At 45.9% G+C, this 125,483-nt stretch overlaps 5 protein-coding genes across 9 annotated transcripts; all 5 read left to right on the top strand.

Annotated features, from left to right (window-relative positions):
- Positions 1-9,117: 9,117 nt before the first annotated feature.
- ATP13A3 (ATPase 13A3) lies at positions 9,118-69,710 on the top strand. The gene is made up of 33 exons (XM_069865399.1): positions 9,118-9,230; positions 31,637-31,732; positions 33,670-33,843; positions 34,635-34,805; positions 35,113-35,183; positions 38,761-38,841; positions 40,555-40,624; positions 41,584-41,718; positions 42,504-42,576; positions 43,336-43,467; positions 44,470-44,649; positions 46,219-46,376; positions 47,004-47,192; positions 48,113-48,174; positions 48,754-48,904; positions 49,360-49,476; positions 50,522-50,539; positions 50,634-50,787; positions 50,875-50,995; positions 52,124-52,248; positions 53,658-53,836; positions 54,288-54,410; positions 54,492-54,571; positions 55,242-55,284; positions 55,380-55,489; positions 56,322-56,418; positions 57,277-57,349; positions 58,157-58,334; positions 58,998-59,185; positions 59,630-59,718; positions 59,915-59,995; positions 63,769-63,858; positions 65,392-69,710. Exons 2-33 carry the CDS (start codon positions 31,682-31,684, stop codon positions 65,587-65,589), a joined length of 3,762 nt encoding a protein of 1,253 aa, XP_069721500.1. The 5' UTR covers positions 9,118-9,230; positions 31,637-31,681; the 3' UTR covers positions 65,590-69,710.
- A 153-nt stretch (positions 69,711-69,863) lies between these two features.
- Positions 69,864-75,904, top strand: GP5 (glycoprotein V platelet). 3 transcript variants are annotated; one of them, XM_069865388.1, is made up of 3 exons: positions 69,864-70,189; positions 70,277-70,343; positions 73,117-75,889. In XM_069865388.1, the coding sequence occupies exon 3, from the start codon at positions 73,143-73,145 to the stop codon at positions 75,066-75,068; it is 1,926 nt and encodes a 641-aa protein (XP_069721489.1). In that variant the 5' UTR covers positions 69,864-70,189; positions 70,277-70,343; positions 73,117-73,142; the 3' UTR covers positions 75,069-75,889. The 3 variants fall into 3 exon arrangements, 2 of the variants coding, with proteins under 2 accessions (XP_069721489.1, XP_069721490.1); XM_069865389.1 differs by lacking the exons at positions 69,864-70,189; positions 70,277-70,343 and adding an exon at positions 71,623-72,164; XR_011338140.1 differs by lacking the exons at positions 69,864-70,189; positions 70,277-70,343 and having other exon boundaries at positions 72,801-75,741; positions 75,780-75,904.
- Positions 75,905-83,781: 7,877 nt separating this feature from the next.
- LRRC15 (leucine rich repeat containing 15) lies at positions 83,782-90,113 on the top strand. Of its 2 annotated transcripts, none has more exons than XM_069864709.1 (2): positions 83,782-83,966; positions 86,681-90,113. In XM_069864709.1, the coding sequence occupies exons 1-2, from the start codon at positions 83,804-83,806 to the stop codon at positions 88,411-88,413; spliced, it is 1,896 nt and encodes a 631-aa protein (XP_069720810.1). In that variant the 5' UTR covers positions 83,782-83,803; the 3' UTR covers positions 88,414-90,113. The 2 variants fall into 2 exon arrangements, with proteins under 2 accessions (XP_069720810.1, XP_069720811.1); XM_069864710.1 differs by lacking the exon at positions 83,782-83,966 and adding an exon at positions 84,786-84,970.
- An 871-nt stretch (positions 90,114-90,984) lies between these two features.
- LOC138724669 (carboxypeptidase N subunit 2-like) lies at positions 90,985-94,022 on the top strand. Its single transcript, XM_069864849.1, has 2 exons — positions 90,985-91,247; positions 92,201-94,022. The coding sequence occupies exons 1-2, from the start codon at positions 91,236-91,238 to the stop codon at positions 93,821-93,823; spliced, it is 1,635 nt and encodes a 544-aa protein (XP_069720950.1). The 5' UTR covers positions 90,985-91,235; the 3' UTR covers positions 93,824-94,022.
- A 1,445-nt stretch (positions 94,023-95,467) lies between these two features.
- Positions 95,468-101,366, top strand: LOC138724670 (leucine-rich repeat-containing protein 15-like). Of its 2 annotated transcripts, none has more exons than XM_069864851.1 (2): positions 95,468-96,057; positions 98,119-101,366. In XM_069864851.1, the coding sequence occupies exons 1-2, from the start codon at positions 96,006-96,008 to the stop codon at positions 100,632-100,634; spliced, it is 2,568 nt and encodes an 855-aa protein (XP_069720952.1). In that variant the 5' UTR covers positions 95,468-96,005; the 3' UTR covers positions 100,635-101,366. The 2 variants fall into 2 exon arrangements, with proteins under 2 accessions (XP_069720952.1, XP_069720951.1); XM_069864850.1 differs by having other exon boundaries at positions 98,057-101,366.
- The last annotated feature ends 24,117 nt before the right edge of the window (positions 101,367-125,483 follow it).

Genomic DNA, 125,483 nt, shown 5'->3' with positions numbered 1-125,483 from the left:
AGGGCAGTAAAAGGGAGATTTGTGTTTGTGTCCCTGATGGGAGGGTATGCAAGCTATCTCCTCACCCTGGGTCTCAGTGAGCTTCATCTCCTTACTGCGTGTGTGTCTGCTCTGGTCCAGCTCCCGCTGGAGATGGGCAGGTCGGTGGTCTGTGTGGACCTTCAGTCTGGCCTGGGGTGGCTGCAAGGTCTGCTGCTTCTCTGCAGTTGATGTCAAAGGACAGAAGGTGAAAGCGACTGTTGAAAATGCCATAAAAATCAAATCCCGTTTCTTTTTGTTGTTCAGTAGGAGAACTTTGCTATGATAAGTATATCTTGGAAACTGGGAACCCAAATACTTCAAAGACATTTTTCTGCTGCTGCAAATCTAAAGCTGCTCATCACAGCACAGCCCTTGTTGGGCCAAGTGTAACAAGAGATCGCATCCTCGCTTCCCGCCAAGGGTATAAAAGCAAGGCGCTAATTCGCAGATCTTGAAGAATGTGCCAGCGGTATTTCAGTGGCTGTAATGCTCTGCAGCCTGTGAAGGCAGCACAGTAACTGAAAGGAAATATCTTTGTTTTCATTCACTTGGCTTTATTCCTAATTCACCCTTTGATGCCATCAGCCTGGGATAATACATTTTCAGAGATATGCTTGAAATTAAGGAAATGAGTCTGATTAAGTTCTTTAAACATACTTTGAGGGAGAAATGTACAACAATAGAGGTATTAAAGGCCTTATTTTCAAGCAATTCTACTACAAAGTCAAAACATCACGCTGCTAGATGGCAAGGTCCATTAGCAGTGTGTGTGCATTCTTCAGCTGGAGAGGATATCTCCTTTTCCAACTAGGACAGTTGCCAGAGAGCTTGAATCTGTCCTCTGTGCTGGGTGGGCAGCAAAAAGCAGATTCATTTCACAGTCCCCTTACTTGCAGCCAAATAAGTGCATAAGCACTTGCCCTTTGCCAATTATGCTTTGCCAGGTAAATGTGATAGTTTCTCAAGAGTCTTGTGTTTGAGGTTTGCCTTGTTGGGATAGGGTTTATCACTTTATTTTTCTTAGCTGACCTGGGGTAGTTTATCTGTAAATAGATTACCCAGTATTGCGTTTATGCCATCCATTGATGTGGGTGGTGTTCCCCCTATTTACTGGAACGCTTCCCAGTTAAGTCAGTTGCTTTGCAGGTACCTGCTGAGTCCCCTTGACAGTTTTTCCATCTGGCTGAGCTAACTGCTACCAAACTCAACCCTCAGCTGTTTCAGCCCAGCCTTAGGGTTGGATGTAACAAGCTGCTGTGGTTTGAGCTAAAGTGAAGTCAGTTTTCTGTCTTTAACTCAGTCACTCTAAGTAACTTCATTTTCTGAAAGCTAACTGCATGTTTTTGAGACAATGTTCCTCGCTAGAAGTGATAACACAGAGCACTGGTATGCAAAAAGGCCAATGTTTATACTTTCTCCCTAGAGCAACCAAAGCCATCCTAAAGCTGGTGGAAAAAGGCTGCACCTGCAGGGAGGGGCAGACAGGGCAGGTGACCCTAAACTGACCAACAGAGTATTCCATCCCATATGTCACACTCAGTATAAAACTGAGAGACCATGAAGGTCTGCCTCCTGCAATGGCTGCTGTCCAGTATGGACCTCGTTTGTCTGATTGCTCCTGATCCCAGATCTGTGCATTCCTGAACCCAGTTCCTGAGCTCAGCTCCTTCCTAGCCATGGGCTCATTCCCTTGTGTCTGCTCTACTGTATTTCTGGTGATGTATAGTCATTGAGGGCTGGGGTCGGGGTGCAATCTAATACATTTGTATATACATTCTTATTATTTCATTAGAGCTGTAGGTTTAGTTTCCGACCCACAAGTCTTTTTCATCTTATTTTCCTTTCTCTGAGGGTCGAGGGAGGAGGGATTTGGGAGTCCAACTACATGGTTTTAGCTGCAGAAATTAGTTGTGTCAAGGCTAAGCCATGACACAAGCTCTGTGGAAAGGAGACTGGTGTCCTTGGTGGAGATGATCCATCAGCGAGCTTTAATGTGTGTGTTGCACAGCAGCGTTAGGAAAAAATACGGTGGAGGTGTAAAACAGGTAAAACAGATCCCACTTTTCATTAGGTATGATACAGGGTAGGCAAAGCCTGACAGTCCTATTAACTGAAAGGCTTCTGCATTATTTAAAATAAAGAGGGGAGGAGGAAAGGGACAAGTACCAACAGAAAGGACATGCCAAGTAGCTGCATGGTGATTCAGTTATGCCTTTGTGGCAGCAGGGAACCAGAAGGAGAGAGGGGATGGTAACTTCTGGGAAGGGAATAGTCTTTAAAGGGCCTGAGAAGTGACCTGGAGACAGGCATGTCCTCCATTACTGCTTCCCATGGCAGTTGTGAGGCTAGCGAGAGGAATGGGAAAGCACGACATTATTTATTCCATCTACTATAAACAGTGAATATTTAAGATCTTTTTCTAGTAAAGGGAGCAAGGAATTCCCTTTTCACTCTGACTGCTGCTGAAGGCATGTACCTTATTATATATGCTGCTGTTGTAATGGAAATAACTATCTGGGTTATTTTAAACCAAGAAGAACTGGATGTCTAGGGAAAGGGGGCAAAAAAAAGGATTGGGTGGCACAAGAGAAAAGAGAGGCTTCATCTATGACAATCTTGGTCACCTTGTACAGTTTGCTCTTTCAGCTGTTTCACAAACTCTTCTGGCAGAGAAGTGACAATAGATTGTTTAACAACTTGGGCTTGTCAAAGTAGTTTAAGAAGCCTTCAAAGGAGACTTAAAGACTTGTAGCCTTCAACTGAGTGTGACTCATCTTCTTGAAGAGTGAAACTGTAATTGCAGATTGCTAATCACCATTTCAAGGGTCACAATATACCAGTCTGTGCGTTTTGAGCTCTGGCACTCAGTTGAAGAGTTAGCTATTCCTGTGCAGATCCCATGCCCTTGTCTGAAAACCCTGGCACGGCAGTGATGCCAGGGCTGTTGCCAACCTACTCCACTTGAAAACCTCATCTGGCAGAGCCTGCAAGCGACTGAGGTCAGGTCAGGGAGAACAAATAAAGGTAGGAGGAGGAATGTCATATCTCCCCACAGCCAACTCCTCCCCTTCTGGGACTCGGGGGAAGGCAGGGAGCCTGAGCCACTCTCAGCCACTTTTTTTTATGAGGCCCTTTTTATTTGTGTAAGGATGTATGGGGATTAGAAAGAGTGGGCTTTCATCCCCTAAGTATATAACACCCTTGCCAGAAAGGTCAAACAGGGCCAGAGGTGTCCCACTGCAGGCCCCACGGCTGTCCGGTGGCACGGGGCTAGCAGAGGTGTGCTCACAGCACCTGGGACCAGGTGTGGCCAGCTGAATGCCTGTGCCTTGTGGAGGTAGGTCCCACAACCTCTTCTGAGTGAAGGCACATATTTATACAGCACTACCAGAAAAGGCAGGATGGAACAGGCTAATATATACACACATTCAAGAGACTGAATAAATAAACAGTAGGTTTTGATTTATTTTCTCTGCTACTTGGATATCTTAGTTTTGGCTCGAGAGATACTTCATACACAAATGTGATCTCCAGCTCGGTTCCTGTCCTGGCTGACTAGAAATGATGTGCAAAGGAGAAAAAGTTTCTAAATGTTCTTTAGGCAAAATTATATTTATGCTATGTGTTGCCAAAGCATGCAAAATCCTTGGCCCTGTCAGCTAGGTAAAATACAACAGGTAACAAAGCTGATCTCTGCCCTGAAGGATTTACAGTTTGAGATGAGAGATAACAGTGGATACAGTGAGACTGGGAAAACACATAAAATGTGATTAGTCAGCCTGAGACTCACCTAATACAGTTAATGAACATTGTTCAGCACATCTGTGCCTTGCCTGCTAGAGAGTGTAGGGTTTGGTGGGGCAAAACCAGACGTAGGAAACAGTGTATGACCTTGACACTGGGGAAAAGGTGGTGGGAAGGAGCAATTGAGGGAAGTCCCCTGTGAATAATGTTCTAGTCACAGAAAGTTGTAAAGGAGCTGATAAGTTTTATTGTGGGACATGTACCCAATTCAGGTTCAGATGAAATATATTAACTATAAAATCAAGAGTCATGTTAAGAAAGGCTGCAGGACTTCCTGCTCCTTCTGTCCTCAAGCCCTAAGCTGCTTGCCTGATCCCATGCCCCTGAGTGGGAAAGTCTCAAGGAATTACACCGGCTGTGAATGGCTGTAACATTTCCAGAAACGGTGACAGTGCTGGACTGTGCGCTCTGGCTCGATTCCTCCGGTCAACCAGTCTCACTTAGATGAACTGAACAGAGAAAAACTGCTGTTGTTTTCATAAATTCTTTTCTTGTTTCTACCAGGTTGAACCTGATGCTTTAAAAGCACTGAACATGGAGACTTCTCGGTGTATACCAAGAAGTAACTTGTGATGCTTGTGACTCGTCTCTACCCTAAAGAAGCTGCAGCCCGCGATGCTGAGGGAGAATGGAGTTTGCCAGGCGTTTCCAGCAGTACAAACCAGTATGACGCCAAGAGAGCTGGAAAGCAGCTGAGAAACAACTTAAAGGAGGTGGGTGGAGGGAACGTGCCAACCACACAATTAATCTCTGATTTAATAAAAGCCTGCAAGGTTTGAGGTTTGTGAAGCAATAAACGAGTTCAAATGTGCCAGTGACTGAAAAAGAAAAGCAATTAGGTGTTAAAGGAAACCTTGTAATGGGGATAAAGATGATACATTAGAATACGCAATAGGTTGAAAAATGTGCTGAGAAATTAATCTTTAATTGAAAATGATTATAAAAGAATTTTGATGAAGAACATAAAAATGTATGTATCAAAGCAAATCTTTTTACTCTTATTATTAATAGGGAATGACAGAATCAGAGCTTCTGTTTAATAGCACTAACAACTTAATAATATTATTAACTTTGAGTCATGTGGTTGGCTCTTTTCAACAGTCATTACTTAGTCCAAAAAACGAACCTCCTCCTTGGCTACTCCTCATCACAGTCTTGTTTCTAGGTCTGCATAGTGTTTCCTATTTATGTGTTTTGCCTCAGTTTTCTCTTTCCATCAATATCCAGGCAGAACGACACTCATTTCAATGTCTCTGCCTTCATATGACCCTACTGGGGACACTGCTCTCAAGTTTGCAAGGCTAAAAGCAGTTATGAACAAAAATGAGTCTGAGGAAATACTTCAGCATGATCTGAATGAAAACTGGGGGAGTTTGTGTTATTAGATGACTCAAATGTTCACAATATCAATGTCACCAAAGGAGGCTTTTCTGGTTTTAAAATGAAACAAAACATCCTGCTCAAAAGGGTGGGATGTATAGGTAACAATAGGCACATATCTAGGTGGAAATTTGGCAAAGTGATAGCAATGGGTAGATTAACATTTTGCAAACAGGGGTAATGAATAAGTGAAAGTCGGTGGAAGTATACACAGCCAATACCATTGATCACCACTCAGTGGCATTTCCTTGAGGCACAAAGAAAAACCTAGAAGCAATTTAGGTTGAAATTATTCAGTAATTTTTTCTGTTCTTCATTTGGAAAATGGAGAGAACAATGTCCCCATATTTAACTGGTGGTATTTTTGTCTTTCACATGTAACTGGAGTGAATGAAACCTGCTGGTTAATACTCATCTTTAAAACTTGCATGCAAAAGTATTTTTAAAATTGCCTGAGAACATCACCAAACACTTAGTACTGTTTTCTTAGCAAATACTGCATTGCTATGGATTTCCAGAGTATCAGGGGAAGTAATAGTTGAGTCATTATATAAAACACAGTAACTGATGTGTCCAGGGAAAGCGGGAACCGAAGCTTGGCGAGGCTGACGCCAACCTCTTACAAAAGTAGTAAGGAGGTTGCTGAAGCATGCAGCCAACACCGAAATAAACTGTGACAGCCCTAGAGTTAACACAGTAACTGAATATAGATGGTTTTAATATTTTTTTGAGTAGAAGAAGGTGACCATTCCGATTTGAGTCTCGGTATTATGCCAGATGTGCTCACAGTTGCCAAAAGGGGCAGTTTTGTTTCTCTGTTCATTTTCCTCTCATTTCGTTAAATAGTGGTCACATGCATGCCTGGTGAATCACTTCAGCACACTGGCCCCACAAACTAAAAAAAAAGTCTTTTCTTTTATTTTTACTGTTGGCAGAATTTCCTACTAGATTCCTGTGCCAGGCTGACTCACCCCAGTGCTATGGGGGTCACTGGTGCTGGCTGGGGTGCTGAGAGCACTGCTGGGGCAATAGGATGCTCTGCCAGACGGATGTAGCCCAGGCTCAGTCACTGCTGGGGTTGCATGTGATGAGATATAACCATCAATGGCTCCCTTAATCTGCAATGGAGGAGAACTATATACAGACCTTACTGTGGTTTACAGGCTCTCTAAATGATTTAAAGGGCTCTTCAAGATCTGTAACTGAAGCATCTGAAATCCTAACCTGCCATCCACCCGAGGGAATGCTTAGTGAAGTCCCACAGGTGTCCCTTTTTGCCCCTACAGCTTTGGTTATCTTTATATGTTACCTGGAAGTTGTAAAAATAGCTTCTGACATGGTGTCTGTAATGGAGAGGGCAGTCAGGCACGCCACCCCAGCTGCTTTCTTACCTGGGTGTTCCTGAGCAATGGAAATTTTATGAAATTAAACACTGGCTTCTAGACACTGAGAGCAGAGTGCACCAAGCCCCTGCCGAGTGTGCCAGTGGCACTGGGGAGAAGAATGACAGGCAGCTGTGTGCTAGGCGTGTTCCAAGACACTGTGGCATTTCCAGATAAGCGTATCGCTGTCTGAGCAGAGACAGTTGACAGAGGCAGAGGCGAGTTACTAATGGCAGGTGTGCATCTGACAGCGGGAGGGAACAGCCCTTGGCACTCCTGTCAGGCTTGGGGCAGGAGGAGCTGACTGATCTGCTGACTCTTTTGAACAGGGACACTGGCTGTGTCTTACACCTGGCCTGGGATCTGGGAGGGAGCCCCTCAGCCGGGGGTGAGCACATCTCTTACAGGGAGGTTCCCATCAGCGCTCTCCTCCCCTCTCACTGCTCTATAACATACAGAGTGGTCATACATGGTCATGCCCAACACATTGTGAATTCCTGTGCCAGATGGATCAATGCTTCCAACAGAGGCTTTAGACGTCTCAGCCCAATGCCCCCTGCAGTGCTGCTCCCTGTCCCATGGCAGTTGAGGGCTGGGGGTAACTCAGGAGGGAAACGTGAGGATCCCAGGAGATGTCTGCCCTGCAGCTTTTAAGGGCATCATCCAGCTTCTGCCAGACACCCAACAGACAGCGCCTGTGGCGCCGAAGACCTCTACTCCCACCCCTGTGGGTCCCAAGGGATTCCCCGGCCCGTCCAAAGCACCTTCCTGTGCCTCACTACTCCAGAGACTCTCTGTCATGCCCCACAGAGCCCCCACAGCTACACCTGCAGAGCCACCTGCCCTCCAGAGCTGTGCTTGCCCATAGCCATTGCCCTCAAGACCTACCACCCTCCACAGCCGCAACCCCTCAGGGGCATTGCTGCCCATGCCATGGCCCCATTGCCAGTGCTCCTCCTAGCCATGCCCCCTCCATAGCTGTGCTCTGCACAGCCATTGCTTCCACAGCCATGTCCCCCACAGCCATTGCCCCCACAGCCGTGTCCCCCATGGCCATTGCCCCCACAGCCGTGTCCCCCACAGCCCTCACACCCCATAGCTATCACCCTCCACGGCCATTGCCCCAACAGCCGTGTCCCCCATGGCCATCACCCTCCATGGCCATCACCCGCCACGGCCATTGCCCCCCAGCCGTCTCCCCCTCCACGACCCTCACCCCCCGCCCCTCGCCCCCTCCCCAGCCCCGCCCCCTCCCCGTGAGGCCCCGCCCCCCGCCCTTCCGGCGCGTGCCGCGGGGCGGGGCGGGGCCGCGGCGTCACTTCCGCCCCCCCGCCCAGCGCGGCCGGCGCGTGCAGCGGGTTGGCGGCGGATCCGGTCGCGCCTCAGGCGGCAGCCGCGGGCGCGCGCCGGGCGGGCGGGGAAGGGGCGGGGGACGAGCCGGTCCCGCTCCGGTCCCGGTCCCGCGCCCGCCCCGCCGGCATGGGGCTCAGCTGAGGCCGCCGGCGAGTGCGGAGCCGCGGCAGGTGAGGGAGGGTCCGCGGGCCGCGCCCGGGGCCTCCCGCTCTGCGCCCGCCTCTCCGCGCCGGCCCCCGCGGGGCTCGGGCTGCAGAGCTTCGGCGGGGCCGCCGCGTTCCCTCGGGGGGGGCCGGGGGGAGGGGCGGGCGGGCCGTGCGGGTCCCGCACACGTGCGGCGCCTCCCGAGGCTCCGCTGTCCGGCTCGGCCCGGCCGCCCGGGGCCGGCGGGGGCTGCGGCGGGGCCGGCTGGGCCGGCTGGGCTTGTCCCGCCGGCGATCGCCGGGCTCCCGGGGAGCGGGGTCGGTGGGGAATGGCGGCGCTGCCGTGCCGGAGCGGCACCTGCCCGGCTGGGCACGGGGAGCCGGAGCGCATCCTCCGTGTGCCAGCGGGAGGGTCGGTGCCTTCCCCTGCGGTGGCGGAGGTTCCCGAGCGCTGCCCGGTGCGGTGAGCTCGGCTCTGCAAGCACCTCTGACAGGCGCTGCTCTCCCCTCCCCTCATCGTGCGCGTTCAGGGATAAACGATTACCAGGTGAATCTGAACGCTGGCAGTTGAAAAGGAATCGATGAAGCAGCTTTAAAAACTGCGTTGGTGCTTAAAAAGGGAGAACTTAATCATCTGCAGTACTGGCTCTGAATGCTTGTTTCTACCAGGAGTGCTCTGGCTGCCCGCAGGGAGCTGTGTAACCCAGCAGGTGCTGTGGTTGGAGGATGCTTTTGGAACCATTCAGGAATCTGTGCCTCCCTCAGTTGAGATAGCATCACCTCCAGCAGTGGGAGATGGTTAACTCTGAAACGCTCTAACTTGAGTGCTTCTGATTGTCTGATCACGCCAATTGCTCCCTCTGCATCTGAACTTGCTGAGAATTCTGTTCCAGTTTTATAATTCATTAACGTGTTTAGTTTGTTGCGTGCTCTTGTTGGACTGTGCAGTATTTTCTTATCTAGGGCAATTAAGATTAAGTTTCCTTTAGCCTATTGATTTCTCTGACAGTTTTTTTTTTATTGCAGGTGACAGCCACTGTATGTACAAGGTTTGTCCACACACTGGCTCTTCAGACAGGTTAGCTACATCTTTCTGCCATCAGCTCCATCGCATCTGAAAGAGTTTCTACTTTTACCTTTTATTAAGGTAAAACTGACTTCCGCACATCACTGTTACCTTGTGTAGCATACTGGTTTCCTTGAACCTGTGGAGAAACAGCTTTTTTTTGATGCTATTTAAACATCCCCTGTTGTGTCAGTCAGGCCCTCATGAACTTTCTGTCCATGTAGCAGTATCATGGGGGACAGCAATAGTTCTTGACTGCATATGACCTGTGTAAATGTTTGTCTTGGTATGTAGCGTGACAATAAGCGCTACATAGTGCTGGTCTTTTAAGCTGCTTTTACTTTGTTGGCTGATTACAAATACAACTTGACAAAGTTTAAAAAGATGTGCTATGTAAATTTTTGACTGTATAATTGACTTAGAAATTTGTTGATACTGACTTAACTCTCCTGATTTCTAACAAGTGTATCTTTAAGATGGCTTGGTAAAATAATACCGTTGTGATTTGCTGATGTAGTCATCTGTGAGGACGAACACTGGCTTCTGGCAGCATGGAGTGTTCCCATGTGAGTGCCTATGTCAGCAAGGAAAGACTGTGCTCCAAAGTACTTTGCTTTTAAAGTGCCTCAGAAAATGGATGAGAGAGATCTTGTTAACTTTGGTTTTGGCCAAAGCTGACTGTGTGTGCCCCAAGGAGGAGAAAGCAGTGAAAGGGATCCAAATCCAAGAAGTTCTGCAGATGCTGGACAGCAGCTGCCACCTTCCTGAGCACCGTGCAGGAGCAGTAGAACTGTTAAAGCTTCTCCACCTGGTCTCTTTCAGTAGCACTGTAGACTTTTGAGCTTATTACATGCTCACTCTTTAATTTCTTTGTTAGTTGTCTTCTAGAATCCTGTATTTGTTCCTCTATTTCTTTTTCATTCTTTCTCCTCTAGAGAGGGCTTGATGACTTAGGCAGGCACTAATTCATCCCTACCCTAAAGAGCGAGGGGTGAAAGGTCCTAGCTGCCTGGTCAGGCCACGTGCAATGCCTGGCAAGGAAGTGTGGGGGCTGCCTAGCAGGGAGGGAAGTTGCGTCATGGTGGCTGAGTATGATTGAGAAACTTTGTGATTCAGTCCTGTGCTAAAGTGCCATGTGGCAGGCATGGTGCATCAGACAAGCTCTTTTACTGTGGTCCTAATAAATTGTTTTTAAAAAGAAATGAAGAACACCTGTGTTGACATAGACCTCTCAGATTGATATTCTCATATGCCTCGATGAGGAAATATCCTTATTATCCTCTGTGTGGAGTATAAAACTGTCAGCAGGACAGATTTTCAGTGGTATGGAGACAAATACTGTTTATTCTGTGGTAGTAAAATACCTTTTTGTTGTTAACACCAGGTCCAAGTGGGTTGCCTAAGTCATGGAGGAAATCTCTACTAGGACTGGGAGCTGACATGGAAAGGCCATGTTTCCATCAAGCATTTTAATCATTACACTCTTGTTCCTTTTTTTTTCTGGGAACCTTCTGAACTGTTTACTTTATTTCTGTAAAATACCAATGGTGGATTACTTTGACTTGGCTTGTCCAAGGTCTGTTGTAGGAACTATTACTCCTGATGGGAGAGATATCCCAGTTGAGTGGTATGCTTGAGAATCTTTAAGACTGGGTCAGTGAGAACTGTTTTAACACTGTCCTCACTAAGTGTCTGTCCAGTATCAACCTGATGGTAGCTGTCATGGAAGGAAGAGGTTTCATTCTTCATTCCTTCGGAAATAAAATTCTTCAACTATTCTAAAACTTGGAGTTTTGGAAATTAGAAAAAGGACTTCCTTAAATTCCATTTTCTCAATGCCCAAATGGTATCACCGTAATGTAAACGTGTACTTCTACAGTTAGATTTAGGCTTGTCCTTTGAATGACTTAAAGGCTTCCAGTGGAGAACTGAATGTGTATGTAAGTGTATGCTTTTTTTTTTTTTACCGGTCTCCACAGCAGGGCATGTAGTACGGCCTACTTTGGGTTTGTAGGCACGGTGTATGTAAATACGTACGTTTTGCATTCTTTCAGTGATGAAGACCACCCAACATTCTGACTAGTGCTTGGATCTGTTTATGTTTAGCACGGAAGAGTTGGTACAAACCAAATCCTAGTTCAGAAATCCTAATTTCCCAATTAGGCATTTAAAAAGATATTTAAAATAACAGTACTGCTCAAGTGTTTCCCTTTCACTATTGCACAATGAGCCAAATATAGTTTTCATTCATTAGAAAAGCTACTTCCTTTGTTAAATAATCTGCTTAGCAATGAACAAAAGTTCAGTTTATAGTAAATTCTAGTTGTATTATAGCCTCGAGTCTGACAGCTTTACTCCTGATTGAAATAAAACTGTAAACCTTAATCTTTGGTAGCTGAAAGGCAAACTTAAATGAATAGGGATGGGTGATTCACAGTAGGTGTTCAAGTATTATGGGTGTGACCTACGCTGAAGTCTCAAGTGCTGTGTCTTGCTGCTTCTATTCTAAAATATAAAGCTTCAGCACCATCTGCATTGAGCACTGTGCATGAGTCGGGATTGGGAAGGTGTCTCCACGGCTGTGGAGTCTAGCTGCTTGCTCTGAATTGGTGCAGTGTCAGTTGTAGTGTTTGTAATTCTATCAGTCCAACCAGAATTAGCTGTATTTTGCATTCGTTCTGTATTTTAATTTTTATATTGTATTTTCCCTTTGAAATAATTTAGCTTTTTTTTTTTGTGGTTCTGGTTTGTTAGTATTGTGGCACTGCAGTGCTCGTTTTAGAGTGGCTCTTTGCAAAAGGTCAAGGTACTAGAAATAATGGCAAGTCCATTACTGTTTCCATTGGATTGAGATTTTATGTGGTATTTAAGACTAAAGGACCATCTTTCAAAATCAAAATACCTAATTCTCTTTCTTTTTTGACCTTTATCAAAGTTATATGATGGTGACACTTTCAGTTTAGAAAGTACATGCGGCAATGAAAATGGTAGCTTCTTCAGATTTTATTCTAGCTAGAGGATGTCAAAATGAAAGGTGATAAATGACGGTGTCTGTGAAATCAAAGCTCATGATCCTTATAAAGAGTAGGAGACAGAACAGCGAAAAGGGAAGGCTTTTGAGAAATAGAGAAAGTAGTAAGAACAACTTAAATTATGAGCTTTTACTGACTTTGGATGCTGGGAAAAAATGTATGTAGAGCGTGAAGGTAAGTCACATTACAAAAAATGTATAAAAGAATAGTAGAGGCAGATACCATAAAGGCCAAAGTGCATATAGGATTACAGTTAGCAGGAGGCGTAAAAGCTAACAAGATTCCTGTGGAAGTATGCTAATCACAGGAGGAAGATTGGGAAATGCCTTTTGATTCAGTGGAGAACATGTGTATCTACTGAGGGTGCAGAACATTTTAAGTGCTCAGTGCCTGTTTTGCTGGTCCTCTCTAACAGTTAAAGTGTCATGTAAGTGCCTAATCTTATTAATCCTTGTGATGAGGCTGTATTTTGCACTAGACTGTAGTTCTGTTAGGTACTCCTGTGTCAGCTGGCCCTAATAAGCTTCACTGTATGATTCTCAAAACAGCTCAAAAAATGCCAAAATATTATCTAGAAATATTCAGAAGCACTAGAAGTCTGGCAAAGGATGAATCTGCAGAGAGTAATGGTGAAAGAGCTGAGGAAGAGGAGTTAAGTCTCACAGTTCACTTTATCTTATTTTTTCCATCTTTTGAGATTAGTAAGCAAGCATTCTATTTTCAAGTGCTTAGAAGATAACTATGGGAAGAGTAACAGCATCAACTGATTTGTTGGAAGACCAGTTGCATCCAAACGTAACACGTTTTTACTGCAGAGTAGAAGGTTTTGTGGCTCTGGCAGAAGCACTGGAGGTCTTGTCTCCTGATAGAGTGATTTATTTAATAAGATTCTCCACATTTTAATGACCTTATAAATAAGGAGACATGATCGGGGAAAGTGGTCTATGAAATGTGAAAACTGGGTAGGGAACAGTAATTATTGATTCACTGTTGAAATGAGAGGTTATGTTGAAGGGTTCTGTCCTGGGTATGGTTGGCTTTAGTGGAAGCATCAGTCAACTGCCTGATTAAATGTGCTTATTAAATTCTCAGGGACATGATGAGAGTTCAGAATGACCTGAAAAATAGGATGAAATTCAATAGGGACAAATGCAGAGTATTGCACTGAGACAGGAATTATCAGCTCTGCAGATGCAGAGTGAGGAATAACTGGTTAGGTTCTAGAAAAAGGACCTGGGGGTGTACTGGATCACAAGTTGAATATGAGTCAGTGTCATGCTGTTTGCAGAAAAGGCAAATATCTCACTGGGGTGTTTAAACAGCAGTGTTGTTTGAGAGATGTAGCGTCTAGGACCGTCAGCTTTATTTGCTGCTGGTATGCTCTCAGTCTACAAACAGCATCTGTTTTGAGTGCCAAAATTCAAGGAGAATTTGGACCACTTGGAAAGAGTTCAGAGGAGGGAAATGCAAATGATCAGAGTTTGGGGAAACACCATAAAGATGGAAGAAAATCCAAGTTATTTTGGCAAAAAATGAGAAGGTTAGTGGGAATGTAAGAGATTGAAAGTATTAGAAAGTTTTGTTGTAAGGAAACGCTGTTTCAATGATCATGGTGGACATGTTGGAACAGGATTAAGTTTCATCAAGGAAAACACTGATTAAGCTTTTACTTTCTCACAATGAAGATGGTACTTTAAGATTTGTTTTATTGGTGTCCATTAAGAACAAATTTGTGGGTCGAGAAAGACGAATATAGTTGGTTTAGATGGTAAGTAGACTAAACTCTCTATTGATATCCCTTTCATCTCATTTTCATAGAATAGTTAGGGTTGGAAGGAACCTTAAAGATCATCTAGTTCCACCCCTCCTGCCATGGGCAGGGACATCCCACTAGATCAGGTTACCCAAGGCTCCATCCAGCCTGGCCTTGAACACCTCCAGGGATGGGGCAGCCACAGCTTCCCTTGGCAACCTTGGTTCCAGTGTCTCACCACTCTCATGGTGAAGAAATTCTTCCTAATTTCTAGTCTAAATGTGCCCCTCTCCAGTTTATATCTGTTTCCCCTCATCCTATCACCACAAGCGTTTATGAATAGTCCCTCTCCAGCTTTCCTGTAGGCCCCTTTCAGGTACTGGAAGGTTGCTATAAGATCTCCTCAGAGCCTTCTCTTCTCCAGGCTGAACAAGCCCAACTCTCTCAGCCTGTCCTCTTACGGAAGGTGCTCCAGCCCTCAGATCATCTTTGTAGCCGTCCTCTTGACCCGTTCCAACAGCTCCGTATCCTTCTTATGTTGAGGATTCCAGAACTGGACACAATACTCCAGATGGGGTCTCACAAGGGAGGAATAGAGGGGCAGAATCACCTCCCTTGACCTGCTAGCCACGCTTCTTTTAATCAGCCCAGGATATGGTTGGCCTTCTGGGCTGTGAGTGCACACTGCCCTGACCCAGGTGTAGGACCTTGCATGTGGCTTTGTTGAACCTCATGAGTTTCTCACAGGCCCACTTCTCCAGTCTGTCCAGGTCCCTCTGATAGGGACTATATAGGATTCTAGATTTAGTTTGTGTTAAGTTTGGGCCAAGGAGGGGGGAATACACAGGAGTCTACAGTAGACTGCATGACAAAACAAAAGATTCACCTATTTTTTCAGTTTCAGTGATTGATAAGTAAGATAACTAGAATGTGTGGAAATGTTTAGATTAAGCCTGTTTGTTTTGCTATAATACTCTGTCTCTGAATAAGGGAAGAAAAATACAGTTATGCTTGTGAACTCTGGCCTTTAGATCTGCCACAACATTCAATGTCAACGATAGCAAGTGTTTGTCTTCTGGAGGATATGTTTAATGCAGTAGTAGATAGCAGGAGCTGAAAGTTCAGTGATGTAGATAAAGGTTGGCCTCTGACGTGGTGATTATATGGCGTGTTGGCAGTTATATTGTGTTACCTGCTTGACTTTACCTTCACCCTGTAATAGTATTTATGGACCTGTATGGCTTTTAGGTACAAATTTTTAGGTACAGAATTTCCTGCAAAGTCCAATTATTGTTGCATTTCTGGGGATTTTTTTCTCTGAGCAGAGGAATATTTTTTCTTACCTCTGTTTCTCAAACAGGGGAACTGGATTTATGTTAGAGGAGTAAAGGAAACTTAACAGATCTGCCCTTGTTACAAAGTTGTGAAGGCTTGATCCAAAGCCCAGTGAATTTAAAGGGTTGTTCCATTGGCTCAAGTAGGCTTTGGCTGATGTCAAATTGATGTCAAATGTGCAGTCTTGCCGAGTTCATTCTTTGCATTAACCGTATCTTCAGCTGGTCAATTTGATGAGGACCACAAAAAAGTTTAGAGTTTCAAGAGATGGTGTGGCAGGTGAACCCTTCTCAGGCTAGGAAACAAAAATGCTGCCAACGTGGGCCACGTGCATCTCAGAGCGAGGCAGTAAACCCTGGCTCTGGTCCTCTGCTCATGTGCACACCTGAAAGGGAGTAGCAGTTGCTGACTTTAAGAGCCATGTGACACCCCCAAAGAGTAGGAAATTTCAGCCGCTAAGGAACGAGTGCAACCACAGATCAGATTTGAATTAAGGTATGAATGGAGTCTGCCAGAGGAGCCAGTCTCTTGAGCCGGTCTTATTTGGAGCAGCAGGTCTGCAGATGGGGACTCTCCATGTGGGTCTGGATGCTGTCCAAGGAAACTCTCTGGGGTTGAGCATCCTGGCATTATAGATGAGTGGTGGTGCTTTCTATTTTATTATTTTAAGCTTAGAGTTACCTTTAGTTGTGCAGTAATAGCTCCTGACTAACATTGCTAATTCTGTTACGGTGTGATGTTCATTGAAGTCTTTGTAGAATAACTTTTATTGAAACATTTTCTGCTTGATTAACAGCTACATTTGTGACATTAAATTGGTGTTTTGAATATATCCTTTGGCTGATTTTTTTGACCATTACACTTCTTGACATTTACTTTCCTGCATCATAGCTGTATTTTGTTGCTACAGGCAATGTACTGAGCCTTAAATCTGAGAGTGTTGAAGGCCTGTGGTGTGAGAAGGAGTAATGGTTTTGACTCCACTTTGGACAGCCAGGCTTTAAATAGTGTGCCAACAGCGGATGAAACATGGTTTCTGCCTATTTGTCGTTTTGTACAGTTGTACTGCTCTGACAGTTACCTGGTGCTTGGGTGAGATCAGCTCGTGGTGAAGGATGTGTGTCTGGAGCAGAGGTAGATGTAGCGTGTCTGAGTGAACAGAAGTACTTGGAAAACTTATGCAGTTGCTGTTGGTTGAAAGTGTACTCGGGCTCCTCACTTCCTATGTTTTGTTAGTTCACTTACAAGTTTTATGTTTTCTTTGAAATACAATTTTCATTATCTTATGGCCATGTCTTTTCCAGCAGAAGTAGCTTTATTATAGAAATAAACAGACAAATGTAGGAACACACAACTCCTAATCACACAAATTGCCTGCCTTCTGCAGGCAGGCAGCACAATGAGAAATAACTTATGGTCTTGTCAGCTTAATGTAGTCCTTACTCCATAGGGTGCAAATGTAGATTTTATCATACCACTTTTCCTTGTGCCACCCTTTCCTTTATCTAGTAACATCCCTTACCCAGAGACACAAGCTTTTGTGAGAAGCAAGATTGTTAGCATAATTGCATTCTGAGCATGCGTTATGAAGGATTTTTGTGCCTCAAGCTGGTACTGGTATTCGAGTACCATTTGTAACACCAATTCTTAGCCTGTGGTCTTTTCAGTAGTGATTATCTGGTGCCTAAATTGCTGCTGACTCTGCTGGAGATTGCTAGTCCATGTAACTCCATTGGTAGAATGGATCATAGGAGTGTTTTGCTCAGTTTTCAGTGTGAAGTATTTTGAATTTGTGTAGTCTGCATTTTGCATGTAGAACAAATGATGAATGCTTCATTTTCTCCTGCTTGCTGTTACCCTTTGATGGCATAAGTGTCTAGGAAGCAATAGTATATTAAATGCTATAATTGTCTGTCCAGCTGAAGTCAGGTAACATTTGTTTTATGCAACATCAAAAGGTGTGGCAGGAGAACTTATGTGGACTGGAGTCAGACAGTGAATCTGCTGGTTGATGAGCTACTGTGAACAGGAGCTGCATCAAGTTGAGAATGTTTTGCTGTGCACCCTGACGGAATGCTTTCTGTTGACCTTATTGCTAAATTGAAGTAGCTCATCTTTTGTAAAGCTCATTTTCCTTGGAGACTTTATTTTTTTATATTGTGCATGTTGACCAGTACCCAGGCGGTTGAATTTGTGAAGTTCACGGGGCAGTGTTTTGTGGTGAATCATCTGCTTGGTGTTTCACTGTATCCTCCCATCTCATCTTTCCTAGATTCCTGAAGTGTGTGTTTTACATCTGTATTTTCCTCCATCAGGGAACATCCTCATTCTTTGGATGCTATTTTTGATTTTAGCCAAGTTTAATATTTCTTAATCTTGAAAGTGTGGTAGTGTATTTATTAAATACAGCTATGAAAATGGGCTTGAAGCCTATAACATCAGCTTGAAAGATAGTAAAAAGACAGGAACTTGTGACTGATTCCCTTCTTAATGTTCCACAGAAATAAGTTAATGTTCAGAGCTTCACTATGTTAAGAAACTTTTTGATGCTTTTGCTTTCATTCAGGTAAAGTAGTTGCTTGTAAATTTCCTGAGTGCTGTGGCCAAACAGAAACCGAAGTGCATATTTATGAAGTGAGTTATGATGGTGTTTGAGTTGATTCTTTTGTTCTATCTTGATAAATGAAGGCATTTGTAAGAATTCTGTTAGGTGGTTGGTTGGTTTGTAGGTAAGGTGAAAGTTAAGTTAATGCTGCGCGTGTGAATTTCTAAGTATATTAATCACACTGGTTCATCAGGTTATCTCGGATGAAGCCTACTGCTCTGGAATCTGGCTACTCTGCTGCATTTTATGTAAGGAGCATACAAATTTGAGGACTCTGCAGAGCGTCTGCAAGGGGTTCAGTTTGTGCTTAGGTCTTGTGATTCAGTTGAAACATCATGGTGAGGGATCAGCTTAAACAGAGATGCCCTGGGGTCACTTTTACGTAAAATCAATGTCTATTCCCTCTTCCATTGTGTAGAGAGCCAGGCTAAAAAAAAACATTGCTTTCTTTGTGCTTAAAATGTCTTCAGATGTATTTTGGGCTCTGCCCTTTATCCTTTTTCTGTGAGATGTGAAGTGCAAGACAAGGATGGGGATTTGGATGCTGTGGCACTATCTGGAGTAAAAGTGTTAGCTTCATCCTGTAAACCAGAAATCCGGAAAGACCTATGCTCATCAGAAATGACATGTAGTGATTGTCGTGGTGCTAGCTTTTCATGCTCTAGAAAGATTATGTAATCTGGAAGTTGATGAGGAATTCGGTGTCTATGTAATGGCCAGTATAATTCCTTGATGTCTTAGGAGAAGTTATTAAAACATTTGTTTTAAAGCTCTTATCTTGTGAGCCACCATTGTTTGGATGTTCTTTTATGAAAATATATTGGATATGGTAAGTGGAATTGCAGGCTCGCATAATGGTTGAGGTTGGAAGGGCCCTCTGGAGGTCACCTTGTCCCCCCACCTCCGGTCCAGCAGGGCCACCTAGAGCCAATTACCCAATACATGTCTGCATGGAATGTATGTTTGTGTGTTAGAAGTAATGATATTTAATTCTTCTATTCCATAGTTTATCTTTTTAAGTATCAGCGCTTAATGTAACCAGCAGGTGCTTCTAGGAACCTGTGACTTCTCTTCCGCTTGCCTACAAAGGCTAAGTATGTATGAGAGATAATAGGCACTTCTGCTCTTGAAGAATGGTTTTAAACTAATTTTAATTACCTATTTGTGTTGTGTTCTAATTTATTGGTGCCATTAATGTGTTATTGTCCATGTGCAAATCCTTATAGGAGGTGAGACATTGTTGGAAAGGTACACAGCAGAACTGTGGAATGTGCTGATAAGGATGATCAGAAGTATGGAGTGACCTCTGTAAAGGGAAGCTGTTAGTCCTTCCTATGTGGATAGAAGAGGACTGAAGGAAGAGGACTTGGCATACAACGGTTTATAAAAGAATCACAGTTGGCAGGGAGGGAGTAAATAAGGAGTGGTTTAACGGTCCCTTTAAGTGCAAGAAGTGGGAGGCTTCAGCCGAGACTAGTAGATGGAGGGTCAAAATAAGGAAAAAGAAATCCTTCCCCGTGAGCTCAGAAATTTTTTGCATGGTATCAGCAGGCTTAGAATGTGCCTGAAAATAATTTGAACATTTCAGAAAAATCCACTTAGTATTAAATCAGATGATTTGATACTTGGTTCACATAGGTCTTGAAGTGAAGTCACTGAGATTGCGGAGTTTACTGGGAAATATCATTATTAAACTCTACACTGATGTCTTTTTGCAGTTTTTCACCTTGTCGGGCTAGGGGCACATTTGATTTGATCTTTTGCAGACTGTTATTTTGTAGCTCTGTTTGCCTTCAGCCAGGCTTTCTGTCCTGTGATTACTTTCCTTCAGTGGGTACCAAGTAAAAGCTACTTATGCGTTTGATGTATATGGAAGATGGTGGCAGTTCTTAACAGTTTGTTATTTAGAAAGCCAACCTCTGACTGACAGAGTTGGGGTTGTTCAGCTTTGAGAAGAGAAAGCTCTGGGATGACCTTAGAGCAGCTTACCAGTATTTAAAGGAAACCTATGGGAAAGCTGAGGAGGGGCTCTTTATCATGGAGTGCAGAGATGGGATGAGGGGAATGGTTTTAAGCTGAAATTGGGTAGATTTAGATTAGATAGGAAGATTAGAAGAATTTTTTTACTGTGAGGGTGGTGAAGCCCTGGCACCGGTTGTCCAGAGAAGTTGTGGAAGCTCCATCCCTGAAGGTATTCAACCTTCAGGGTTGCAACCGCATCTAGTGGAAGGTGTCCCTGCCCATGGCAGGAGGCTTGGAACTGAACAGTCTTTAAGGTCCCTTCCGACCCAAACCGTTCTATGATTTAACAAACCCCAAGGCTGATGGGATAATCTAAGCAGAGTATCTGCAGCAGAGGTATCCCAGAATGCTTCTGAATATTTGGCCAGATTGTTACATCTCAGTACCACTATAAAAAGTTTGTAGACTAGGAAATAAAAAAAAAAAAATCTAAAAATGGTAGCTCAAATGCAATTGTAAATATTGCTGTAGGTGTGATACGTTAAAGGAGGATTTCTCCTTTTAGGTAAGTGTGTAGGGTAAAAGTTAACTTTAAATGGAGTGACAGCCCAAAGCTAGTGCTTACTGGAAGAAGCAAATCACGACCTTTACTGAGTGTCATTAGTGCTGAGAAGATTGCGGCAGTCCAAGGGAAATCATATGTTAGATTTTTGCAGTCCGTTTCTGTTATACGGAAGATGTCTTCCACTGCTCATGCAGTGGAAATCATTTGCAAGAGGTATACTAGTGCTGCAAAGTGTCGTTTAGACTGAGCTATTTAAGGCAATGATGGAACATATTGTGGTAGGCTGCTGTGAGTTCATTTAATTTCATAGATCATAGAAGCCCTTCTCCGAGGGATAACTGTTCACTAAATTGCTAAAGCACTTCTGGGTTTGTAGGACTTTCCTGAATGACTGGGACATTGTAGCTAGATGGACGTGGGCCAAAGTTTACATTACAGACATGGAGAAATTTAGCGAAATGTGAGTGCTGTACGTCTGTTCTCTTCTTGTCTTTATCTGATTTGAGTTCATGGACATAGTGTGTAACTTCCCCCTTGGTTTTCCCATCTTACCTCATATGGTAGTTCTGCGAGTAAATGAATCATTTTCAGGAGCTAAGCTGTCAGGTTGTATAAATTCCTGTGCATAAGAAAAATGTCTCCTACAGCGTTCTAATCTCTGAATCAAATTTGTTTGCAGACTTTTCTGTGACTTATTTTAGTTACTAGAATTTGATCCAGGCAAATTAACTGTTTTGCTGAACATCTTTAAATTGTTTAAATTCTTGATACAATCTTTCAACTTTAATTTTTGGTGCTATGTGATACTTTGAGTTGTAGCAATTTGTCATCCCTTGTATTTCTGTTGATGGGTGGGTTGGTTGTATACAGGAAGAGCTCTTTCCTTGAACTGTTTCTGGTCCAACTAAACTGAAGGTACCACATGCTTAAGATTTTGTATCAATCTGTGACTTCAAAAAAAAAAAAAAAGTATTCAAGTGAACGTTAGAAACCTCAGGTTTAAGTCCTGAAGTTCAACCTATTTGCATGGATAGATTTCCTTACAGAATACATTTTTAGAAATGAGGATAATTCGGTGCTATTTCTGTTATTCTGGAAGATATTGTGTGTGTGTTTAGCAGTCACATGGTTGGATCATTAAGAAGATTTTAAGTTTTATGTGGTAACTACAGGAAAGTGTGAAGAAATACTGCTATGTTGTCTCAGAATGCTCAGCTGAAAGCAAGGCAAGGTACTAAGTCATACTTAAAATGGTAAAGAAAAAAAAAAGGTGCTGGAGCAGATTGCTGGCATATGATGAGTATGACTGGTTCTCTAACTATGCTGTAGTCGTAGCTGTTGAGCAAACAAAAATTAAATGTCTAACCTTCAGAAGAAAGTTCATCTCATGATTAGATTGGTTATGCTTGAATGATCTTGTAGGTGAGCAGAAATTTGATTCAAATGTTCTTGTGTTAACCTCAAAAATATTTTCCAAGAATTTAAGAGGAAGAGGAAAAAAAGTCATTGCCTCCTTTTACTGACCATCCATACTACAAAAGCAAGTATATCCCAGGAAGCAGATACTCTACATTGCACAATAAGGCGGCAGCCACACAGGAAAGGTTGGGCTCTTGGCACAGCCCCTGAGGGGAAATGCTTCCTTGAAAGGACCCATTGTTGCTGGTCTGGGTCTTCAGACTCCCAGTTCTGCACTAGAATACTTGCAGTTCTCTTGGTGCTGGCATGGGACATCTTTGCCATCTCCATTATCTGACCATAATAGTCTTGGTTATTTAATCAAAGGGAAGAACTGAGTAAAGTTCACGCTCCATGTGAGAAAGGAACGTCCTTTTGGAAACAGTTTCAGTGCTCAGCTATTGAAAACTCATGCTGGGTGTAATGGCGCCATGCCTTACCCAAGGTATTTGAAGCGGTTTAACTTTCTCTTCCAAGAATAAATAAAATGTTTCGTTGTCCCTGTTGTCAAAGTCTGTGAATTCTAATCCAAATGTCTGGTATACTCTTCCAAGAGAGGAAAGAAACAATAAGTATCTAAAATAAGCGTATGCTTTATTGGATTCATTGACTCTGGGACCCTGGCTCCCTCATGGCAGCCAGGTAGGAGATCCAGAAATCTAAAGAGAAAACAAGGAAAGACTGTATTTCAGTGTGCCTGAGATTTCAGTGGGCCTGAGAGTGTGAATGAGCTTTAGGCAATTTTGTCTTTTGGTGCTTGATTTATCAGTTGAAAATTTTCATTAGCTTGAATAGCTGCTGCTTGAAGTAAGATAAATGAGGTGCCTGGAAGATTAGGTGGTGAAGTGCTTGACCAGCTGTCCTTGATGTGACCGACTGCTTTCCTAAACTCTCTTGTAACGTGTCTTCACCTTGTGTGTGTGCTGTTCCACGAATAACAGATTTTTGAGTGGTCTAAAAATAGCGATCTGAAGATCAATTAGAAAGTAAGTTTTGAGTATGGTATTATAGTCTATAGTACTCTGTTATGATGAATTGCAATACTGAGTTTATTGTTAAATGTAGGATTATCTTTCCTTAATGTAGCATGTATTTTACTATAAACATTGCAATTGCTATTACAGCCTGCAAAAAGTATACTTTGCAAAGAATACACTCTACAAATGTAAATACAATTTTGGTTTGGTGATTGTTGGATACAATGGTCTTCCTTAAGCCTAAACACAGAAACAAAAGCTTGTATTATAACAGAAAGCCCAAGATGGGAAGTGATAAAATAGGTATTGAGTGGAGGGCTTTGTTAAAATTTTGCTCGTGTACTTGTAAAATTTCCATGTATTCATTAAACTATTATGTCATTCTTATTGTTAGGGCTTAGTTAGTTGACTAAAGTGTTAAGCTTTGTTTGTAGTACAAATTATAACCTGAACTCCTTTCAAAATGTAGCTGAAGGATTTTTGATCTTCCATAGTTCTTTTAGCTTCTATGTCTTACCCAAACATTTATTGTACGTTATGTGGATAATTTAGCATTTAAATGTTCGGCTGCAAGATACGGGAGAACTACATCGACTTCCATTCGTGTGAGGTGCATTTCTCAGACTGGAGGCACCTCTCAAGGAGAGCATCTTTTGTGTTTGTAATATGGACTACAAACTTGTAATGATATTGATAAGCTAAAATAATACTGAAAGCTTTACAAATAAATTTACATGTTCATCATAGCATATGTTGAAGTAAAATGTCGTAATCTTTGTTTTTTCATGGTCACAGAGGGGACATGCCCAGACTTTTGGCTACATTGCATATCGTGTATGAAGTGACCTGTTTCAGTTTTGGAATGGTCTTTGAGTGATGTGGCTTTTATGTTTTGGGGGCTGGCGAAGACAGGCTCACGCACGTGGTGTCAGGCTTGCCAGGTGGTGCACGAGGTCTCTAGCATCGTGCTGTTGCTTTGAGGTATGGATCCCTTCTAGGCTGGGGTGTAGCATAATCCTGTCTGCCACAAATGGCTGTCGTCCTAGGTACTGAGTGGAAGTTGTAACTGTGACAGTGGTGCACATCAGAGAAGCAAAAATGCCTAGTGCAGGCGCACCACCGTACAGAAGCGCCTTGAAAACTGCAAATTCAAAAAAAGGAACTTTAGAAACTCTTTCCTTGGAGGTGTTTCTTAGACTAATGAGTGAGGGACGATGAATCGTGATAACAGAGGCAAGATGTCATAATGTGGATTTTAGGAAGGTGTTCTTATAAACTTTAAAATAGCTTCCTAGCTTTTTTAATTGCAAATCTGTTTCAAAATGGCCCAGTTTTCATTTTGAGTGGCTGCAGGTTCTGCCTATCTGTTTCAAAATTAGCCAGTGGAGAAATTTTAGAAATTATACACTATTTTTATAGATGCTGAAATAGGATCTTATAAGCAAAGGAGAAGAGTGACGATGTAAATATAGGACTTGGGTCCAAGACACTTAGAGCAGAAACTCTGGGTCAGCTCCTGAAAACTTGAAATGTTCTGTTCAAGTCTGGGTTTTTTTGGTATTATTCTTTAACGTGTGCAGCATGTTATGTGATATGGTTGGAGAAGAATGTGCTCCTAAATGTTTTTTTTATCTTTCATCTTTTAGTGATCCTTACATCATCTTAGCCTTGTGTCCTTGTCCATTTATTTATTGGTACAGCACACTGTAAATGAAGTCAGTGTTTTAGACTCAGCTTTTCAGGTATTGTATGTAGAAATCATTGGCAGTTGGCATGGGTAGGAGCTGCAAGCTGAGGTAGTAATAGCTGATAAGACTTTTCCTTCTATTTTTATAACTCCATTTAAAAGTATGCTTTCTCTAGAGTGTGATCTCGTAACCTGTACCTAGAACTTCTTTCCTCAGCTGCTGGCAATGCTGACATCAGGTTAAATATTACATATACATTGAAAGCAATGTATTGAATGTAGCTTTGCATGGTCAGTGTTGCAAAGTGGTGTGTAGACCAGGAGGTCACATTAGCATGATGGCAAAGGAGATCTTGGGTCAAGAATGGGGTTTTTTGTTTGTTTGATTTTTTCTTCTTTTCTGCTGAGAAGTGTTTTGGTGATCCAAGGGGAGAAAAGTTCTTAATCTTTCTGGATGAATTTTGAAGAAGCGTTTTCACTGTTTTTTACTGCTAGTAGTTAGATACTTTGTTTTGTATGTATGTGGACATATTATAACCTGCAAATTTTGAAATACTCTTAATATTCAGAGCAACTTTTGCCTTTGGCCTGAGGTCCAAGTGCAGAACTGTCTTCCAAAGCACCATCTCCTTGAATGTGCGAAGTGTTCCCATGTATCACACGACACTTGTAGGACGATGTGGAAAACTGGCTTCTGTGGCATGGCAAAAGAATACACCTCTCCTCTGTTAATCTCTTTGTTGAATTAATTACCATCCTCTTCTGCTAATGGTCAACTGTATTCCAGGCTGTGTTTTCACATTTCCCAAGAAATCAGATGTATTTTGAAACTGAATGTGTTCTCAGAAGATGTGTTCACACCTCCTCCTGGCCTGTTATTGCTCTTCTAGTTTGAGTGCTTCTTCAATTTTTAATTTCGTAACTGCCAGTATGGCAGAGATTGAGCATCAGTCGGTGTTTTGTTTATGTAAAGCAGTTGCTTTTACTGCCTGTAGGTCATTGCATGAATGCCAGAAACGTTTACCATAACCTGTGGAAGAAATAGGCTTAGTTTGGCAACTGCTTGAAAGGTGTGGGGATGGTGAGTTACTGGAAGCATAATAAGCCCTGGTGGTAAACATTGCCTTTCTAAGGTCTGTTACCGTGCTAGGTTGGTTCCTTCTCATGGTAAAGGGTTGAGAGTGTGGCTCTAAAATGCAGAAATGCTTCATTTCTGAGTGACTGAAATAACGTTTGGCTTTTCATAGTTTCAAAATGAAACAGGGTATTTCTGTGTATTGACAGCTAGTTGGCATACAATTGGAGATGCTGTCTGTCTGGAGATGTGCAGCAGGCACCATCTGCAGTTAAGAGTGATTGCTCAAGATATTTTGTTAAATTCAGAACTCTAAAAGACTTGTAGTGACATCAGGCCGTTTAGAAGTTTAATATTCAACACCAGAGCTGTGAAGTGTCTCTTAATAGAGGATGTATTTGTTGTAAATAAGTTCTTCAAAAGTCTTTCAGTAACCCTTAAAGATACCATAATGCATCCTTTTGGACCCAGGACAGCCAGACTGGTCGCTTAGTAAGACAATGGTTCAGGTTTTAGGAATATGATTCTATGATATTGTGGCCCTTTGCTAGACAGGTCAAATTTATTTTTGGTTTAATTCTCTTCCTGTAGAAATGTATGGTGCTTGGTTTATTAAATGACAGTGATTACATGGGGGGCTGAAGAAGACTGACTTGTATAAATGTCTGCACATAGGTGGTTTTTAAATTTGGCCTTTTTCATGCACGTATCTCACTTTTCCTGTGTGCTTTGCTAGACTTTTTCATTTGCTCAATATGTTCTCACCAAAGCAGTGCTGGTCAAGCCTCAGCTTCTACAGAAAAAGAACTTATTTCTGCAGCCTTTGGTTAGTGACAAAGTTACTTGTTTTGGCTTTGTAGCACTTGATCTGTAAAGGTTGTCTCATTTGACGTAGTTGATTTCTTCATTATGCTCTATGATAAAGTGTAAAACTGGAGAAATGTGAGTGTTTCTGAGCTGTTGCCTTTACCATCGTTGAGCCCCTCAAAATGAATGGTGTTGTCTTCACTCATGCCAGCTGTAAATACAAGGAAGGGTTTGGTCAGAAGCACGTACGCTGTTTGCTGGGCAGATAGGATCAGGACTCGTGCACAGACCTGAAGCTGTCTGCAGGCTCCTGGTGAGGCATTTGTGGTTTGAATAGCAGGAGCTGGACCGGGGCTGCTGATGCCTGGAAGCGCAGCGTCTGCGCCAGCCCGGCCACAGGCTTGCAATTGTTCGGCCACACTGGAGGGAAAAGGGGAAAAAAAAGCATTCTGAGCAGTGCCAAATTTTCTTTGATATGTTAATCTTTTGATAACAGTTTGAAAAGCCCTTGGAGACTTTTTTTTAGATTTTAGACAAAATAGTTCATTTGTCAGGACTTCCCTTGTAGATAGGGACTCCGTTATTAAGAACTGCCTCGCTCCCTCATAACAAAAGCAAGTGCAGAGGACAGCTGCTGGACTGCCTGTTGGTAAGAGAAACTTTTAGTTATTTACAAATATCTGAAAAGAATAAAATAGAGAATGTTTCAGATACAAGTTGGTGTTTGTATGTTTGTAATGATGGTAGAGCGTAAGGATATGTAACAGCTTGATAATTTTTTAATGCATATGCACATGTGGATTTTACTAAAGTTTTGAGCTATCAGGATTGTATTTTTATCTGAGAAACTTGGCACTGAAATTACCTGGTGATGGCAGGAGATATCAGATGTGTCTTTTGTAGCTATAGCCTTTGCAGATGTTGGATTTTTTCTCTTGAAATTATGGAACTTCTAGGTAAACTGGAAAACTGGAATAACAAACTGATTGCAACAATATGGGTATGTTAGAGCAGAATTAGTTTTTAGGCATTATGGACTTGGGGCAAATGTTGAGGAGAACAGAGAGAAAATATTTTTACTTCCCTCCTCCCAAATGAGACCCAAAGGGTAGAATTTGCACTGAAGTAGTTTGATAATTATGCCAACTGTTAGAGAACTGACTCTGGAAAAGCCGATAGTCCTTAGGAAATGTGGCTTTGCAAAACCCATCAGGCATGCTGTTTGAGACTTACTGTAGTTCTTTTACAACACTGCCATGCTTTTTACACTGTTACTGCAAATGTTTATTGCCTATAAATATTTTGATACAACTGCTTGCTATCCTGATTGTTTAGATCAACAAATAAATACTGGTGTAGCAATTCAGAGAGGGTGCAACGCTTTGACTGTGGGGGTTGCCTGTACTTTTAAGCTTTGTACACGGATTTGCATTAGCTCTAAAGTAATTCTTAAATCTGAAACTGCAGATGCTGTCCCACCTTGGCTCTGTGTAGTGCGGGCAAATAGTAAATGCTGTTTAACTTAATTTTGTGACACTTTATTACAAAGTTGCAGATTTACTGTTTAGGGTTGTGATTCAAATGTGGGCTCTTGAAGTGCAGTTCAGACGCCTCAGATGAACCTGTACTAAATGGTACCTGTGTTCTAAAACATTGCAAGTGATTTCATTCTCTTGGTCTCAGTGGCAAACAGCATTTATTTTACAGACCTTTTTGATACTTCCTACTTTTCTGACTTTTGCACAGCTAAGCATATTCTATAGCAGCTCAGTGAGTAAAGATTATGTAAGTGGAGTAACAGTAACTTTCACTGTTTCCATTGGTTTTGACCCCTTTCTTTAAAAGGAATATGTAGTGATTTTTTTATTTACTATTTTCAGTTTGTTAAAGGGAGAAAGGACTTCTCTAGCTACTCACTCAGAAGAACTTGAGCTGGAGAGAGGCTGAGTGGCAGCCTTGCTTCAGGGCACTCTATTTGAATATTAGAGTCCGTGTTGCTTCTTGTGAGTGGATTTCAATGTCACTTCCATTTGAGTACCAGCAAAATATTGTACTCCCAAGTAGTTTGAACAGTCAAGGGCTTAAATGTAAATATTTGAAGTATTGAAATGTCTAATTTCCTGCCATGTTATAGAACGCAGTAAAGATCAAATGCAGATTGCTGAAGTCTGTTGTGGGTTGGTGAGGTACTGTTTCTTTTTACTCCAGTATGACTCAGCATCCTGAAGTCACCTTCAACGAGGGCAGCCCTGAAGAGCCCGTGGTGGTGTTCAACCCCAGCACTCAACAGGGCAGTGAGAAACAAACCCAGAGCATTTGCTTATGAACTCTTGATGATGAGCTTGGGCTGATGATATGCCAGAATAGATAGGTTGGAGGCAGTGCTACTCTTTGTTGCTTAAGAGTAATGATTTTTATGACCCATCAATAAAGAAAATATCTCTAAAATTTTCTAAGCTTGGAGATTTGAATTTGAATTTAATATAGAAAATTAAAGGCCATATGTGAAGTATTGGGAATGTGTATGTTAGCTGAAGGTTGTTCAGAGGGAGCTAATGTGGTCAAACATAAGCCTCCCGATATTCCTTGTGTATTCCCTGTGTGGCTCTCCCCAGCTGTTCAAAGAACTCATTGAATTACGGGAATTATTGCTGGTGCTCTCAGTGCTGGGATTCGTGCTTCTTCAGATGCACAACTTGATGCTCCTTTCTAGCTGTGAACGGTGCTGGATTTAATCAGTTGCATAAGGTGCCTATTCTGATGTTTGCCATATGGAATTCTCAGCTGAGATTTATTGATTTTGAAGCTGTTTGCATTTATCTTGCCACCTGGTGCTTTCCTGTATCAAGTGCAGTTGTTGCTAGATATGTTCATCAAGACCAGAGTTTTGCCTGCAGGAACTGCTTTTGATGTTGCAGTGCACTAGAGAGGGGAAATGCGTGTTTGTTTAAGAGCAGGCTGGTTCAAGTGTGTAGATCTAATAGTTCTTTCTTGGAGCTCTGAGCTCTATTAGAAGTATAATTCTGTATATATAAAACTTCTTCTGGCTGCATGACCTCTTGATTGAAAATGGGATTTGTACCTTGTACACAAAGTTTTTTGTCATTTTAAGTTAAAGATTATTCTCAGGAGCTTTCTTAGAAATCCTTTGTAGGTTTAGGACAGATTTTAGCTGGTTTCATGTACTCTTCCTGCAGCCTCCCCCCCACCCCGAACCCCCTTCCTTCCTAGGATAAAAAGCTGTTCGGTGAAGAGAAAAGTGGCAATTTAAACAAAAGTGTGTGTTTGAACTTGCATGACTTGTGTAACAGCTAAGGAGGTATCAGTGGTGCACATCTTTTGGCTTAATTTCCCAACTAATCTGCAATAAGAAAGGTTTTCATAGTTCAGTATTGGATGGTAATAGAAAGTTTTCAGCTTAAGAAAGCAAGGAGTGTGTGAGCTGGTCTTTCTGTCAAAGACAGTTGTTACCAAATCAGGTTCCTTCCATACAGAACAAAATACAAACTGTATCAAGCACTCAATTTGTGAAGTGCTGAATTGTTTTTCAGCCCTGGGTTGTGATGCAGTTTTTCCTTGAGTGTGTGTTTCTCCTACTAGGACTTTGTTCAGCAGTGGGCATAGATTTCTGAGGAGACCCACGTTTGGGCACCAAAAGAGACCTTTTCTGTTGGTTTTCTGCTTCGTTTGTTGTCCTAATTGAAAAGGAGGTGGTAGCTTACAGAAAACACGTGAGGATGTGATGATAAACTACAGGAGTTGGGAGGGAGGACCTTTTGAAGTTGGCATTACTGCAGAATGTAAGTGCATGGATCCAGGGCTGGGTTTGAGAGTCTGACTTGGAGTCTAGTGATTTGGTTTGTGAAAATGTTGGGGAGATAATGACAGCACAGAACTTGGTAATGGTTATGCTTTTATCATAATGCTACTTAGTACCAAGTATTTTAAACAGTGGCATCCTAGTCTTCTGTGGGCAGATGACATGAAGTTAAGTGGATGGCTTTCACCTGGATTTCTTTTTTTTTTTTTTGTAACAGCCTTCTGTATGAAAAATGACAATTTTAATAACTGCTTGTACTGTTACAGTGAGTCCTTAAACCGTGAGGACTGCTTGTAAGCTGTGGTAGTAAGTACTGTTTTCTGAGAGATTTGTAAATGTGCAGTAGATAAAATCAAAGGCTGCACAGTGTCAGTGCATAGAATCATTGTTCAGCTGTGTCTCAGCAGGTGAGCATTGGCTGTTCTGTGGTTTTAACTGTGGTCCTGTGGAAATATGATAAGGGTGCATTAATTATAAATTGTATACAAATAACATGTCCCGGTGTGCCCAAATGAAGATTAGATGAAGTTTTAATTTAAAAGATTTAGCTTTTTGACTTGCTATCTCTCATTTTCTATGTGGTGTTGAAACTTCTGATGAGTCTTATGTATGTTGTTGCCTTTTGTTTGTAGTTCTTCCCTATTGGAGCACTGACCTGTGTGCTATATGTTCACCCCATAGAGAGCTTTGTATTTTTTCATGCCTTTCCCTATCATGAATAAACTTGTGATTATAGTCTATCTCAAGGCACCCCTCAAGATTTGCAACTATTGAGAGATTTACAATAAGACATGAACCCCTTGATACAAATGGAATGGCAAAAGAATTGGAAAGAAAGGAAAAAACTGACCACTAAGCATATCTTGATTTAGAAATTTTAAGCTGGAGACTAAACTGATTTTAGCATGTACTTACTTTTCTGCTCAAGTGAGAAATGCGCATCTTGGGGCTACAGTACCTTTCCTCTTGAAGGGTAGCCTGGCTTCTGAAAACGTCTGATAGGAGCTATTTTCTATAAGTTGATAGGAATGTGTGATCTTGACCTACTTTTAAGCCTTTTTACAGGTTTAATTTATGTTTCCATTGTGAAGTTTATAGAATGTACCAAAACCTGCTTGCCACATGTGGAATGTAACCAAGTTAAAATGGTTCAAGTTCTTTTTTCTCCTTCAAAGCTTGCTATTTCTGCAATATGTCACTTGTATTTGTCCAGTGTTCAGTCTTAAAGCCTTCCTAGAGCTCCTTGGGCTGCTATTGCTGGAAGCTAGTAACACTGCACATTTTAAGTTCTGTATTAATATGTTGTCAGAGTGTTTTGTGTGTATGCACTTAGAGAAAATAACTGAAAATAACCTAATGCCTAGCTATAAAATCAGTACTGCTGATTAAATTTTAATTCCTTTGTTGTTAGAGGTCTTCCATATCTCAAGTTGAGAAGTTCCATATCGTACTAAACATGGAGAAAGAAGAAAAGAAATTTGTCAATAAAGCAGAGGAAGATGAGATGGTAATGAATTCTTTTTGTCTACTTTTACATACTGAAAGAAATAAGTTTTCATTATTTTCTGTCTAAATGAGGCATATGACATCAGGAAGTGGACTGTCTCAGTTTAAGTTTAGCAGTCTTACAAGGTTGTCCTTAATTTTTTTTGGCATTAAGAAATCTATTCTTGGTATAGGAAGTGCTTGTGTTGAAAGCCTTTGCAAGGGTGCTGTCTGTGTTGGCTATGTTGAGTTCAGTAGTCCAGTAGAGAAGAGTTTGTGGTATTTAACTACATTTTTTTTTTCAAAGGAAAATGGAAGTGAATTGTGTTGTTTCCCCCTCACCTTTCCCTGGAAAAAAGTTCTAGAGCTTTTTTACTGTCATTTAAAACAGGTTAATGCTCCATAATCTGACTGTATTCTGCATACTTTTACTTGTTCATATTTAAGACAAGACCCAGTCCCAGAAGCATGGCAAACAGTTTTATGTATTTGATTGCACATAAACTTTGCTTCCTACTGGAACAATATCTCTGTCATTTTTCCTGGAAGATGTAGCAATAAGCTTTGACAGGAAAGTAGTGGCAGCTGCTCTTGAAATTTTGAGCCTATCCTAGAGAGAGCAGAAACTATTTATGATATATATGGATTTTTGTTTTAAAATGTTAGATTCCTGTGAATTGAAGTCCTTATTCTGTCTTTGTGCATGCTGCTAGGAAAAGATGCTCTTCACTAGACCAGCTCTAATACGGGAAGTAGGCGAATACACCTTACAACAAGAATGCAATGGAAATGCTCATGGTCTGATAAAATAAATGCTTTTTGGAGGAAATAATTGGTTTTCCCCAAAAGAAGCATTAACCTCTCCACTATCTTTCACCCAACTGTTTTTAGTGGTAAGGAATGAACATTGGCTGCAATGTTGAGGGGGCAACCGAGACTGGGTTTTGTATCTGCTTTTTGTCAGCTGAGAAGGCTGCAAAGCAAATTTGTTGAAAAGCCTTTTCTTAGGAAAGGAATTTAAGCAATTTCTAATACTCTTCAGTGAGAAGTACAAAAAGATTTGCAAAAATGTGGTGTCAGTATGAACAATATGGGTGGGCCTCAATGTGAAGCTTTGTTGCCCTTTGCAGCAGGAAATATAATCTAATGATGTAATGTGAAACTTGGGAATGTTACACAGCATCTAGTAAGTCACTGAATTATTTTCTGTTACTGGCTGTCATCAAGTTAAGTTGTCGCTTGCCTTTGACTAATACTTTGTGGGTTTTTTTTAATGGGAGAAGAGGATTTTTCCAGCTGCTGCAAATTACAGAACCTTTGTCAGTGTGGCAGTTTCAAATGTTTCACAGTACCATTCCTTGTTAAATGACAGGCAAAATAAGCCAATTTTTCTTCTAAAAAGTAGTGCTTGATAAATATATTTACAGTTTTGCTTAGAAAGTATGAAATTCAGCTTGCAGCAGTAATTCAAAATTGTGTGGTAGCTAATCAAATGTTAGTGTGGTAAAATGAGCATTTGACAAAACCACATGTGCTTTTGCTCTTAAATGCTTGTCTGACTTGTGCTGTGTCATGGTAAAAAATGTGGTTGTTCACTGAGAATTAAGGCAGATTCTACTGCAGCCTCAGTCCTTAGAGAGCAGTGCAGAGAGAAGACAGGTCCTGCAGTTAAATGTTTTAAACAATGTGGATGTTCTGCCTTTGCCAGGTTTTTTGTATTGTATTGTATTGTTGTATTGTACTGTTGTTTGTATTTCTGACCAAGTAACATGGCATTCTTTTTTGTTGTTGTTCCATCATGTATTAAGTTTTTTAAATCTTCCCTTCCCTTAGAGGAGAAAAAGGCTTTGAAATTGGATTCATTTCGAAAGCCACACTCTATAAAAAATTAATATTGGCTTCCCAAGCCAGAGTAATTACGAGGGTCATTTTGTTATTTGTGTCTCTGTTTCTGTGCAGGAGATCTATGGCTATAGTCTATGTCGCTGGAAGTTGGTGCTAGTTACCATAGGAGTGATCTGTTCTGGTGGATTTCTCCTCCTCCTCCTCTACTGGATGCCTCAGTGGCGTGTGAAAGCAACGTGCAAAAGGACTACACTTAAAGACTGTGAAGTGGTTCTGCTAAGAACAACCGTAAGTCTGTTGGAGAATGTGCTTCTGCAGTTGCTTCACACCCCTCTTGCTGCTTGCTAAAATACACAAATCCTTGCATGCAGTGTAGACATAGTTTTATATTTAGAATGCTGCAGAACTCTCCTCCTTGGTACTGTGCGTGACTTTTCTGCCCGTAGGGGAAGACTGACAGCTGTTTGCAGATGACATAAGAAAAAATCTTGCTTTTGGATTTTAAGAATTAAAAACATGAATGCTGTTGTCATCAAAAGTTACGGAACAGGTACCTTGTTCCTGTAACCTGGTAAAATGGTTTGCAGGCTTCCCCTCCCTTGTTCAGTGAAGTGCATTTGTTGAATTAAGGTGTAACCATGGACCCACGTATGGTTTAATTTCAAGTGATTTTCTTCCTTTGCAATTGCTGCACGCAGTCCTTAATTATGATTTTGTGTTAAGTCCTCAGTTATTTGAAGTTCCAGGGTTGTGACCAGCTGAATGTGTAGGAATCCCATATTTCCTCCTACTCAAGAACAACTGTTCTAAATTGAAGAACTCAAGATGTCAAAATTCAAGTATCAAGTCTCATTGCTTAGAAGAAATTAAATCTTTCAGTGCAAAAAATATGCTTTTAGAATTGTGGAAAGAAAATGTATTCTTAAGGTAGCTGATATTAACCTGGGGATATCTTTTGTAGTTCTGTGTAGGTTCTGCTAATCTGTCATCTGTTCTTGACATGTTTTGCTACAGCTGTTGGAGTAAAATGCTGTTTAAGTACTGTTTCAACCAACTCATTTTTTTCCACTCTTTTTAAGGATGAATTCAAGATATGGTTTTGTGCAAAGGTTCGTGTTATTCCTTCTTTGGGAGCCAATCCATTACAGAATCCTAACCCTATCATCCACAAGGTTTCAAATGGCCATGCTGTTCATGTCTGTGAATCTGCTGCAGAAGAGAATAGAAATTATTTGAAAAAATATTTGCCTGTAAGTAAACCTGCAATACTATGCTTTTTAATTTTCAAAATATCTGAAGTAGTATATGGAGTAAACACACCATGCAGTTCGTGTGAGATGCTGGTTTTGTCTGAAAGGCTAACACATTGTTTGGGTGGAGCACAAATCTTTCCCTCAGTAGCATGTTGCTGGAAATTGTAGGATGCTTGAAAGATAATTTGGAAAGAAAGGTATTCATTTTTAGTGAAATTCTTCTAAATTCACTTCTCAGAATAAAGTCAGTCAGAAGAGAGATGTTAAATGGTGCTAGTTTAATATTTATCTGTTGCCCTTGCAGATTCGTTATTTCACACATCACAGCGTGAAGTATTTCTGGAATGATTCAGTTCAAAGTTTTGATGTTGTACGGTAAGAATACTTTATTTTGTGTTGTGCTTCAAACATCCTCTTTTTTATTTTTAAAAGAAAAGTATGCCTGAGAACATGGTGAATATTGGTATCATGTTCTGAACAGCTGTTTTAGCTCACTGAGTCTTTGTTTGAACCATAGTTAGAGCAGGGAGATTTTAACTCTGTGTGACTTTGGAAGGAAGGTATTTGTTTAATCTACCTTTATTGAGCATGGTTTGTATAGGGTGACAGGCTGCATGCCTCTGCAGGCTTTTTGCCTGTTTTTGGAGTGTTATTTGAGAATCGGAGCACCTGTTTACAGACAGTAGTCCTCCTTCTATAAACTCTTAAAAGTTTCCTTCTGCTGGGATAACTTAGTTTTTTTGCATGGCTGCTGAGCTAGACCGAAAAGGAGCATCTAGGAAGAGGGGAGTTCACTGAACAGGTTACTCGCCTCTGTGTAGCTCTGCCACTACATTTTAGTTCAGTTTAGCTGAATTTGACCCCTCTTTAGTTACTCTTTAATAACAAAAACAGGTCTCTTGCATTGATAGAAAAGATCTTTTAGTGGGCAGTATTAGCTGCACTCAGAGTGTGATGTCTTGTATTTTCTGTTATCCAGCAGCACTGTTTCGTGAGGTTGGGACTGAAGAAGAATGTTCATTTTTCTGATGCTTCTGATAACTTTTAGCACTATGAGAAGAACTTTAGTGAACAAAACCTAGTTTTGACAACTGCTTGTTAAAATAAGCAGCGCAGATCAGAAATGTAGCCTCTTTTTAGCTTAAATCAATGTTCACTGCATTGAACCATCCTGTGGAAAAGTCCAAGCACTACAAATAGAAAATGTTAATGACCCCCGGGAGAAGAAAAGAAAAGTAGTGAAAATTTCTATTAGAAGAAACATACTCTGTAAATGTTTCTTAAACTTCTAAAGAAGTGTGTGCAAATGGTATTGAAAGTTATTAGCAATGAAAACAATTTAAAGAAATTATCGTAATAGAAGCAGTTACAAAACTGAGCACTCCTCTGGAATGGTAGAAATGTCTCAGTTCATGTGTGAATAATTAAAAGCTTTGTATGCATGTTTTATGTTAATCCTCCCATGAATTACATTACAGGGTCCTCTTTTCATGCCTATAGTGTTGCTAATTTAAACTGTTCAAAGTGAGCAAGATGAGATTTAAAAAACTCAAAACTATACTTTTATGCTTAGAACAGGTAGGGGGGTGGGGTGGAAATTGTATGACTCCATGTGTTTAGTGAAAAGTCTTGTTCCTTAGCATTAAAGTGGTGACTTGAAACTTGGCATCTGTTGGCTGTTTGACAGTGCCTTTTGATGTTCTTGTGATAACTCAGCCAATTTATAAGCCCGAGAAACATCTCAGATATGCATGTGAAGTTATGTGAGCATTTATTCAATCACATTCTTGCTGATATGCCAAACTTCCATCTGTTTGATGTTTTAGCAGTGACTGAGCCTGACCGCTTGTTTAGTCAGGTATTGTAGCTGAGCTGGACACCATTATTTAGCAATTGGATAATCCAGAGGAGGAACAGCTGGACCTGAGACTTACCTGATACTGCCAGAGTACTAAGTTGCTTTTGCACAAGGTCGAATAAGAATGAAAGTTTGCTGTAACTCTAAAGCAAATTACATATGATCTTGTAGTGAAGTACTAGATGGATACCTCTTGCGAAATAGCTGAGCTTATTAATGGTAAAAATTCTGAAAAGAAGTCTTAAAAATTTATCCTTCAGCATACTTTTTGTTGATCTGCTCTTCAATTTCTTATGTGAAAACCAGAAATAGATATTGCCTCTTAGCATGGTAGAGAATCAAGATTTGTAAAGAGAAGGGGTATGCGGCTGAGGGTTTTGTAGTAAAATCCATAAGGCAAGCAACACAATTGTAGTTGTGATCTAAGTGCAACACTGTGTCATGGAGATAAATTTACTCTGTGTAGTCAGTTATTTAGGTATCCAGAGACAGGGTGATTTGATCACATAATTAAAGACTTGGCACAATACAGAAGGAGGCAAATAAGATTTCTTGGGCAACTAACTCAGTTATGAGAGCTTGAGTTTCATATCATTGTTTTCCTTCTAATATAACATTAAGATCACTGTTTTAAACACAGGAAATGCAAGTGTAATTGTTCTTAAACTAAATCAGTCTTGGCCGCATAGCCAAAGAGGATGCAACTTTGACCCTGTATATCTGTTTTGTTCTAGCTAGTGTCAACTGAATCTGAGTGAGTTGATGAGTGCTTTATGTAATAAATGGTGCACACAGGGATTTTAAGTGCCTTGGGAATTCATTACTGTGACAGTAAAAAGCAGATAACATCCCGCTAGAAGCTTTGTCTTTGCATGGATATTACACACTTCAGTAGGCATATTTGCAAATAAATCACTTAGTTTTAGGGACCCTTCTTAAACCTGCTATTACATTGTTTTTTGTGCAGGAAAAGAATTGAATCATTTGGGATAGAATGGGAGAAAAGGCACAGTTATTAACAAATAATTGTATACTTATTCAACTTAAAGTTGTAATTTAAAAATCCTCGAACATGAAAAAATTTATGGAAACCTTGTAATCCTGTGGCCAGGTTTACATATGAACATTTTTTTTCTATTTTTTTATGTGAAGTTGGGAGAAATGTGGTCCTACCCTTTGCAATAGTGAGGATGTTTAATGCTTTCCCTGTGTTCTAGAGGATGGAAATAATTCCTACATGTAATGCACAATAATGAGTTCTTTTCAGTAGGGCAAATCTGAATATTTTCAGTGGATAACTTACTAGTTATTAAATATAAACAAGACTTGTAGTAGTGCTGGGTTTGTCAAGTCATCTGTATGCCTTTTGGAATGTAATGATACTTTCCTGTGAATCCAAATTATGTCTGCTTGCATATTGGGCATATGTCTGATTTGCTGATTTTGATAGTTGAAATGATCCTATAGCTGTAAACACAGTGATGTTTCAGGTGTGCTTGCTTATCTGCAGGTATTCTAAATTATAGAATTTGCTTACGCAGCATGTAGAAAAGTCCTGTGAAGACGAGTTTTCCAGTGATAAGGAAGTACTTGGAATAGAGACTATACTATGCCATATACTGTCGTGCATAAAACTTTGATAGGAATATGCTATGGAATAGCTTCAGTATAGATTTATTTGATAAATTGATTAATAATTGTTTCTAAAATGCTTCTGTTAGTACTTGACAATGGAGGTAATTTGAAGAAGTACTACACCCTATTGATTTCATACAATGTTTCATGCTTACTTTTTCTTTTTAGAAGCCTTTCAATACTAGCAGTGCTGATATCTGACTTAATTTTTGAAATGTATCTCTGTTTTGATTGAAATGGATATGACTGTCCTACAGAGTGAGATGTGTCAACAAGATGAACACTTAACATCACATGGGGATCTGCAGTTGTGACAAAAATAGTCAGAGAACTGTTATTCCATAGTCTTTGTTCTTTTATAATACAGTGTAACTCTTGGCAAAGACCTAGCTCTTGAGTTACTGAATGCTTCACTTTAATATCAGGTTTCTTAACTCAATAACTTTTTCCTTCGCTTAGAGGTCTAGATGAATCTACATTCTGTTCTTCGATTCACAATGAACACAGCACAGGACTGACAAAGGAAATGCATGATTACAGGTAATATTATAGTATTTGTGAGAAGAATGGTTTTCATTCCATTACCTGCACTCAAAGTGTTAACAAAGCTTGATGACAATGGAGTGATTAGTATTTACAGGCTTCAACAAAGGCTGTTCGGTATCTGTCCTTTTTCTTGGCTATATATTGAGTAAGAACTAGACCCTGATACTGTGCGGAATTACTTTTCTCATACAGCACTGACCATAGAAATCAGAACTACTGCTGTAAATAACATTAGAGTATATCACTGAAATTGTGTTTACTATTTAACATTTTGAAGTAAAATGAGTGTATGAACAGAATAGCAAGCAATTACGTTTTCAGCCATGCTGGCAGATATATGGTGAAATTTGGCAGTTGGTGTAAAACAAAGTAGGTATTTTCCCACATAACTAATCTTTAAAGTGACTGAACTGCTTCTGTAACACGCTGTCATTGTTGAAGAGCATGTGTGGATTCAGAGGCAAATAGATTGATTCCTAGAGGAGAAGTCCATTAAGGGCTCCTTAGCTGAAAAAGACACACATTTTTTTCTCAAGCTGCAGATTGTTGAAGGCTAGAAGGGAATGCCGTGGGAGATCACTGCTTCTTGTTTTCTTTCCCATCCTTGGCTAGTGGTCATATTGAGAGAGGGAGTAGTGTACTAAGTGGCTAATAAAGAATATTTGATGCCAGGAAGCGGCAGACCTGGCCTAGACTGTAATTAATTTCTTATTTTTAGAAAGATTGGGCTGAAACTTCCCAGGACTGTTTTTCATTTTAAAAGCTTAGTAACCCAAGTGTGTCCTGTAGCTTGCATGGTTGTGTCTCTGGTTGATTGGGGCTAAATGCATTCCACACTTTTTCTTTTAATTTGGTTGCCAGCAAATAACTGAGGGGGAAATTTTTTTTTTTTCCTAAGCTGCTGTTTTAGACTCTGTGAGCATGCCTGTCAAGCATAATTAAGGGTACAGTTAGAAAAGAACTTAGTCTATGAAAAACCCTTAAAGTATACCTTTAATGGTATATAGTTGAGAGATTTCTTGGTTCTCAAGTGTGAATAGCAAGCTGGAATGTATGTTCTGAAAATACAGATCCTTGTTTATTGGTCTTCTAACTTGTTGATACCATTACATAAACTGTTCTAGTTTGGGTTCTGTTTCATTCCTGGGCTGTTTTTTTTGCAAATGAGACCATCTTAGTGTTTCAGATATTGCAGTACCTGCTTGCTCCCCAATTTATGTTCTGTCAATTTGTGACATTTTCTACAAGGAAAGTCTTTTCCTTAAGAACATTCTTTCAGGGCTGCTTCATGTCAAGGTCATTTAACTATCTCAGACCTCACCAGAGGTTAATTTCTTGCTCTCCCTTTCATGTTTTGCCTTTCTTTATGCTGAGAATAAAACTAAGATACAGAACCCTGAAAACAGTGTCTTTCTGCGGTGTAAAATGTAACACTTATTTGAGCTTACGTAAATGAGAACTCCATACTGGCTTTCGGAATGACATGTTTAATAACATTGGACCTATACACAGTTTGCAGAGATCATATTATGAAAGAATCTGAAAAATAAGGTACAGTTTAAATTGGTGCCTTTTGAAACAATATGATAAATAAAAGGGGCCACGGTAATGTTTTATACTTTATCATATTAATTGAATTGCATTTAAGTGAATAACTTTTCCAATACATTTTAACTGTGTTTTGATATTTTTATTTTTTTAATGCAGGAAAGCATTCTATGGAGTAAATGAAATTGTTGTGAAAGTGCCTTCCATTTTTAAGCTTCTGATTAAGGAGGTAAGGTCTTTTATTTAATAAATAAATAAAAATGATATAGTTAAAAATACATTTAAGAACAATGACTATTGGACTGGTCTGCAAATAATAATGTAGACCAGAAATCTTCCCCCAGAACCCAAGACTGTAAAGCAAAATATGGACCTTTATTTTTGAGCTCTCCAAATTTAAGCCTTAGCTGTGCAATCTTCAGAGTTTAACACCTAGTGCCTTAGCAGTGTTAGAAAATGTGTCAGAGTTCTTTGACAGAATATCCATTTTATTTATTTTTTATTGTTAATTTCAAACATAAACCAATTTGTGTTTACCGTTATTGCCCCTTGAGTTATACAACATATGCATCAAATCAAATGTGTTCTTGCATATACTTTTGTTGGATTTGTTCCACTTTACTTGTATCACGTGGGTTTGAACAATTACCTTGTTATCCATGTACTGTAATACATCACAAACTTTTGAACAAAAGAAAATCTCCAACCTGATCTGGGAAAGACTTGAGGTGTCGGTGCGTTTGTTGATACGGCATTTGCTAATGTATGATGGTATTGGTTTTATCAATGTCTTTTTCTGTATCTTTTAAAAAACTTTTTATAATGCCATTAATAAAATAGGTTATGATTCTCATTGTCACCACCTGGATCTTGGTTGTGAGGATCTTTATCAGAATTGTAACTTAAGTTGCATCGAATGTTACTGTCACTTTACTTTGAGCTGTAGGGAGAAATGCATGCAGTCTTAGAAGTTTGCATTTGTGTGTTATTTTAGTGATAACTGTCCTTTTGAGGCATTGAGGAAGTAGTGAGGAAGAGCGAGCAGTTTGGCAAAACAGGAAAAAGGCATATATAAAGAACTGAAAGTTGTGTCTGCTCCACGGGGGAGAGGAGGGTGATTCTGACATTCTTCTGATGGAGAATGCATGTGACCTTTTGGTGTAACTTCAATGTTCTTCTTTCTTCCAGGTTCTCAACCCTTTTTACATTTTTCAGTTGTTCAGTGTGATATTGTGGATCACTGATGAATATCACTACTATGCATTAGCAATTGTCATCATGTCTGTAATATCCATTGTTAGCTCGCTCTACACCATTAGAAAGGTAAGTTCAAAGAAAACATGTCTTTTCAACCGTTTACTGATTGGGTTTGGGTTTTTTTTGCTGTGAAATTGCCTACAAGTCTATAAGACTTTTTCAGAGACTTACAGGTGGAGTATTCTTGGGTTTTTCCTCTCTAAGCTGGAAGAATTTGAATTTATGGTTCTTTTTGAGACTCCTTCCTAGCTTTCCCTGCTGTTGGCGCAGTAGTTTGACCTCAGATAACAGAAACACTAACTCACTTGAGTAAAACCCAAACACAAGCGTATATACCAAGTTATATTGACAGTAGTAATTCCATCTTGCATTGTTTCCTTCCTTTTGAAAAAGTCTAACGGAATTGAGCACTAGCCAAACATGTGGAATGTTGAATTGCTGATACATTTTTCTCTGTACTTAGCTGTAGCTGATGGAAATTGAAGTAGTAATTATCCTTAAATCGCAGTCTCTGAATTCAGACCAGAGACAAATCTTTTACCTTAATCCAAATTCATACAACTACTGCAGTTTTTGTTTATGTGAAACCAAGTGCTTTGATAACATTTTGTGTGGCAGTGTGTATTTGCCTCCAGAATGCTCTTAAAAGTAGGAACCTTTACAGGTTGATACACTCAAACTTTATTTCCCCGTAAGTTTCCTAAGCAATGTTTAAGAGAAAGCTATGAGTAACACTTCATTGTAAAAGAATGTTAGTAAAGAATCTCATCATTTCTACTTGTAGAGATAGAATGTGGATTTAGAAGATGTCAAGCTGTGCTTTTAAATAAGCTCCTTTCTCTGTTTTGCAGCAATATGTTATGTTACACGACATGGTAGCAGCTCACAGCATTGTCAGGGTTTCTGTCTGCAGAGGAAACCAAGGTAAATTTCACAAGCAGTTTGGAAAGTTGAGTTTAAATTGTTCATTTTGTGTGAATGTAAAGTTAGTGTGTGTCTGTCCTTTCTCTGACAGCTTGAAATGCTTGCATTTCTTAGTGAAACTGCATAGGAAAAGGAGAAGGTTCAAAGGGGTATTTAGGTAGAATAATCATCTGTTCAGGGTTATCCTCCTAGATGGTAATTTTAGTGAGTATCAGTTTTCTTCTAGATTAGGTGCTTGTCCTATTCCTGTGCGGCATTATCTGACACTCCACAAATGTAACTCTCTCTGTAGTTTTCTGCTTGATTTAGAGATGTGTATGTGTTGAGTTTCCATCATGTTTTATTACCCAACAGGGGCTGTGAATTGATTTCTGGACTCTTGTGCATTTGGATACTACAGTAGTTGAAGATGGTTAGGTTGTGGTGTGTGATATTGTTTTATAAGACAAGCGTTTGTGTTGGACTTGTGTCTTTATACTGGAGTTATAGTGTAGTTTATTGTTACTGTCTTTTGTACTAGCTTAATTCCTTTCATTCGTTGTTTTGAACTATATCCATGTGCTCTGGAGTTTAACGTGTGATGGAATTTGTTTTATCAATGGCTTTTTCTGTATCTTTTAAAAAACCTTCCATAATGCTGTTAACAAAATAGATTATAATCTTAATTGTTGCCACCTGGGTCTTAGTTGTGAGGATCTTTATCAGGTTTTGTAGATGGTGGCTATTTTCAGGTAAACTTGTTTATGTTTTAACACTCAGAAATAGAAGAAATCCTTTCCACCGACCTTGTGCCTGGAGATATCATGTTGATTCCATCTAATGGGACAATTATGCCCTGTGATGCAGTACTTCTCAGCGGTACTTGCATTGTAAATGAAAGTATGTTAACAGGTAAAGTAAACTTGATACAGTTTTATGTGGCTGAATGTATTGGTTTATACCTGTGTGCGTGCTTCACTTGTGGCATGTTCCAGCAGAAGTGGATATGCTCGAAATGTGTATGTTCTTGCAATTACCTGTCCTTCCAAGTACTTAGGTGCCTGTGTTTGGCTTATCTGCAACAACTATCTGGTGTTGCTTGGAAACTCCAAAAATGGGTGATGTTTTCTTGTTGAAAAGTGTTCTTCTTGATGATTTGTCTTCCTGCCTCTTCATATGGTGTTCTCAGTGCAGATTCTGCTCTTCAGAAATTTTTTTGCTTAAACTTTTTAGCCGCTTCCAAGAATGCAGATAGAGTAGAATGTTCTGCTGTGTTTAAAAACAGAAATTATCTCAAGCTGTTACTCCGTACACTGAAACTAGGGAGCTGATATATTAGAAGGACAGCTTCAGTGAGTAGGGTGGACTTTTTCATGTTCCTATATTCCTATTTTTTGTTATCTGTCCAAACTAGCAGCATTTAAAAAGTTGTAGTTCAGAGACTGTTTCATCTTGTTCAGTTCTTTGAATACAGTTGAGTCTCCTGCCACTGCTAAACAACGAGGAAAACTGATTGCAGCCCTAGCTTGAGTGTACTCATTCACCAAAGGAGCTGAGCATAATTTTCTTCAGGTTCTAGTTTTTCTGAATAAAGATGGGGTGATGCCTTGCAGCAGGAGAAGGAAGCTTGTCTTGTTTTCTTTCACTGAACTGTATTTTACACTTATCTGATCTGAAGTAAGAGGCATGGTAGCTGTATGGTTAATAACAGAGTTAAATAGGATTTGGATAAGGAATCTGATGAGCCAGGGTTAGTAAGTAAGAGACTGCCTAATAACGTGCTGAAAGGAAGATGACTTCTTCGTAAGTCTGCTTCTGTGCTGATGAACTGAGATTAGGTTGTTCTTGAAGTTGTGAAGGAAAAAAATGTCTGTTCTTACTGGAACTTGCTTATAGACTCTTTTTCCATTTAAGGTGAAAGTGTTCCTGTCACGAAGATTAATCTGCCAAATCCTTCAGAATATCCAAAAGCAATGGGAGATGAAATATACAGTCCAGAAGTGCATAAACGGCATACTTTGTTCTGTGGAACCAATGTCATTCAAACACGTTTTTATACTGGAGAACTGGTCAAAGCTCTAGTAGTGAGAACAGGTATTAAGTTTATCACCTGTTAATGCGCTATTTGCTTTTGTAGGTGTATATTAACTGATACTTTGGAACATTGTGTTGAATGTTGGTAAGCTTGGATAAATGACTATACCCCACATAAATGTCTTATAACAGTAATAGAATTGATGACCTGGAGAGCATTGATTGGCAAGCAAGAAAGTGAATAAATCTTTAGTATCAATTTGAAAGTTACCTGAATGCATTTTCAAGTCCTTTAGATGTTTTTTACTGTGCATTGGTTGAATATGTGGATATACCTCTCTGAAAAGGTTTGCCGTAGCATCAGGTTGGGTGGGTAGCAGGCAACAGCTGGTTTAAGTGGAACCATTGGCAGTGTTGAATGTGTTTCTTTGCCTATAGTTTTGTAACTGCAAAGAATACAAACCTGGTAACTTTTGAGAACAGAAACATTCTCTGAAGCTAACTGTATGTTCTCTGTGTTCTCAACACACTAAATGAGGTTTTCATTTATTCTTTTACCCTGGTGTATTCTAGCTTATGTGGCTACAGAACCTTCTGCAAAGCCATTAAAAAAGATCAAGAATATTTCTGAATTTATTTTTTTTTACTGCTGTGTCAAATTACAAAGCATTCATGACTAAATGCTCAAGTATTTAGTGTGACGTGCTGAACTTCTCTGAACGGGCCCATAATTTGTATTCTGTAGCAGCAAATTCAGTCTGGAGGCTTCATGCCTTATTCCTCTTGTGGTGAACTCATCCTCTTTAAGACTGAGGCAATAGCTGCTTCATGTTGGTAGAATCTTGTATGCCAAGCACCACTGTGGAAGACTTATCCTTTGGTCTAATGGATGACAGACTGAGAAGCTGACAAGGAGCTGTCAGTAACGCCAGCAGACCTGACGTTGATATTGAGATTGTAGTAACAGACTTTGAAGCCTAAACAGATTTAAAATGTTTCGGGCATTCAAAATTGAGCACTGGTGTGGGCCTCTTCACGTGTTGAGGCAAAGGTTTAAGGATGATCTCAGGGTATCTATTGGTTGTCCAACTCTGAGGCCTTTAGAAGTCTATCTAGTCTGCTAGTTTAGGTGTCAAAATGGGATCAAGAGGTGGGTTTCTCCAAAATATAACTCTGTACACTGTGTTTCTTTTCTGAATCTTTCTTTCTGGCTGTCAAGGGAACTTTCAGAAACCTGCCATTTAAATACCTATGGTTGGACTCTATGAATAACTTAATTTTTAATTAGGCAACCAATAAATATACCCACTAGCTCTTGCAGTGTGAGCGACAAAAAGCAGCACAACAAACTCTTCTAGGCCAAACCATTTGAGGATTTACTGCTTCTATAGAAGAGGTGTTCATTTGCATCAGCCGAATGCCCTTGCCGAAGGAGAGGAGCACTTAGTATCATGTACACATACATTTTTTTAAGCACCTTAATTAAGTATTGCAAAACATCTGTTACTGTATATTGAGAAACAGTCTTAATGAAATGAGTAGCTTGAGGGTTTCATTGAGGTTTTTAATATATTTGAATAGCTTTGCGCTTGTTTATACTTTTAATAACTTACTCCTTTTTGTTTCTAGGTTTTAGTACTGCTAAAGGACAGCTTGTTCGTTCCATACTATATCCAAAGCCAACTGATTTTAAACTCTACAGAGATGCCTATTTGTTTCTCCTGTCTCTGGTAGTGGTGGCAGGCATTGGGTTTCTTTACACGGTTGTCAATAGCATCTTAAATGAGGTATGTTTTCATTTCTGGTCCAGAACCACCTTATTTTAGGAAGGGCTTGATCATGATTTCCAGCGCACTTCAGTTGATGGAAACAATTCGACTTTAAGCAAAAAATTATTTCATTTTTTTTCCGTAGAATGAGAAAGACAAGTTTGAGAACAAATTTTGGCAGAAAAGCAGAATTTGAGTATATTACAGTGAAGTTTGGGTTTACTTGAATTTCTACTGAGCCAGTTACTAGACTTTTATCTTTGTTACATGCAAGATTACCACCTGATTGATATTCAGTTGGAAGAAAAATGATATAGCACATTTAAAGCGTGCTGCAGGCAAAAAAACCCGATAACCTGATAACTGTAATATTTTTCTCTTCAAAAATTTTGCATTGTTCAGTTACTGTTTTAAAGTAATATATTTACAAGGGAAGGAGTGAAAACTTCAAGTTATGCACTGTGGGTAATTTAGGACTGGATTCTCAGGGTTGCTGATGGTGGGTGCAGGTTGTACGAGGTTTCTGGGCAGTCCAGAACATGCTGTACTGGATTTTGCTTTTGGTAACAGTGGTGTAACTCTTCAGTGGGGTAGTGAATCTTTAAGTAGTGAGGTCTTGTTTATTAACTCTGACCTTTATTGCAGGTTCCAGCTCATACCATCATCATCGAGTCTCTTGACATTATCACTATCACGGTTCCCCCAGCCCTCCCTGCTGCCATGACTGCTGGCATCGTTTATGCACAAAGAAGGTTGAAAAAAATTGGCATCTTCTGCATTAGCCCACAAAGGATAAATATTTGTGGCCAGCTGAATCTTGTGTGTTTTGATAAGGTAAGGTGGATTTTGAAACTTTGTATTTCCCTCTGGAGCGACATTGTATTATGAATGTGAATTTGTATAGACTAGCAGCTACAGGAAAATTCATTACTTTTCTATAAATTAGATTGGTTTTGTCCTGTTAGCTTCCAGGTATTCAGTGTTTACCACCTGCTAACTCAATTTAGTCTGCTCTATGAAGTTGTTATAATACAGAGCTGCTTTCTTATCTCAAGGCTCCCAAGTCCTAACTTATTACTGGCACCCCAGAATGAGAGAGTTGGGGACTATTAAGAGTTTTATTTTAGTACGCAGGCTTCTGGGAAATTGAACTATGCAGTCAGACTTGTTTATGATTTTCCTTAATTTCAATGAAAAGCCAAACCAGGGTATTCTGTTATTCCTTAACAGAAACGTGAGTGAAAGACAGTAATGTCACTAGCCAGAATCCCTTGTTTTTACCTAAATCTTAAATAAAATTTATTTTCCTGCTTAGATTTTTATCTAAAACTCTTAAGTATTTACACTAGATTAATTATTTCCCTTGTAAGTATATTCCTGTTAATGTTTCAGTATTACTTTCTTACATAGCTAAGGGTTTAGTACCTGTTTTCTGTTGCCCCCAGCCCTTGAATATGGAGCTGCTGAGCTATTGTCTTTGTATTTTAAGGCTCTGTATCACTTGTCCTGTCTCCAAGGAGGGGTATGATTGCTTTGAATGTTTTTTAGATTTATTTCAGAGTTGTAACGAGGTTACTAGCAAAAAACAAGGCGAGATACTGTATTTCCTGTCATGAAGTCTTGATTTTTAAATTAAAACAAAGTACAATATAGTGTTCAGATGTAATTTGGTTAATTATCTTTTAATTTTTTGCTTTACTGGATGATAACTTGTTTCTGAAGGCTTTTTCTTCTTGCCTTGGTTTATTTTGCAGACTGGCACGCTTACTGAGGATGGCTTGGATCTTTGGGGAATTCAACGGGTGGAAAATGCTCGGTAAGGATAAGCTCCGAGCTGACAGCAAATACGATAGTTGTGCTTCAACAGCTTCAGCAGAATAGAATAGAAAATGCAATGTGAGCTCATGTATGTCTGCATTTCTGTAACGAGCTGTAAGAATGCAACTGAAAATATGGTTTGGATATAATGAAAGTTGTAACTCTCTTATGAGGCTGAGGTGGAAGTTAATTTGTTTGACCTCATTAGGTTCATACTGCAGAAATGATGCAGTTAAACTATAACATGTTTCTTTAATCCTGTCTCTGTAAGTGGTGGCTTTTTGGGCTGCTAAAATGAATTAGCTTAGCTAATTGAGTTAAGTTCAAAGTGATAAGAGGCCTCTGTAAGAGGAATCAAACTAGGCATTGAATTAAGAGAAGATTTTTAAGGAGGCAGAAGTTGTGACTTTTTCTGAAGATTCCCGCCCAGGAACTTAATCTGTTTTCTGTCATGTGTGAAAATACAAGTGAAGAGACTCATGCAGTCAATTTTCTTCTGGTAATCTAAACAAACCTTTTGAATTGGCTCATAATAAATAATTATAGTGCTAAGTATGTTATTACTTCATTGTTTTAGTTTCCTTTTGCCGGAAGAGAGGGCTTGCAGTGAGAGCTTGCTGAAGTCTGAGTTTGTTGCTTGCATGGCAACTTGTCATTCCCTTACAAAAATTGAAGGGGTGCTTTCTGGGGATCCACTTGATTTGAAGATGTTTGAAGCAATAGGATGGGTAAGTGTTTATTTCAAGAGAAGCAATGCTTTTTAAGATCAGTAATCTGAAATTTCCTCTGTGTTACGTACAAGATAAGATGTACTATTGCAAGCTGTAACTACAAAACGATGGGCTTTTGACAATGCCTTTGTGTCAAAGGAAGTCGTAATATGAAAATGTTCCTAAAATATGTTCCGTGCAACAATTCATAGAAGTGAAAGAATCTGAAGAGCTAATTTACTGCTTTCTGTTGTGCATGGCAAGGTTTCAATGCATATAGTAAACATGTAAAATAGCTAAGTGGCTCTTAAGTTAGCTGCTAAATTAAGAACCTTGATTCTCACAGCAAATCTTGTTTAGAAAGTCCATTGCAACTTGGGCTGACTCTGAAGCCTTTATTTTTCTCTGAAAATTATATTATGAGAAAATAAAAGTTAGTGAATATATAAATTAGTTGATTATTTTTAACATAGATTTTAGAAGAAGCAACTGAAGAGGAAACAGCCCTTCATAATCGAATCATGCCGACAGTGGTTCGACCTTCAAAACATCTTTTCCCAGAATCCAAGCAAGCAACAGATCAAGAAATGGTATAAACATTCAGAGTAATTCTTTGAGTTAAAGCAATCCTTTGTGTTAAACAAATACACTTTACTGTGTGCTGTGATTCTGGCTGACATAATTCAGTTGGAATGTTAGACTGTGTGGGTTTTGATGGCAAAGGTGGAGAAGATACGTTTAATCTGTTGTGTTTCAGTATGTGCCATTTTTAAAGTGAGCAAACTGATTGCCAGCACTATTACCATTACCAGACTGGTTATAAAGTGCTGTACTGCTTTTCAAGCCCATGCATTTTAATATTAGTGTTATTACCAAGTTCTTATTGTGGTGATTAATTGTTTAGCTGTGCTCACCTTGCAGTTTCAGTTGAAACAATTGTTTGGTAATGTCGCTGCATGGTATGGAATTCTTGCCACTGTTGTCCCCGAGAGATATAAGTTTTAACTATGTGCAGAGTTAAAAATAAAATGTACTTGGCAGGTTTAAATTTTCTTCTCTCTGCATTTTGAAGTGATTTTCTTTAACAGGAGGGGAAATACAAGTGTGTGACTGCATACCCAGATTATCATACAGCAAAGTAGCGGAAGGGTACAGTGGGTTGGTTCCTCTATACTAGTATTATTATACAGTGAATAGTAGTACCTTTTTTGTTGTTCAGAACTCAGGGTACATGCACAGCAGTAAGTACTGTGCAGTACTTGACAGGGGAGCATTCTTAAAACTTATAACATGATTTTATTTGGATATAATTAATAATCGTGGCCTCATTGTGAAATTCCATAGTATTTTAGTGGTTTACATAGGCTAAACAGACGGAGATGGGTCCATGAAAGGTCTTGTAAATTCCACTCAAGAAATCAAGCTCTAATATTCTACTGTGCTCACATAGAGGGTAGGATGCTAAACTGATGCAGCATATTTATGTTTAGCTTTTATGAAATCCATTACAAATATAATGTGACTTTGTTGAGAATTCTGTCTTGCTTCATTTACTGGTTTATGCTGAAATTGTAGATAAAAAATACTTAAAAAATAATATTTCCAGTAAATGTGGGTTTTTTTCTCTTTTTTTAGGAGCTATTTGAGCTTTCGGTAAGTATGCTTTTTCAATTAACCATGTAGCTTTTTCCAGAATGTATGTAGATGTAACGCATTTCTTCCTTTCCTTTCTTGTGGTGTGACACAGACTGGTTATGAGATTGGAATTGTGCGCCAGTTCCCATTTTCTTCAGTTTTGCAACGTATGTGTGTAATAGCGAGGGTTCTAGGAGAGAAAAGAATGGATGCTTATATGAAAGGTGCCCCTGAAGTGATTGCCAGCTTATGTAAGCAGGAAACAGGTAAAGGAACAAGCTATTCTTTATTTCTTGTGTAGCTCAGCTGTAATATGAGTAATTTTAATAACTGTAAACTTGACCTTTTCAAAGTTCCTGTTGACTTTGAGTGTGTCCTGGAAGAATACACTAAGCAGGGATTCCGAGTTATTGCCCTTGCTCACAGAAAATTGGAGTCCAAGCTTACATGGCACAAAGTCCAGACTATTAATAGGTAAGAGTGACATCACTTTGTTAATAAGTAACAGGCTTTAAAAGCTTTATTATTTTTGTTTTAATCATTGAGTACTCTTCTTTAACTTTCTTCTGTCTTGAGATATGTAGTTCTGTGTTCTTTATTTATATCCTGGATAATATATAGAAATTTAAGATAAAGAGATTTCTCTGCAATAGTGTGAATTCTGAGGAACATCTTTAAGTTTGAAATGAACTGGGTTTTATAATGTTTAATTTATGATAACATGGCATTAAGCCCTCATCCAATTCTTTTGTTACTTGAAGATACAAGTGTCTTCTGTGTCTATTAAAGATAATGGCCCGTAGCGGCAACCAGTGCATGTTGGGTTTAGTTTCCTTGTTTGCTATAGACAGCAAATCCATTTTCTCATTGCAAAGCTTGTCAGACTGTTAATTACTTTTCAACTGGTCCTAGTTTTGTGGAAAATGCTATCTTTTCCATAGTATTTGAAAGCGTAGCATTGCCATGAAAATGCCAGCTTTAACCCTCTTCTGTTTTATCAGCTCTGTGTACAAGATGCTGTTTTTGCAAAACAGTACAAAACGGAGAAATTGTTTTGAAATTTCAGGTGTTAAAATTTACCAGAGCAGTAAAATACCCAAGCCCTGTAAATACACTGACTTTCATGTTAACCAAACCTAATTAGTTTTTGTACTTAATTAGCTACTATCTATTAACTTTATTAGCCTCGGTAACAAAATTTGGTAGCTTGAATGATAGGGTTCAGGTTATTTGGAAGTTAGAGATGTGAATTATAACCAAATCTTAAAATGTGACTTTGAAAGCAGTTTACTTCAGAGCATTTTTTCTAGAAATAACCTTTCCTTTGAGAATGTAATTTCTTCTAGAAAATTCTCGTGGAAGAAACTAAAACTTCTGCTTTAGAGGAAATGTTTTCTCATACTGGTTTTTGGCTAAAACAAGGGAAATTAGCGTAAATAGTTGTGAATAATGATATTAGGTTACTTTTTATAAAGTAAATTCTTCACTTTTTCTGGTTGAAAATAAACATTTCCCTTCTATAAACAGAAAATCGGGTTCTCTAAGCTATATCTAATGATTATAGTTCTTCAAATGTTCTCTTCCTTGCCTTTTTTTCTGCAGAGATGCTATTGAAAGCAACATGGATTTTATGGGGTTGATTATAATGCAAAACAAACTGAAGCAAGAAACCCCTGCTGTACTTGAAGATTTGCATAAAGCCAACATTCGCACTGTCATGGTTACAGGTTAGCATGTAAACTTTCCTACTCAAAAGATAAAATCCATCTCTCTTCGGTCTTACTTTGATTATAGTGTGTTAAATGTCTTCATCAATGATCTGGATGAAGGCATCGAGTGCACCCTTAGCAAGTTTGTGGACGACACTAAGCTGGGTGGAAGTGCCGATCTGCTGGAGGGTAGGGAGGCTCTGCAAAGGGATCTGGACAGGCTGGACCGCTGGGCAGAGTCCAATGGCATGAGCTTTAACAAGGCCAAATGCCGGGTCCTGCACTTGGGGCACAACAACCCTATGCAGTGCTACAGACTAGGAGGAAGTCTGTCTAGAAAGCTGCCTGGAGGAGAGGGACCTGGGGGTGTTGGTTGACAACCGACTGAATATGAGCCAGCAGTGTGCCCAGGTGGCCAAGAAGGCCAATGGCATCTTGGCTTGTATCAGAAACGGCGTGACCAGCAGGTCCAGGGAGGTTATCCTCCCTCTGTACTCGGCACTGGTGAGACCGCTCCTCGAATACTGTGTTCAGTTCTGGGCCCCTCACCGTAAGAAGGATGTTGAGGCTCTGGAACGAGTCCAGAGAAGGGCAACGAAGCTGGTGAGGGGGCTGGAGAACAGGCCTTATATCTGAAAGGACGTTGTAGAGAGGAGAGTGCTGGCCTCTTCTTCCAAGTGACAGGGGACAGGACAAGAGGGAATGGCCTCAAGCTCCGCCAGGGGAGGTTTAGGCTAGACGTCAGGAAAAAATTCTTTACAGAAAGGGTCATTGGGCACTGGCAGAGGCTGCCCAGGGAGGTGGTTGATTCACCTTCCCTGGAGGTGTTTAAGGCATGGGTGGATGAGGTGCTGAGGGATATGGTTTAGTGTTTGATGGGAACGGTTGGACTCGATGATCCGGTGGGTCTCTTCCAACCTGGTTATTCTGTGATTCTGTGATTCTGTGAAATAAAAATTTAGTGTCAGTAGTCTGGTATTGCACTATTTGCAGCAAAAGGGAAGTTTAGAAACTACTAGGAGAATATTCAGGCACCAATATTTTTTTCTGGGTGAAAGTTGCTTTGGTAAGTCAGAGATCAGAAACCAGTACAGGGATTAATTCTACTTTGTAGCTTCCTCTCATTAGTTCCATGCACAAGTTACTTTATATTGAATTGAAGCAGGAAAGACCTTGCAGGTCTTCCAAATCAGACTGAGTAGAAATCCTGGTCTAATCTTATGACTGACCCTGCTTTGAGCAGGAGGCTGGACTAGATGGCCTCCCCAGGGTCCCTAGCATTTTGAATTATATTAGGGTAAGTCACTTTGTTGGATGTGTTTTTAGTTTTAAAACTGCATTTGTTAGCTTTTCTCTTATTCGGAATATTGGTGTATGCTATTTATCCTTTTCTAACAGAAACCTTTTAAAATGTAATTGTTTAACAGGGGATAACATGTTAACTGCGATCTCTGTGGCCAGAGACTGTGGAATGATTCTACCTCAGGATAAGGTTATTATTGCTGAAGCACTACCTCCAAAGGATGGGCAGGCTGCCAGGATCAACTGGCATTATGCAGACACCCTCGCAAAATGCACTAGTTCATCACCAGCCATAAACTCAGAGGTAATATGAGCATTATTGTGCTCTTAGAGTGTAAGCAATTAGTTTTACTGCTGAGTTTCTTTCTTTTTGTCTTATTCTGTTAAGTAGCAAGTCTTCTACTAGATGTCAAATTAAAATTGATATACCAATTACCTTTCAGATCTTTAAATAACAGAGAGTAGTAAAACAGCCCAGGGAGCTAGTTTTAAAACTGTCATGCAACAATTGACATTTCAGTTGTGCAACGGGCAGTTTATCTGTGTTTCAATCTGTTACTAGTGCTCTAGCCTCTTGTAGTTGAAACATTAAGCCATATATCCTTATTACTCATCATACGAGGCTTTCTTCAAGTAACATTCTTAGAAACCTTCTAGTGTAGGATCTCCAGGAATACCCCTCAGATCATTAGCCTGAAATGACAAGTTATCTGTGTAAGTAAGCTAGAGCTAAACTGTTCAACTACTTTTGGTAGGATATTCCAGTTAAATTGGTCCATGAAAGCCTTGAGGATCTCCAGATGACCAAATACCATTTTGCAATGAATGGAAAGTCATTTGCAGTGATTTTGGAGCATTTTCAGGACCTGGTACCCAAGGTGAGCGTTTTACTTGAATGTGTGGACTTTTGATGATGAAGACTTTACTATGTGAGCATTAAGAAATCTTCTCTCTTCCAGCTTGTTTTACATGGCACTGTATTTGCTCGCATGGCACCTGATCAGAAAACTCAGTTGGTGGAAGCTTTACAAAATGTAGAGTAAGTATTTGCTTAAGTATAGAAAGCGGGAGGGTTGACGGTGTGTTTAGTATGATAGGAGAGAAAATTATGTATGCTACTAGCTGAGAAATGAAAAAGGCTGGGCTAATGTAACTTCTGTGAGTTGGTAGATCAGCCTGTTAACAGAGCAGGAATGAGAGCAGTACCATCTGCTGGCTAGTTGCGAAAGTTTCAGACTTTTCATCAAGTTACTAACGATGAATAGCTGAACTGGCTAACATATTTTATAAGTCTGGCTGCTTTCCTTAATAAACAAATCCATCAAATATGTTCTGTGTATCTAAGAAGCATTAAGGGGATGACTTCTGTTCACATATGGTCGATGTGCCACTCTTTGCTGGTGTTGGGATTTTGCAGTTTTACAAGATACTACAAAAGTTTTTCCCTACAGCAAAGATGCCTTAAACCAGCTTGGTATGATAGAGGGTTGATAGCCATTACTGGTTTCATTGACCTGCATAGGTCATGTTACTTTTCTGTCTACCTCCCTATACGTACAATGGCAACAGTAATTGCTTTCAGCTTAAACTACTCATTATTATGCAGACTCTGAATAAGTCAAATAATACAGACATATTTAATGAAATAAGCTGAATGGACTATGATTAGGGAATGATTCAGAATGCTGACATCTGTTTGGTTTTTATAGTTACTATGTGGGCATGTGTGGAGATGGAGCAAATGACTGTGGCGTAAGTATACTTTTATTTTCCATATAGAACTGTTTTGTTGAATTTTGCAGCTGACAGCAAGTTTTCAAATGTTCTGTTTCAACATTAACTGACAGGCGTTAAAGAGGGCCCATGGTGGTATATCTTTATCTGAACTTGAGGCTTCTGTGGCATCACCATTCACTTCCAGGACACCTAGTATTTCCTGCGTGCCAAAGCTGATCAGGTAATGCCACCTACTGCAAACTTAAATGTGTCTGTGTAACTCGTTTTGCATACCATATATTAGTATACGCTTGATGCTGTAAGAAGCCAGTTTGGTTTAAGAACAAGCCATACATATTTAGTAGTTCTCTTTTCTTTACTGAAGGTACTCTGCACAGTAGCTTGCCATAGCATGATTTAGTATTTTGTTATAAACTCCTTCGTCCATGTAAAGTTAATTTTGTAGAGTCTCGGTAAGCTTCTACATGTTAGTATTTAATTTGATGTCTTAGTGACTATGCTAGTTTTGATAAAGGCTGGATGTAATTGCAAGCAGCACCATACTGTAACTGCTCAGCACCATACAGATTTTCTAAATAGGGCTTGACCAATTTTTTTATTCCTGAATTGGAAGCTAGCTAATAATTTTGGATAAAAGTCAGCCAGAGAAGAATTTATTTAAGTCTTTGTGGACCTAGTGAAGTAATGCATAATCAGAGATCTCTCTGAAGATGGCAGCTCTGTGGCTGGCTGCATGTTCATTTAGTCCATGTAGTGAACTAGTGCTACATAGGTGCTTTTGCAAGCAGGCCATTTTAAAACCTCATATTGAAAAACTGCATAAAGTCCAAAGAACACCAGATTAAGGTGGTGGCTCAGTTCAGAAGGCATGCTCACAACTTTGATGTATTTGAAAGCATACGATTCTGACTCCTTTTTCTCTGTACGTCTCTAGCCTTATGTTCCTCAAAGGGTTTGCTGATGTGTTTAATTGCAGCTAACCTCTCGCTAAGCAGAATTTAACTACTTGCCCGGAAAGCTTTCTAGTTACATATTTGCACTTGTTTTGACAGGGAAGGCCGTGCTGCTTTAATAACTTCCTTCTGTGTATTTAAGTTCATGGCATTATACAGCATTATCCAGTACATCAGTGTTACTCTGCTATATTCTGTAAGTATTCTGTAAGTGCTTAAGTAGTGTAAATGTAAGTCAGAGATTTGAAAATATATAAATATATAATATAAATGTTGCAAGTCTTTGACTACAACACCTGCATTCTAAAAACTCTTTGGACTAGAAGTATTGTTAGTATATTTTGCCTTTTTTATATTAACTGCATGAAAAACACGGTAGTATCTGTTTAAAAAAGGCAATAACTAATGCCTGTGAATAGAAAGGCTCTGTAGAGGGAAGTCGAAATAAGCATATAAATGGAACAGAAATAGTCTTCAATTATTTAAATACTTTCAGCATTTTAAAATAACCTAACTTTAGATAAAGGACGATGCATTCCTTTTATGTAAGGATGGAAAGAGAGCAGCTTGCAAGAATTGAGATCAAAGTGGGGGGGGAAGTGGAGTATTACCTTTTAATATGATTAAATTCACAATATGGCATGTAGTAGAAATCCTGTATTTTAATTTGTATTCTGAGTAAGTAAATATTCTCAGTGCGAAGCATTAAAGGACCTTTGAGGGGGGAAATTTGGCAACTGTATAAGCGTGTAGTAAGATTACGGTATTTAGAGAACTGTGGGCCTAAGCTATTGTTTCCTTAATTTGTCAGATTCACTAAGTTTGTTTACAAAAAAATTTCAGTTACAAATAGCTTATGCATTTGAAACTGAAATTGTTTCATACCTTGATGGTTGAGAAATTAGTCTGTGAATTGTAGTGTACTCAAGACTCCTGCAAAGAGAACTGTCTTGTTTATAGAGTAAAACTTATATAATTAATGCTGTAGGAGTGTCACTAAGATGCTTCTTGATGTGAAGAAATTAGCAGTATTTCAACTGTGATTTCTGCCTAGATCCTGAGCAATTTGGGAGATTTCCAGTTTCTCTTCATTGATTTGGCAATCATTTTGGTGGTTGTCTTCACAAGTAAGTATTGTGCTGAATTACCACTGCTGGCTTCTAGGAAACACTTTGCTTGTTCAAATTTTCTTTAATATCTAATTAGAGATAGTTTGGAGTAAGCACAGGACATGCAGTTAAGGTGTTACAGCTACTATAGTATATTCATTCAAAAAAACCAAACCACTGAGTTAATTCATCTGAAGTTTGTACAAAAGGTGGGTTGCGGGCATGATCTTAAAATGGTTCTTCACAGTTCAGAAAGTCCTAAATATCTACTGATACGAAAAATCTGCTTTTGGAATCAAAACAGGAGTTGTTCCAATATAATCCCTCAAATGTTTTGATTTCTTGCATTTTAGTTGAACTTCTGTCCACAAAATGCGATACTCAAAAACTATTACCTAGTGAAGTATTTGGTTCCACATTTGAACCTAGCACTCAATTTACTGGCTAAGAGGAGAATTCCATTTTCATGTTTAATAGAAATTGCTTGTTTGAAGAAATGGCAGACCAAAACTGAGGAGACGAGCTGCAAGTCTTCTTGCCAGACAAAGGGAATTTGGCCAGACACTACTAATTCCTTAAGTCTCATGGCTTCTATTATTGTCCCCTGCTGTCCTGTACTCCTGGGGGTAACTGGCCTGTAGAAGGCACTGTGGCGTTATTGTAGTTTGTTATAATCTTTTCAGGGTAGACTCACATTTGCAGTTCTGGACTGATTTTTAAACTGATGTCATGAACAAGCAATTCTAATTCCACAGAATGTGAACAGGGTAGCTCTTGAAAACCATAATGATGTAATGCGTAATTTGTTTTTCTTTCTCCTTGCAGTGAGTCTGAACCCTGCTTGGAAGGAGCTTGTTGCGCGAAGGCCTCCATCAGGTCTTATCTCAGGTCCACTACTGTGTTCCGTTCTGTCTCAGATCATCATCTGCCTTGCTTTCCAAACCTTTGGGTTTTTTTGGGTAAAACAGCAGTCCTGGTATGAGCCTTGGACAATAGAATCTAAGTAAGTATTTCAAGTGGCTCCAGGAAAGATACAGTAATGCACTAACGATTGGAAAGATGTAGGCAATAATTGCTCCCCCTTTGGGGACTTTGTAAATAAAGCTTCTGTGTGGCAGCTTGTTACTCTGCTGATTTTTTTTTTGTGAAAAAGCATATAATGCATAGTGGTAACCCAATGGCTGAAATGCAGAAGTGGGTGAGAGCCAAACTATGGGTTGAAGAATCCTCAATTTTGGGACATCCCAGATCAAAATTTAAAAAGAATGGTTCAAACCTGTTTTAACTCTTCTATACTATAAAGTGTTGTTTTCCTGTTCCAGTAAATCAAATTAATATTTCTAATAATGAAGAGGTGTTTTAATCGTTTTTTTAGACTACCATGTTTTCTTACGTGTCACCAAAGTGTATCTAGAGTGACAGTACCTAAACGCTTCATATGGTGAACTTAGAAGCTTGAAGCATAAAAGAATTCAAAGCTCAAAATTAACAAAAATTGCTAGCTCTCAACTGCAGCTTTGAGTTATTTCTTCCTGCTTGTAATAGGTTTACAGTGATAGGCTCTTTTTACTACTGTAGCAATTTCTTCTGTCATTAGTTCTGTTAATAAGCAGGCCTTGTTTGCATCTTCTCCTTAACTCACTGATAAATGTTTTCTATGTTGTAGTGCATGTAATGTTTTGGATGCTACAAACGCCAGCTCTGCGCACCATGGGAACGAGACTCTTCACGATGAACATTACATTAAAAATTATGAAAACACAACTTTGTTTTTTATATCCAGCTTTCAGTACCTCATAGTGGCAATTGTCTTTTCTAAAGGAAAGCCCTTTAGACAACCATGCTACAAAAATTGTAAGTCCTTTCTTACTATAAACAGTTCCAACAAAACTCTGTGTGACTGTGCACTTGTTTATCCATGGCTTGCTTACAATTCCATTGTGCCATTTCAGCAGTTGCTGAAAGTGTTGCTAGAACATAGTACAATTGTCTTCTGATAATGACACAGAAATAGGGAAGTAATAAACTGTAACGGAGAAATTTGTGTTAATAGTTGCTTTGTTTGTAGAAGTATGTGTGCGTATGTTTCACCTAAACAAGTGAGCCAGTGAGAAGTTGAGTCTGGCCTTCTGTCTCTCTATGGCTGTCAGCACAAAGTGTATTGCCAAAATCTGTCTGGAAGGGGTTTAGAGGGAGAAGTAATTTCCAGGGAGTAACGAACCAATGATACGTGCAAAAACTGTCTAAAACTTTGACTGTGATATGATCTGATCAAAGTATTTTTTTCTTCTTTTACAGTTCTGTTTGTTATATCTGTGATAGTTCTTTACATCTTCATATTTTTCATCATGTTGCATCCTGTTGAATCTATTGACGAATTTCTTGAGGTAAGATTCAGCAAGATATGTAGGTGTCAGATCTTGCTAAGATAATTGACTGGCTGCCTGTTGGGCAAGCTTGACCCCTTTAGAGCTGTAACTTTACTTCTCTTTGTGGGGAAGGGAGAATTTATAAGTTTGAGCCTGTTTTGAATGTGTTTGCTTCATGTGTTTGTTGCTAACCTCTGGAAACGTTTTCTCACAGCTCGTGTGTGTGCCATATGAGTGGCGCCTAAGAATTCTCATCATTGTTATTCTCAATGCAATTGTGTCCGTGCTGACGGAGGTAAGAAATTCAAATGGAAAAAATGCTTGTCTGTTAAATGTGGTGTTTTTTTCCAGGGTGCATGTTTGTCTTCTGTCTGTAAGGTCTCTCTTCACAGCATGCCAGTGTAAGAGCCACTGTTTTCTTGTTAAGTTTGTGTTCCTAAAAATGTCTTTGTAGGTTAGATTTAAGATGTTGAGTTTTCCTGTGTTAAAAGCATAATTTTAAAATCTTTTTATTAACTAAAAAAAAGGGAAGGAAGTTGAGACTTAAATTATTTCAACTATTCCATAGGACAATAGTCTCCATATCTATTTGCTGTGTTAATTCAGTTCAGAATAACATAACGTAGTAAAGAACTATACAGAATCCTTATAGGAGCCCACCTTCATTCAGTTGAATTATACACATAGCTTACTGTTCCGAATTATGCAGGTCTATATAACTTTCATGGAATCTGACTCAAGTGGAGAAGTAGAGATGTTTGTGCAGATCTGCTTTTTCCAGCCCTGAGCTTATCCAAAACTAGTCACTCTGGATATTGACCTCTTCTGCTGTAATTCCAGAGTTAATGTGGGCAGAAACATGCCCTACCTTTCATCCAGAGATGCTTGTGTTGTTTCCAAAGATCAAAGTTTGACAGATGCATCTTCCAGAAAGAGTCTAGGTTCAAAGCCAGTCATTTATTCCTTTGGTTCATCCTTCTCCCTGTTAAATTGATGCCTTATTTCCAACCTGAATACATTTGACTTCTGGTTGTAGCCATTAGTCACTTTTTCTCCTGCAAGATTAAAAAGCCTTTCAACATTATCTAGCGCTTGCACGCTGCAATTATCTATTTTTACTATATAACATTTTCTGCAGCTTCTAGTCAGTATTTCCATTACTACGAGTGGTATTGCTATCAAGGTAACCAGCATAATGTTTGCTTGGATTGTACCCTTTTTGGCCTTTGAAGATTACCACAGCATTAGTATTCTTTCCAGCTGACTAGTTTTCTCGCTTTTATTTATGGCTTAGAAGAAGTAAAATCAACCAAAGTTGGTTTTGGATACTTTAATCAAAATTATCAAGGCTTTGTGTTCAAAATGTTGTTCCAAATAAAAGTTGCAATAAATGCTATTATGTTGCTGCCTATTGGAACATGTTTTTTAGTGGGTTTGCGTGACAGGTGATAACTTTCTTTTCCAAAACATGTCAGCAAGTACTAATATTTTTGACCTTTGCCTTGTTGTTAACAAGTTGATCCTTTCCTAAAGATCCTTTGCTTTTCTTACATTGTCCTATATTTACTCTAACTCTGCTTGTGATGTTTTCCTTTATGCCCTTTAATTTGTACCGCTAAACTCTTACTAGGTTCTTTTGCCTCCTTTTTAATTTGTTAAAAGTTAAATTTCATGTAAATAACTCTATTTGCTACTGAAACAAAATAGCTATTCTGAAGCTGCAGATTCGCAGCTTTTTTGTCTTCCAGTAAATTTAAAACAAACCTCGTAGACAGAAATATTTTTTTCCCTGTTTACTTTTTCTAGTCAGTTTTGACGTTTTTATTACCATCTCTAGGAAATCAGCTTTTTTGAAGCACTAACGTTATTCCTTGGAATTGAGCTTTGTGTTGATACATGGAGTGTAAATAGATGGTGATCACAGTTTGTAGTCCAGTGCTAAATATTACTGAGGGAAATAAACTTCTTCTGAAAAACTACTTTGTTCTGCAGGCAATCTTTATAACTTTTATCCAGTCTGGTGATGCTCCTGTTCTGGAAGTGTAAAGGCTCCAGCAGAAAGTCTGTATAATGTGTCAATTCTTCTACCAGCATGTGCCTCTTGAGGACAAAGGATTCTCTGCTGGCTTAAATGTTCAAAAGTTTCTACTCCTAGGCCTTGTTGGTTTATACTAAGTGTAACCAAACTGATATAATTACTGTAGAGCATTGGTTTTCACCCAGTATTTCAAACTCCACTCTTTCCTATGCAAGCATCTTTCAACATTTTGGTCACTTAATTGTCCTTATCAAAATTGGTAGGATGATATGTCGCATTCCTTTTAAACAGACTTTCCTATTCATCTTGTTGCCTATACTTTAACACTGGAATAAAACTATCTGTAGGATTTAGTTTTCTTGACATTGATTGTTTGGGACGTTCAGCTTTGACTTAAAACCTGTCTCTTCCACTGTCACTATTAGTTGGGTGCTCTGCTTAGAGAGAAGTTGGTCTTACTGTATAGCAGGTGTCCAACAGTGGCACTGTCTAGTGATCCTCAAATCCCAAACCTTGTTTTATGACATACACTTCACCTTTCATAACTTCACCTTGCTTTTCTCTCACCTTTAGAACTCTGCTGGTATTACTCTAGGCTCCTTGAAGCCTTTTCATGTGATGCCAACTCGTTGAGTCCAGTGTATTGTACAGAAATTGCTGCTTCATTCCTTCACTTCTAGTGTAGCTCATTGCCTTTCTTGTGTGCCTGGCTGGATTTTCTGCTCACTACATTTTTCATTACTCAGTTACTGGGTACCACATTTCATATTCTGAGTATCTGAGAAAAGCTGCTGGTAGCATCTCCTTTATTTCCGGGTACTCTGTGTGTATATCACCTATAACTTGTTCTACTGAGGCTAATCCCTCAGCAATTGCCTCTTTAAGTGTCTTATCATTATGAGACATATGAAGGATTGGATTTGTCTTTTGTCACAGTTGCCAGTTTGACACTTGTGTCACACCGTGCTCGTGTCATTACTTCATTGCTTCTACAACAGGAATGGTTTGTCTGTGGTTGTCCCAAGTGTTTTCTGAAACACCATGTAAAGCTTTTGCTGCTTCCATGTGGGTGCCAGACTAGGTTCACAAAGCACGCATAGTTCTACCAGATGATAGAAAATATTGCACAACTAAAGCAGATCCTAGCAGATGTTCCTCCTTACCCCTCATGCCTTGTATAGACTTACTTAAACCAGACTGGATTAGAAATGAACGTCTAACAAGCTGAAGATTTGTTGGCAAATGCCTTATAAACGCATTAGAAAATTCTGGAGTATTATAGGATCATAAGCATTATGAAATCTACTATAAAAGTGTGGCTCATCAGCTCTCCTTTTTGTGATGGCAGAGTTTAGTCAGATGTTAGAAACGGACTCTGCCCAAAGACCAGAGTTGTGGGCGTAAGGTCGTGGAAGATATAGGTTCACACGTATTTGTGTGATTTGTTTGAGGCTGTTGGGTCTGCGCCCACAGTGGTATGAGAGTAACCAGAAGTACTGAACATACTGTTTCAACTTCTGCCCTCTTTTCCAAAATATTAAACGGCTCCTACAGAATTCCTTCAGACTTCCTGCTGGGGGGGTCTGCTTTGCCACCTCTCTGAAGCTTTTCTGGAAATGTCACTGGTTTAAAACAAGCTAAAAACAAAGCAGAGCTCCAGCATGAAGTACAGTATAGAATAACAGATGATTTGAGAGGAAACTGCTTTAAGTGTTCTTGTCTACTTCACACATTTTTTAAAGGGTGTTGAAGAATGTGTATTTGTTTTTTAACTGTATTGATGAAGGCAGTTTTGGTCATTGTGGCTATTGATTTAAAGTACATATTCATATTCTTAAATCTCATGTGAGCACTTTAAGAATGAAAGTGTTTATCACTGAAGTACTGTCAAGTCACGTAAACTCTACATTTTGCCTGACACTGAATTAGTTATACCTAACACACTGTTTCAGGTTTTGTGTAATGTGCAAACTAACAACAAATGATCATTAGTTTCTTTAATTCTTCCTGCTCGCTGCAATGTCTCACAGAATGTCCTCCTTGATATGATCCTTTGGAAGGTTGTGTTCAATCGAGACAAACAAGGAGAATATCGCCTCACCATACCCCAGCCGCCTCAGGTTGGAGACTGGTTTTTTGCTGTCATCCTTTGAGTGCATGCGGATTAATTTGGTTTTGTCTTTATGATCTATAAGTGTCTGTTGCCTTATCTTAAGCTTAAGACTACTTAAATTAGATTTCTGTAACTAGAATATGACAAGGAAAGATTTCTGTTTCTTTATTTTTTTCCTTCTTGCCATATAAAGAGCTTAGGTCTGTATGCAAAAGCTGTGAAGCAAACCCACAGGATTGCTTTTAAGACTTTTCTCACTATTATCTTCGGTCTACACATTAGCAAATTCTATTTGTGTTGTCCCAAGTTAGCATGCCAGGACTGCAAATGTCTTAATTTGCTTGGAAGCAGAATTGCTGATGCTGGGTCTAATTCAATTCTTTAATTAATTTGGTTTAGAGTTTTAGATATTGTCTGAGAACAATAATTTATAGCACATACAGATTAAATTAAACAGAATGGCAAATGCAAGTATGTTATTGCTACTTCAGATACTTTAGAAGACTGAAGGATTTAACTTCTGCTTTTCAAATGACCATGAGTCTTGACCTGGTCTGCCCCTCTGTCATTAGTACATGAAGGAAATCTACGTGAATCCCATAAAAACTAGTGGTTTGGGGTTTTTTTAAGCCTGTTGGCTTATTATTTTTAGTTGGTTGTGTATTTGTTCTTGTTAGACTTACAATAGTTTATTTCTTGGCACTAAAGTTTAGTAAGTGTGTTCGCTGGAGATTTACATTTGTCCTTTTGAGGCTGTTGAAGAACAATTTTTTTTTTGTGTGTGTGTGTGTTCAGTGAAGAATGGAAGTTGTGCTTGAGGCTCCTGTTTTGTTCAGTTCACCAGCTGATAGAAATTTGGAGAATGAAGAGAACTGTATCTTCATTAAAATGTCAGCACTGCAGAGTGTAGGTGCTCCCTGAGGCATGATGGGTCCAGTCCTGAGAACAGGGATGGTGTTTCTCTCCTGCAGCTAGTTACACTACATGCATTTAGGTTTAGGAAAGGACAGATAAGAAGGAAGACTTAAGTTACAGAATTTGTCTGTTTGAATAACTACTAATACCTGCAGGACTTAGGTTTCATAGGATCAACAAGTTAAATGTTGCCAATTTTGGCTGGTTTGGCTGCCTTCAGTTAAACAATTAATTGCTTAAAATACTTCGAGACTCTAGGAATTTGACGACATTTTCTAAACTTGGCTTTTATTCTTCAACAGCACCATAATTTAATGGTACCTGTTATATGTATGTTTGTTGAAACTATTATAAAATATGCATGAAAGCTGTTGGTGACCTTAAGCGTTAGAATAATGCAGAATGCTTTGTTTTTCTTGATTTTTTTTTTTAAATATCTTTTCTACCATAGTATAGTAGAGATGACACAACAGAAGTTTCCTATTACACTTTTGAAGTCCAATATGGCAATGACATAGTAAATTAGAAACTAAAATAGTTTTTCCTTTAGCGATTTACTGTATTATTAGTTATATCAACTTTTTTTTTATGGTAATTCCATTTTCAAATCTGTTTACTTCTGCAGGAGGCTGTGGATCGCTGTGGAGTCTGCTTCCTTTCTTCCCTGTTTGGTTGTAGAGAGAAGACACCAAAAGCCAAGTATATGCACCTAGCTCAGGAACTGCTGGTTGATCCAGAATGGCCACCAAAACCCAGAACAACAACAGAAGCAAAAGTACCCTCTCAAGAAAATGGTTCATATCAAATCATCACTGTAACGTAACAGTGGATCTTGGTGGCATGTGTCTTTAGTAGTGTTCAGAAGAATGTAATTTAAACGCTTTATTTGGGATTGCAGTATACTAAATGTCAAATTCTAATGCAGATATCTCCAACTGTTTTGTCTCTCTGAATACAAATTTCAGAGCCAGACGTCTTATGGCTATACATTTTAAAAATGTAGGTTACCTTAGGCAGAACAAAAATGTTTGTGTTTCCTTCCACCTTCTTTCAAATTTCATTATTCCTGAATGAGATTTATTTGAAGGTTTAAACTGCAGAGCAGTTGAAACAGGTTCACTTTATTGGCCTGAAGTATCTTAATCATTGTCCTAACCTGCTTACCCGGGCACGTGTTCGTGTTAGCCCTATGATGTAATGGTTTCATGGTAGTACTAGAGGCACAAAATACCCTTGTTATGCCTTTTTTTTAATGTGTTTGCTATTGGAAAGCCTTGTGCCTCAGAACGGTTCTAAAGTTTTGGTGTGTGTACCTCTAAGTTTGTCCCTACTAGTAAGGAGTGTTTCCAGGTGTAGAGTTTGGATTTTAAGTTTTAATTGTTTAGTCTGCCACGGCAGGAATTTGGAATGTTATAGAAGCAGTATGCTCTGTCCTTAAGAAGAAAGCACATTGTTTTCAAGTGGATTCTTAGCCTCTTTTCTAGCTAACCCCGAGGAAGGGCTTAGGTGGCCTCCAGTAGAGAGGAGGCGTTTGGCTACACTATGAAGATTTTGGAGACAAAACTGTCTCATGTTTTGTTATATTTACCTATGCATTTCTCCAGAGACCTGGCTTTTTCCAGCAGAAGGGTTGGATTATCCCTTTGTGGACCATGATTTATTTGTAAATTTTAAGATAATTTTCCCATATGCCTTGAAGTAGTAAGGCCAGAGTTACTGCTGCAAGGGAAATGGGGGTAGGAGGGAAGATCACATGCCCACGCTTGGGATTTGTGCATGTTAAGAACATACGCATTTCGAAGAGTCTGCCAATGTCTTAAGTGCTATATGTAGCTGTGTGAAACAAAATTAAGAGAAAATAGATGAGCTAAAATCTGTCTTGCTGCAGAACTATAAGGCTTATGTGGATTTTATTTATTAAATAAAAAAAGAAAGGAAAGCTTGCATTGCCAATAATGCTGCTTAAAGACTTGGGGTAGTGATACATCATTTTGACGTTAGGCAGTGTCAAAACAACACCACTAGAAAAATAGATCTGCAAAGATGTAGAGGCACACGTCATCTTCATGTGCATTGCTTAAAAGTTTTCTTTTAAAAAAAACCCTTAGAAATTACTTCTCTCCATCTTCACCTTGATCAACTGTCAGAAAAGTCCTCTTTAGTGTCTTTGGAAGATGATAAAAATAGCAACTTTTGCTCAGTCTGTTTTAATCAGATGCAAGTGACTGGTTCGGATACCTCCAAGCTTTGGGAAGGCATCTGGGATCTGGAGAAGTCACAATTCTGTAGTGATCCTTGAAAGGAGCTGTGGAAGGAGGGCACCGAACTCCCCAGCCAGCTGGAATTAGTGTGAATTGTGTGTATTGTGATGGAATTCAAAGGGTTTTTTTTTAAATCCCTGTGGAGACTATTCCATTCAAGCATTGTTTAAGTAAGGGGTATTTTTCACCTCAGGCCTAGTTCCCTTGTGCTGTTCTGTAAGGCAATATGAGCAGTGTCTCCCACTGCTCACGTTAGGGTTTTTGCAGTGTTGAACGTGCTGTGCCAGTGGGGGAGTTTAAAAGTGAAGTTAAATGGTTTGGAAGACTTTTTCCTAGAACTTGGGGGTTTAAGTTATTGGCACTTGCTCCTCATAAATTGTATGCACGTGGTGTACTATCCTCCAGTCCAGCTGTCAACTCTTTTCCTGGTTTTTTTTTTTTTGTTTTTTTGAGAGGTGGAGCAGGAGGAAGGAGGAAGTGGTTTTCTTAGCATTCATTCAACAGAGCAATGTAAAAGTCTTGTTATCCTGGCTTCATAAGGTCATAAATGCTGAAAAACATCGGTAGCTTTTAAGGCGTCTGCAATTGTGGACTTGGATAAATTTATTAATCATGAACTTGAGTCAGTTGGCTAATTTATGTCAATGTTAATTTTACAAAATCTTTGTAGCATGGAACAATTGATGAAGAATAATTCTTAGCTGCGTAAGTAGTATTCAAATTTAAAGAAAAATAATATTTTAGTTAAAATGTTGTGAAGCTATGCATCTTGGACCTGGGAGCTGTGACTTATCATTAAATGCATAAGCTTTTGCTTTCCATTTCATTTTAGCTTGGTTGTTCCATGAGAAGTGAAAGAAAATATTTGTCTCTTTGCCTCTTATATGCCTTTGCTTAATACTTTCTCTAAACTGACAATTTCTCTTGGCTTTTTTTTTGGTTTCTGAAGCTGGTCTTTCAATCTTATTCTAGTTTTTTAGACTTATCTAGAAAGTAGGGAGGAAATGGGTTTTTGAAGTGAGAGTAATGCTCTCTTTTTGGAGAGCATTTTAGGGAACTCTTACTAAAACGATATTGCCAAGTGTCTCCACTCGATTGAGTGACTAATGGGTCATGAGCCTCTTAAACTCGAGTATTTTGCAGACAGGAGCTAGTTTCCTCAAGGTATGCGTTTAAAGTTAGTAAATGTTCTTGAGGTTGCATGCTTGAGCTCTGACCTATTTGCTTCTGACGCTTAGTCAAGAATAATAAATCAGCTTTACTGAGAATTCCTTCTTGTTGTTGCAAGATCAGCCACAAAATAAGCTTTTGCATCTTCTGCAGTTATTGGGATTTATGCCTTCCTGCCCAAGAGCTGAGTTTGGCCACCTATAAGTTTTCTCATTTTGAGCAGTTTGGTTTTTCTGGCTTTCAGAAATGCAGCGAACTAGATCTGCCCTAGCATATTCAGTTTCTGCTTTGAAGTAAGATGAAATTCAGTTTGTTATTAAAAGAATCTCTTCTAATGTTCATCTGGAAGTCTAAATTCAGGTGAACAGACTATTTTAGTGATCTCCACCAGATACTCGGTAGACATTTTCTTCCTGCTGTATATTTTGGCCTTATGTTGAGAAGTTTGATTTATTATTAAATTATTTGTGTATGCAGACTGTAATCTGTATGTATTTTACTTTGATGTGTTAGGGTTTGTAAATATTACTGATTTTCAAATATTATTTATGCACATACTTAAAGGACTGGTCTACCCAGAAAAGCAATTGCTAGATAATAAATGTTACTTTTTAGAAATAAATTGCAAGATCGTTAAATTGTATATCCCTCAGGGTTATTTTTTTAAAGATATTTTTTCCTCTTCCCTTCAGATTTAATTAGCAGTAACTCTAGTTTCATGTACTATAGAACTAAATCTACTGTAAAGAAAATGCTGCAAATAATGCTTGAGTAGAAGCAGCTAAAACACCCACAGAACTGACTGTCGATATTCATCATAACTTTAAATTGGAAACTCTTACTATTGCACTTTTAAAAAGTTGTTGGATTTTTAATTCTATTTATTTTTTTCTTTCTTCATGAAGGTTTTGCTGAACAGTCATCCCAAATTGGGTAAATAATGCTGTGCTGTATATGTTTATACAGTATAATGCTAAGCAGATGTGGAGTCCTTTTTATGCTGCAAATTTTTAATGCTTATGTTGGTCATCACAAAATGAGAGAGCTCAAGTTCTTTAGGATTTCTGCCATGAAATTCTGAAATGTAAACTTAGGGGTTTGTATGTCTAAGGGAAAGCTGTGGGGTTTTGACAATTTTTAGAGTCTTGAATATGTTGATTTTATACAGTAAAACTTCAGGTTTTTAAAGCTATTTTCAACAAACTGCAGCTTGTTTGATAATTATGTGAACCAAAAACTACTCAGTTTGTCATGAATTCCTGAAGCCTAACACAGATTAAAAGGTTCATCATTACAATGCTCTTCAGAATCTCAGCTTCCTTTTAATTTTGAAATCAGAAATGCTACTACATCTTTGTATTTAAGATATGTATTGCTGCTCTAGAATGGTACCCTGTTGTCAAGAGGCATACATAAATAACTGTACAATAGAATTGTAAATAGACTTGTAAATCATTTTTGTGACTGAAGCTCTTTGAAAATAAAATTAAAATGAACAGATATTTTAACTCTTTTGATTAGTTTCATGAAATTGTTTTCAATTGTTCTTCATACAATTAGATCCAAAGCTTGTTGAAGAATACAGACCTAAGCCCACTGATGTCATGAGTGTCTTGCTCAGTGCCTCTGTATTTTTGAAGATGGGTCTGGAGAAGAACACGTGCCATGTGTTACTGCTATGTGTGGTGGGATAATACTGACCATACTTCTACCTAGAGGCTTATGAGAGCTGTTCTAAAGCCAGACCTTGTACACGTGATAGCAACTTTTTTCCACCTTCTGTTATCCAGATGTTCCTTCTGTTCTTTGATGCATGGGAGGCATTATCTTGAAAAGATTCTTGGACAAATGTTCCTGGTTGTGAGCTGGCACTGTTGTCGCAGTTGTCTTCAGAAGAATCACACAGAAAGGAAGATATCTTTTCCATTCTGTGACTTGCCTTCTGTTTAAACATTCGTTGACAGAGCCCATTACTTTTAAGTTGAAGATAAGGTGTTTGAAATGCCCTGTTACTTCATTACAAAAAATCTTTTAATTTGAAGCTAGTATTTTGAAATCAGGAAGCTTTTCTCTCCTCAGACTCTTTCAGGCTTTAGGTTTTGTTGGCCTGTGGGTATAGAAGACTTGGAGGAAAAACAGAAGCCAAGTGAGTCAACTGTGGATTGGTTAGCCAGAGGGTTAAGTAGAAAACTCATTCCTTACTCAAATTGCTTTGACTTAATCCTAAAAAAAACACTGTAAAAGTCAGAGCAGCCTTGTGAAGTCACATGTCAGTCACCTGGCTGTGTAAAGTAGATGTGTCCACTCCTTCAAAGCCTAATGCACGTAGCAGACCCACGTAGCAGACTAGACACAGTGAAGCCAAGTGTCTAACAAATTTGAAATTTCTTTCTGATCATAATTCATGTTGAAATACAGATTTCTGACTCTCTCCAGATTTGCTTTTGACTGGTTGAAGTACCTACTCTAATCTCACTGTCAAAAAAGCTACAAGTGTTTTTTGTGCTGTTGCGTGTGATACTTGAAACTTTCTCCTGTTTTGTGAGTGATCTTAAGTTCTGCTTTTGGAGTTACATACAACGTGTGGAAGCTGGCTGCTTACACAACTAGATGTAGGCAAAATCTGCTCTGAAGCTTAAAATATTCTTTGGTCTTTCACAGCAGTTACACAAATATGGGTGAAAGTGTTATCTAGAGGATATGTTTTGCTGTTCTACTTCCCATTTAAAGTGCAGAATCATGGTGAAGCCTGATTGGCTGCTATGCTCCTCGTAAGTTCCCCTAACCAGCAGATAAGTTTCCAAGGTACAGTTCAAAATTCCTTTTCACGCTCATACGCAAGAAAGTAAAATAATTAAGAACCATAGTAAATATGTGTGCTCTGTGAAACTAAGTTCAAAACCAATTTATGACTTTTAACACATTAGAAGTATTAATGTGTTGCTTCTGGCATCCTTTAGTAGCCTAAGAAATACTAAGGGGATGGTAGAAAGGGGAAGAGTCTGTAGATCAGAACATGGTAAGTGGTCAGCCAGGCCCTTTCTCTCGCTTCATTAAATCCTGCGGTTCTGCTGTGGTCTTGGGTTGAGTTGATGCGGGTTGAGATGCCAGTCAGGACTTGAAACAGAAATTTCTTGGTGCACTTCTGCTCTGCATGCAGGGTTGTAGTTGCATACCACTTGTAGCAGGTCATGAGCTGCCTGCTCTGTGGGCTCTCGGCTGAGGTCCTTGCCCTGGGTCTGCAGGGATGTGCTTTTTGTCCGCTGGCTTGAGGTGGGGAATAGGTAGAATCAGGGACAAGCTGGATTTGGAGTTTCTCTATTGAGGAGAAGGCATCACTTGTGTTATGTGTGATGGTCGGTTTTGGAGGGCAGGGGGATTACAAGGAGGGTGAGATTCTCTTTTTTTAAAGGTTCTTGTTTGGTGTGGAAAAGTCCTTTGGAAGGTTGAAATTCCAGGGGCCTTTTTGAGGGGGGACTTGCTCAATGAGTTGTAGAAAGCCCAGTGAGAGCTTGCTTTGTGGCATCATGCTGCTGGTAGTTGATACCACTAGAAGCTGTGTCCTTCCTTTCTCAAGGAAGGGATGGAGATTTTACCAGTCTTCAGTACTCTGAACCTAACCAAGAATTTTTTTAAAGTACTACCTTTTATTTTTTTTTGATGCTGCAGACTTTTTAATCCGTCATGGTATGTTCTTGTCAGCATTTCAGGCACTTGAGAACTCTACTGTCTCACCTGATTTACTCCTTTGTAAGTGATGGGATTTGCAGCCATGTCTGTTTGTGGGGTTGGTATGGGAGAGCTTCATCCTTGCCCCTGGAAAAAGATGTGTTGGGATGGAGACCTCTTCTCCCCCAGCGTTCTTGGTGCTGAAGACTGACATAGCGTCAGCTATTCCAATTAGTCTGCAGAACTTGTTCAGCTATTCCAGCAGTCCCAGCTGCTGCTTCATCTACTGATCAGCCAGGTGCTTGACTTCCAGGTTTCAGATACACTTGGCACTTGCTGATTTCACTAAGGAAGTATTTCTAAACTATAGAGGATTTCTGTTTGACTTGCTCTTTTAAATATTATTGTTATAGCTACAATGATTGCTTTCCTCTTCCTTTTTCTTGTTTGCAAATCTTTGCATCTTTATGGTACGTTTTGTGCAGATCTACCTTTATTGCTACAGCTTGCTAGCACTTATTTCCTCTTGTTTCTTTGTATTTTTAACGCCACTGATAACTTTGTATTGTGTTAAGCTGTTGGAATGATAGTCCATGGTTATCAGAGGCTTGCTACTGTCCTGTGCTGTGTGAGCTCTTGTGTGTTATTTAAGGCTCTGTCAAAAATAGCCTGTTGCTTCTTGTGTGTTCTTGGGCTGTTCCAAGAAGCGATTACTTGCAACTGCTGAGAGATGATTTAACAGAACTGTGTTGTTTTGCTTTTGGACACTTAAAATACAGGGCACCCTTTTAACCTCCATGATCTATTTTTGCAGGCTAAACTTTATTTTTAAACCTCAGGTAACCCACAATAAAAAAATATTGTGGGTGCAGAACCTTTTGATTTTTTTTGTTTTTAAAGATTGTATGTGTGTAACTTAGTAGAATGCTTTCCTGTTCAAATAAATACGTGCCTTGTTGCTACTTGAAGTTTCATGTTGGTTTTCATATGCTTTTATTATACTTGGCTAGAACAAAGACCAACAAGAAATACTTGATTTACAAGAGGTTTATCTGTTCTTCTTAGTGTAAACTGAGCACCTTAGAAATATTTGCAGTCAACAGTAATTAAGATTTGGAAGTTTGCTTTCAAGCCAAGCGAAATTTTGCACGCATTTGCAGGTTTCATGATATATTCACCCAGCTTTGTTGGCTGCTAAGTTATTAACTGATTGTGATCAAATCCTGACTCTCTCTTATCTCTTGTAACAGCTAATGTTTCTGGCACTTCAACAAGGATGTTGGTGTTTCGTTTGTCAGTGATGATAAAGCTTTTCTTCCAGTTGGATGCATCTATTTGTCCTGAGAAGTGTGACTGCTCTTCAAAAAATGCAATTCATTGCTCTGGTCCCCACATAAAAGACCTGGAATCGTTAAATCTGCCTTGTGACATGACACAAATTCACATAATGGACACCAGTGTAACGTACTTGCAGGATGTTTTTTCTGGGATGGCAGAACTGCAGCATCTCATCTTATCTTCAAATAACATCTCTCTGATTTCACCAATGGCTTTTAAAGGCTTGAGAAGGCTAAAAGCCCTCAAGCTGCTAGATAATAAGCTGATCGAACTCCCTCCGGAAGTATTTGATGACATGGAGCAGCTTCAGCAGCTGATCCTTGAAAATAACAGGTTGAAATCCATTGAGGAAAATCTGTTTGACAGACTAGCTAGTTTGGAGGAACTTTTCTTGAACAAAAACCAACTAACAGCACTTCCTAGTGGCATGCTGAAGAAACTTGCCAAACTTAAAGTACTGAACTTGTCAAGAAATTCTTTGGCAGCATTGCCTACAAATATATTTCGTACATTAACTAAGCTTGAGAAGCTGATGCTGTATTTTAACAGGCTGTCTTCAATAGAGCCTGGTGTGTTTGATAGCCTGAAGGAGCTGCTGGAACTCTTCCTGCATTCCAATAACATCCAGTCCATTGCCCCTGATGCGTTTCATTGTCTTCGTAAACTCAGAAGCTTAACGCTATCCAGAAATAAGCTTGAGATTTTGCCTCCTGGGGTCTTTCTGCACTTGCATGACCTGTCTAAGTTGACCTTGTACGGGAACCCACTAAAGTCTCTTCCAGAAGTACTGTTTGGAGAAATGAGACATCTTAGTAGCCTGTGGCTGTATCACACAAGGCTCTCAACAATACCAGATTTTGTGTTCAGTAATTTGACAAATTTAGAGCTTCTTGTGCTGAGTTTTAATCCAGAGCTTAGTGTTCTCCCTAAGAACGTGTTCAGTGGTCTGAATGAGCTGCGGGGCCTTTCTCTGCATAAAAATAATATTTCCAGTCTGCCAGAGGGCATCTTTCTGAGCCTTCAGAAACTGCAGAACATTTCCCTTTTTGGTACACGGATTGAGGCTCTTCCTAGAAACCTTTTTCATAATCTCAAGCACCTTCAGAAAGTTTATCTCAATAGTACTAAGCTGCAGTCCCTTCCTGGAGACTTCTTTACCTCTTTACCTGAGCTGCAAGAAGTCTTCCTTGACGACAACCCTTGGAAATGTGATTGTCAAATTCTTGGCTTCCAAGAGTGGCTTCAAAAGAGCGTGGAGATAGTGAAAAATGTGCCATCTCTAATGTGTGCGAGCCCGCTGGCATTACAGAATATTTCTCTTGTGGCTCTAACAGATGGTCACCTGAAGTGCTGGCCAACCACAGCCAGTATGTACCAGATGTTCAGCTCAACTTATTCGCAGGATTCGACTTCTCTTGTGATGGAGCACTTGACATCCTCTTGGGAGACTACTGTAACGGCAGTGTTGACCATGGATACCAGCACACCTACATCGATTCCGCTTGCAGCTCAAGATTTTACTTACTCACATGCTGAAGACGTTAGACAGCCTCACTTTCATTTCTCAGATGTTTCAACCCAAACTTCTCCCAGCTCCACAGTCGAAACCAACAGTGTCGGAGGAAGAAATTTAACTACTCCCGCCTGGTGGTATAAGTTGCCAGCCCGCAGAAGCGCTAAGCCCTATTTTAATACTAGAGTTGCTTATTGTCAGCTATTCTTGTGCCTTCACAGTTTGATTTTAGCACTCCAGGCTGTAACCATTGTGCTTGGTTGGTATGTGATGGGTAAAGCCAGGCAGCTGTTGCACTCCAGAAATACTCCTGCTCGGCCAGTAGTTCTGATAGAATTTTTAAGGCATTAAGGAATATCAGCCAAAGAGGGGAGCAGAAGCACTGTTTTGAATGCATTTCAAGCATTTGGATTGTTCACACTTGATTCAGATATGGATTACAAATCTTCATAGCAAGAATCATAAAGACCATGTCTTTACCGTCTTTACAGTGTAATGAATATGCGCTTTTCTGTACCCTACAGTGTTTGTCAAAAGTGATTATAATCACCGTATGTTGCTACAGCACTTGGTGTGTGAATACAGACAGCGAGATGAAAGAAAATCTGTGGTCACTTCTGTGAGTTCCTGGCTTTGGACTGCAGCCCTGTCCCTGCTGGACCCCACTGCCTGCTGCTGTGCTCACAGTGCTCAGGTGGAAGTGCTTTTTCCTGAAGGACCTGCTGCAAGGAATTCTGTTTGGAATAAAAATGGCAACAACGTAAGGAGGTCTGCCTGGGAACAGGGCTTCAACGGAGCTTTAAGTTCTCCAAATGCTGTTATGCTTTATACCACCTGCAGTGTTTTGTCTCCTATTAGAGAAAAGAAATGATATTATGGGGAGGAGATGCTGGGAAAGACCTCTTAAAAGTGGAGTAGGGGGGAAGTGCTGAATGATACGGTGCAAGCATCTTATTTTCTGCTTTCTATCTTTAGCCCTTTTTCAGGACATGACAGGAGGAAGAGGTACCATTTAAAACTAATAGTGCTTTCCTCTATCTGAACCAGAGGAAGATCAATAAGATGCTGGACTAGGAAGCATAATCTTGATGTATTCTGTTGTTTGTTTGTTGGTTTGAAGCTTTGTAATATTACTTGAAATTCAGATTTGCAGTAAACTCTTTCACCCTACAGCTTTGACTGGTGGTCTGAAAAAGCAAAGTGTTGCTCACTGTGTGTTGAAGTCAGTCTTGAAACTGGAGTCCCAGGCAGATGCCCAGGACTGAAGCTTTGCCCCAGAGGTGTAGTGGGTTTGAGAGATGGTGTGGGTTGAGCCGGGAGAGAAAAGGTGGTGTGTCCTGGGCTTGGCTAGCAGAATGGGCATGCAGGCAAGTGGTAGGGAACCTGCCTGAAGCGCTGTCACCTTTTCTGAAATTGGCTGGAGAACATATGCATCTTCATCAAATTTTTGTGTGCAGTAAGCATGTTCGGTGATATTTGGCCTCTGTGCTTGCTACCTTTTCTTATTCCATAGTATTACTTCTCCAGTTTCAGCCCTTTCAAGCATTGACAGGCGAAGGCAAAACCTAGGCAACAGTGTTGGGTTTTGTCTTAGTACTGAAATATTTATGAATATTTTGAATGATATGAATGTTTTGGTTTGCAAGTAGCTTGGTAGCTGTCAGACTGCACATGCTTCTTTGATAGCTGTTGGATTTAACTATTAGTTTTTATCTTAATTATGTGACTTAACTTGTTCTTAAAAGCTCTGATGTTGTGCTTGAAAGCCTCTGGATGTGGTTCCCTGGCTCCTTGGACGGGAGAGCTAGGATACTCTAGGATCCTTTTGTAGCCTTTCTGACTTTCTAGCTATTAAGATCTCTCCTGGATGGCACTTCACAAACCTGAGGTGAAGAGAGCTTGCAGGTTTGTGGTTTGTTCCCTGTTCTGTGCTACTCTAGGCAGTGGGAATAAGCTGCTGGACTTGAATTCCTATCCTAGGCTGTGAAAAGAGTCAATGTGTTTCTATAGTGTTAAATAACTATCATCTAGCTGTTAAAGTTTAACAAAATTTAGCAAGCAAGTTAAATGGTAGGTAGAGCAATTTCTAAAGAAGGAGAAATGCAAGTTGCTACAGCTGGTGCAAAGTAAACTGAGTCTGGATTCAGAGAACTAGAATATGTACTGCAATGTATTTAAGAGGAGCACAAAGCCAACACGGAGCTTTCTTGGTGTCTCTGGGTGGTTGCATCCTAGTGCTTAGGAAGCAGCAGTTACAAATTTAGGTTCTTGGTTGGACAACTGTAATGACCACTTTAAGTATTGTTTCAGCTCTAGTGCTGTCGTGCTGGTGCCACGCAAGCATCGCAGCAGGCAAGGGAGAAGGATCATCTGGACTAACACGGGAATTTTTACAAGCCATGCTAGTTATTTGTTTGCCTTGGCGAGGCACTGAAGGACTGTGCTCATGGCTACAGGCACTTGGATGCACGCTGATTTCTAAGGAAAGGTGACGGTTGGGTTGCCACGTGGGCATACGCCGCTCTGATGTCCTGCCTCTGGAAGAGCAGCAGGTCAGCAGCAGCTGCCACCTTTCCAAGCCCTGCAGCGGGGCCAGCTGGGTCTCTGCTGCTCCTTTGGCTCCTGTTCCACAGACGCAGAGCTCGGGCACGTGGGGGCTTTGGCACACGGCTGCGTGCACTCAAGTGCTCAGAGGAAGATGATTTGTCTTTACATGTTGTCATCGGGCTTTCCCCACGCTTGAGCCAGATGGGGAAGTGAAGTCAGCAGACAACAAAAGGCTGGAGCAATAAGGGCCCAGGGTGTTGTACTAACACTTCCTCTGAGTTGTCCTGTTTTGAGCTGCCTCTGATTCATTGTTTGTTGCCCAGAACAGCTCAGTCCTTCCCGCAAAATTCCCTGGCATGGGAAATCTAAGGACATGCTTATTCATATCCCTTCCCCATTTTTTCGGGAGAAGGGACAGTCTTCCAGGTCAGCGTGATGGTGGCTCTGGCAGGCAGCCAGGAGGCTCCTTGGGAAAAGTGCAGCTGCACCTCAGACCCTCTCTCTGGGCAGCATTTGTCTTGCTGCCCTCCCAGGACACCAAGGACTTGTCATCACTAGTGTCTTGGCAAAGTTCTTCCCGGCCCCTGCAGCCCACACCTCCACGTCCAACGTTTGCAACGAGGCTGAACGTGGAGGGGCACAGTGTGCTGGGAAAGGTTGGAGAAACCTAATCCCTGGTCCAAGGGGGTCCCTGCTGCTGGGGAAAGGGTGGATGCAAAGCACGTCTGCACTCAGTGTCTGAAGGAATCTGTTCCACGCCCTTGGCTATTGTACAGGATGCAGCTTCATGTTTAATAGCCCTGCATGTTAACCAGGCTTCCAAGTCCAGGTGCTGCCTCTGGGACCTCATCCTAATTGGGAGCTCTTGGGTTACGGCGCCAGTGCAGGCTAGCCAAGGGTCTTCTGTAGCTCTCTCTGTTCCTTCCAATGCTTGTTTCTATAGTGGTTTCCCAAGGTCCCTCTCTGGTTTGGGAAATCCAGGAGCAGTGGGAGCTCTGGCCCCCAAACCTGGCCATGGGGGTAGGCAGCGTGTTTTCAGCCTGATGTCATTTCGGTATCTTTCTCCTTCACTTGTTGAGACTTGAATGCACAGAATCCAAGGTGGCAAGGAGGGAAGTAATTGCTGCTATAAGTACAGCTCTGCCTATTTCCCAGCTGCTGCAGGAACACTGCAAGGCACCAGCCCGTGTACTGTGCTCGTGTCCCCTGCATCTCTGGACTTTCTGTGTCACCTCAGCCAGTAGTTGCTGGGAGGGCCCTTGTTGCTGCTTGCAGAAGGGAGTGAGCTCAGGTAAGTTGCCTACTAAATACAGCTCAGCCCCAGCACGTAACAGCAAGACTGGAGCCTGCACCTCGAATCCTCCCTCTCCTGGTGGCAAAAAGAAGGCTGGTGATGACAGCTGTGCTTGGAGAAGATGCCTGGGAGCGTACTGGCTACAAAGGCAGGAACTCTGAGATCCTCTGCCTGACATCATGGAGAATTGGCCATGTCTCCTCCAGGCTCCTGACCAGGGTACATCTCCTGGGGGAGCTGATTCAGCAGCTGGGATATCACAACACGGCATTTTGTAGGGATGACGGAATAGTTGGGAGGAGATGCAGCCAAAGGCACGTAGCTGCGGGCCAAGGCTGGGGCTGGGAGTGTTTACAGACTCTCAAAGTGATCAAGAGGCTCAAAGCTCCTGCTTTGCCCCCGTTTCATCCAGAGATGGGCAGGCTACAGACGTGTTATGACTCCATTTTCCTAGATGGAGTCTGGGCTCACGTCCTCTTCCCTCCTGGGTGTTTGTGGGCAGATGCACCCTGGCAAAGCCTCGTGCCTGGCACGCGGTGGATGAGTCTGAGTCCTGCTTTTCGCTGTGGGATGGGCAGCACCTGGTCATCATGCCACTGGGCTCAGTGCCTCTTGCGCAATTGCTGCCGTAGACTCTTGTTTCTCTCTGACATGCCAGGCTTCCAGCTCTGCCTTTGTGTCTCTCTAGATTAAAAAAGCCCAGAGCAGGGAGCTGGCAAGAGCTGGCTGCAGCTCCACAGCCTGTTGTGCACTCCTCTGCTGGGCACCAGGGACAGAGAGGGCACTTTTCCCCTTGGGGGGTCAGGAGGAGGTCCGTGGGGCGCTCCCTGCTGCCACGGCTGGCGTTATGGAGATGGAAAACTGGGGAAGATGGTCCAGCAAACACCTCACAGTCCATGAGCAGGGATGACCGTGGCCTTTGCCTCCCCCTCCAGCTGGTCCTTCCCTCCTCTTGCAGCATCCATTGGACAAGCTCTTTCCGCTTCAGATTATCTCCAGGCGGACTTGGCTGCGAGCACCACATTCCTCCCCGCCTAGTGCTGCCCTGAGCTTCTGCCAAGCCCTGCGTGCTGCTGCTGCTAATGCTTGGGGCTGGGGCTCAGGCCAGGGCTGAGCCTGGAGGAGACGGTCCTGCTGGCCAGGCAAGTCTCACTGGTGCTCGAGTTCCTAAATACTGTTTTCCTTGAGCTCCAAGAGGTTTTGTGGTGGTTCTCATGCTGGTGCTTGGGTGGACTTTATCCTGATGGCCATCTCTGCTGCCTGTGGCTGAGGGAGCTGGGGTTGTTTAGCCTAGAGAAGAGGAGGCTGAGGGGAGACCTCATTGCTCTCTACAACTACCTGAAAGGAGGTTGTGGAGAGGAGGGTGCTGGCCTCTTCTCCCAAGTGACAGGGGACAGGACAAGAGGGAATGGCCTCAGGCTCCAGCAGGGGAGGTTTAAGCTGGACATTAGGAAACAATTTTCATGTAAAGGGTCATTGGGCACTGGCAGAGGCTGCCCAGGGAGGTGGTTGAGTCACCTTCCCTGGAGGTGTTTAAGGGACGGGTGGATGAGGTGCTGAGGGGCATGGTTTAGTGATTGATGGGAATGGTTGGACTCGATGATCTAGTGGGTCTTTTCCAACCTGGTGATTCTGTGATTCTATGATTCTGGTCTGGAGAGACTGGGGCTGCTGCTTCTTCCCAAAGCTCCCACCCTGCACATGTGCTTCCCCAGGGAAGGCAGGACCTGTCCCCATTCCTTGTTCCAGGTGTAGATGGGACATCATCTGGCCATGAGCAGCAGCCCTAACCCTGCACACCTCAAGCAGGGAGCTGAAAATTCCACGGTCTCTAAATCTCTTGTTTGGGCTCCTCAAAATACGGTGGGGAGTAGTATGGTGGGGAAGGGGCTGCTAGTGCCTCTGTGTGGTGGGTGGGTGGGTGTCCCAGCACCAGCCCCTAGGTGACAATGCACCTTCCTTCACTCCTCAGCTGTGGCTTGGGCCAGCATGTCCTACCACAGAGCTCAGGCCTAGAAGTCTTCCCCCTGTGCTGGAGCACCGAGAGACCCCAGCCTTCCACCCTCCTCCTCCGCTTCAGCAGAGCAGGTCTTGGCCTGATGCCCTGGGCCAGCTGTGAGCATGAGGGGCCACCATGGGGGTTTCTTGTAGCATCGTGAGCTTTGCAGCCGTGCAAAGTAACAGAGGGAGCCTCAGCCCTGCGCTGTGGAGAGCAGCGGGACCTGGGGACCTCCTGCTCCTCCAAAGGGTGCCAATTTAGCTGGGATGCAGAGGTGTGTGGGGAGCAAGGGCTGAGGCGAGAGCTGGGGAGAAGCAGGACTGCGGGGCCGTGCAGCAGTGTCGTGTGGGTGAGCCCGCTCAGCTGTTTGGCAGATGAGCAATGCGCTCTCCCGGCCAAGCCCACAAGCTGCTAATTTTAGCAATTACATGAATTTTTCCAAGCTGTCTTGAGTCCCTTGGTGATTCAGAGCTGTTTGGCTTCGCTGTGCTCATCAGCCTGGCTGTGGGGATGTGCTGGAGCAGTGCCAGCACAGGCAGGCCTGGGACTGTCCCACTGCCCAGGAATGAGGTTGACCTCCCCAAAAAATGGGGGATGCTGCTGTTCTGGAGCTCCTGAGACCTTCATTTTGGGTGTTGAGCTTGGTACGGGGCTTGCGCAAGAGGTAACAGGATGGACAGGAGTGGTGGGGGGGCTGGGAACCCAGACTGTGTTAAATGCAAGTGGTATGGCATCACCCAGGGTCGCCTGCTTCTGGCTCTGCCAGCCTCCAGGAGCCCCAGCCAGGGCTGGTTGAGACCCCTTGCCACAGGACCTCCAGCCCTCCAGTGAGCTCAGTAGCATGTGCAGGAATTCCCTTAGAAAGTGCCAGGAGCTTTTAGGTGCAGAGGCACCTCCAGACTGGGCTGCGACTGCCGGCAGCGCCTGGGCTGTGGGGCAGGACCATGAGCTCTTGCTTTTCCCTGGACAGCAGCGTTTGGCCACTGCCTTTGGTGAGGAATAAGTAAACCAGGCATGTTTGGATCAGAGACAGCGAGGAGGGCTGGGGTCTCTGGGGGAAGGAGGTACCTCTCCAGCCCATCTGGGACTGGTTTTGCTGCCAGGGGCGCAGGGGCTGGCAGGTGCCCACCCTTGGGCTCCACTGTCCCCTTGGATGTGTAGGGACACAGCAGTGACTCCGTGGCATCCCAAGCCTCTTCTAGGGGGTTCAGCCTTCCTCTTGCCCACGTGGACTCCAGGGCTTTCCTACAGCACGAGGCTTGCTCTGCTCCACCCAGCACCGTGTGAGCCCGCAGCTACGCAGAGCAGCCTCCCTTTGCAGAATGTTTATCTCGCCCTCAATAATATCCACACGCTGCCTCTGGGAGCTGCCTCTCCCCTCCAGATGTGCAGTGTGGGTCCACAGCTCCATTTCCCTGCCTTCCACCCCAGCTTCTCGCCCTTGCGTGGAGCATGGGGCAAGCTCCTGTGTGCTCACCTTGGCAGCAGAGAAGGAGCCGCTCCTGAGCGCTGTGCGCGGGCTTGTGATGTTACTCAGCCTTGCATTATTTCTACAGATGTCTTGAAAACAGTCTCTTCCTTTCCAGCCAGGGGACAGACACGGTTTCTGAGGCCTGGGTAGAAGCGGCTGGGTCTTTGGCAGGGCTGTTACCTGGGCTCCTCTGAAAGTTCAAGTGCTCTGCATGGTCATATAGAATCACCAGGTTGGAGACCTACTGAATCATCCAGTCCAACCATTCCTATCAAATACTAAACCATGCCCCTCAGCGCCTCGTCCACCCGTGCCTTAAACACCTCCAGGGAAGGTGAATCAACCACCTCCCTGGGCAGCCTGTTCCAGTGCTCAATGACCCTTTCCATGAAAAACGTTTTTCTAATGTCCAGCCTAAACCTCCCCTGGTGGAGCTTGAGGCCATTCCCTCTCATCCTGTCCCCTGTCACTTGGGAGAAGAGGCCAGCACCCTCCCAGCTCCCTCCTCTCCACAACCTCCTTTCAGGTAGTTGTAGAGAGCAATGAGGTCTCCCCTCAGCCTCCTCTTCTCCAGGCTGAACACCCCCAGCTCTCTCAGCCGTTCCTCATAAAGCCTGTTTTCCAGCCCCCTCACCAGCTTCGTTGCTCTTCTCTGGACTCGCTCCAGAGCCTCAAAGTCCTTCTTGTGGTGAGGGGCCCAGAGCTGAATGCAGGATTTGAGGAGCAGTGTCACCAGTGCCTGATCCCCCTGTCCTGGGGGCAGGGAGTTTAAGGGTACCCACCACTGCATCCTGCTCCCTACTGGGGCAGCACTGCTTGGAAGGAGCTGAGCCCAACATTCCTCTGTCAGACTGGGTTTGGGTTAGTGGTTTTTCGGAAGTGCTGGGGTTTCATTTCTGTGCTGCCTTACTGAAAAGCTCTGTGCTTCTGGTATGAGTCAGAGCAGACAGGAGCCCAGCAGTGCTGGCACTGGTGGCGGGCAGACAGAGCCATTGATAAGAGTGTGATAAGGCCATGAGAATCCTGTTCTTGTGCCAAGGCTGCAGGGAGTGGGCAGCTCCCAAGCCCGCTGCCTGACCTCCAGCTGCATTGCTGTCAAGAAAAGGGGAGGTTATTTCGGGAATCACGACACTGGGTAAGTCTACTGTGTCAATAGTGTGTGAGTAAAGCACTCAGGGGTGATATTTTCCCTGGAGGTGTTTAAGGGATGAGTGGATGAGGTGCTGAGGGGCATGGTTTAGTGACTGATGGGAATGGTTGGACTCGATGATCCAGTGGGTCTTTTCCAACCTAGTGATTCTGTGATTCCGTGTGATTCTGTGAAAATGTCTCTTCTCAGTGCCCAAGTCCCTGGGCTTTGCCCCAGGGGCAGGCAGGAGATGTGTCAGGAGGTAGCCCCAGCCCTGGTGCTTGGTCCCCAGCTGGGAAGGGGTCTGTGACCATCCAGCACCCCCCATGCTATCCGAGGTATCACTGGTGGCTACATCCAGCTGGGTTTCCCTTTCCCTCCACTCTTCCCATGGTCCCAGTCACCTTCCTTAGAGTCTCACTGGGAAGCCCCCTCTGTGTCCCTGCAGTTTGTTGTTTATCCTGGTCTGAGCTCTGCTTTGCAGGGCCCTGTCCTGCCTCAACATGCTGTGGCACAGGGATGGAGTCAGCCTTCCTCCCACTCTCCGGCAGCCGCCCTGGGCTGTTCCTATCTCCAGCAGCTCCTTAGCCCTGGCTGGGACCTGAGCAGGGGCCGCCGAGGCCAGCGGAAACATGGGTGGGCTGAGATGGGATTAGGTGCGGTCAGGGAAATTCCAGCTGCCCCGTGGTTAGCACGGGGCTACTCCAGCTCCAGGAAGCCCCACAAGACCACGCATGCTGCCTTTCCTCAGCTGCTTCGTCCGGAACATCTGTTCCTGGAGGCTGCTGGACCGGAGCTGCCCAGGAGAGGTGGGTGAGGGGGGTCTCGAGCTGGGCAGCGGTGACCGAGGGCACCCAATGCACCCATGTGGGCTGGAGGGGTGGCGGCAGATGCCCCTGAACAAGTGAAGATGACGGGCTTGTTCCCTGCTTCCCAAACGCTGCCGGGTGCAGGTCTCATCACCCGCGTGTCAGCAGCAAACGGGCTGCAGCCCAGCAGTGGCAGCCCTGGGAGATGCAGCGTGTGCCGCTTTGGGGTTGCAAGGCTGCCTGCGATCAATGCCAAGGGGCTTTCTCAGCATCCGCAGGCAGGACGGTGCTGGTGGGAGATACTCTGGCTTGCTGAGGACTCTCTGTAGCAGCCTGGCCTCCGGCTGGCACTAGCAATGCCACTGGCCCCTGCTTGGGGTGCCAAGAACCCTGGAGTGGGTGCTTTTTGGTTCCTTGCCCTTTTTCATCAGTCGGCGGGGGGACTGAGCAAGAGCCGTGATCCCAGACAAGCACAGTAGTGCCGGGGGCTGCCTGCGCTGCCAGCTCTGGGCTGGGGCACAGCCAGAGGTCCTGACACACTCAGGTACTGTAACTGGGGAGCCAAGACAATGCCCTGGAGTGTGAATGTGTGCCAGCAAAGGGCAGGATCGTGCCTAGGGGCCTGGCTGAGCCTCACCTGCCCCTGCAGGCTGGGGCACCCACTAGTGTCCCACCAGGGAGGCTCCTGGGGCTGAGCTGCTCCCTGGGTGCCGGCTGACAGGAGCAGCATGTTCACTGCGCTGTCTGGTTGTCTTCAAACAAGCCCTGGGGTTCAGGAGAGGGAAACCCAGAACTCCATCCTCGAGATGTTTGCTCTGTTTGTCGAGGAAAGAGGAGTTGGAAGCAGCTCTGCTCCAGCGTTTTCCCTAACCCCGACACTGCCCCTGTGCTGATTCATTGATTTGGACGGGTTATATACTGGGAGGGGAAGCATGAACCACACTCAGCTCTCTTGCCAGCACAGAGCTGTACTTGCTCGGCGCTCGTGGCTGCAGGACACTCGGGTAAGTCTCCTCTCCACTACAGCCCCTGCAAGCACAGCCTGGGCAACTCCTGGGGCAGCTCTGAGGGGTGGTGGCGGGATGTGCATGTTCAGCATCTTTTGATTTGATGGAAATGTCTGTCTAACAAGGGTTCTCCAACTAACTCGGACCACTTGGGAATTGTGGGAGCTGAAATGGTTACCTAAATAAGGTATCGTGAAGAAAAATCCATAAAGAAAATCAAAGAGGAGAATGTAACATTTAGGGGGGCTGAAATTAGGAGCAGTGGGATGCTGAGGGGCTGAGCAGTAGGGAATATTCAGCTCCTTGGTCTGTAAACTTTTTGTCCCTAGAAAAAAAGAGGAGATAAATTGTTTGCAGCTGCCTTTCCTGAGGGGTGCTCCAGCTTGGATGCTCTCTGAGCTGCCTTATGAGGGAGTGACATGAGCGAGGCTTTTGATGTGCAGAGCTTTTTGGGGAAGTTTATAAATGGCTTGCTATAAACAAAGCTGTTCTTGGATGCAGATTGTTTCCATATGGAAAACAAACTGTGCTGGCTTGTGGAAGGTTCCTCCCTCCCCACCAAAGAGCAAGCGTGTTGCCTGGAAGGAGCCTGAAATGGGGCCAGGAGCTGTGCCCACAGCACCTCGGGTGCTGTGCCAGCCAGGACGCTGTGCCCAGACCGCTGCGCTGTGGGATTTCATAGAATCATAGAATAACCAGGTTGGAAGAGACCCACTGGATCATCGAGTCTTGCTGAGCTGTGGGGTTTGTCTTTCCCTTGTGCCACTCAAGGCTGTTAGTGGGAGCCACTCCTTGCCATCCTGGCACAGGCTGCAGCTTTGATCTGCGGAGAGGGGAAAGCTCCTGGACCAGAGGAGAGAGGAGAGGGTGTCTGTGCTGGCTGTGCTTGTGGAGCGGTGGAGTAACTCGCTGTAAAGCCCTTGCTCCCGCTGGGCTCCAGGGCTTGCCCAGGCACTACCCCTGGGACTACCCTGCACACAGGTACCCGCGCCAGACACCCTGCTGCTCTCGTAGCCAAAATTGGCAAGGGTTGAGACCTTCTGCTGGGGATGGAGCGCAGACAGAGCCACCTCCATACCAAGCCTCAGCTGGGGGAGCTGGCAGAGGTCCTGGTTGACCTAGGCTCTTGCAGGAGTGGAGTTAATTCATGCCCAGGCAGTGGGTGCCAGCGCTGCTCTTGGCTCTGTGATCGGAGCTCAGAGCTGTCTGCTGCTGGGCACAGTCAGAACAGCGCTCAGTGATGCTGGGGTTGGGGGCATCTTTCTTCCTGCCTCCACCCAGCATCCCTAGGACACATTCAGCTGTGGGTGCCACGGGCTGACTCTGGTGAAGATCTTGGCTGTTTGGTGGTGCCAGGAGGCCAGCACCGCTGGTAGAAGCTCCCTGAACAACAGGAAACCACCACGCTCCTGGCTGCTGGAGGAGCCGAGTGAGGGGGATGTCAGGGATGCCACTAATAGCTGTGGTGTCGCAGTCGGGCGCCGCAGCCCCCGGCTCTGTCCTGTTCTGTGCTCCTGCCTGGTCTGTGTCCAGATCTGCCTGCCCCCAGCCTTCCTCGCCTGCCATTCTCTGCCTCGCTGCCGTGCTAGGGGCACAGAGTGACCACACACTCGGTGGCCCTTTCGAGGGAGAAAGCAGCACCCACCCCTGGCAGGGCAGCTGGGAAATTGTAGAGCTTTAGCCCCCCCTCCTTTGTTTTTGCTGCAGGCCCAATGGAGTGGGGAGGCTGGTGGTGGTCCCTGCTGCTGCTGCTGGGAGTCCAGCTGGCTGATGGCCAGTGTCCAGAGCTGTGCCAATGTGTCCGCACGGCCCAGGTAGAGTGCACGGGTGCCAGCATCACTGCGGTCCCCAGCCCCATCCCTGCAAATGCCATGACCCTACAGATCATCAACACGCGCATCACCGAGCTGGGAGACGCGTCCTTCGGCAACGCCTCTCTGCTGATTGGGCTGCGCATTGAGAAGAACAACCTGACGCGCATCAGCCCCAGGGCCTTCCAGCACCTACCCGACCTGCGCTACCTCAGCCTGGCCAGCAACAAGCTTCAGAATCTCCCCGTGCAGGTCTTCCAGCCCCTGGACAAGCTGGAGTCGCTGCTTCTCTCCAGTAACCAGATCATCCAAGTTGAGCCTGCACACTTTGCCCACCTGAGCAACCTCAAGGAGCTGCAGCTGCACGGGAACAACCTGCAAGAGCTGAAGGAGGGGGTGTTTGACCAGCTCACCAGCCTCACCAAGCTCAACCTGGCCAGGAACAACATTGACCGCCTGCCGCCCCGAGCCTTTGAGCGGCTGGCGCGGCTGCAGGTGCTGCGGCTCTATGAGAACCGGCTCAGGCAGATCCCTGCGGGTGCCTTCGATGGGCTGCCGGAGCTGCAGGAGCTGGGGCTGCACCAGAACCAGCTGGAGACGCTGTCTGCGGAGCTCTTTGTCCACAACAGGAACCTCCAGAAACTCTACCTGTCCAACAACCTCCTTGCTACCCTGCCAAGCGGTGTCTTCTTGCCTCTGCATGCCCTTGCCAAGATTACCCTGCACGTCAACCGCCTGCGGGACATCTCCCCCAGTGCCTTTGGGCCCATGCCTGACCTGCGGGAGCTGTGGCTCTACGAGAATGAACTCTCCACCCTCCCTGATGCCGTCTTCAGCAACCTCACCCAACTGCAGCTCCTCGTCCTCAGCAAGAACCGACTGCGCTCAGTAGCACCAGGGGCTTTTCGGGGCTTGGGGGAGCTGCTGGAGCTGTCGCTGCACTCCAATGCCCTGCGCCGCTTGGATGCCCAGGTGCTGGAGGGGCTGCCCAAGCTGCAGAACCTCTCCCTGCACCACAACCAGCTGCAGGTGCTGCCACGGGGTCTCTTCAAGGCCACCCCGGGGCTGCGGCACTTGCAGCTGCACGCCAACACCCTGGAGTACCTGCCTGCTGGCATCTTCTCCCCACTGGCAGCCCTGCGGGAGGTGAAGCTGCACAACAACTCCTGGCGCTGCGATGAGGGCATCGTGTCCCTGCAGAGCTGGCTGGAGGACAACCCCCAGAAGGTGGGCGAGACACCCCCTCTCTGTGCCCAGCCCCCTGCCCTGCGGGGCACCCCCATCACGGGGCTGCTACAGGACCAGCTCTTTAGCCCCCAGTCCTCGACTGCCTCCCCCGATCCCCGCACCCTGCTCCCGCATCATCCCTCGGAGGCAGCGTTGCCAGAGGGTGCCTGGACGGAGCCCCCCGTGGGGCTGCCGGTGTCTCCCCAAGAGGAGAAGGAGGAGGAGGAGGAAGAAGAGAGGGGGTGGTGGGGGATGACGCGAGTGCAGAGTGGGGTGGTGGTGGCAGTCGTTGTGCTGCTGTGTGTGGCCCTGCTCGTTGCCCTCGTGGCACTGGTGGTCTACGGCTGTAGGAAGAAGAGCCACGTTGAGCTCATGAAGATGAAAGCACCTAATGAAGCCTGAGAGGAGATGTGCTAGTGAGGCGTCCCTTCCCCATGGAGCCAAGGAACACGAAGCCCCTGTCTTTGTGTCAGCTGCCCTTAGTGATTGGGACAGGCTGGCATTGCCCCACGTGCTGCGCATCCCCCTGTCCTGCTGTGCTTTGCACGGTCCTTGCTCTGCAGCAGGGCATCCCTCTGGGTGACCTCCGATGGCTTCTCCCTGTCCCCAGCCCCTCTTCCTCCAGAGCAGCCTCTGTGCTCATCCCCTGCCTGATGCAGCAAGCAGGGTGTGGGATGCTGAGGGGCCCCTCGAGCAGGGAGCCACAGCCTGGCCGTGATGGTGCTCACCTCGGACAACAAGACTTCCCCATCCTTCACTTTGCATCATCCCAGCTGCGATGCTGCCTGCCCTGGCACTGTCTGCTGACCCCTCCCAGCCCCTCTTCCCCTCCTCCACGCCTTCGGTCTCTGTCCTTGCCCGGGCAGGTGGGTTCTAGCCGCCACGCAGGGCCAGAAGCTAAGCAAGCTCCTTCGTCCCAAGCAGAGCTGGGTGTCCCTGCGCTGCTTTGTACCTTTCCTGCGTCTGGGCAGGGATCCCTGAGGGCTGGGCTGCCTAAGTCTGGTGCTGCTGCTTGGCTGGAACGCCCTGAGTGACTTGGCTGCGTTCAAGCTGCCCTCCCTGCCCGCAGGCAGCGCGGCGCAGAGCACAGCCGGCATCTTGCAACCTCCTGCTCCCCTCGTGCTTGTGCACCTCCTGCCAGGAGAGCTGTTGGGCCATGTGCCGGGGTGTGTGCAGCAGCCGATCCCCTGAGCCCTCACCTCATGCTGGTGCTAACCCTGCTGTGGCTGTGCCTCTGCTCGCAGCACCTCGCCACAACCAGGTGGGTGAGCAGGAATCTGGCACTGGTCGCTGCTGCAAGGGACTTTGAGAGGTGGGGTGATGGGTGTGAAGCATGCACAGAGCTGGACCTGCCGTCTTCTGTTCTGGCTGCCCCTTCCCAAGGGCACATTACAATTCCCCTTTCCCCCATGAGGGCTCTTTGCCAGGGACTGGGAGAGGCTTCTGCACGTGTGCCCAGGAGCTACTGGAGCGTAGGGGGGCTCCAGCCCCATGGGACTTCTCCTGCTGCACCCCAGCTCTGCTCCTTGCTGCCTCAACACCCTGGTGAGCTCCCTACCAGCTAGTGAGTAGTCTGGCCCCGCTCTGCCTGGCAAAGCTACACCTTCTCTTCCCCTCTCCTCTTCCTCCATCCCACTCCAAGTGTCCCACTGTGTGTGCCCAGTCTGGCTGCTGGCTCGCAGCCCTCAGGCAGTGGTGATACTGGTGGTGCATGCTGGGGGGTGTCAGAAAGCACTGGCTGCTCTGAGAATTGCTGGCAGGGGCCACCCTGTCCCCTAGCAGCACCTGGCTGCAGTGGCCACCGTGCCTTCTCCAGCTGTGGCACGGCCACTTGCCTCTACACATGGTATGGTGGTGCCAGTGCCTGTGGATCACTCCCATGGGACAAGGGTCATGCCTGATGTGCGTCCATCCCATGGTACTTGCTTGCTCATGGCACCCTGTGAGCCACCGTGGGCACAAGCATCTCTGTGTTTGGGCACATGACGGGATGCTTCTCGGGGCTGGGACCTGCATGGTGTTGGGAGACACAGGACCGTGCTGTGGGGCTGTTGGGTGCCGCTCTGTGACCTCTCCATTAAAGTGCAGTTGTCCACCCTCAATCCCAAGAGCTGTTTGTTTGTTTCTCTGCAGTGCACGGCCAGGGAATGATACCGAAGAGTCAGGAGCTGCAGTTGATATTTCCTCTGCCCAGAGATTTATTTGTGCTGAGAATAAGCCTGTACAGGCTGTTTGGGACTGGGAGAGGGTTGGTGGGGCTGGGAGAGGGTTGGTGGGCTTGGGAGAGGTTTAGTGGTCTGTGGTCACAGAGCCTGGGCTTCTACCTGGGGTGAAGGATCTAAAAGAGTTTGGCTGTCCAACAGCATCAGGATGGCTTCTGGAGGGTGACCTGAGACAGCAGCAAGCTTCTCGACAGAGTAGCCAACAGCCTCCTGCATAGCCCTTCTCCCTGGGGCAGGAACCTGAGGGTTTACCCAGCATTACCCTGGGGTGGAGAGGACCTCACTTGGCTCCCTTTAGCACTGGGTACTGCTGGCTGGTGTCAACTGAGTTCCTTTGTGCATCACTGTCTGCTCCATGGGTCCGGATGAATGCACGTGTTGCTCCTTTTGCCCCTGGGGCTGCCTCCATGGCAGCTGCCACCCTAGACTGTTCCAACTTAGGGCCCTGCAGGGCAGCCCTTAAAGCTGTGAATGCTGCTTTCCCAGGGAGTTTAGTTGGTCCACGGGTCCCTCTGGCCACCCCAGTGCTGGCTGGGTGCGTGTCCTGGGCTGCAAAGCACCAGGCACACCTCAGCAGGCAGGTGGTCCCCTCCCCATGGCAACGCTTTGCCTTGCTAAGCTGTGTTTGGTCCCCTGTCTTGCAAGGGGTGTTTGCTAGCCCCATTGTCCACTGAGATTTAATCAAGTCCGGGGGTGCTGCAAGCAAATGTGCTGACCTCGATACGGGACCGGTGCCAGGGATACGGGACTAGGAAGCTGCTTCCCTGCCAGGATGCTCACTGGTGGCTGCCTCTGGCCTCACCTCCAGTCCCTCTGGGGTCAAGCTATTTTTCGAAGTGCTCCAAGGACATGAGTTGTTGTTGCCGATAAGCAGCGAGGGGCAGCTCCGCCTCAGCAGGAACAGCTTGTTGGCCGCCCTCCCAACCACCTCAGAAAACATTGTCCAGTCTCGGTGAGCGGTGTCCCTGCAAACCTGCTGCGAGCCTGGCGGCGGTCCCCACGATGCCATGGCTGGTAAGTGGTGGCCACACTGCTCGGGTGGTCTGGGGGGGCCCTGGGACAGGTGGGACTCACTGTTGGCTCTGCATGAAAACAAGGAGATGGTGGGAAGAAAAAACCAAGCCCAGTGCTGCTACCGAGCACTGATTTAAGTCTGGGGTACCCTGACTTGGGCAGGGTGTCTGCAGGTGGGCATGGCTATGGGGCAGGCAGCATCCCCCATCACCTTGCAGCACTAGGACGTATCCTGAGTAGGGAGGGACTGGCAGAGGTCTGGAGGCCATTGCTTTGCCAAGGGGATCAAAAAGTGCCTCTAGTGGGCTGGGAAAAGGCATTTGGTCGAGCTACATATCTTGCAGGCAGGTTCATGCTGCTCTGGTTGCTTGCAAAGAAAGAAGCACTTGATGGATAGTTAAATATACAACAAGTGAAGTCTGCTCCTGTTGTCACTGAGTGCAGAGCGACCCTGCAGCATCATCCCCATCACCCATTACGTGCAGCACATCCCCATGCTTCACACGTTCCTCGGCCCTGGTGGCTGGGTCTGTGCGCATGAAGGTACCTTGTGAGGCTGCGGGTTCCCCCGGAACCCAGGCAGGTCCCCACAGCTCCCACTTCAGCTGCTGCTCTGCAGGACACGGGGACTCTCAGCAAGGGTGGCACCACGCTCGCTGTCACAGGGAGGGCTGGGTCAGGGCTGGGGTGCAGGGAAAGAGCCACTGCATGAGGCAGAGGGAGAGAGATCTGGGAGGGAAGTGCTCCCTATTCTTGCAAGGGGAGCACTGGGTAGTGCAGGGGTCTGGGGCTGGAGGAATGCCCCATGGCCGGGGCAGCTGCTCACTGGCAGTGCCCCAGGGCTTGTTCCCTAGAGTTTCTAGCTGCAAAAGCAACTTCCCTACCAGTACCCACCTGTGGGTGCACATTTCTGCCCAGCCGAGGCAAAGGATGAGTCTTGGCTTCTTTTTCAGTGGAGGCTGGTGGTCTACACGTTGCTGGGGCTGGGGTCCCTGTTAGTGGGGGGGCTGCCCCTGCCCTGCCCCCCTGCCTGCCAGTGCTACGACACCTCCAAAGTCTTCTGCTCGGAGGAGAGGATGCGGGAGATCCCGGCAGGCCTGCCAGGGAATGCCACCCAGCTCTTCTTTGTAGAGACAGCCCTGAGCAGCATTCACAGCGGAGCCCTGGGCTCTAGCACCACCCTCACCAAGCTGGTCTTCATCAACAACAACATCCAGGAGCTGGAGGTCGGCGCCTTTCGGGGGCTGCCCAGTCTCACTGAGCTGGAGGTGTCGGGCAACCCTTTGCCAGAGGTCAGTCCAGGGGTGCTGATGGGGCTGCTCAGCCTCAGCAAACTCACCCTGGGTTCCAACACCATCCGCTGCCTGCAGCCGGGGCTCTTCACCCCTACCTGCCACCTGAAGGACCTGCGCTTGCCAGGGAACAAGATCGAGGCACTGCCCGCTGACATTTTCCACCCACTCCGGCACCTCCAGACCTTGGATCTCTCACAGAACTTCCTGGCTGAGCTGCCAGCAGGGCTACTGACCCCCCTTGCCACCCTTCGCCTCCTCAAGCTCAGTGACAACCTGCTGGTACAGGTGCCCCCTGGTGCTTTTGGGGCACTGGGCCAGCTGGCCGAGCTCCACCTGGATGGTAACCGGCTGGAGGAGCTGCCGGCTGGTGCCTTCACTGGGCTGGGGGAACTGCGACGGCTGCAGCTGCAGCACAATGCCCTGGGCAGCCTTCCCCCCGACATCTTTGCTGGTCTCCCCAACCTTACCTTCCTCAGCCTGGAGGGCAACCGCCTGGCCACCCTGCCTGTTGCCCTCCTTACTGGCACCCCTAGCCTCCTCCATCTCTCGCTGGCCCGCAACCAGTTGGAGACGCTGCCCCTGGGACTCTTCTCCAACCTGTCGGTGCTGCAGACCCTGGTGCTCTCGCACAACACCATGGTCCATCTCCCCACTGAGGTTTTCCAGGGGCTGGTGGGGCTCACAGTGCTGCAGCTGAGCCACAACAACCTCTCCAGCCTGCCAGCTGGGCTGCTGTCTGGGCTGCCCCTCCTCACTGCCCTGGCGCTGGACCACAACCGCCTGGCTCACTTGCCCCCAGGGCTCTTTGATGCCAACCAGGAGCTGGCACGCTTGGGGCTGACCGACAACCCCTGGGCCTGTGACTGCCACCTCTCCTACCTCCTGGGCTGGCTCCAGCGCTTTGCTGAGCCCCTCACCCACGCACAAGCCTTCTGTGCCAGCCCAGCTGCCCTCCAGGAACAGTCGCTACTGGAGGTCACCCAGGGGCAGCTGGAGTGCCCGAGGGTGCCTGGTGTTTCCCCGGGAGGGGATACTCCAGGGCAGTGCACGTACAGCAACCCCGAGGGCACTGTAAGCATGGCCTGCGATGCCCAGAGCTGCCAGCAGCTCAGTCTTCGACTCCCTCCTCCTCCTCCTGCTGTGCCAACAGCGAGGCCAGGGCCAGTGTACCAGGGCACCTGGGTGCTGCGCTCCCCCTGTGGCACACTGCAGGTCAGCATCCTCGTCACAGCGCAGGGCACAGATGAAGCCATATTGCCAGGTCTCCCTGCTGCGCACTAGGGCTTGGGCAGGCATCCTCTTCTGCTCTCCTTTGGCCATCTTGGAGTCAGCTCTGGAAACGGCATCTCATCTTGTTCTGCTACCCCTGCCATGGTAACCAGCTGTCTCCAAGCTCTCCATAAGAGCTGGCCTGGTGGTATTTATTCTCCCAGCTCTATGTTTCCTGTGTATTTTGAATATCATTAAAATGTATACATTATTTCTGTGCAAATAGTTCCCATGGTGCAGAGGGGAAGTGAAGCTCGCTGTGCTCCAGTGGGCTCTGGGTTGGGGCTGGGTGCCGTCTCCCATGCGTGCAGGTGCCTGGTGGTGAGTAGATGCTGCTCTCTGGCATGGTCACCTCTGCCTGCTGCAGGTCTCCAGCCCCACGTCTCTTCCCACTTCCCTCTGCAGTGCAGAGGCCCAGCTGCAGCCCGGCACTAGCCCGCAGGACGTGGGTTGGATGTGGGGTGTCTGAGAGAGACCTGGGTGACTGCTGCCAACTGCGCAGCGAGGGGCACAGGCTGCCTGGCTACAGGACGGGCTCCAGCCCAGGGCTGTGCACCAGCAGGTCCTTCACCCACCCTGAGCCCTCAGGAATCACGGAGATGGGTCACAAAGTCCTAGCAGGGCTGCCTGCCCAGGCAGCAGGTATGGTGGGTGCTCCTCTGAGAGAACATGTGTTTGTGTGTGTGTGCACGCATGCACTTGTGAATGTGTGCAAGGCACACACCCAGCAGGCTGCTGCCAGCCAGCAGAGCCCTTCTCCCCAAGTCAGAGGTTGTGGTGTGGTGTTGCTGCACCATCTTCTGGCTGCTGGGCCTGGCCACCCTCCTCTGAGCCAGCTCAACAGGGGAGCTGGACTCCTTGCGTGGGGCTGTTCAGGTTTTGCTGCCGGGCTGTGGGTCTCTGCCAGCCCCTTCCCCGCTCATGCCCACTCAGAGGGCCAGGAGAAAAGTGGAGGCTCTATGTTCCGTTAGCCTGACCTGCCCTGCAACACCAGCTGGACCCTGGAGTGCCAGCCCCATGCTCCTCGGAGGCAGTTGAGCAATGCTGCAACCCTAGACATCAACCTGCACAGCCAGCCTGCTGCTTCTCCTGCGCAGGAGAGTGCCACCCTTCTGTGGGGTTGCAGCTCCGAGCCTGGACAAAGGATGCTGGGGCTGGGTACAGCTTCACGAACCCCAACACTGCTGCCACACCACAGGGTCCATGGCCTGGGAGGCTGATGTCACTCCTGCTGCAACTTTCATCCCCTTGTGCACTCTGGCACCTGCCACCCTGCAGCCTCTGAAGCAACCTGGCACTAGGTGGGGACCTGAACACATACGGGATTGACATTGGAGCTGGGAAAGGCTGTGGAAAATGTGGAGTAGTTTGGAGTCCTTTTCAATTTGCCAGGAAAGCTCGAGGGCACAGGTAGAACCTTAGTAAGAGAGGGAGAAAGATGAAGAAGAAATGCAATTATCTGGTGGGAAGCAATGGATGCCTTGTCACTTTAAGTCTTTGAATCAAATAGGACATTTCTTCCCATTTCTTCCCACTTCTTCCCATTTCTTCCTGTACCAGCCAGGATCCCTGGGTGTCACTGCGGGAGGGTCTTTGGTTGGTGCTAGGATGGAGGTGAGCTCAGCCTCAGCCCTGCAGCCGGGGAGGTGTGGGGCGGTGGGGCTGAGCCCAGAGCCCGGGTGTCAGTGTTTCTGTCCAGCCACTGATGTCATTCTTGTTACAAGCTTAAACGAATGGATTCAGAGCAGCACCTTTAGCTACATAAGTCAATTCCTGAGGAAGGAAACAGCTGGATATTTTTAATAGGAAAAGCTTCAAATAGGAAATCTCCTTTCTGTTATGTGGGCGGTGCCGGTGCCTGTGAAGCTGGTGGGTCATGCTGGTGGAGATATGGGACTGCAGAGACCATGGGCTACAAAACAGGCTGGCCTGGACAACTTCAGGTTTCCTGGATGTGACTAGTCAAGTGCCACCAGCAGATAAGGCCTAGGGAGTACGTGCCTGTGTCCTCTGAGGGGTTTCTGCGACGGCCTCCCAGGCTGGGGGCACAGCTCCGTGTCCTACTTGCCGGCTGTCCCTTATCTCCCCACGCAGACCTGTGCTCTGACCTTGCTCAAAAGCAGGTCCTGTGCCTGGGCTGTGGATAAAAAGCTGGCCAGGTGATGAGACCCCTGTCTAGTGGCCTCGCTTTCTCATGCAGCGTGCCTCGCTCCAGCAGCTGGACTGGTTTGCAAGCACTCAGCCAAGTAAGTGATGCAAATTACTTTTTTTTTTTCTCTTTAAAATGTGCCAGGAGGGACGGCTCTGGGGAGCTGTTGATCATTTCCTTGCAGCAAGGAGCAAGAGAGGCTGCAGTGCCACGATCTCAGGCTGTGCCTTCGCGTCCCTGTGATCCTGGGGAGAGGCAAGCAGGGGACCACACTGAGGTCCACCGCAATCGGACAGAGTGAGGGAGGGTTTTAAGAAAACTTCGCAGTTCAGAGCTGTTTATTTTCATCCCCGTGCACTCTGTCCAGCCATTCCCACCTGTGCATTTAATCCGCTGTGGTGGCCCTGCAGCTGAAGTGCAGAGGACACTTTTGCACCCACAACCCTGGCTTTTGCACCCAATTCTCCCTGGGGAGAGGATGGGCAGGGGTCAGCAGCAGCTCCTGCCTTGGCGATCCCTGCAGGGCAGCTGTCACATACCTCACCTCCCATCCATCTCTTTTCAAGGCCAGTGGCCTTCCAGCCTTCTGTATTTGCTGACCTTCCAACATTTTTCAGAAAACAGCTTTTCATAGCAAATTTACCCTCCCAGTATATCATTTTTTTTGCATGGTCAGCTCTGATGGACACTTGAGAAGCCACCCATAGCCCTTTCCCCTGCTCCCACCCAGATCTGTGAATCACAAGCTGGAAACTACTGTCCTGATATGTTGTTAAGGCCATTAAATCCCAGCTAATGTGTTAGCTGGGTGTTTCCAAATCGCTCATTTGGGTAGCTCTAAATGGAAATGGTGGGCTTTATGTGGCTGCTGATAGGTGTGTGTCAGTGATTTCACCTCCTAACTGCTGGCTGCAGGTCTAACTGCTACATGTGTTAAAGGTTTGAGCTTTGGAACCCTCAGCACAGGAGAAACATGGATCTGCTGGAGTGAGTCCAGAGGAGGGTCACAAAGATGGTCAGAGGGCTGGAGCACCTCTCCTATCAGGACAGGATGAGAGAGTCGGGGTTGTTCAGCCTGGAGAAGAGGAGGCTCTGGGGATATTTTATTGTGGTCTTTCAGTACTTAAAAGGGGCCTGCAAGAAAGATGAGACAAACATTTTAGCAGGGCCTGTTACAATAGGACAAGGGGTAATGGTTTTAAACTAAAAGAATGTTGATTTAGACTAGATATAGGGAAGAAATTTTTTACAATGAGGGTGGTGAATCTCTGAACAGGTTGCCCAGAGAGGTGGTAGAAGCCCCGTCCCTGGAAATATTCAAGATCAGGCTGAATGGGGCTCCGAGTGATCTGATTGAGTTGAAGATGCCCCTGCTTGCTGCATGGGAGTTGAACTAGATGACCTTTAAAGTTCCCTTCCAATCCAAACCATTCTATGTTATATGTATTACAAAGCTGCATAATCGAGGCCAAAATATGATGTGATTGGCAAGAATCCCAAATAGGAGATGCTTAGAATCAGTGTTTTAAATAACCCTGCTGAACTGTGGGAAGCAGAAACGAAATAGCAAGTCCACCCAGCACCGCACAGATATTCTGAATAAACAAAGTCATCTGGTTTTGGCTGGCTCCTGGGACCCTTGCTGATCTCTCATTAGCGAGCACAGGGTTGATTGCTTCTGTTGTTGCATGAATGGGCAATTGCCCTGCTGCGTAACTGGACCCACTGGGGCAGCACTAATGGGCAGCAGCACTTTGCTTTCTTCACCCAGACAGATGCCAAACCTACAGCTCAAATGCGGAAGAAAAACAGCCAGAGAACAGACCATCCAGCCCTTGCACCTCCTAGAGTGTCTCCCAGTGCCAAGCCATGAGCTGGCTTGCTCTCCCTTCCTCTCCATCCCTTGTTATCAATGACAGCAAACTCCTGTGAATGCAGAATACATTGGCCTGTCCAGTCTCTCTCTCTTAAAAGCAGTTATGATATGTGAACAGAAGGATCCTGAGAGCTGAACGAAGTGTGGTGCTGTAGGTCATGAGCTGTGGACAGAGATTTTTTTGTTCTCCTTAGTTAATTTTTTAAACCGTTTTTTTCAGGACAATGTACCAACATTTCCTTTTCCTTTTCTTCCTCTCCTTCCATCCCCATAAATGCCAAGATCAAACCCTCGGTGAAGATCCATATGAAATGCCCAAAGACTACCAGGAGGTCTACAGAGGGACAAAAAATGACATCAAAGAGATCCCAAAGATCACAAAGCCCTTCATTTCTGAGATGATCTTCATGCAAACCAGTATCACTGCTGTAAGGAAAGGTGCCTTCAGGTACATGCCCAACCTGATCAAGATTTTGTTTATTGGCAACAAGATCAAGACAGTTGAACCAGGAGCCTTTGATAATTTGGAGAAGTTGAAGGATTTGGAGATCTCTGGTGCCTCATTAGAAGAATTAGATGTGGGCACTTTTCAAAACCTCCCAAACTTGCAGAGGCTGGAGCTGAGAGACAGCCACCTCAGGCACATCCCCAAAGGCTTGTTTGATGGACTGGGGAATTTGAGAGAGCTCTCCCTGTACATAAATGCAATCCCTTCTCTTCCAGAAGGTATTTTTGATTCTCTCATTAATCTAAGATTTTTGGACCTGGCTAGAAACAGGATCACAGCCCTTCCTGGAGATGCCTTTAGCAAACTTCCCCACCTACAAGTCCTCCGGTTGTACGAGAATGAGCTGCAGGACCTTCCAGAGGGGCTGCTAGATGGTCAGCCGGGGCTGCTGGAGCTCAGCCTCCAGAGGAACAGGCTCAGGGCACTGCCACCCATGCTCCTGAGGAGCCTACCTCACCTGGAGAAACTCCTCTTAGACAACAACTTCATTGGGGCTCTTCCTCTTTATGGCTTTCATGGTTTAAACAAATTGAAGCTGCTTACTCTGGATTCAAACCACATTATGGAGCTCCCTTGCTGCCTTTTTGACACCATGCCACACCTGCGGGAGCTGGATATGAGCAGAAATAGTTTGGCCACACTTCCAGATGGCATCTTTGTCAACCTCACATCTCTTGGCAAACTCATCTTGTCCCATAACCAACTAGCAGACCTGCCAAAAGGAGCCTTCACTGGGCTCAGCAAGCTCTCAGACCTCCAGCTAGATGCAAATCAGCTCTCTGCTCTGGATGATGGGGTCTTTACTTCTCTCCCAAATCTGAAAACCCTCAGTCTTCGGAAGAACCAGCTGGAGAGTGTCCCCCAAGGGCTCCTGGATCCCATGAAGAGGGTCAGCTCAGTGTATTTGAGTGGAAATCCGTGGAGATGTGACTGCAAACTCTGCTACCTGCACAGCTGGGTTCTAGCCAACAGTGAGAAGGTCAAATTGTCCACACAAGTGTCATGCAACAGCCCACCTCACCTGGCAGGGCAGGCAGTGACATCACTGAGGAATGACCACTTAATTTGCCCAGCTACTCTTCCTCTTTCATCTTCTTTTAACTCATCTCTGCCATTCACCTCCACATCATCACAAGGGATGTCAACCTTTCTGTCACCTGAAGCCTTGTCCACCTCAGTACCAACCATGCTATCATTGCCAACTGTGCCAGTGGAGGCCTTTGTCACCGCTCCATCGCCAGCGATACCATCGAAGGCCTCCATTGCCACCCCATCACCACCTGTGCTGCCCAAGACCTCCATCAACACACCATCATCAACTGTGCCATCTGAGGCCTCCATCAGCACCTCATTAACAAGAGTGCTACTCAAGACCTCCATCACCACCCCATCATCAAATGTGCTGCCCAAGGCTTCCATCAACACATCATCATCAACCATGCTGTCTGAGACCTCCACCATCACCCTATCATCAACTGTGCTGTCCAAGGCCTCCACCACCACACCATCACCAACTGTGATGTCCAGGACCTCCACCACCACACCATCACCAACTGTGCCACAGGAGATCTTCAGCTTGCATGCAACTCCAGGCTTCATACGCCCACAGCTTCCTGGAGCCACCAGCTCAGACCCTGCACTCTTCACTCTAGTCTCTGCCGCCACACCAGTGCCAACCAGCATGCTGGCAGCCACCACCAGACGAGTGCCTCCTGCTCTTCTGGCCCCCACAGAGAGGCCAGGTGCTGTCCCAGGGGTGACACCCAGCATCTCCCTTGTCTCAATGCCCCTCTGGCCACCCTACAGGGCTGCTATGCCAGACACGGTCCCACTGGCCTCACGCTCCCCATCCCACCCTGCTGCTGCGCCAGGTGGGGAGTGGGATCATTCCACTGCATGGGGCCTGTCCAAAGTTGGTACCCAGCCCACTCCCACTACCTCCCAACACTCTTCCACTCCTTTAGGCACCATCCCACTCCCGATGCCTCCTGTCCCCCCACTGCGAGGCCATACGAGTCCCTGGCCAGTCTCCCCACCCCCATCCCCCAGTGGCCACCACACCAGGGGCTTCACCCTGCGGTCCAGCCTATGGCATTGCCAGGTGTCCCTGGCCCTGGGCCTGACCACGCTGGTGCTGCAGGTGGGCTGCATGCTGCTGTGGGGGATGCTCACCCTCCTCCTTCACCAAGCCACCCACCGCCAGGGCCACCCCGTGCCGCCAGTGAGGCTGCTGAGGCTCCAAGCTCTGTCTGCCCCAAGGTCCTCTGAGCAAGCTCGGGCACCTCTTTGAGCTTCTTTGCCCCTGCGTGACCCGAGCAATGCCCATCGTCCTCCTTGGTGGTCTGAAACCGTGAACATCTGGAACCTTGCTGGCCACGGGGTGCGTGTGTGATGGGGTGGGGACCATCATCAGTGGGATGCGGCACCTCAGGGGTGGGTGTCCCGGTACCCATGCTGGGTTGGGGAGCCTCGCAGCTGGTCCCTGGAGATGCTGTGAGCCTGGGGAGCCTATGCACGGTGTCACTGCCTCACAGACCCTTCTGTCAAGCGACACTAGATGGCATCCCGACACAGGCAGTGGCTGCCACCGCCTGCCCTGGGACACGGGGAGCAGAGAGGGCGACCAGCGGCCCTGGAGGCACCGCACACAAGGGCCAGGGACTGTATCCGGACGGCTGGGGACCTCGGGGGACCTCGGGCATAGCCCGCTCTTGCTCGCAGGGCTGCAGGATCTGGTCGGGGCTGATGCCTGCATCTCCTCTCCATCCATGACAGGTACCTGCATCTTCTCTCCATCCATGACAGGTACCTGCAGGGTGCAAGCAGTCCTTGTGGAAGGGCATCCCAAGGCTACCTGCCCTGCACTCCGTTTTCTTCCCCACGTTGTATTATGGGATGCGCCTGTGCCAATACATCCGTGGTAACACACTGACCTCCTACGCTCTCTTTTTCTTTCCTCCTCACTGATATTAAAGCCTTCCCTGCATCTCTGCTGTGCACTGAAGGGCTGGCAAGAGGAATAGTTTCAATCCCAGGACTTTTCTCACTGTGACCTGCTGCAGGGGGTTCTTGCTGCTTGCTGGACTGTGGAGTGCCCTGGTGGTGCCAGCCATCAGGAACTAGTGTAGGACCAGGGTTGCACACCCTTGTGTGGGCAGTGGCGTGTTGAAAATATAGATATGCTTTTCTTCCTTCTCTCGGATCCCATGCCTGTAAAGCCTCTTTGCCATGTTGCCAGTCCTGGCTTCTCTAGAAGAGTGATAATGTTGGAGCACAGCCAGCTGCATAGTTCTTATACCCTAACTTCACCTGACGCTGCTGCAGGTTGGGGACTGGCTCTTTGGAAGCTCCTGTGGGAGCAGGTTTGATGTGCACCTTCACCTCTGTGGTCCTGGGCTGCCACCAGGCCCAAGGAAGTGCTGGACTTAAAGAGAAGTGACTGGTTTTGTGGGTTTTCTGGAAGTGAAGTTTTCACTGGGAAGCTCTAGCCCAGGAGATTTTTGAGCAGATGAACGCCAGGGTTGTTCCTTGGTTTGGGTCTTTGGGTACTTTATTTTGCTCTAGGCTCAGTGCTGACTTCACCCTGCACCAGGAGATCTGCTTGCAAATTTAATCAGCCCCGTCACTACAGGGTTGCAGTTTTCTGCCTTCAACTCCTCACCTTTGCCTCTGGCACGTGCTCCATAATGCCCTACTTTTGGGTGCCTTTTCCCAGGTGTGGGGCATAGGGGCTTCCTTTTTTGGGGAGTTGTCTCTTTTTTAATTTGGGGGTCCCTGAAAATTAATAGTCTGGACATGTGCTGGGTAAAGAGCCATGAGAAAGCAGCTCAGAAACCTTCTGGCTGGGGAGCCTCGAGTGACTCAGTTCCCGTGTCTGGTACGAGATCAAGGGAGGGGGGAAAGGGCTTTGTGTTAGGGTATGTGCCTGCAGCTATGTATTAGGCACCTGGATATATGTATTTTCTAAGAGCCTGTGCAGTGTTAAAGGCCCTTGGGCTGCTCCTTGAAGTCCTGCTGACGGCTGTGAAATACAGGAGGTGAGTGCTGGACGGCACATCTGGGTGGGATGGAGCAAGCGGCTCCGGGGCTGGCACGGCAGGTAATGAGACACAGATGAGGGGAGGGAGTGTTTTTCCTGGCAGTCCAGATGGGATCAACTTAATACTTGATTTAGAGGGCTTGGAAGCAGGGCCCGGGTGGAACAGACCCCAGCACTTCCCAGGGTGGCAAGGCGGGGGTCTCCGCTGGCTTTTCAGATATTTAATGGCCCAGCACAGTCTAAACAGGGAAGTACTTCGGGGTGAGATTAGCACAACATAATCACATCTTAAAAGGTCTTCAGAGACACAAGGCACGTCCGCTTTCATATTAATTACTTGTTATTAATAAAGCAGGGGTCAGGCTAGAGGTGTTCACTCTGAGTGCGCTGATTCCTGCTTTGCGGAGCGGTGCTGTATCCCAGAGCCCTGCGAAGCCCTGCAGCCGCCACCTGCACCCATCGCGCTCCAGAAACCAAATGGCCAACATTCCTACAGCCCCCTTTAAATCTAATTTGCCCCATAATACCCTGAAAGAGCCACGTCTTTCTAAGTGCCCAGAACACCTCCGAGTGCTGTAAAAGAGTAACAGCCAGGGTGTTCTCGGCACGGAATTTCCTGCTATGATTGATTTCTGATTTGCAATGAAAATACAGCCGCCCATGTTCCTGGGGCCAGGCTGGTGCAGCTGGCTCACAAGCTGGAGTCGGCTCCCTCTGTCGCCGTGGGGCTGATCCTGGAGGGCTATGGCTGAGCTGGGAGGAATTAACAGCCTTCCCTGTTTGCCCCCTCTTGCTCCAGTGCCCCCTGGGATGGAAGGTGCTGAAAGGCAGGTGGGATGTAGGTGTTCTGGGGGTGATGTGCCCGGGCAGCCCATGGGGAAACGTGCTTGGGTTTCCTGTTCGCTGAACAAGAGCAGCCAGAGAGCACATGAGGATGGGACAGGGTGTGGGGATCCACACCGGTGAGGTGCATCTAGGTTTGCTGCTTTGGGGCTGCATTTCACTGTGGTGGCGAGCAGAAGCCTTCCTACCTGCAGGGAGGTACGTGGCAAGGGAGTGCACAGCCCCCAGCACACCCTCCTCGCTGTGCTGTGCGCAGCCCGGGCAGCTCTTTGCAGGAGTAGCACTTGATGACTTCTTATTCCCTGATATCCTCTGGTTCCACTGAACTCAGGTAAAATTTTAGCAGCTGCAGCACCCTGTGGCAAGGAGTGCCCAGGGTTGTCCATGCAGTGAATGAAGCAGCACCTCTTTTTGCTCTCCCCTTGCTCACTGCTCCTTGCATGGGATGCCCCTATTTCTTGCACTGGGGGAAAAATACATAAAAATGTAAGCATCCCTGTGTGGGATCTCCAGGCTACCTGTGACACTGTAAACCTCTTCCCAGTTGCTGTGACTGCCAGATGTCCCTGTAATTAGCCTTTGGTGATAACTAGTTAGAAGCAGAGACAGTGAATGCCGCATCCAAGTCCTTGAGCAGCGCTGGGACTGGGGGTCTGCAGTGCAGCCTGGGAGGCTGTGCTGCTCAATTCCTGCCCCGTATGGATAAGGCAATTTTCCCACAGCCCTGTCACTCATGCTGAGGTACCGACCAGTAATCCTGCTGCCCATCACCCCTGCTGGGAGCCCACCACACCGCGAGTGCAGTGACCTCTCCCTGTCACCTGCCTCCAGTCCCCTTTCTGCCCCTGGGGTGCAGAAAGGGCGCTCGCAAGTGACAGCCCTTTCTTGTGGCTGGCAGGAATGGGGGGAGCGAACACCTGCATGGGGTTATTTGCACAATAACCTGGGTGGGGAGCAAGCCCAGGCCTCTGGCAAGCCAGTCCCGCTTCTGGTTTACTGCTGAGAACCCACCCCAGCCCTCAGCTGTGCTGCCACAGCTTCCTCCCCGAACGCCTGCCTCGTGTCCTGGCCCCAGACACGTGCCGGAGCTGTGCCAGGAGCAGCGTCTCGCCAGCTGCTGCTGCGGTTTGAGCCGCCGTGTTTCTCTCGACTGCCTGCCCCAGCGGGATGGGGGACTGGCTAATCTGGGTGCTGCGGGCAGGGCAAGGAGGAGCTGGTTTGGCATCAGGTCTCATGGGAGCAGGGAGGTGCTGGCAGTGCTGTCCGGAGAGGTAGGACAGGAGAAACAAGACCTGCAGGGTGAGGACCCAAGCTGGAGCAGCTACAGCTGCTGGGATCAGCGCAAGGACTGGCTGGGCAGCACCCACCCAACCCCTGCTATGGTCAGCAGAGCTGAGAGTGGGCTGGCAGTCATTGCTCAGTGTCGCTGTTGTGCCCTCTTGAGTCTGGTGATGGTTTTGAACCTGTTTAGCCTGGAGAAGAGGAGGCTGAGGGGAGACCTCATTGCTCTCTACAACTACCTGAAAGGAAGTTGTGGAGAGGAGGGAGCTGGGCTCTTCTCCCAAGTGACAGGGGACAGGATGAGAGGGAATGGCCTCAAGCTCCACCAGGGGAGGTTTAGGCTGAACATTAGGAAAACATTTTTCATGGAAAGGGTCATTGGGGACTGGAATAGGTTGCCCAAGGAGGTGGTTGAGTCACCTTCCCTGGAGGTGTTTAAGGGGTGAGTGGATGAGGTGCTGAGGGGCATGGTTTAGTGTTTGATAGGAATGGTTGGACTTTATGATCCAATGGGTCTTTTCCAACCTGGTGATTCTGTGAACCCCAGCATTACTCCTCCTGTGGATAGTCTTGTCTCTTCCTCCTCATCTTTCACTCGTAGCATCCCTCACTGCACCCACTCACAGCACGTGTCCAGCCACATCAAGCTGCTCCTTGCTAAGAAGCCCTGTGAGATGCATGGGGCAGGAGTTGAACTAGGACATCTTCTTTGGCATTGGCATGTTCCAGTCCTCCTGCAAAAGGGATCTGGCCACATCCTGCTGGGGCAGGGACCCAACCTCCCCCACGGTAGCTGGAGCAGCAAGAGGATGTCCAGGCACGAGTGACAGGGGACAGGGCACGGGGGTGGTTGGACTGGAACCCACCTTCAGTCTGTCTGCTTCACACCTTGTGCCACCCATAGTTTTATCTGAGATTTGGGCAAGATGGCAAGGAAAACCAGTTGGCACATCCTCCCCTGGGCAGCAGGACAGTTGGAGGGGCGGAAGCTGCCTGTTTGTTTAAGGTGCAAACAAGTGCTGTTAATCTGCAGCCTGTTAGTATTTCTTTAGAAATACTAAAGGGGCGGGGGGGACCGGAGATGGGGTCTCCCCTTTGTGCGGGGGCAGGGTCAGGCTATTGGAAGTGGAGGTGAGAAAACACAGAGGGGCAGCTGGAACCTGCTTTGGGAGGGAAAGATTTTTTTCAGCTATTTATGATAATTAATGGGAATCGTTCCTCAAGCATTTCAGATGATTCTGTAATGAAGTTGGGCCGAATGTTCCCGCTTTGTTCCCCTGGAACCATTAAAAATCCCCCTTCTTTGGCTGCTTTAATGCAATTCTGAAAAGGCACAATGGCATAAAAGTGGCTCTGTGCAGGGCAGCACGCCTCCTGCCCCGCCAGATAGAGCCCTTCAGAGCCCAGATTTTCTGGATTATAAACTTCAGCGCACGCATGGTCATGTGAAGGCTGTTCCGGATCCCGTGCCTGGGGCTCCTTCGCATCTCTTATGCCGGTCGGTGCCTCTGAGTGCCAAGCTGGTCGGTGCCACCAAGCTTGTGGCACACTCAGGGGAGCAATGGCCAATGCAAGCAAGCCCGCAAGAGTGAGACAGGGCATGCACAGAGAGGAAAACCACTGCTCCACTTTTATAGAAAAGCTGCTTTTGGCCTGTGGTTGTGCTGGGAGTTTGCTGGGGTGAAGGGCTGCACTGGAAGGGGACCGATCCCTATGCAGGGGGCAATGGGGAGTCCAGCCCCAAGGAAAGTGTTTTGGGGTCAGTGCTGTTCTGGGTCTGATCCTGCCCTGTCCACAAGGGCCAGGCAGTCCCCTGGGGCACTGGTGCAGAATAAGACACGTGAAACCCAGCTGTGACCCTCCAGGTGGATTGAGCAACCATCTCAGACCCCTTGCTCCTTTCAATGGTGGAAAATTTGCAGACAAATTCCTGCCAGTGGGATGTTGGAGTTCTCCTAGGGGGTGGGACAAAGGTACCTGTCATCTCCGCACAGCCCCGCTGTCGTCTCACACTGGGAACGTGGCGGTGGAGCCCTGTGCTGGCTGGTGACTCCAGGCAGGAGGGCTCCTGGGAGGAGCAGGAGCCTTTTCACTGAGATGCATGTCCTGCAGCAGCAGGACAGACACAGTGAAAAAACTAGAGCCCTTAGCTCCAGTTTCTGTTGCAGCAGGTCCTGAAACACAGCTTGAATTATGATGCTTTTGCCAGCCACTGTGTCTGTCCCAGCAATCTTTTTTTTTGGGAAAAATCTTTAGATACATGGTTTTCTTTGTGAACTAGGGTAGAGGTATTTGAACACCTGCTGTCACTGGCATGGCACGTCTGGCTGGTATATATCTGCAGGTGAGGGTGATGGGTCCTGGGAGAAGTAGAGTGCATTTGGTCTCAGACATGGGGATATCAGTGAAAGGTGCTGCCTGCATCATGCTTTAAACCAGCACACCAAACCAAATTGCTCTTTTTGCAGAGTTTGCTGTGGGAAACCAGCTAGCTTGATGTGTAACGGTGATGATATTGAGCCTTCTGGCTCCCAAGTGACAGGGGACAGGATGAGAGGGAACGGCCTCAAGCTCTACCAGGGGAGGTTTAGACTGAACATTAGGAAAAATTTTTTCAGAGAAAGGGTCATTGGGCACTGGAACAGGCTGCCCAGGGAGGGGGTTGAGTCACTTTCCCTAGAGGGGTTTAAGGCATGGGTGGATGAGGCGTTGAGGGACATGGATTAGTGATTGATAGGAATGGTTGGACTCGATGACCTGGTGGGTCTTTTCCAACCTGGTGATTCTATGATTCTATGATTCTATGATTCTATGTCAAGCCTGTGGCTTCCCAAGCAGCATGCGAAGTGTGGACACTGTTAGCATGCAACAGCTCTGGCCAAGACACACTGTGTCTGATACACCAGGCAGCTCTGGTACCACCCCCATCCCTACCAGTCCACCTCCACCCCTTCACTCTGCTTCCCCTGCACCAGGTCCAGCAGTTTCTTTCCAACAAATTATTTCCATAAGCTCTTGGCAGCATCCAGAGACAAAAGCTCAGGTACGGAGCGGTGGTTTGCTCCTGACCTTTCCCACCACTGGACAAATGGAGCCAGCAGCACGAGGCAGGCGCACAAAGGCGCTGTGCCGGCCGGAGCGCTGACCCCGCCGTGCCACAGCTACCTGCTGCTCCACCACAATGGCCCCGCGGCCCCGGCTGGCCTGCCGGGGCAATGAAAAAGGGTCCGAGATAATAATGAGCCTGACTACCACTGCTCTCTTCAGAGAACCAAGTCAGTTCCTTGGGAAGAAAGAAAAAAAGAAAAAAAAAAAACAACAAGAAAAAGGAAGGAAAAAAAAAAGAAAGAAAAACCCCTCTTGGATAATAAAGAAGTAACAAATGAAGACTGAAAGCCTATAGAAGGCATCTTAACCCAGTGAAGAAAAAAAATGTCAACATCTGTGGAGCTGTCTGCAAAAACAGACCGAACCCCTAATGAATACCCTCTAGAAAAGGCATTCACTCGAGGAAAGGCGAAAGGCTACATTTTTCTATGGAGGTATAAAGATTTTGATGAATCTGCCCTTTCCCTTTCCAGTGCAGTTGAACCAAGTGCTAATGTTCATCTTCAGCTGTATTAAAGGGTGCTGGGGGCGGGTGGGGGGGTGGAGGGGGGAAGAGTCTTGATCTGAAAGCTTATGCGGAGGGTGGATTTAGGGAGCCTGGATAGATGTCTGAGCACTAAGGCAAGGAAGAAAAGCAACAGGCATTAGAGAAAATACTGTTTAACAAGAGTTTCTTTAGTCAGCCCATTTGAGCAGAGATTGGTGTGCCATAAATGTAATCCTCTTAGTGCTGACTTAAACATGTTTGTACAAAACAGGGAAATATAATATGAATGTAATAGTCACATTTGCTAAAATGCTTAATAAAAGGACAAAAGTCCTTTATTTTGATCTTCAGCTCCAGTGCGGGCTTGGGGCACTGCAGATGTTTTCTCAGAAGACTGCTTGGAAAAAAAAAAAGAGAAAGAAATTCAGAATACGGCTGTGGCCTGGCTGACTGCACCGTGTGGCACCATAGCATCTTCACTGCGCTGGTCGCCAGCGAAGCCGGCTGTTTCCTCATAAGCTCCCAGGCTCTCTGACGTGCAAGGTGAAGCACCGTGGTTTTGAACCTATAAGCACTTAAGCAGGAGCGGTTAATAAACAAAGTGTGTTTCAAGGAACAATCTTCTTTACTGTCTCCAGAGGCTTTGCTGTGAGGAACAGCATTAAGGAATATTCTCCAGCCAGAAAGGTTGTAGATCCTTCTGAGATGGGCAGAGTTTAAGTCCCGGGCTGTCAGATTCAGACCCAGATGGAGCTGTGGTGGAGGGACCGTAGCAGCCATCCCTGGGTGCTTCCTACCTTGTGCTGTGAACACAGCAGAAAAACCAGTGGGTGGAGTTGCCATCATCACCGTCCTAACATCTCTGCTAATCACTGGTGACTTTAAAGACAGGAGTGAAATTTTGCAGGTTTTTTTGAGTTTGGGGATTTTTTTTTTCCTATAGAATAATCATGGGAAATGTTGAACTGAATTACAGTGTTTGGTTTTGACTTAGCTTTCAAAATTTTTAATTAGTGTTGATGCAGTACAGCCACACTGGCTAATATTATATATATTAGACATTTTTCTTGGGTGCTGCTGGTGCTTTACATCGTGAAATAGCAGGCAGGATATGTGGTGGTAAAAACAGGTCACTTCTTCAGATTTGGTAGTCAAACTTTGCTATTCCACACTAAATTTACCTTGCAGACCTTTCTTCCATCCTGGGTTGAAGAGCAATCCCGCGGTATTAGGCGGCTCACAGAGTGGGGCAGAAAATGACACCTCCAGAGCTGCCCTTGGGCCAGCGCAACCCTGGGAGCCTAATGGGTATGTTGTGTTCCTCTCAGTTCTGGTACAGCACCAGGGAGCAGCTGATAGGACTAAAAGAACGTATTTTCATCTATGTTTCTCAAACAGGTACCATCACGCTCCAAGAAGCTGTGTTTCCACCTTGGGCCAATGCAGATAGGTGCTGGTGATGGGCACCTTGGGCCTTGGGTCAAAACTTGAGTCAAGGCTTGGGTTCAAGACAGGGTTTGTGCTGCAGGTTTGGGCGCCTCATCATGCCAGGGGCCCCTACAGTGATACCTCCCAGAGATGGAAGGGCGGCATGGGGACAGAGCTGCTTGCTTGCTACAGCAAATGTCAGTGCAAACTAGGTAAAACTTGTTTCCTGAAGAAAATTTCCATTCTAATAGTTAAAGAAATGCCCCAGCGGTTTTGGAAGCACATCAGATGGTTTTTTGGTATGGCCTACAATGTGTACAGTGAATGCAAAGGAATTTCTGTGGAGAGCAGATATTTTTCCACAATAACAACATTTTTTTGTTAAAAAAAAAAATTCATCATCTGGTCTCCCAATTAAGAAGAAAGGAAAAAACTTTTGAAAGCAGATATCTTCTGACTGCTAGGTTCCTGTGTTCAGGCTCTGCCTTGGTAATGGAGCAGCCCCTGCAGCTGCAGAGAAGCGAAGGGGAGTCCAGGGAGGTGGGCTGGGCTGGTACCTGTGCCTGGCTCTTGTTAGCAGCTACCTGTGGTCGTGTCAACGCCAGATGGTTGAGATGCCCCCAGCATCACCCAGCTCCTCTCTGTCACCCGTCACCAGGCAGGGAGGAGGTAAGTCTTGTGTTTCCCACCAGGCACCGGCTTGGGAAAGTTTCCAGGGCCACCAAGCCAAGTAGCAGCTCCAGCGAGAAAACAGGGGCATTTGGAGCCAGGCTGGTGGGGACACAAGCTCTGGTGCTGGTTTTGGGCAATCAACTCTGGTTTGAATGTGAGATGGTGAAAAAGGACTTAAAATAGTCAACTTCCTGCCTGCAGAGAATGGATGCATTTTTAGTAGCGGGAAGAAAGGAAAAGGGTTAATTATTTGGGTCCACCATCACTTTTTTTGGAGGCTTTTTCCCAGGCTAAGGGAAAATTAAACACAGGAGATGTTTTCCACCAGACAGGGAAGCTGCTGGTACTCGGCGTGCTCAGTTAGGCAGTGGTGCCTTTGTTTTGTGCCAGGAAACAAACCTGATGTGTTACATCTTCCCAGGTGCTGCAGGAGGCAGCAAGAGTTCTGGAGCAAGGCAGAGTGAAAGGTATCAAACAGAACCAAGGGGCCAGCAGATACTTGCTCACTCTCTGTCATCGCTCGCATCCTAGGTGTGAACTTCCTAGGTGGTGGGTGGGATGTGCAGCCTTGTGCCAGGAAGCTGAGCTCCAGTTAGCTGGGGCTTGGGCAGAGAAATGAGAAGGGCTGAAAGGCACAGCAGCCCTGGGGGTCGCGGTGGCACATCCCTGCTGCCGCCTCCTGCTTTCTCCCAGGACTGCTTTGTTTCTCTTTCTATTGTCCCAATACCAACAGCAGAGCCTCCAAACCCTGCTAAGTTTCCTCCTAGCCCACCTTGTTCCTAAGCCTCATGTGAGAAAGGCACATTTCTTCACCAGCAATTTCGTTACTGTAACGGGAACAACGCAGTTTACAACCCAATAAACCCCATGTCCTTCTGTGCAGGCTCCTCTGACGTGATGCTAATGTTTACAAGATGTGCAGCGCTGTGGGACAGCCCTGGTAACCAACACCCCAGCAAACTGCTCGTGTTTTACATTGCTCTGTGGCCACAGTCTTCCCTAATGAATCCCAGGAACAGGTCTCCAGCTCTTGGCAGCCCCGTGGCTGTTGGGTGCTGGTGCCTGTGGTGGCTCCTGCTCCCAGCTCCATGGCGGAGCACGAGGCTCTCTCCTGCTGATGCAGTGTGTCCCCCCACTGCAGCCCACCCTCGGCCCCACTATCGGCTGCAGCTCAGGGCTGTTTATAGCCCAGCGCCCTCCGAGGCTCGGCGGGATGCCCAGGCGCCAGGGGAAGTGCGGCATTGTCTCACAGCGGCGTTGTGATCACACACTGCGGCTAACGTGATTTACATCCCATATTCGACCTCTGGAGACTTCAAAGCTCGAGCGAGAGGGGGATTAAGCAGAGGGACTGGGGCCGGGGGAGCTGGGGAGGGGGGGCAGCTCACCTTTGAGCTCCCGTCATCCCCTCCCCACAGGACCCGGGATAATCATCTCCCTTTGTGCTGCTGGGGAAAGCCAGGGTGCAAACACAGGAACCTTGTCAATATTGGTTTTTGAGAAGACTTTTTTCTATTCTCCCATGTCTGGAGTTTTTGTACCCAAATCCCCCTGGGGCTGCCTAGCCTTCCCCTGGGAAATTGGGATCCCAGGGGTCCCCGCTAACACCAGCCATTGATTGAAATTTCACACCCACCTGTTTGCACACAAGATTTAATTTGGTTGATTCTTCATGCCCTTTTCCTGCTTAATCATCAACCTATTGACCTTAATATTAAAAGGGGCTAAGGGCAAGGGAGAGAGAGACTACGTTTCTGTAAGGGAACAAAAGCTTCCAGAGAATAAAGTAGGCACAGCCAGCCCTGAGCTAATGAGTCCTTGCCGCACACAGGAGCAGAAAGCCCTGTGCGCTGCCCTTGGCTGGTGCAGCACTCCTCTCCCGTGCAAGCAGGGCACGTTTTGCTGCCTGCCCCCTTCCTTTCTGCCCTTCATCGGACCCACAATTTTAAGGCCACAAGAGATGGGAGACCACCCAGGCTGAGCCTGGGCACCTACCAGCCTGCTCTGTTTGGCTTTCCCCCAAACTCGCACAGGGCAAATGTTCCTTGCTGAGAGACCTGTTTGATGGAAGATGCTGGGACATGGGAAGCTTTGCTCCAGCAATACAGCAGCAGCAGGCAGAGGCCAGGGAGATCTGACAGCCCTGTGCCATGCCCTGGCCCTGCAGGGTGGCTCTTACACACGCACCCAAGCAGCATCCACGCAGCGGCGTGAAACCGAGCTCACCCCGACGCAGCAGCCTGCACCCAGGTCACCGAGCTCTGCTGCGCTCACGGCTGGTGAGCTGGGGCTGAGCCAGCAGGCCGACTGTACATCCTCTGCCCAGCACAAGGAAGCTCTCAGGGAATTGCTGTCCTGTCCTGTGAACTAAAATAATGCCCCCACTCCCTCAGCCTGGGGCTGGCAGCCCACAGGAGCAGCACTGAGGCTGCAAGCACGCCACGGCCAGGCAGCCTCCCCACTCTCCAGGGGCCAGGCCACTCGTGCTTGCTCTGCCTCTGAACACAAGTAGAGAAAAGCAGGAGAAAAGGCTTTAGTTGCCTACTGAGGTTGGTGGCAAAATATAGTCTTTAACCAGCCCAGTGGAAGAGAGGGAGGGATTGTCCATCCCTGCTGTTTGGCCAGCAGGACACACAGGACTCTGCCACCAGCCCCACAACTCGCTGGGCTGTGCTGGGACTTTGGGGGCAGCAGGAGGGGCAGGGTGTGCTGGTCAAGGCAGGACACAACCTGCCCAGCCCCGTGTGTGCTGTGTGCCCACCCACAGGAGCCGGTGTGGCTGCTGGTTGCCAGAGGTGAGACCCTGAGCAGCAGCCTTGGCTGTTGGGGTATGGACCAGTCCAGATGCTGGGGAGGGGGGGGGGAGGTTCTAACCACCTTTCCCGCATTGCCCTATTTCATTCGGTAGAGTTTTCAGTGGTTTCTGCACTCGCAGATGTAATCTGCCTGCTGGAAAATGAAAGAGGAAAGGAGCTCTATTACTTTTCCCTGCTCTTTCCTTGGATGACGCGAAACCCAAGCTGTGTGGGAGCCTGGGAGCATGTGTGGCTGTGCTCACACGTGCGTGCGGCGAGCCGCCCGTGTCCTGTGCCCTGGCCGGGGTCGTGCTGGGAGGATGTGCGGGTGCGGGTGCATGTTCGCCTTTCCCCAGGGGGGGTGTTTTGGTCTGCAGAGTGCGGTCGTGTTTATTTAATATCTAACGTCCCTTCTGTCTTCAGCACTGACATTAATTGCTAGACAATGAGCAATGGAGCCCAGATGTTCCCCAGCAGTGGCCTCTCTTCCTTCGCCAGTGCTATGCGGGTGATAAAAAAATCCAAGGGGGAGTCATTTGGGCGGCTGTTGCTGCAGGGCTGTCAGCGGGAGCGTGCAGGGGTTTGAAGGTCAGCTCCCCAGCTGGGGATGCCTGTGCCTGGGCAGCTCCTGCCCTTGTCCCTCCACACCAGGACCTGGGCATGGGCAGTGAGGGCATCAGGGAGCTGGAGGTGAAACCCACTGGCAGCCCAGCTGATCTCTGGGACTTCCCCAAGCACCTCCCTGCCTGGACTGCAGCAAAAGGCTTTTGCAGGCTGAGCTGTGCTGCTGGCGTGCTTACTTGCCAACCAGAGATTAACGCTGCAGCCTGTCATTTCATAAATATCCTTATTCACGAAACAAGAGGCTGTTTTACAGCAGACGCGGCCTTATCAGAGAGCCACAGCTCTGCTGGGGCCCCCACACATCCAGCCAAGCACCCGTGCTGCGGCTCTGCGGCTGGGCAGGGGCTCTGGGTGCCCCTGGGATTTGTCCTTTGGAGGTGGGGCAGGATCAGTGAAATACTGCTGATGGTTTTGTGAGGGCTGAAACGGCTCAGCTGGACAGAGGAAGGCAGTGTCCCCTCTCTGTCCTCCACCGTCGGTAGGACACACCACCAAGGAAGACGCTTGGGTGGTTTGTGGGGAGGCTGCTCAATTTCTTGCTCTGCCAGGGGCTCAGTGTGCACCCATTGCTAATCATTAGCCATTATTCTTTCATTGGGAATGAATTATTAGAACAAATGGCACTGGAGGCTAATGCATGGGATGGTGTTATTTTTAGAAATGATGTCTGTCACAGTGGCATCACTTCCTAAAGGGACGTGCGTGAGAGGGAGGATAACCAGCAAACTGCCTGACCAGCAAATAACCCCTTGCACGGTTTCCATATTGCCTTTTTAAACAGGAAGGGAACATGATACAAATGCTATGCGAATTATGATCTGAAAAGTTTTCCTGGCAGGTTGTCACATGAGTTTTAGTGTCATTCTTTGACATGCACACTTTCAGTACCACTGATTTAACCCTCTCACCTCCCGTGAGGGCTGCCAGGTGGAGATTTTCTTCCCCACCTCTCAAGTCAGCCTTCTTCTCAGGTATCCCCGAACTGTGATTTCACACCAGTGCCTGAGCCGAGGCTCCCCAGTTGCTCAGTTTTGAGTGCAGCTTGAGGGTTTGATGAGCCAGGGGCCAAGAGAGAGACATGATAACCCATCGCAGCTGCCCCCCGCCCCAGGGCTGCTAGCCTGAGAAGTGGCTGAATAACCCCTCCTGTGCTCCACCTTCTCTCCCCTGGGCACTGGGGCATCCTCATCCCTCAAAAGCATCCCCGGCTGAGGCAGGGAGCATATGGGGGCCCGCTCGACCCAGCAGAGCTGTGCGTGTGGGCAGGGGTCCCTGCCCGCGCTTGTGCTTGTCTCCTTCAGAGCTGCTTTGGCTGCAGCTTCGCACCGAGCCCAGCTGCGCTCTGGCCGGGGAACATCCGCTGTGGAAACCTGGGAGGAGCTGACAATCCCCAAAGATTGGCTGCACACCCGGCCAAGCAAGAGCTCCTGGCTCCCGGCCTAATTCTTTGCAAATGTGCTTCCATGTGGTTCCAATCTTCAGCCCCTGCTCCCCCCACGCTGCCCCACGGGGCTCGGCAGGGGCCAGGAGCAGCCAAGTGGGGCAGAGCCGGGAGCAGCCCTGATGCTCTCCTGGGCATGTGGCAGCCCTCCAGCTTGCTGACCCTGAGATGTGTCCTCTGGCTAGTCCTCTCACAGGGGGCACAGGAAACCTCCGCTCCCTCCAAAGGATGAGAACAGCTCATGGCAAATACATACTGGGTACAAAATACCTGGAAAGGTCCCTGCTGGCCTGCACCCCATGGAGGATTTAACATCGCTCCTTTGGCACTTCAGCCCAGCCCTGGGCATCATCTTCCCATCGAGATTTGATTTTCATCTTCCATTGGGTGATATGTCGGGGTGGCATTGGGCTGGCAACCAGGAGTGGCCAGCATCCTTATTTAGCCTTCATTTTGCCCTTCCCAACAGTTGGCTGGGGTGCAGGTGGGCTCCCGAGGCACAGCACCCTCTCTGCCAGCTCCTGCCAGGCTGGCAGGGTTTGGAGCAGGAGAGAGAAAGGCCGGGTGCTGCTCGGGGCACTCCATTCACGGAGGCTTGCTGGGTTTCTGGCAGTGCCATGTTGCTACCTTTGTACCGTCCTGCCTGCCAGGCTCTGCAGATGTCCCCAAGCAGCACCAGGCTCCCAAGCCTGCCTGTCCCTGCAGTTCCTTGCTGGACTTTGCTTCTCCCCCAGAAGCAGAGTGGCTCTCTTAGTCCCCCCAGGACTGACAACATGAGGACTCAGGACCACAGAGCTCTCTGCCTACACCCTAGTGCACAGTCCCAGCACCACCGCTTCCAGGCAGGTCTTCCACTTGTCCCATACACACACCTGCATTTAACATCTCAAACAAGTGCAAACACCATATATTCATTTCAGATTTTCTACTTGAGGGTCTTTCTCCAGCTTTTGGGGTCCTTGCCTACATCCTGCAATGCCCCTTCGTTTCCACCAAGCAACTTTAAATTCAGTTTAAAGTGAGCCCAGATTCAAACACCCTCTTTATTTCCATTCATGCATTTGGAAGGAGATTGCATCAAAGCCTCAAAACAATCAATAAAAAATTGCCTCATTGAACAAACCTGCAGCCCTTTTCTTCTCGCATGTTTATAGCTGGGTTAAAATTGCCTGGCACAAGGTTAACACTCAGAGCATTGAAATAAAATGGCATGAAATGAGTTCAGTCCTCCTCAGGTTTCAGGAGGAGCCGGGTGAACCAAGCGTAGCGAGAGTGGGGCCGGGGCCGGCACCTGCAATAACATCTTTGGTGTCACTGCAGGAGTGGAAAAGGAAATGAGCAGCCAAGGAGCCAGAAGCAGCTCAGTGGTGGCTGGGCAGGCGCCCCTTCACAGGCAGTGCTGTGCTGCCGATACCCTAGGATGTCTGTGCTGTGGCCATGGGTGACGTGGTCCCCCAGGGAGCTTGCAGTGCCTGTAGCACTGGGAAGAGTAACCTGGACATGTGTCTGATGGGGAGATGGGGTCCCTCCATCACCCTTTACCTCCCGCTGTCAGGGTGGGTCCAGGCACCAGAAAAGGAAGAAACCTCCCCGGCAAGTGTTTTTGGATCCTGGGGAATAAGCAGCTCAGCTGAAATGCAGAAGCAGCAGAGACAGCTGGGGAGATGGTGGCCGGGAGCAGCCACAGACATCACCCCACAAAGGGTTTTGCCACACACAACCGCTGCCGGGAGATGCTGGGATGAGCTTGGCTGGACCCTGCAGAGCATGGGCCATGTGGGAAGCCCTGACTTCGTGAGATGAGGCCTCCCTCCAAAAAAAGCCGAGCTCACCCCTTTGGGGGTAGGAGGGTGGGGGGCTCAGTGCTGCTGTCAGCCTTGCAGGAACAGTGTCAAGCTCTGGATTGGTGCAGGGAGAGCTGATGCCTGGATGCCCTGCAATGTGTGCAGCCCTTGCTGTGCCACAGAGCTGCTGCCCTGGTGCAGCCAGGCGTTGCGCTTGGCCTTTTAAGATCAGAAAGGTTTCGGAACTGACGTTAGCTCTGGTAAGTGGAGGAGAGCATACAGTAGGGTAATTAAAATGTAAGGGCGAGGCTGGGTTTGCCTTTAATGGCTTGCAGCTGCAAATATTTTTCTGTCTTCTCGAGCCCACTTGTAAGCTGTCTGGCTGTATTTCTCATCCTGGCCAATTAGATTCCCATGTGTGCTACAGAAATGAAAATATAGAAAGTGAATAATCCTCCAATTCTGCTCCTCATTGCAGAGGTCTTTGAACCTCTGGCTGCCATGGCTCCCTCCCACTCCAGCCTCATCACTGCCCCAGCCAGTCACTCCGTATCCGTGCCCTGGGCTCCCCTCTTTGCAGCTGAACATCACCTCTAGCAAAGCTGCCTGAACATCACTGTGATTCATCTTCAAGACTTTCTGATCAAAGCTGGGCCCTTTTTAAATTTTTTTCTTACTCCTTTTTTTGCTGATTTTTACAGCCATTTTCCCTTTTGGATGCTAGTTTTCTGCCAAAAGTTCCACTCTAAAATCAAAAGGGTCAGTCCATTAATATGAGGCAGCTGTAACAAGAACACCATTGTGTTGTCTCTTCCATGGTACCCGGAATTTTTAATAAACTGTGGGGCGTGGGCAGCTGGTTGCCTCCAAGAAAGGGAAGGCAAAGAGAGAGGAGAGAGAGCTGGCAGAAACCACAGTACCATAAAATGCAGCCCAGCAGTGCGGGGCCCTCAGCACTCTCGGCGCTGTGTGGCGGTGGGAGCCGTGCAGGAGGCACTCAGCAGCCTCCCGGCTCCCTTCCAGCTCCAGGATCAGGTATCGGTCGGGAAACGCCGCTTGCTTTGATCCCTGTGGGCTGACAAGGCTCTTTGCCAGGACCCACGCGGTGAAAACAGGCTCAGCGCCCTGGCTGCCCTGCACCGGGCTGCCTGCGGCTGCTGGGGCGTCTCGCTCCAGGGATGGGAGCTGCAGGTTGCGAGGGAAAGTGGAGAGCAGAGTAGGTTGGGGGGAACAGAAGTTGCTTAGTTTGCAAAGGGGTCCCCACGCTTCACGTGTGGGATACACAGGGCCGACGACTGCTGTGCCTTTCTGACTCCCAGCCATCCTGATGCAAGGAGGGCATCTTGGTCCCTGCAGGGACTCCGTTCCCTGGGGAATTGGGGCTGGCTTGTCTCTGTGCTGCAGCATCAGCTCTCCAGCCCTGCGGTGCTGGCAGCCTTGCCGCTCCGCTCGGCACAGCGCTGCTTTTGCCTTGGCTGCAGGGCTGCAACCTGTCAGCACTGCTTGCCTGGGAAATGCCAGGCGCATGGCTGGGCGAGGCGGTGGCAGCTGTCCCAGCGGCGTTCGCGGCCGTGTCATTCCTCAGCCTGGGGAGCTGCGTCCCTGCCACGGCTGCCCCCTCCCAGCCATGCGCTCCCTTCCGAGCCTGGGGGACAGCCTGCTGGCACTGCTAACGGCAAGGGGCTGAGGTGGGACACTGCTGAGGTCAAGGGCACCGCTGCAGCCGCTGGGAAGGTGGTCGGAAGCTCCGTTAAGTGCAGTGGGGTGTGAATCTGGAACAGCCACAGCCATGAAAAGCCCACACCCCAGTCCTCAGTTGGGTTTGGATATCGCCGGGAAACGTCAGTTTTATTTCAGATTTAGACTCGGTGCAGCTGGGGAGAGTCCCCAAGACCTTCTCTACCACATGTGAACCGCCTGTCAGGTCAGGAGCCACGTGTGACACCCCTCAAGACCCACGGCTGAGCCGCCAGAGCCATGCGGGCAGAGCAAACCCACTCACTCAAGCCCCTCTCACTCCACAACCCCCTGGCTCCTGCTCTCCGCTGCCGTGGGATGCAGGGAGCACCCGATGACGGGGCAAGCTGAGGGTAGGGTGTTTGGAAAGAGTGGGGCAGAGGGCCCGTCCCCATCGGCTCGCCATGGCGAGTCAAGGTGAGGATGGCCTGAGAGCAGATGGGACCTGCTCTGCTCCTGAAAGAGCGTTTCTGCTATTTATGCTAAGCGGTGGGAATGCTTCTCAAGCATTTCGGATGGCTCTGTAATGAGGCCGGCCTAAATATGCCAGCATTGTTTGTGCCGGACAATTAAAAACTCCCCCTTGCCACATTAACAGTGTCTCTGGTGGTGGAAGGGCCCGGGAAGGCGCGGGTGAGGGCAGCCCACAAAGCTCGGCTTTTGTTTCGTGCTCCTTTGAACCCCCTCAAAGCCCCCGTTTCAAGGGGTGGCTTTTGTTTTCTTTTCAGCGGGCCTGAACCCAGAGCCGCCTGTTGTTTAGCAACACAGAAATGTGACCTTAATTGACTCTGCTCTCGGGTCCACTGTGTAAATCACTTCTGGCACCCAGGGGGAGTGTGTGATTGTCCCCCCGGTGCTTCGGGTGCATCCTCCCTCCATCCTTGGCTCTGCTCATCCCTTCATAGAATCACAGAATAACCAGGTTGGAAGAGACCCACCGGATCATCAAGTCCAACCATTCCTATCAAACACTAAACCATGTCCCTCAGCACCTCGTCCACCCGTCCCTTAAACACCTCCAGGGAAGGTGAATCAACCACCTCCCTGGGCAGCCTCTGCCAGTGCCCAATGACCCTTTCCGTGAAAAAATTTTTCCTAATGTCCAGCCTAAACCTCCCCTGGCGGAGCTTGAGGCCATTCCCTCTTGTCCTGTCCCCTGTCACTTGGGAGAAGAGGCCAGCTCCCTCCTCTCCACAACCTCCTTTCAGGTAGTTGTAGAGAGCAATGAGGTCTCCCCTCAGCCTCCTCTTCTCCAGGCTAAACACCCCCAGCTCTCTCAGCTGTTCCTCATAAGGCCTGTTCTCCAGCCCCCTCACCAGCTTCGTTGCTCTTCTCTGGACTCACTCCAGAGCCTCAACATCCTTCTTGTGGTGAGGGGCCCAGAACTGAACACAGGATTCGAGGAGCGGTCTCACCAGTGCCGAGTACAGAGGGAGAAGAACCTCCCTGGACCTGCTGGTCACGCTGTTTCTGATACAAGCCAAGATGCCATTGGCCTTCATCTCAGGGTGGCAAGGGAGCAGGGTGGGAAGCAGGGTTAGGAACACTCGCTCCTGTGCCCATGGCAGAGGGTTTCCCTTTTCCACGGGGGAGCAGGAAAAGCTGTTTCTCTCTGCTCTTCAAACCTCTTCTGCAGGCAGCGCCTCCTGCTCGTGTTTACGGTCCAGCTGGGCTGTGAGCCTCTTCACCTGCCTTCCCCGGGACTCGCCGGGTTAAAGTTTATTGTGAGATAAATTAAACGATGATGAGGAAAATGATTAAGTGATGAAAAGGTAACAACTCCTCCTGTCAACGTCTGACACGCACTTAGGCGGACGACTTATTTGCAGGATACCAGGGGGCTGATACATTACCAGATATAATTTGCGGTCTCCCGAGGAGAGGTTAAGGGCTGAGAGCACGGCTCCCCGGGAGCTGCCCCAGCTCTCCACCTCGCCTGCCCCGGCCTTAATCAAGCGATCATCTCAGCCCGCGTCTTGCTCCTTTCAAAGGGGGGAAAAATTGCAGACAAATTCCTGCCAGCGGGATGTTGGAGCTCTCCTGCGTGGATGGATAAAGATACCTGTCACCCCCGCGCGGCCCTGTGGCTGCCTCACGCTGCGAGAGCCGCTCGAGGAGCACCACGCTGATAACCCTTATTTGATTACGCCTCTTCATGCCTTCCTCTGCGGGGAGAGTCGCCCGCCGCTGCCCTTTTGCTTGCCCCACTGGCCGGGATGCTCTGCCTCCCCCTTGCTTTGCAGCAGGGCTCTGGCTGCTAGATTTTAAGCAGAAGTCTGTAAAAAGAAAGGGGGAAAACAGGCTTTAAATAATAATAATATAATAATAATAATAATAATAATAATAATAATAATAATAATAATAATGTCTCTGTGAGGCTGAGAGAGCTGGGGTTGTTTAGCCTGGAGAAGAGGAGGCTGAGGGGAGACCTCATTGCTCTCTACAACTACCTGAAAGGAGGTTGTGGAGAGAAGGGAGCTGGCCTCTTCTCCCAAGTGACAGGGCACAGGACGAGAGGGAATGGCCTCAAGCTCCGCCAGGGGAGGTTTAGGCTGGACATTAGGAAAAAATTTTTCATGGAAAGGGTCATTGGGGACTGGAACAGGCTGCCCAGGGAGGGAGTTGAGTCACCTTCCCTGGAGGCGTTTAAGGCACGGGTGGATGAGGTGCTGAGGGGCATGGTTTAGTGTTTGATAGGAATGGTTGGACTCGATGATCCGGTGGGTCTCTTCCAACCTGATGATTCTATGATTCTAAGTGGTCCATTTCTCCCTGTCCTTCACCATGTTTCTGGCATGGTGGAGACGCGGCTGCCTGGTACCTGTTAACAGTGCCCGGCTGGGTACTGGGATCAGCCCTGGGTGCTGCTGCCTGCAGAGTGATGCGGCTCCCCTGTGGCCTCAGGAGCTTTTGGTCAGGTTTGTGAGCTTGCAGAGAGGGGATCCATCATCCCCCTGCTTGGAAGATGGAATCTCAGCAGCTGGATATCCCTCTGGAACAAAAAGCTTTCAACTGCAATCTCAACATAAAAGCCACTTGGCAGATTCCCTGGCCAGAACCACCCACCCCATGCCATGCTACCTGCTCTCCTGTACTCTGCCTTGTCCCAAGAACCAGTGATGGCCTCCTTGTTGCCTAGAAGAGGTTTGCCCTCTGCAATCAAAGCATTTAATGGGTCAACCTATACTACCCCACCCCCACAGCCCCTCTACCATCTCCAAAAGGAACCTTACATTAAGGTAAAACAGAATGGTCCAGGTGATACTGGATGGGAGTCCCCAGCCACTCCTGCAGCAGCTTGGGGGAAGGCAGCGGGGTTCCTCTCTGTCCTTCTGGAGTTAATCACCCAGACTGCTAGAAATGTGGAGCAATTGGTCCTTGTTTTGCTTTGCCCTGCTAGATTAAAGAGCTCTTAAGTACCTGGCTTGTTATTTCTGCCAAGGTACTTACGCACCAAGGTCCTTGTGACTGTAATCAAGCTCCCACTTGATCTTCTTCCTGATAAACTAAGTAGGCTGAGTGTCCTGTCTGACTCCACCAGAAACCTCCTCAGCCCTCCTCCTCTCACGCTCTCTCAGGGTTTCTCTGCAGGCTCTCCAGCTTGGGGCGCAGCCTGCGTTGGTGATGTGCACACTGCAGCAAAACACACCACAAAGGCCTCAAACGTGCCTCGATCACTCCCCTGTGCTGCCTCCTCTGAAACACCCCTTGAACCTTGCAAAGCCAGCGGAGGAAGCTGAAGAGCTAATGGTGACTGTTGGAGAGTGTCAGTGCCCACCTCACCACCTGGGTGGCTGCACAAACCTCCAGACTCTCCTTGCCCAAACAGGTGTAAATCCCTGCAAAAACCAACCAAACAAAAATAATGTGGGCTTTGTGCACTTGCCCATTCTTCTCTTCCCCATGCCAAAGTTTGCTCTGAGCATCAACCACCCTCAAATCTCCCTCCAGTGAGTTCTGCTCCTCTTGGGCCAGAGCAAGGCTCTGAGGAGCTGTGTAGAGATGAGCATGGTCAGGGCAGAGCATCTCTGGAAGACAGGGGGCTCTCCAAGCAGCCAGGGAGGGACTGGTGAAGGGCCTTTACCTGAGTGTCCGGTCCATCTACTTACCCACAAGCCCAACGCCAGCCTCACAGAGAGCCCCAACAGGCGCTGGCACTGATTGCTGCCAGTTTTTCCACCTTAGCAGCTGATGGCTGGCTGGAGAGTGGAGATCTGGGTGGCCATGCTGCAACAAGGAAAACATCTGGGTCCCTGGATGCAAGGTGTCATCTTCTGGAGCTCAGTCCCTTGGGTCAGAGCCATGACGCGAGTAGCGCCTGTGGTCTTGGCCGGCCCCAAAGTCGCTGCGAAGAGCGAAGTGCCAGATGAGCCAAATCACTACTTATGTTTGTAAAGTAAAATGACACTCCGGCACTTTTAATTGAAGTAACCTTCGTTGTCTTACTTTTGACCAAAATCCCCCCGTACCGCAGCTGTTCCGCGGAATGAGGGTAGCTCTTGTTAACAAGGGCTTCCTGCCCGCAGGGAGCATCCCACGGTCCCTGGTGCCCCGTGCGTGCTCACCACCCGGGCCAAAAGTGGCATTTGCTGGACTCAGGTCACTGCCCCCCAGCAAAGGGGCTCTGGGCTGAGCCCCAGCAGCGTGTCCTGCCACCGGCACCTCCTGAAAGGGACCTTCCGCTGCAGCCCCGGCCCATTGTCCGGGGGATAATTGGAGGGAGAAGCGAAACAGGGTTATAATGAATTCTGCTGCTATTCAGTGGGGCCGGGAGGCAGAAAGCTCGCTGCTCCTGCCAAAGTGCTGAGGCTGCTACTTCCATTCTGCGGCCGGAGGGGAGGTCTCCGGAGGGCAGCTCGGTATTGAGGAGGCTCCAGGGTTGAAACAACACCCGGCGACTCAAGTTTTACTCTTTCTGTCCGCATTCGCTCCGATGTAGCTGTGCGCAGGGCCCTTCCCTGCGGAGTTTGCAGGGCTGTAGCCGAGCTGCTGGGGCTCGCACAGCGCAGGGATGAGGCTGCATCGCGTGCCGGGGTGTCCCGGTCACACCGTGTGGTGATGACACCAGCTTCAGCTCTGCTGCCTTTCTCCCTAGGCTGCCCTCGGGGGCTCTGCCTACCCAAACCCTCCCTCCCTCCTTCTCATGCAAAGCTCCCTGGGCCACAGTGACCCCTCTCAGCCCCCCAGACTGATGCCTGCCCCCTCCAGCCCCCGGCAAGGGCTGCACCGCACCCCCCCTTCCCTCTGTTTTTGAGGGTGATGGAGCAGCCCTGGAGGGGGGGACCCAGCCCGGGGGCGGATGGAAAATCTGTGCTGCTCTTTCCAGGCATTCCAAGGCTGTGAAGGGCCGGATGGTGAAGTGTCTGTGTGGTCCCTCCTGCGCACAGACAGAGCCCCGCGGCGGCCAGTTCCCCTCCCACGCCTCTCTGCCGGTAGCTGGCCCTCTCCAGGCTGCTTGCATCGTTCTGCTCAGCTCCTGCCGGGGTCTTGCACACAGGATGGGGTTCCCCCCCAGTCCTGCCTCTCAGAAGCCTTGCAGACCCTCCTGGCAGCACCCGGCTGGAGGCAGGAGCCCTGCCAGGAGGGCTTCTTCGGTGTGGCTCGGGCACACGTAGCCTGGATGCGTGGTGCCTTGGCTCCCGGAGAAAGCTTTCTGCCAATTTGCCCTGGCGGCAGAGGAATCAGAGCCAGAAGAAGAGCTGCAGCCTGTGCGGGGGTTGGTCTCCTGCACACGGAGCCCGGCAGGGGAGCCAGGGTGCTCAGCTGCCTCCCCGGCGTGGGGGGACACACAGGGACAGCGAGGTGGCATCGCAGGGCAGTCCCCAGGGGTGCCGGGGTTGCCACTGCCCTCAGGTGCACTGGTCTTTTTTTTATGTCCAGTCACCCTTTAAAGAAATGCATAAGTAGATCCCTTCCCCTCCTTGCCCAAGGAGGTTTCAAACCTTGGAAGGGGTTTTAGTGCTTTTGTCTCCAGCCTGGCAAACAGGGCAGGCACACAATCCGCAAACCGCTGGCAATTACAGCCATTGCAATTTTCTGCATCAGTGCTATAAACAAGCAGTCAGGGGGAGCTCAGAGCACAGCACCCTGAGGAGCAAGGGAAGACAAACAGGACTTTGTCCCAAGTTTTAGAGCAGGCTGCAGGCATCCCTAGGGCTAAATACTGTTCTTCCCAGCACATGGTGCTCTTGTAACACCTTGACTCGGCCAAGCTTAGCGTGCTGCCACAAGCCCCAGGGAGAGCCCTCCTGACCCCGCCAGGAAATGACTCCAGTGAGCAATAAACTGGCTCCTGTTTACTTTGGTAGGGGAGTCTCAGTGGGCTTTAACACAAGAGGGACAGCTCTGAGCTGTGAAATGTGGCTGACGCCGCAGCTGTCACAGGAGCAGCCCTCGGCCGCTAGCGAGTGCATGGGGCCAGGTGAGGTCTGAGGTCCTGCGAAGGGCTGGGGGCCGTGGACAGCCTGTCCCATCAGACCTTTTCCTGTCCTGTTTCCCATGGGTGATGGTTAACCAGCCTTGTCTGCAGCATGCTCCTCCAGACAAGCAAACACCAGGTGATAAGGGAGCCCTCACCCCGTGCAAGGTCTGCTGTGGGGGTGAGGATGGGAGGGAGAAGTGGCAGCAGTGCTGTGGGCTGCCCCAGCACAGGAGGAGCTCCCTGAGAGGCACCTGGTGACCCCTGCACTCATCGTGATGCTGGCTGAGGAAGCACAATGCAGCTCACGGCCATGCCTCTCTCCCCTTTGCCTGTTTGCCTGCCCCCACCCCACTGCCCTGATCCATTTGCCCAGCAGCGGGAGGCCACGGTTGTCCAGATCCTCATCCTTTAGGGGTGATGTGACCCTGCCTACCCAGTTCCCAGCACCAGACCTGCTCTCAAACCTCTGGGGAGAGCTG

The sequence above is a fragment of the Phaenicophaeus curvirostris genome, chromosome 10 (genome assembly GCF_032191515.1).
Source record: "Phaenicophaeus curvirostris isolate KB17595 chromosome 10, BPBGC_Pcur_1.0, whole genome shotgun sequence".
Classification (NCBI taxonomy): Eukaryota; Metazoa; Chordata; class Aves; order Cuculiformes; family Cuculidae; genus Phaenicophaeus; species Phaenicophaeus curvirostris.
The sequence above is the reverse complement of the archived record's forward strand: the minus strand, read 5'-3'. Positions and strand labels throughout refer to the sequence as shown.

Coding starts and splice junctions, on each gene's coding strand:
- LRRC15 (XM_069864709.1), top strand. CDS start 83,804: ATGGGATTAGGTGCGGTCAGGGAAATTCCAGCTGCCCCGTGGTTAGCA. Junction 83,967..86,680: donor ACCGGAGCTGCCCAGGAGAG/GTGGGTGAGGGG, acceptor TTTTTGCTGCAG/GCCCAATGGAGTGGGGAGGC.
- GP5 (XM_069865388.1), top strand. CDS start 73,143: ATGTTGGTGTTTCGTTTGTCAGTGATGATAAAGCTTTTCTTCCAGTTG.
- ATP13A3 (XM_069865399.1), top strand. CDS start 31,682: ATGGAGAAAGAAGAAAAGAAATTTGTCAATAAAGCAGAGGAAGATGAG. Junction 48,905..49,359: donor TGTTTGAAGCAATAGGATGG/GTAAGTGTTTAT, acceptor TTTTTAACATAG/ATTTTAGAAGAAGCAACTGA. Junction 59,719..59,914: donor CTATTGACGAATTTCTTGAG/GTAAGATTCAGC, acceptor GTTTTCTCACAG/CTCGTGTGTGTGCCATATGA.
- LOC138724670 (XM_069864850.1), top strand. CDS start 98,061: ATGTACCAACATTTCCTTTTCCTTTTCTTCCTCTCCTTCCATCCCCAT.